General features: G+C 42.7%; 2 protein-coding genes and 1 pseudogene across 2 annotated transcripts; all 3 read left to right on the forward strand.

Moving 5' to 3' along the window:
* The first annotated feature begins 12,756 nt into the window (after positions 1–12,756).
* LOC100664459 (NUT family member 2D-like) lies at positions 12,757–20,092 on the forward strand. Its single transcript, XM_064272985.1, has 4 exons — positions 12,757–12,789; positions 14,197–14,428; positions 18,926–19,113; positions 19,437–20,092. The coding sequence occupies exons 1-4, from the start codon at positions 12,757–12,759 to the stop codon at positions 19,578–19,580; spliced, it is 597 nt and encodes a 198-aa protein (XP_064129055.1). The 3' UTR covers positions 19,581–20,092.
* Positions 20,093–44,836: 24,744 nt separating this feature from the next.
* On the forward strand, positions 44,837–100,966 carry LOC135228291 (sterile alpha motif domain-containing protein 1-like). Its single transcript, XM_064272986.1, has 5 exons — positions 44,837–44,919; positions 45,333–45,570; positions 45,644–45,865; positions 71,265–71,369; positions 100,819–100,966. Exons 1-5 carry the CDS (start codon positions 44,837–44,839, stop codon positions 100,879–100,881), a joined length of 711 nt encoding a protein of 236 aa, XP_064129056.1. The 3' UTR covers positions 100,882–100,966.
* Positions 84,261–88,573, forward strand: LOC100664174 (CCR4-NOT transcription complex subunit 11-like; annotated as a pseudogene).
* Positions 100,967–144,179: the final 43,213 nt, after the last annotated feature.

The following is a 144,179-nucleotide window of genomic DNA, read 5'->3' on the forward strand; positions in this document are numbered from 1 at the left end:
CGGAATCAACTGGACGGCACTAGGTTTGGTTTGGTTTTATATCTGATAAAGGACTAATATACAAAATTTATAAAAACTTCTACAGAGGCAGAGCCAAGATGGTGGAATACACAGACGCTTCCGGAGAGCCCTCTTTACAACAAACACCTGAAAAAAAAATTGAAAAGAATATTATGACAAGCTAGGAGCCCTGAGCTTCGAAGGCAAGCTTAGAAAATGAACTGATGGGGAGTGGAAGAGACCGTTCAGAAGCGGAGAGGAGTTACCAGACCTGAATCGCGGGACGCACTCAGGCACCATTCCTGGTCTGGCAGCGGCAGGTTGGTACTAGCGTTCCGCCACAGTTTCCTAAGGGAGAAGCAGCCAGCCACAAAGTCCACTCACACCTCCGGAACCTGAGAAGAATGGCGCTCTCAGCAAAAGCTAAGTACTTGCGTATATTTTGCCGTGCCCCGCCCCACCCCAAAACCGGCTTCAGCGGCTGAATTCCCTGGGCCTGAGATAGGCCCTGTTGCACCTAGAGCCATCCTCCCAACCTTGGAGAAGGAAAAAATTTGCAATTGGGGGAAAAGATAATTTGCCAGCTCCACTAAGTGGGGGAGCTCAGGACAGAAGCAGGTCCCATCCAGGCATAAATGGTCCATGGACTTTCAGCATCTTTCCCTTCTGCATGGACCTCTGTGGGCCTATTTCAGGAGAATAGGCCCTTGTTGGCAGACTCCAACTGTTTCAGCTGTGTGGTGGAGAGGTGGGTATTTGATGTTTGACTTTGCTTTGCTTTGCCAGGGTCCTCATCTACCCACATCAGGGGCCTAAGGACTGGTAGCTCCACTCAGGTCACCCAGCCACCTGCGACACGGGTCCAAGGATAACTGGTACCTCCCAGTCCTTATAACCAAAAACATTGGGTGCCCATGGTCCGTGTGCAGAACCCACCCACCTGCACACTCTAGGGAACAGGGACGTGCTTTCCTCAGAGACACTCGGGGGTTGGTTCTCAGCTCCCTGCCTTGTTCAGAGCGTGATCCCCTGCTGCAATCAGTTACGGATACATACACCAATCACCCCTGCCCCTCTAAGACTATAGGACAGAGCCTGTACCACACACATGATGTTCAGCTACCTGGACACCTGAGCTGAATTCATACAAGAAAAGTGAATGGACTCCTAGACTGATATACCTGATAACAGCTCTAGCCATCTGAGGACACGACATCAGAGCTCCGAAGACAAAAATAACCAAGCTAGCTCACTCCAGCAACCCATTTAAGTATCTGAAAACAAAACAAAGCAATAAGCTACGACACATCTAGAAAGCATAAACTAACATAATAACTCACGGATGGCTTGGAGACAACAGCAAATATCAAGTCACATAAAGAAACAGACTGTGATCACCTCAACCAGCTCTCAAAACAAAGAATCCAGGGATCTTCTAGATGAAAGTGCATTCCTGGAATTACGAGAGCCAGAATACAAAAGACATTAGGAAGGAAATGAGGCAATATGCAGAACAAGCCAAGAAACACACAGATAAAGCAATTTAAGAAATTAGAAAGATTATTTGGGAACATAATGGAAAGTTTAATAAGCTGGAAAAATCCATAGGCAGACAGCAATCAGAAATTCAGAAGATCAACAATAAAATTACAGAAGTAGACAACTCAATAGAAAGTCAGAGGAGCAGAACTGAGCAACTAGAAGCTGGAATTTCTGAATGCGAAGATAAATCACTTGGTACTAATATATCTGAAGAAAAACCAGATAAAAGAATTTTAAAAAATGAAGAAACCTTAAGGATCATGTGGGACTCTATCAAGAGAAATAACCTACGAGTGATTGGAGTACCAGAACAGGGAGGGATAACAGAAAATACAGAGAGAATTGCTGAAGATTTGTTGGCAGAAAACTTCCCTGATATCGTGAAACATGAGACAATATCTATCCAAGATGCTCATCGAACTCCACATAAGGCAGATATTAAAAGAAAGTCACCAAGACATATTATAATCAAGCTTGCCAAAACCAAAGATAAAGAGAGAATTATAAGAGCAGCTAGGGATAAACAAAAAGTCACCTACCAAGGAGAGCCAAAAAAAATAAGCTCTGACTACTCGGCAGAAGCCATGCAGGCAAGAAGGCAATGGGATGACATATTTTAAAAAATTAAGGAAATAAATTGCCTGCCAAGAATCTTATATCCAGTAAAACTGTCTCTTAAATATGAAGGTGAAATTAAGGCACTTCCAGATAAACACAAGTTCAGGGAATTTGTAAAAACCAAAACAAAACTACAAGAAATACTAATGGAAGTTCTTTAGTTAGAAAATCAGTAATATCAGGTATCAACTCAAGGCTAGAACACCGGACAGGGCAAGTAAAAGTTGACCCAGACATGGAAATCCAAAAAAATCAAAGCAAGTTTATAAAAAAAAAAAAACTCAAAACAAGGTAACAGCAATGTTATTATATAAAAGAAGACAACGTTAAAATAATAAAGAGGGACTAAGACATGTAATCATAAACCTTCCATATGGAGAGGAAGACACGGCAATACAAAGAAATAAAAGTTAGATTTAAATTTAGAAAAATAGGGGTAAAGAATAAGGGAACCATAAAGGAGACAATCTATCCTACTTATCAAAATAAAATACAAGAAAAAAATAGAGACTCAGCAGAAACAAAAGCAACAACAACAAATATGAGGAAAGGACAATTTATAAAGAAAATCTACTCGGCACATAAAATTAAGTGGGAAAAAGAGAGTGTCAAGAACACACAAAAAAGGACATCAAAATGATAGCACTAAATTGACACTTATCCATAATTACCCTGAATGCAAATGGAATAAATGCACCAATAAAGAGACAGAGAGTGGCAGAGTGGATTAAAAAACAAGATCTGTCTATATGCTGCCTACAAGAGACACACCTTAGACTTAGAGACACAAACAAACTAAAACTCAAAGGATGGAAAAAAATATATCAAGCAAACAACAATCAAAAAAGAGCAACAGTGGCAATGTTAATTTCTGACAAAATAGACTTTAAAGTTAAATTTATCATAAAGGATAAGGAAGGACACTACATAATATTAAAGGGACGATACGCCGAGAAGATATAACCATATTAAATATTTATGCACCCAATGACAGGGCTGGAAAGTACATAAAACAAACTCTGTCAGCTTTGAAAAGTGGGATAGACAGCTCCACAATAATAGTAGGGGACTTCAACACACGATTTTCAGTGAAGGGCAGGACATCCAGAAAGAAGCTCAATAAAGATACAGAAGATCTAAATGCCACAATCAACCAACTTGACCTCACAGACATATAGAGAACACTCCACCCAAAAGCAACCAAGTATACTTTCTTTTCTAGCGCACATGGAACATTCTCTAGAATAGACCACATATTAGGTCATAAAGTAAGCCTTAGCAGAATCCAAAACACTGAAATATTACAAAGCATCTTCTCTGACCATAACGCCATAAAACTGGAAATCAATAAGACAAAAGCATAAGAAAAAAATCAAACACTTGGAAACTGAACAATACCCTGCTCAAAAAAGACTGGATCATAGAAGACATTAAGGATGGAATAGAGAAATTCAGAGAATCCAATGAGAATGAAAACACTTCCTATCAGAACTTTTGGGACACAGCAAAAGCCGTACAAAGTAGACAATTTATATCAATAAATGTACACATACAAAAAAGAAGAAAGGGCCAGAATCAAAGAATTATCCCTACAACTCGAACAAATACAAAGAGAGCAATGAAAGAAACCTACAGACACTGGAAGAATACAAATAATAAAAATTAGAGCAGAACTAAATGAAATAGAAAACAGAAAAACAATTGAAAGAATTAACAAGACCAAAAGCTGGTGTTTTGAAAAAATCAACAAAATTGATAAACCATTGGCCAAAATGACAAAAGAAACACAGGAGAAGAAGCAAATAACCCAAATACAAAATGAGATGGACGATATTACAACAGACCCAACTGAAATTAAAAGAATCATATCAGATTACTATGAAAAATTGTACTCTAACAAATTCGAAAACCTAGAAGAAATGGATGAATTCCTAGAAACACACTACCTACCTAAAATAACACAAACAGAGGTAGAACAACTAAACAGACCTATAACAAAAGAAGAGATTGAAAAGGTAATCAAAAAACTCCCAACAACAACAACAAAAAAAAAACCCTGTCCCGAAAGGCTTCACTACAGAGCTATAACAAACGTCACCACTACTACTAAAGGTATTTCACAGCATAGAAAATGATGAAATACTACCAAACTCATTCTATGAAGTCACCAGATCCCTGATGCCAAAACCAGGTAAAGACACCACAAAAAAAGAAAATTACAGACCTATATCCCTCATGAACTTAGATGCAAAAATCCTCAACAAAATTCTAGCCAATAGAATTCAACAACATATCAAAAAAATAATTCACCATGACCAAGTGGGATTCATACCAGGTATGCAGGGATGGTTTTCAACACTAGAAAAAATAATTAATGTAATCCATCACATAAATAAAACAAAAGACAAGAATCACATGATTGTAACACTTGATACAGAAAAGGCATTTGACAAAGTTCAACACCCATTCGTGACAAAAACTCTCAGCAAAATAGGAATAGAAGGAAAATTCCTCAACATAATAAAGGGCATTTATACAAAGCCAACAGCCGACATCATCCTAAATGGAGAGAGCCTGAAAGCATTCCCTTTGAGATCGGGAACCAGACAAGGATGCCCTTTATCACCACTCTTATTTAACATTGTGCTGGAAGTCCAAGCCAGAGCAATTAATTAGGCTAGATAAAGAAATAAAGGGTATCCAGACTGGCAAGGAAGAAGTAAAATTATCTCTATTTGCAGACGACATGATCTTATACACAGAAAACCCCAAGGAATCCTCCAGAAAACTACTGAAAGTAATAGATGAGTTCAGCAGAGTATTGGGACACAAGATCAACATAAGAAAATCAGTTGAATTCCTCTACAACAAAAAAAGGAACATCGAAGAAGAAATCACCAAATCAATAGCATTTACAGTAGCCCCCAAGAAGATAAAATACTTAGGAATAAATCTTACCAGAGATGTAAAAGACTTAATGCAAAGAAAACTACAGTACACTTCTGCAAGAAACCAAAAAAGGCCTACTTCTACATGAGTGGAAAAACATACTTTGCTCATGGATAGGAAGACTTAACATTTTGAAAATGTCTATTCTACCAAAAGCGATCTATACATTTAATGCATTTTCGACCTAAATTCTAACGACGTTCTTTAATGAGATGAAGAAACAAATCACCAACTTCATACAGAAGGGAAAGAGGCCCCGGAAACATTACTGAAAGAGAAGAACAAAGTGAGAGGCCTTGCTCTACCTGATTTTAGAACCTCTTATACCGCCACAGTAGTCAAAACAGCCTGGTACTGGTACAGCAAGAGATGCATAGACCAATGAACAGAATTGAGAATCCAGACATCAATCCATCCACATATGAGCAGTTGATATTTGACAAAGGCCCCAAAACACTTCAATGGGGAAAAGACAGTCTTTTTAACAAATGGTGCTGGCATAAATCATACCTCACTCCAGACACAAAAACAAGCTCAAAATCGATCAAAGACCTAAATATAAAATCTAAAACAATAAAGATCATGGAAGAAAAAATAGGGACAACGTTAGGAGCCCTAATACATGGCATAAACAGTATACAAAACATTACTAACAATGCAGAAGAAAAACTAAATAACTGGGAGCTCCTAAAAATCAAACACCTATGCTCATCCAAAGACTTCACCAAAAGGGTAAAAAGATTACCTACAGACTGGGAAAAATATTTTAGCTATGATATTTCCAAGCAGCACCTGATCTCTAAAATCTACACAACACTGCAAAAATTCAACTGCAAAAAAACAAATAAACCACTTTAAAAAAGTGACAAAAAATATGAACAGACACTTCACTGAAAAACACATTCAGATAGCTAACAGATACATGAGGAAATGCTCACGATCATTAGCCATTAGAGAAATGCAAATGAAAACTACAATGAGATTCCATCTCACTCCAATAGGACTGGCATTAATCCAAAAAACAGAAAACAAAAAATGTTGGAAAGGATGTGGAGAGCCTGGAAAAATTATGCACTACTGGTGGGAACGTCAAGATGGTACAACCACATTGGAAATCGATTTGGCACTTCCTTTTTAATAGCTGGAAATAGAACTACCATACGATCCAGCAATCTAACTCCTTGGAATATATCCTAGAGAAATAAGAGCCTTTACACGAACAGATGTATGTACACCCATGTTGACTGCAGCACTGTTTACAATAGCAAAAAGATGGAAGCAACCAAGGTGCCCATCAACAGATGAATGGATAAATTATGGTATAGTCGCACGATGGAATACTACACATCGAGAAAGAACAGTGCTGAATCTGTGAAACATTTCATAATACAGAGGAATCTGGAAGGCATTCTGCTGAGTGAAATTAGTTGGTTGCAAAATGACAAATATTGTATAAGACTACTATTATAAGAACTCAAGAAATAGTTTAAACTGAGAAGAAAATATTCTTTGATGGCTATAAGAGGGAGGAGGAAAGGAGAGTGGGATAGGGGTGTTCACTAATTCCATAGTAGATAAGTACTACTTTAGGTAAAGGGAAAGACAACACACAATACAGGAAAGGTCAGCACAACTGGACTAAACCAAAAGGAAAGAAGTTTCCAGAACAAACTGCTTGGAAGGTCAGCGTAGAAGGGGCAGGGTTTGGAGACCATGGTTTAAGGGGACATCAAAGTCAGTTGGCATAATAAAATCTATTACGAAAACATCCTGCATCCCACCTTGGAGAGAGGAATCCGGGGTCTTAAACGCTAGCAAGTGGCCATCTAAGACACATCAATTGGTCTCAACCCACCTGGATCAAAGGAGAATGAAGAACACCAAGGACACAGGGTAATTACAGGCCCAAGAGACAGAAAGGGCCACATAAACCAGAGACTACATCAGCCTGAGACCAGAAGAGCTAGATGGTGCCTGGCTACAACCGATAACTGCCTTGACAGGGAACAAAACAGAGGATCCCTGAGGGAGCAGGAGAGCAGTGGGATGCAGTTCCCAGATTCTCATAAAAAGACCAGACCTAATGGTCTGACTCAGACTAGAAGGACCCTGGTGGTCATGGCCCCCAGACCTTCTGTTCACCCAGGACAGGAACCATTCCCAAAGCCAACTCTTCAGACAGGGATTGGATTGGACAATGGGCTGGAGAGGGATGCTGGTGAGGACTGAGCTTTTTGGACCAGGTGGACACTTGAGACTATGTTAGCATCTCCTCCCTGGAGGGGAAATGAGAGGGTAGAGGGGGTTAGAAGCTAGCAAAATGGACAGGACAAGAGAGAGTGGAGAGAGGGAGCAGGTTGTCTCATTAGGGGGAGAGCAATTGGGAGTATGTAACAAGGTGTATATAAGTTTTTGTGTGAGAAACTGACTTGATTTGTAAACTTTCACTTAAAACACAATAAAAATTAAAAAAAAAAAAAAAAGAACTGTTTCTTTTTCCTATTCACTTTTAAAATTCTATCACAGAACTGCATGGCCAAACAATTTTAGACCTGGGAAACACCGTAAGATATGCTTTCTCCTGACACTAGTCTCAAGTTTTTTCTACTATATTTACTGTCATACAGTATTTTTCAAGGTGCATTTATTTAATACATAGACATTTCACAATAAATGATGTGCCAATGTTTTTTCTGAAACGTATTTGTTACCTTCACCAGACAGTTGAGAGGCAGGTCCCAGAAAGCAGCCCCTGGTCCCGCCCAGGTCCCTGCTCCTCACAAGCTGAATGGCTTAAGCTGCATCCTTAGCATTTATAAATCAGATAAAAATTTATGGAATTTTTATTCCAAAATAAATATTTATGGAATGAAAACAACTCCATTTACAATAGCATCTAAGAGAATAAAATATATATGAACAAATGTACTCAGAGATGTGAAAGGCTTATACAATGAAAATTATAAAATACAGCCAAAAGATATCAAACAAAACCTAAAGAGATGGAAAGACATTCCATGCTTATGGATTGGAAGGCTTAATATAATCAAGATGTCAGTACTACACAAAGTGATCTATAGATACAACAAAACTCTAATCAAAATTCCTACAGCATTCTTTACAGAAATGGAAAAAAAAAATCTCATTTTTCTATTGGAAGACAAGAGACCCCGGACGGCAAAAGCAATTTTGGAAAAAAAATGAAGTAGCAGGCCTCACATGTCCTGACTTCCAAACATATTAGAAAGCGACAGTAAATCAAAGCAGCTTGGTACTGGTTTAATGACAGACACACAGACCAAGGGAACAGAATTGAAAATATAGAGATAAATCCAAACCTTTATGGTTAACTGATTTTCAGCAAGTGAGCCAAATCCATTTAAAGGTGAAAGAATAGTCTCTTCAGCAAATAGTGGTGGCTAAACTGGATTTCCCCAAGCAAAAAAACAAAACAAGAACCATACCTAGTACCATATACAAAAACTAAATTCATACGGATCAAGGACCCCAATTTAAGTCTAAAACCATACAGTTCTTGGAAGAAAATATAGGAGCAAACCTTCTGGACCAAATTTATTTTCAATGATACATTATCAAACACAATAATGAATGTACAAGCATCAGAAAATATATAACTGGGACCTCATAAAAAGCTAAATATGCTCATCAAACGACTTAATAAAAATGGGGAAGAGACAGCCTACAGAATAAGTGACTGGAGTCTAATATCTGAAATATACAGCAAACTTCTACAACTTAATAACAAAAAGACAAATATTCATATTAAAAACTGGCCAAAGAACATGGAAAGACATTTCACCAAAGGGAATATTCAAATGGCAGACACATGAGAAGATGCTCAACGTCATTAGCCATCAGTGAAATGCAAATCAAAACCACATTGAGATACCATTTCACTCCCACTAGGATGGCTAAGATAAAAGAAAAAAAAGGGGGAAATAACAAGCGTTGGAGGTGACGTGGAGAAATCTGAATCCCTCATTCATTGCTGGTGAAAATGCAAAACGATACAGCCATTTTGCAAAACAGTCTGCTGGTTCCTTAAAAAACTGGAGGTGGAGCGGCTATATGACCCAGCAATTCCACTGCAGGTATATGCCCTAGGGATGTGGTAGAAGTGACAGAAACAGACATAAGGAAACCTTTTTCATCGCGGCACTATTCACAATAGCAAAATGACAGAACGTACACAGAATAAAAAAAAAAAACAGGAATACTACTCAGTAATCCATGAGTTCCTGAAACACCTTGAAACTTGAAAGGACCTGGAAAACATGACCTCAAACAAAATAAGTCAGTCACAAAAAACCAAACATTGTATGTTATCACTTGTTTGAAATGACATGAACAAATAAAAATATACAGAAAATAATGTTCATTAGTGCTTACCAGAGTCGGGGAGGGGGAAATGGAAATTCACTCTGTAGATAGTAAACACTTGTTATTTCTGGTGATGGAAAACCTAACACCAAATGACAGTGAAATATATACGGCTTGATGAACGCAAACCATGTCAGTGAAATGTACGGAAGGAAAAAACTTTTTGGTGATGGCATGTAATACATACTTTTAAAACACAAGCAGAAACAACTAAAAATATATATGTGGGTATATATATATGCATGTAGGCATATATGTGTACACTTAAGTATGTATATGTAAGTGTATATATAGGTGCCCACCCCACACCGGCACTAGGGTTTTTTTTTTTATATATAGGTGCACACATACGTGGATATACATCTATTAGACTATGCACATATATTAATATATACATGATAAATCACATAGAGGAAATCCTAATGAATATTTCTTAGAAATAACGAAACACCTCACAGAATTGTTTTTCTGGATTTGAAGTTTTAGGACCAGAGAGCCTCGTGGAATATCTTGGTCCATTGGCATGATATAGTTCATAAAGTTATATTTTACCTCTTAGTTTGCTAAATAGTGTCTGGGGTTGCAAAAGCTTAATATTGGCCTTCTGAGTTACAACTATTGGTCTCTACTCATCTGCAGCAAAACAGAATGTACGAAACAAAAGAGTCAAAGAAGAAACTTGTCTACAAGGCAAACAGTCTGTATAAACCACAGTCTCATCTGCCCTGAGACCAGAAAAACTAGCTGGTGCCCAGCTATCACTACCACCCGTTGTGATTAGGGCCACAACAGATGGGTTGTGACAGAAAGGGAGAAAAACGTGTAACAGAATCTCAAAAGCATTAAAAAAAAAAACAAGGTTACTGGACTGGTTCAGACTCGAGGACTCCCTGAAACTGCCCTGAAATACACTTCAAATTTTGAACTGAAACTAACCCCTGAGGTTACCTTGTACCTAAATAACAGATAACAGACTGACTCCCAGAATAATGTACATACCCATAAGGTACCGTGCTCCTTTAAAAATCACCTACATGAGACCAAATGGTCAACAATTTAAACAAAGATGAGAATGTCAGAGTCAGGGAAATGAGATCATAGGAAACAGAACAACCAGAACGTAAATAAGGAGAATGTTCAAGAATTGCGAAGAACTTCACCAATGGGAACCTAAAACACAGTAAAATATTATTTTTTTTAAAGTAATAAGCTTAGAAACAGTGGTGGTGCTTGCACAACATGAACACAATGTCACTGAATTGTGCCTGCGAACAAGGTGGGAATCACACGTGTGTTGGTACATGTATATTGACCACAATAAAAAGAAAATTTAACATATTTATGGAATCAAATAAAGCTCCAGGATTCGTTACACTTTCTGATATATAAGACCTAAGCAAATACATTCCCTTTTAAGAACTGCACACTTAGTCCAAATCCAGAGATTGCTGCTTAAGAGGCAGTTCCTAAATTGAGAAATAAACTCAGTTGAAATGTGAACCCTCTCAAGCCTGCTCTTTATAAAGCCCCTGATTCCAAATTCAACCTCCCAGCATTCCTACTACACAAGGCACACAGCTGTGCTGCCCTTAGAAAGCAAGGAATCCCTCACCCAAGGGTCAGTTTTGCCTCAGGCAGCCCTGCTGTTCATTCAAACCTCCCAGGCTGCCTTACAATAAGAAATGCTTGGTTTTCACATCACCTGCCTTCGCACTTCCTACTACATTGTATTTGCATTTTTACATGCACTACATCATACTCTCACTGCCCCCTGGCTCTACAAACCTTCTAGGAATCCGTGTAAGAGATCGCCTAAGGAAAAGGCCCTCTATATATGTACTTCAGTTTCCTTTTTCTCCTGTGTTGTGATTAGGAATACCTGTCAGCCAGGGTTATTTCCTTACTGCCTGCACAGCGGGCACTGTGAGAACAAAATTTGGTTGCCAAGACAAAGGTGCCGGGGGAGGAGCCGTCACTGAAGAAGCTATTTGGAACTGTTTGACTTTTGAAATAATTATGTTTAATTATTGAATTATATTCGTTGTAAGAAATACAAAATTAAACATGAATGTAAAATATAATAACCTGAGAAGCAACAAGAACCTACTTTGGTCATGGAATTAGAGGCTGCTGGCCTTCCTTTGATGCAGTGGGGCTTATCCGGAAAGAGGATCATGAGTAAGGCTGGTCATGCTGGAGCTCCCGGAGTTTTCAGTAGTGGACAGGAGTTTAGGGACACCAGGACTGCTTCCTAAACAATGATGCATACTGTCGTAGGTTAAAACATCACAAAGTTCAGTAAAAGCAAAAAGAAAGTTTTATTCGGCATACATTGAAATCAGCAAAAGTTGAGAAGCAGCCAAGCACGCTGCCAGAGCCATGTCTGCCTGAGTACAAGGAAATATTACAGAATAAAGCAAGAATGGGTAAATGGACAAGCACGCTGCCACAGCCATGCCTCAATCCAAAGACTATTACAAAGTCAGCTGTATATATTAACACTACAAAATGGGCAAAACCACTGAAAGCTTCACCTGTTCACAGATTGGCTTGGAACTGTGATCCTACATCATGAATTGTCCCTCTCAACAATCATCAATACAGGTTTCAGTAACGAGGTAGTCGGGTCTTCATTGGTCCAACAAATTTCTATTCATTAAACGTTAACAGAAAAAGATAAGAGTGGAAAGTCTTTTCTGTTCCCACTTATGTGAAAGGTTCCCTAAAAGAGATTTTCCAAGATTATTTTAGGTATTGCCTTTATGTGCCTTCTCTGAGGAAGGAACTCAGGACCTTCAGATTATGCCTCAAGGCCCAGTTGTAAGTCCTTGGGAGCCCAGCAACAGCTGAGTCACATTTTCTATGCTCAAAGACAGGGAATAATGACTCCAATATCATTTCCTACATCAATACACACAGTGTGTGCATACACACTCAAAACACAGTGGAACTTCCGAAACAATCCTCATTACAAACACTGAGTTTCATCATCACCATATGTACCCCACCCTTCATTAGACAAAGTTTGCCAAATTTTGTTCATGAAGTAGTGGTGCCTTTGTAATAATTCAAGAACCTACCACCTTGAGCTAAGGAGTGAGGTGAGTTTAGGGGCACAAAACTAGATATGTTGGTAAGAATCGAAGTCTAGAGCAGAGCCTTTGTGCTGTGGATATGAGAAAGAACCTACACATGGCCCTAAGAGGATTACACGATTTGTGTTGCCAACTGTAATTTGAAGGAAACATGCAGCTTTTTGCCTGTCAGGTCCCCTTCACGGTATGTCTCCTCATCCCATCCTGCCCTCCGCCCCTCCCCCACTGTAGAATGTCTTGAGTCCTACATTCTACTCCTGTTTAGATTCAAACTTCTCCCTCCTTTCCTTGGATCTCTGAGCATCTGTTGGAGCCAGATCACGCTCTGAGTCTAGGACAGGACTGAAGGCTGAAGGCTGCCACACAGCTGTGGTCAGTGTCCAGGCCTGTGGAGAGGACTTCAGCAGGAGGTAAGATGGTGGGGAGCGGGTGTGTTATCAGGTCCCTGCCACCCCTTCAACCTTTGGAAATTCAAATTTGACACTTCCCTTGGGGACAAGCTCTCTGAACAGGAGTAAGGACTAGGACATCCCACCTGGGGAGGATCAAGAGGCAGATTGGAAAAATGAGACAGGAGGATGGGGGAAAAAAGGAAAGGGGTTTTATAATGTGCATCACGAAAAGGAATGCTAGGTAGGAGATGCGGAAACCACTCTTTTGAAGACTCACTCCTTCAAGAAAGTCTGGAGGATGTCTTTCACTTCAGAAGGCCCCTTCCCTGCTATTGAGGCCTGCTGGGGGCATTTCAGACAGAGTGGATATCAACCCCGTTCCGTGTGTTGAAAACACCATATGAGGATGGCAGGGTGTCTGCCAGGGATTCCTGAAACAGGCTCTGAGAGTCAGCGACAGCTTGGGCCTCTTACTTCTTGGTACACAGAGGCCCAGGAGCCTGGTTGAACTGCTCCCAAGTTCTCTACTGGGAAACTTCTCAACTGGAGAAAATTCACTCCAGAGGCTTTTGCAATATTCACCATTTCCCCGTTCCATACTGCCACTCATCACTTGAGATTCATTGCACTGATTCCCAGTGACCAGGCAGGGAATTCACATGACCTAACATCTGGTTCCTTTCATCCTTCTCCATTCGCCCTTTTCCTTTGTCTCAACAGCAACTCCAGTGCTAGAACCGAATATGACCATGAATCCTGGTGCCTCCATGTCTCCTTCCACTGCACTGCCCTTTCCCCAACCCAGTCTCAGACCCCCACACCGAACACCCTGGGAGCAACACCCACTACCCCACATGACTTTATCATGCCCTCCTGCAACCCCTCTGGGGCTCTCTGCTTTCCCCAGGACACTGCTGGTGCCAGGTGTTGGGGACTCTGGCCCCAGTGGGGCCCAGCCTGGCAAGGTCATTCTCCAACTCAGGATAGAAGGGAGATCAGAAAAGCTCCCTGGAACTCAGACCTTTGTCATGGCTCAGACCCCACTCAATTGGAGTACCCCGGGGGCTCCCGGTGGGGCAGTTGAGCATGCTCCACCTCCAACTGGGGAAGCATCTGCTGTGGAGCAAATGATTCCTGTCACTTCTGTTGTGGGTACTCTGGCTTACAGGGGAGATTGGTCCTCAGCTCTTTCTCTTCAGACTCCACCACCAGCTGCCCAGCTGGCCTCCATTTTCCCCCAAGTGAAGGCTTGGTCAGGTCAACATGGTTCTTCTGGGGAGGAGAGCCTGGCCACCACCCAATCCAGGCCTTCGCTGCATGACTCCTCCTGTAACCCTAAGAGCGTTTACAAGAACTATCGATGTTGGCAATGCTTCAAGTCCCTGGCCCAGAGGCACCATCCCCAAAGTCCTGATACAGAAGCTCTTTCCTGCTTTCTCATGTGAGTGCCCTAGTCAGGCGGAACCCTGAGATTATCCTGCAGCTTTCAAATAAAGGGAAGCCATGGTGGCGTAGTGGTTAAGTGCTACAGCTGCTAACCCAAGGGCTGTCAGCTCGAATCCACAAGGCGCTCCTTGGAGACTCTACGGGGCAGTTCTACCCTGCCCTACAGGGTCGCTATGAGTCGGAATCGACTTGACGGCAATGGGTTTGCTTTGGTTCGATTCAAATAAAGAGAGCTTGGGGAGACACGATGGGAGTTAGGCTCTTTAGGAATGTTTGAAAGAAAATCACGAGGGTGATGGGATATGTTATAAGACACATTCCCAATAATATTAACTAATCTTCCCCATGTACAACAATTTCAGGTGCCTTATCTCAATTGATGCTGACCACCCTGTACGTGAAGCCAATCAGTACGCTGGAATCATTACCCTAATAATTATTTATAGGAGACTAAACACTTTGATAAAGTACAGAGCCATGATGTGAATTTTGGTCTCAGACTACCAATACCACATTCCTCTGCTGGTCTTTACTTTCCAGCATAGGAGTTGACCATATGTAGGCCAGTGCCATATCAAATACAGATGAGGCGGCAGAAGGGCAAAGCCTACAACAACCATTTGAAGTATACTCCCACCCTCATTCCTCTGGAGAATTCCAGTTAGAACAGGGAGGTGGTAGAGTATGCATACTGCTGACGGGCTTGGGCTCTGCCCTAGCTAGACTTGTAATACTGACCAGGTCATTATACATTTCCACTCTCCAGTATCTCATCAAATAAGGAGACAATTACAATTCAGAGGACAGCTAAGAAGATGACATGAGCTAATATAAGGGGTGCTCAGAGAGTACCTGACACTTGCGCTGCCTCATTACATGATGTCCATTATTGTCATTGGCATGAAAGAAAGGCGACATAGTCCAAGAAAAGTACCCATAAAAGCAAAAATGTCCTAGTTTCAGTGTGTATGAGTGGAAATTAGCCATGAAGTCCAGGGTCATGGGCTTCTGTGAATGGAAGGCAGAGTGATTAGTCATGTGGGAAGGTTTGTCTTTTCACAGCAGACCCTACATCTATCAACCTTGGGCTCCCCACAGTTATTTTGGGTCAACCAATAACAAACTCTTATCACAATCCAAAGGATGATTTTCCACACACAACTTGCTCCCAAATGGCTGAAAGATTGACGGCATCTACCCCCCGCCCAACCTCACGGGAATAAAGACAAAGTCCAACAAATCCAACTTTCAAGCAGTCTTAGGGATTCCCTGCATTCCAAAACAGCTGTGTTCCCTGTTTGATCATAGTCTCAAATGCAGTTGGGCAGTATGACTTAATGATTTTTGAAACTCCAGATAGCAGAAGTCTCTCTCAGTCACCATCGGCTGCCCTCACCTTTGTTTCTGGGCAGAACTCCTGCTCTTCACACCCTGAGTCTCTAGGGCTGTGTTCACCAAAGAGCAGAACCTCTACTCAAAAGTCATCTGGGAGCTGGCGAAAATGTTCATTCATGGGACCCTTGGACTTGATCTCAGAGTAGATTTTAAGGTGCTCTGCCAGGTCGTTCTGCCCACAGTCCTACGGACTCATAGCACATTCTTTTCTTTGGGCTGTTCGTCCTGGGAGTGTATCTTAGTGTAGTTGCTCTGCCACTGGTATCCTGGAGGCAAAAAAACACTTGAAATCTCAAACACTGGAAGAGGGATTTGACACAGAGAAATAGCAAGACAGATGTGATGATGGGCAGGGGATATGTGTAGGGGTGGGGTCAAGATGGGGATAGAATACGTACTTGTAGGAAGTCACAAACAAGCATGTGGTTTTAGCCCAGTCCTTCGATCCCTGGCCCGACTGAAGCCCACCATGACCCTGGAGGAGGGACTGTGGCGGTCTGTGCAGGAATGGGAGCACAAAAGCAACTTTGACCGGATGATCTTCTACGAGATGGCAGGAAAGTGAGTTCATGGCATCCCAGCTCTATTGGGACCGAGTGATGGGGTGTGAATGAGGAGGGTGGATTGAGAGTGGCTGCTGCCTGGCTGTGTTGGTACAAGTTGGAGGGGATGTTGTGAGGAGGAGGAGGTGTGCACTTGGACAGGGCTCCTAGTTCCCTGATGATCCCTCTGTACCCTCAGACAATACCTACCATCACATTCACTGCTTGGAATTCTGTCCTACCTCCTTCAAGAAATGCACCCCTTCTACATATTGGATTTGTGGATGCCTCAATATTGAGAGCATTAAGATGGAATGGGGATAAACACTGTGGCTGCCGATGGAGATAAATTCCAAGCCGTAGACACTCTGCAGTGAGGGGATACGCTGTCCCACACAGGTTCCTCCTTGCCTCAGTGTCCATATACCTGACAGGAAATTTGGGACCAACCTTCCACATGACAACTGGCAGAAAACTGTTTCTGTAGCCATCCAAGAATGGCCCAGGCTGGAAAGCTTTGTTCAGGGGACGGCAATATCTCAAGTCAACCTGTGGACGTGTCTATCACCCTTAGTGCCTTTCCCTCCTTGGTTTTAAAAAAATCATCATAGGAGTCTGAAGCTTTCCTGAAACCTTAGATTCCACCTTCTTCCCAATATATCTTGGATCACTTGTCTCCTTGGTTTATACCTCATGTGCTCAAAGCCTGACACCAGGATGGGGAATCTAGGATCTACTCCATGGTGTTATCTGCAATAAACTTCATCCCATACCAGGCTCAAGCTGTCAGCTCTAATGTGTGTATGTTAGGAAAGGGCAGGAGAGTCTTGCAGCAGGATGTACCTAAGTGGGGTCCTGCCGTGTGTCACATAGTTCTGATTGAAATCAACCAGCCACTGTCGGAGTTGCGGTGTGCCATCAGGTGCTAAGGGTGTGGAAAGGAAGTGAGCACTCTGGCTCTGTCAGGAGGAGCTTCCAAGAAGGCATGGCTCACTTCCTTCACACCCTTCCTAAGTTATGATGAGTTATGCTACAGGTGAAGGGATGATGTGAACACGTAAGGAGCCCCCAAACCGTGTGTGTGTGCCACAGAGAGAAACTCCCTCCTGGGAAACGGACTTACTCAGCACCTTGCCAGGTCACTGAAAGCACTCTCTGCTGCCCTACAATTGACCGTTGCCTGGTGCTGGGGCTCCTGGTGTGGCTTGCCTTCTTCTCAGCAGAGCCCGTGCCTCCTCCACCCTTGTCAGGTTCATGGAGTTTGAAGCAGAGGAGGAGTTACAGATTCAGAAGTTGCAGCAGAGGAATGTGTCTGTGTGCCTGCCTCCTCCAATTTCAAGGCATCTTGATCCTCAGAAACGTTCATCCACTGTGGCTGGCCAGCACCCAGGTATGGCTAACCAATTTCAACAGGAGCTAAGGTCCAGGGATCAAAGGAGGCATGTAGAGACTAGCCATGTTTGGAGAAGGCATTGTCTTCACATGGGGTACTTCCCTTTCAAGAGGGGGCAACGGCTATTTCTATCAGTAGAGCCTGACGGAAGCCTGGGCTCTCAGCTACACTTTGTTACACACTAGTAATGAGGCGGTCAAGTTTTATAACTACTGTCTCACATAGATTATCAAAGATCACACAGATTATCAAAGATGAGATCCAATATCTAATTAGCCTAAAACATGGGTCTCAATGAAAGGACTTCTTGAAAAAGCAATAGTTCCAAGTTTCCTCACAGGATGATTCTCTTGGACATTCTACCTGTTACATCTCCTCTCACGGTTCTTGTGGCTTCAGGTGCGCCCATCTCACCAGGAACTATTTTAGGGTCTCCAAAAATCTGCCCTTCCAACATATGTTTGAGTGGTGTCTTAGTTATCTAGTGTTGGTAGAACAGATATACCACAAGTGAATGGCTTGTGGTATTTCATTCTCTCATACTCTAAGAGGCTAAAACTCCAAAATCTGGGTACGAAACTCCCAGGGAAGGCTTTTTCTCTTTTGGTTCCAGTGGAAGGCATTGTCATCAATCTTCCCCTGATCTAGGAGCTTCTTAGCACAGGAACCTGGAGTCCAAAGGATGGGCTCTACTCTGGGAATTTCTTTCTGGGCCACATAAAGTTTCTCTCCTCTCTATTGGCTTCTTTCTTTTATATTAAAAAAGAGATTGAATCAAGATATAGCCTAATCCTGCAGATTGAGTCTTGCCTCATTTACACAACTGCATCTAAACCTGTCTCATTAACATCATAGAGACTAGGGTTTACAACACATAGGAAAATCACATCCGATCAAAAAATGGTGGATAACCACACAATACTGGGAATCACGGCCTAGCCAAGTTGACACACATTTTGTGCGGACACAACTCAATCCATAACAGGTCAAATGGCCTGGAATGTTCTGCCAAATTTACCTCCTTCTTTCTAACCTCTCCTTTAGTGTTCGTCCCAAGGAAGGGAGATCCCAAGGTGCAGCCCCTCAACCAGCAGCAACATAGACCCCAGTGCCCTTGGGAGGCCAAGCAACCCAATGAGATCCCTCCTAAAGCTGTGAAAGAGTATGTCGAAATCATGGAAGGTCTGCTTGGACCTGCCCATTCGGCCAGTGTGGAGCCAGATGCAAAATATGAAGAAGAGGAATATGAGCAACAACAGGAAGACACTGGGATGTACCCAGACCCAGGACTCCTGAGCTACATTGACGACCTGTGTTCACAAGAAGAATTTATTACCAAGGTGAGCTGGGACTCGAGGTTTGGTATCCATGGGTTCTGTAAGTTTGGCATTGCATCCACCAAACATCTGGAGTTTGGCCCCGGACATTGTAATTAAGCTTCATTCCTTACCCTGTGATCTTTTTAACTCTGTGTCTTTTTTTTCTTTTTTCTCGTGTGTGTGTGTGCGTGTGTGTGTGTTTGCTTATGTGTAGCTTGAGGTGGTGATGTTTTAATACACCACTGGATGCACATTCAAGGAGAGGATGATTGTCTTTGAGATCCTCTGAATCACTGGTTACTCCTTGTCAAGGATGTTCACATGCCTCCTCCTTCTGTTATCAGGCAGAAGCAGTTATTCACCCTCAATTCCTGGAAATGTTATTATCACCAGAATCACAGATAGATCCCATGTCCTTAACACAGAAGCTGGAGGAAGAAGAAGGGCTTACTCTCACCCAGGTAAACCAGAGGAGGAAGGGAAAATAATACCATGAAACCCACAAGATTTCACCTAACCTAAGAGTGCCTCGGCTGCACAGCTTCTGGGGAAGGTCAGCTTCACGTGTGGAAGCAGATGCAGAACCAGGAGGTAGGAGACAATGGAGTGGCTGAGAGGAAGAGCGATAAGGAATTGTGGCTGGGAAAACCACACAGGAGGATGGACAAGTAGAGCTGCAGTACTGTTATTGAACCACACTCATTTCACTGACTTCCCTGATTCCTGTCCCAATATCATGCTCTCCACCACCAGCTCATCCATGTGTTCTCACAACCTGTACAGAATCAGTAATTACACATTTTCCTTCCTTCCAGCTGGTAGAGAAGTGACTACTGGAATTGAAAGGAGAAGTGGGTGTGGACGCACCCCCAACTTATGGTATGCCAACCATGGAGTCACTCTCTACAGAATATGACACCAGTCAAGACTCAGGGAGCATAGATAACCATGGTCTTCAGCTAGGGATCAGCGAGAAAACGGGCACAAGAAGGTTGAATGCAGATGACCTGCCAAAAGACTGTAGAAGAGACAGTAACCTGTCTAAGCCAAAAGAACTTGCTCACTTTATGTGGAGTCCAAAGTCAAAGAAACCTAAGTCTGAACAATTAACTTCTCCTCATCAGTGTTCCAGTAACACCTCCCCTAAATTGGGAACTAGAGAATCCTTAATGTTCTTAGAAACCTCTCCTATTAGTGAATCACCTGGGAAAGGAGAAGGGTCCAGGGAAGAAACAGAGAAGGAAGAGGAGGATCTCCCCAGCCTTGACTTTCTCTTGGCACCTCAACAAAGCTTACTGCCCTGGGGTCTTTCCAAGTGTCCTCTGCCTGCCTCCGGCATTCTATACCATGGAGTTCGGGGCATCTGGCAAGCGTCCCAGCCCCCATCTCCTGAGACAGTGAGTCTTAGCCAACCTGGACATACAGCTACCAAGTCTAAGATCCCAGCTCAAGTTAGAGCCCCATCACTTGCTGCCAAAAGGCCCTACTCAGGGGCTGACCTTGGGGTCTCTGGGAGGCAACCCTTGGCCTGCAGTGAGGTTCAACCCTCAATGCCTCTGAAAAGAAAGTGTGACACCTCAACTCGTGACAAAAGTAAGATGGCATTTTAGCCAATAGCAAGCTCTCCTCTTCCATGTGTCAAGCCCTCAAATTGGAGACCCCTCCACAGATTTGGATTATCAACCCCCTTCTCCTCATCACGTTAAAGACCCTCCCCTATCCCAGTGCTATTTCTTGGCTGTAGTACAGATACGAAGAGGACAGAGAGGGAGGCCATATACTGGGCAGGGTGCACATGTACTTCCAGGGTGGGAAATGAAGAACAGTAGCTTTACTTTACTTTACAGAATAGTCCTCTGTTAATTGGGATTAAAGATAGTTTTGTTGGAAGAGATTCTCATTGCTTCTTTCTTCTTGTTCTCCTCTGCTGCTGGATGGATTGTGCTGCTGTGAAAAGTAAAAGATACAGGTGTCCCCTGTTTTCCTGATCCACACATGACTGACCAATTCTTTCTTCCAGCCTTAACTGATGTCCTCAGAATGCTCTTGGGGACAGTCTGGCTTTGGCCTCTCACAGCTCACTGATAAATCGCCAGTGATCAATTTCAACATCCATTTCTCAGAAGCCCTGGCTTGGCTTGGGGAGCTTTCTGTGGGTATCCTATCAATCTCCCTCTCTCTTAATAATCTACTAATGGAATTTGGATTTCAACCTTTCAGCCTTATTGGTCATTAACTATTGTTTCCACAATTGAGATTGGAGACTGTGCTTTTGTTTAAGCTGCTGTTTTTCTGTTTCCTAGAAAGATGCCAGACAACAGATCTTTAATGATCCTCAGCACACCCAGGGCATTTCGTGTGTAGTTGATTTGGCCTGACAGGATTAAGACGTGGCTTCTTGGAGACATAGCTGTTTCTCTGCATTCACTCTAGAAAAAGGCATCATTAATTCTCAGGAGCACTATTAAATAAGCCATGGTAGTAGTCTGCTATTTCTGAATCCTGATGATAGGAGGAGATGGAATGTGCAGAAAACATATTTACGAGAAGTCCTTTTAATAGTGTGTACATGAGCTATGAAAGTAGTCAGGGAGAATTGTAGTCCCTTTACCTTATTTCTGTGCAGGAAAGAATCTGATCCAGCAGGAGTGGGGAGGTGGTCCATCCTCCTGTGGTGAAGGCAACTGACCTCCAATGCCTTCGGGATCTTCCAAGGAACATCCAGAAGCACTCTTTTCTCTCCTTCCCAAACAATGACTGAAATTCTAGGATTAAATCGATCTAGATGTAGTCTTGTATTCAAAACAAGTCCTTAAAAACAAGAGGAAACCTACCTTACATGAGAACAATAAAGCCCTGGAGAAGCAGAGATGTGATGAGGTTTATAGCAGGCCTGGGATGCCTGGGGTGTGCAGCGCTAGATGTGAGCACAGTAGGATGGGCTGAGAAGGGCTGAGGCATCAGTCATCCTACTGCTCCGGCACTTGCACAGACCCCATGTTCCAAGCAGTGGGTCTTCCTGTAACATGGCATTTGCTGCCTGTGAGCTGCTTAGGGTGCTGTGAAGTTTCCATTTGGGATCTGGATGGAGACCTTGGCAAGTAAGAGAGACTGTTGGGGAAAACAATCAAGATGAAGAGATGAGAATCAGGGGACTGGACATCTCTGCTCTTTCCTCAAAATTGTCAAGTTCTTGCCCTCCAATCTCTGCATAACTCCTCAAATTCAGGTGTCCATGGCCTGACATCTCCAGCCCTTTCCTCTCAGTAGCTCTGACTCCCAACTTAGAAACTTGTGGGAACTCACCAATATTCCCTCCCAGCCCAGTGCTTTCTTCTACAAGTTCTCAGGTTTGATTTTATTCCAAGTGTCTCTGAGTTTTCAGGAATGATGTGTCCCAGAAGGTTTCTGGCTATCATGGATTGAATTGTGTCCCCCAAAAAACGTGAGTATCAATTTGGCTGGGCCATGATGCCCAGTATTGTGTGGTTGTCCTCCATTTTGTGATTGTAATTTCATGTTAAAGAGGATTAGGGTGGGATTGTAAGGTCACATTACTTACACTTACTAAGGTCACATCCCTAATCCAATGTAAAGGGAATTTCCCTGGGGTGTGACCTGCACCACCTTTTATCTCACAGAGATAAAATGAAACGGAAGCAAGCAGAGACCTATGGACCTCATACCACCAAGCAAGCAGTGCTGGGAGCAGAGTGCATCCCTCAGACCTGGAGTCCTTGTGTGGAGAAGCTCCTAGTCCGGGGAAAATTGATGACAAGGACTTCCCCTGGAGCTGATGCCCTGAATTTGGACTTTTAGCCTACTTTACTATGAAGAAATAAACTTTTGTTTCTTAAAGCCATCCACTTGTGGTATTTCTGTTAAAGCAGGACTACATGACTAGGACACTGGCCAACACCATCCAGGCACATCATACAGTGTCCTCCGCAGCGTGAACCCCAATCCTGGTTTATCCCTGGTATTTAGGGGAGTGTACACAACAACTTCGAAAGACAAACCGTGAGTGAAAGACAGAGGCCTGGATCCTCCATTCACTAGTGTTTGACTTTAGAAAAGTCCCTTAGCTCCTCCACATTTCAGGGTCTTCACTGGGAAAACAGCCACAACACTGTCCACCTCTGTTTGGGATATTAAAGGAGTCATGCTTGAAGGGAATTTGCTCTAGGACGTGCCATGCGCTGGTCCCTTATTCAACAAAGGGAATCATCTCATCCACACTTTGCAAGTTCAAGTGTTACCTCTCTTGTTTACCTCACTTGCTTGTTATCTGCCATTGGTACCTGTGTTTGGTTGCTCATTCCCCAGAAATAGGAAAAGCCTGGTTATTATGGATTGAATTTTGTCCCCCATATATAGATATGCTCACATGGAGGGAGAGGCGCTCACACGGAGGGAGAGGCACTCACGCCGATAAAGATGCACTTACAGACATGAAGATGTACTTACCGACATGAAGATGCACTTACACAGATACAGATACATATTTATACATACATTTATATATACTTATGTATGTATATTTATATATACACATTTATATACTCATACACTCATTTATACACCCATATATATACATACTTGTATGCATGTATATGTATATTTGTGTGTGTGTGTTTATATACATACACATATACAATACACACATGCACATATATATATAAAGCCCCTGGGTGACACAACTAACTGAAAGGTTGGCAGTTTAAATCCACCCAGAGTTGTGTTGGAAAAAAGTCCTGGCAATCCACCTCCAAAAGGTCACAGCTACTGAAAACCCTTTAGAGTGCAGTCCTACTCTGAAAAGTCATGGGGTCTTCATGAGTGGAAATCTACACAATGGCAACTGGATTGATAATCTACAGATGGCATATATGTTGGGAGAATTAGTCTTGCAACATATACATGGCATACATAATAAACTCTACATTACTGTTACGTACCCAAACCCACTGCATTCGAGTCGATTCCAACTCATAGTGACCCTACAGGACAGAGTAGAACTGCCCCATGCGGTTTCCAAGACTGAAAATCTTCACTGAAGCAGACTGTCACATCTGTCTCCCACAGACAGCCTGGTAGATTTGAACCACTGACCTTTCAGTTAGCAGCCAAGCACTTTAATCTCTAAGCCACCAGGGCTCCCTACTGTCATGTACAGTGATTACATAAGCAAATTTTGAAATAAACTGCCTGGGTTTGAATCCTAGCTCAATTTTATCATCTGAGTGATCTGGGCAAGTTACTTTACCTCTCTGTGCCTCAGTTTCCTCATCTCTAAAATGGATCTTACCCATAAGCATACCAGACACTTAGAAAAAGGTTTCACACACAGAATGTACACAGTAAATGTTAGCTTTCATTATTATAAAAGCAATATAAACAAATGGCTTAATTGAAGAAATTTCCATTGAGAAATAGTTGAGTTCCAAAATTCATGCGCAAAGGCACTTACATCAACTCCTAAAGTTGTACGTTCAGATTCAGGCGATTACTGAGGTATGTTATGATCTCCAATAGAGTTCTGGGGACTATGCAGGCAGCCTCTGCATGCCGTCCTCCTATACCATCCATTCCATCTCCCTCGGAGCCTAGGTGTCATTTTATCAATTAAAATACTTCCATGAGTTAACTGTTTAGCGCTTAAAGATACACCAAAAGCAACCACTAGCACAAAAGTACAGTAAAATGTTCTTTTTTCAGAATAGCAAAACCTATTTCTAATACAATGGTGAGTTAAGGAGGACTGTGGGCCAAGGGGAGCCATGGTAGCGCAGTGGTTAAGAGCTCAGCTGCTAACCAAAAGGTTGGCAGTTCAAATCCACTAACTACTCCTTGGAAGCCCTATGGGGTCGTTCTACTCTGCCCTAAAGGGTCGGTATGAGTTGGAATCAACTCGGCAGCAAGGAGTTTGGTTTGGTGGGTCAAGATGGAAAGGGTGGATGAAGGAGAAAAAAAAAGAAAAATGGACAAGAGGAGAAACAGGAGAATTGAGAGAACTGGAAAATTTCATTCCTGGATATTCTTTCTTTCTCCTTGCTATAATGCTAAGGACTTTTCTCATATACAGCATATGTAAGTAAATAACTGCAATATTTAAAAAATACTTCAATTTTTGTAAAACTCATTCCCTGAAAACTCTTGGTGGCCCCATTAATTTCTCCCTCAAAAACATCTCAGAATTAAAAAGAAGCATATATATAAAAAAAATAGATGAATAAAAGCACTGCTGGCATTTGAGGGTGAATTTTTTTTTTTCCTGCTATCCACAAACTGCACACTTGGGAGTTGCTTTTCCAGCATCAATGTTCATGGTCCATCCACTTTCTCTTACCACCACCCCCACCACCTTTGATTTAGAAAAGGCAGGGCCAGTAAGTGCTCCAAACATCAAGTTTTCTCTCCAAAAGGCCAATTGGCACTTTAGAGCACTCCACATTCTCAATTGTCAGCACTTCCACTAACCCCTGCAGATAAGGAGCATGACTCCACTGACTTACTGTTAAAAAAAAAAAAAAAATTCTGATTGTAAAAAGCTGTTTCTTAAAACCAGGCATATTTGTATTACCTATCCCCCCCCACGCACACATGTACCCTTAAATATTCCATATCAAGGGGGTGGCCCAAGCAGGGTGTCCAGCTCCGCTCTTCTTTTACACCACTTGGAGGCCTCCAGAGACACCTTACCTTTGACTGGTAATTCCGTGAGCCCTGTCTATTCAAGCTGGCACCTATCCAAAAAGGCAGGTGAGTCTACAAGTCAGGTTTTTAAAACGAGGTTAATAGGAGTCAGGCGGTATGCCCACTCACCCTCAAGTTTGTTAAACAAAGGTAATAATGCCTTAAGATATTTACAATGTCTTGACTAAGGGTTAACTAAATCTCTTAGTGAGGATGGTGCACTCGGGAAAATGCTCCACCTTAATGCCCCTCATTTTCAAATACAGAGGGGGAATCTCCAAAATTACAAATTTGAGTTTCTACACGCTAAAAAGCCTGTCAATATAATGAATTTGAAATAAATGCATATTCCGTATTATGTTACCTACATGATTGCATAAAATCAAGGCTAGAATCATACAGACTGGCACACAGTGTAATATGAATGCATATATTGAAATATAGTCATATATATTTATTTCTTAAACCACACCCTCCCTGGGTGGCTTCTCAGGCTTGCTGGGCCAAATGGTCAGCGTCAGGACATCCAGGCGCCCACTGGATGAGGCGCCGGCTGTGACAGACATCCAAACAGACACCCAGCGTCGTGGTCGCCCTGGGACAGGTGGGCGCTCCAGGTGCCCTCGGAGCCCCTCCCCAGGCCCGCCCAGCCCAGCCCTGCCCCCCGCGACCCCAGCACCGCCCGCCGGACCCTGAAGTCGGCTGCGCGAGACCCGACCCCGGGGGTCGGGCCCCCGGGGTGGGCGCAGGCCCCAGACTCACCTAGGCCTGACAGCCGCTGGCGCAGGCACAGTCCCTGTCACAGGGCGCCAGCAAAGCCTGTTGCCCTGGTGAGGACAGACTGGCGCCTCGCCGGTCCCTGAGGTGGGTTCCGAGGCAGCCATTGGCAGTCACCGGCCACGTGACCTGTAGGGGCGTTACCCTCTGGGCCGCCCCGCCCCCGACTCCTGGGCGGGGCCTCCTCTCCTCTCCCTTTGGTCTGGACCATCCTCACCTGGTCACTTGGCCGCCCCTGCCCTGGCCAATAACCCAGCTGGAAAACTGTTGAGCTGGAAGCCATCTCAGTGGATTTTATTTAAAAAACTGGCTACACGAGTATTCTTTTGATTATTTTTGATCTTTTCATAAGTGAAGACATGTTTTAAACTACCCATAACAGAAGAATTTAAAACCGCCCTAAATTCCCAGCACTTGAGGTAAATAAGGCTCATATGCTAATCTGCTTCCGATGCAAATACATAGCCCACTACAGTGTATTACATGCCTTAAAATGGGGGCTGGTCATACGCATTGTTTTATAATCTACTTTTTTCCCTATAAAAGGATTATCCTTGCCTGTCTTTTTTTAATAACGAGAGCTTTGTTTTTCTTTTTCATTTTATTGTTTTTCAGTGGAAAGTTTACAGCACAAATCAATTTCCTGTTCAAAAATTTATACACAAATTGTTTTGTGACATTAGTTGCAACCCCCGCGTTGTGTCAGCAGTCTCCCCCTTTCCTTTTGCACCCCGGGTTCCCCACGTCTATTCATCCACGTGATTCTCTGCATAAAGGCTCTCTCCCCATTGGATTTTAAGTTCACTGATAGCAGGGACCTGCGTCTCCTCGCCATTTTATCCTCAACAGAAAGGATGGTGCCTGGAATATGGTAGCTACTTAATAAATACCTGTTAAGTTAATGAATCTTTTCCTATAATCATAGTTCACACAGTACATTCGTGTTGAGTTAATGTGAGGATTTTTCAGCTTCAAAAGTATTTTAAAAGTACAGCAGTATGAGATGCATGTCTACTTAGTCAAAGGTAAACTAAATGTTTTCATTTCAATTTTTTCTCATTGCCTTTTTTTTTTTTTTTAAGAAATTAACGACAACAACAACAACAAAAATCCTTTGCCGTGGAGACCATTCTGACTCATAGCGACCCTATAATTTCTCTCCAAGTCTCTCTTTTCAAACACCTCTAACGCATCAGTGTGGGTCAATTATTTCTTATTCCTCTTCCCATCACTGTAGCCTTTTCCCCCTAAATCTACACAACTAACTCAAACTGGGAAGGGGTGGTATTTAAGCATGTATTTCATTAAGAAAAGAATCCTTTCATAAAAAATACTTATAAATTCATAATATACATATAAATTCTTATGAATGTATTATTAAACTTGAAGCTGAGCAAACAGTTTCTTAAAAGGAAGTTTAACCATAATTCTTCACTAGGAAGGGAAGGAGAAAGGAAGAAAGCAGGCATTTCTGACAAAACAAGAAAATGTGCTCTGTTGCTGTTGCTACTTTCTTTTTATCCAATGATATTTCTGCCTTAGATTTTCTATGACCCACATCAAGTCAAATGAGCACAAAATATCCATCCTTATCCATCTGCCATTCTGCTTAAGCAGTTATAATGGGGTGAAACTTGAAAGCCTGGATTGCACGGATATTTCATTAAAAGCAATGGAAATTGACACAACAGTACATGTAATTCAAAACTTAATAAGACTCCTATTTATTCTACTTGCCTGCTTTAAAATTGGCTTAATTTCCATATCTCAATGTCAAGCAAGCAAGAAAAAAAAAAAAATACTACCGTAAAGAATTAATAGTGGACTGACTGCTATTAGTTTTCTTCTTCTTTTTTTTTTTTTTTTCTCCTCTTTCTCTCTTCCAGAATGTTCTGAAATCACATAGTGGTGATGGTTCCACAACACAGTGAATAGACTAAAAGCAACAGAATTGGACACTCCAAAATAGTGAATTTTATGTTATGTGAATTATATCTCAACTTAAAAATAAAGGATTAACAGCGGTCTTTAGCAGCAATAAGACATTCATCCTTGATCAGAAGCAAAGAGCCCTTTAAGTGGTAGTAAGCACAAAGAGCACCAAAAATTGTAAGATAGCATCTGGAGTTCTTTTTTCTCTTGGTCTTCCCCTTTCCCCAAACCACCACTATTCTTTTTGCCCTGTCTTCTTCTACTTTCACCCAACATTGCTAAATAAGAAAGACATTTTTAAATATATCATTACAAAGCACCCTAAGTCAGCCCAGAGTTTTTCTCCTTCATCAATCTGATTTGTCCCAAGCTTGGACTTACTGGAAGCCTCTCATGGGTGTGAGAACTGCTGGCCTCGAAGCTTTCTTCTTTCAGATCCTCCTGCACCAAGGCAAGGGGCTTTTGTTTCAAAATCAAAATACAGCTGAATTAGCTTTTCTGAACGGAACTGATGGCACAGCTCTGATCACACTAATTTTTAAGGAAAGTATTAAAAGCTGAATGCAGCTTTGAACAACAAAAGCAGGTCGATTCTCACAGGTTCTGCAGTAATCTAGCCCCTACCTCTTTCTCTAGCCTCATCCGGAACATCCTCACCTTGCACCCTTGGCTCCAGCGACTGTATCTTATACCCTGTTTCCCGTTTTCCCCGCCACTCATAGGGCCTTTGCACGTGGTATTTCCTCTGCCCAGGGCACTCTCTCCTCCCCTCTTTGCCTAGTTCGTTCCCGTTTATCTTTCAGATCTTCCTGAACCAAGCCAAAATATTGGATAGAGTCTTCCGAAAACTGGCCTTGCCGTCTGGAGACACATTTGTTAGACGTTGAGAAATGAGGGAAGGTGGAAAATTAAATCTCTGCAGAATAGGTTCCAGGGAGGCGACGTCATTTCAAAAAATTTTTTCACGGAGATCCTGGGAAAGCTAGTGGAGGGACTGAAGGGCTAACCACAGGCTCCCTCCTCTGGCTGCACCTGGCCCTAACGGGCGGATTCAGCAGCATAAGGAGCATGCCCGAGCAGGGGCAATAGGTGGCTTGAAGGGATCGGACCGAGTAGCCATTTGCCTCATTCCCTCCCAGGCTCTCTCCTTGCCCATTCCGTCTGAAGGAGCAGCCTCAGGGACCTTTGCCTTCCCCACAGGGACCCCAGGCGCCATCCCACGCCAAGGCACCTCCTGGCCACTCACCATTCTCCGGCACTGAGGGCCCACCAGACCCAGCTGGAGCAGCGCCGCTGCCCAGAGTCCCGGTAGGCGGCTGCGCTGTGGGCCACAGGGGCCGGCTTCCTTGGCAGCCTTGGTCCCGCGTTCCCGGGCTGCCGCGCTCCGGTGCGGGATCTGGCTGCACCAGAATCGCCCAGTGGCGCACGCTGGGCTAAGCTCTACTACTGGATCGCAGGCTTTGCGCCTAGCAGGCAGAGAGGGAGAAGCGTGGAGACCCGGAAGGCTTGAGACGCTGGGGTCCCCAGGGGCTGATGGAACCCCGGGAGGTGGTGCGGGGTGGTCCTTCTTGGCGCTAGGCAGGCAGCTGCAAGCTGGGCTCCGCCTTCGCCCTGGGCACCTGGAGGCCTCTGTGGCAAAAGGAGCTGCGCGCTACGTGGGCGCCGCTGGGGCAGAGGGTGAGGGCTGGGGAGGTGGGGAGAGGAGGCTGCTGGGAACCCCGCCAGTTTGGGGGACCCTTGGTGAGGGGGTGGTGCCATCTGAGAGGCTGAGCCGCCTCTGAAAGGGCAGTTAAAGGGGTACCTAACTCTGCCCTCTACTTCTTGACATTCCGCTAGTGTTCACGTATAAAAAAGGAAAATTTTTTTGAAAAAGAGAATCCTACTTGCCAACTGCACTCTAAGGAGCCGAAGGCACAAAATAGCAAGATTCCACTTCCCTGGAAGCATAGCTTGAAAGTCTCCCAGAAAGGGGCATGTCCAGGGCAGCTTCCATTACTATTCCTGGCACCCCTAGCATTCCTCAAACAGCGCTGGTGGGATTGTCACCATTATCAGTCACCTCCCAAACCTGGGCTCCATGGCCTGAAGAAGGCGTGAGATTGGGATTCTTTTCATCTGGCTTTAGGAATCAGCACTAAATAAGGTTCCCAACAGAAATCAGCTGCAGCTTTCCTGCCCTGGCCAACTCACCCCCTAGCCTTACCTCCAGCATCAGCATCTATCAGTGGAGGATTTGTGCTCTTCAGAGGTGGAGTAATAATGGTAAGTATTTTTTTTTTTATTATTGCTATAACTGGGGGCATGGGTGGCACTTTGCAGCTTACAAATCCCTTCCATATTCATGGACTGCCCAACAAATATCTACTGAGTGCCTGCAGCATGTCCTCCCCTGTGCTGGACGCTGAATGAGGCTTAAAATGTCCTAAAATGTTCACACTCGAGTGTGGAAAACAGTTACTTAAGCAAGTTTGAACAGGTGATTGATGCTCTATAGAACGGATGACTCACCATCTAATGAACTCAGAAACGGACAGGGGAAGACTTTCATTTACCTACTTTCTTCCCTAGTAAAAACTGGGATTAGAACCCAGATCTGATTTACTACAGGTGGTCATTTTTCAACTCAATTTGTGAGGGTCAATGAAGAGATATTATCTCCTGTTCTCTTTTCAGGTCAGTCTAAGTGTCAACTGCAGTGTTTAATTCCTTTGGGTAATAAAACTTTGCTTTTAAATACAGATAACTCTAGGATGTTAAATGCAGTGAGTCTTGACAACCATTCACACATAAGTATAAATTACTTAGCTACTTCCTGCCTAACAGCTAGCTGGTACCACAAGGAGTGAGACTTGACATGTCTGGGCAGGAGGGGACATTTTAAAACCCGTTAGTGCTGAGAGTGGAGATGGGGCGTCCCTGGGCACCTGCAGGAGCTACTGACTGACCCACTCAGGATCTGTGTCCAGTACTGCTTTCAGAACACTCAGTTGGATATTACTACCTGTATTAGTTTCCTAGGCTGCTGTACAATGTACCACAAACTGGATGGCTTATGTTGTTGTTGTTAGATACCGTTAAGTCAGTTCCGACTCATAGCAATCCTATGTACAACAGAACGAAACACTGCCCAGTCCTGTGCCATCCTCACAATTGTTGTTATGTTTGAATCCATTGTTGCAGCTACTGTGTCAATCCACCTCCATGAGGGTCTTCCTCTCTTTCACTGACCCTCTACCTTACCAAGCATGATGTCCTTCTCCAGGGACTGATCCCTCCTGAAAACATGTCCAAAGTATGGAGACGAAGTCTTCACCATTTTTGTTGCTAAGGAGCATTCTGGCTGTATTTCTTCCAAGACAGATGTGTTTGTTCTTAGAACAGAAATTTTTTATTTCACATTTCTGGAGGGTGAGTATCTGAAGTCAGGCTGTCAGCCTTGTTGACTTCAGCAAGAGCTGTGGCGGTGACACAGGCTGCCTCACGGGAGCAGTGGCCATAGGTAGAAGAACACAGTCACTACCACTGGTAAGGTAGGAAGGGAGTGAGAGAAGAAATACCCCAGCATGTCTCCAAGGCTTTGAACCAGTTCTTCCCAGCTCGAACCCCTGCTGAGAATTTGCACTTTCACCCCAGATAGATTGAATCAGAATCTGCATTTTAACAAGATCCCCCAGTGAGTCTTATATATAATTTAATAATAAATTTTAGAGCCACTGGTCTACTAGTGAAGGAGCCCTGGTGACACAGTGGTAAAGTGCTCAACTGCTACCTGAAGGGTCGGTGGATCGAATCCACCAGCTGCTCCAAGGAAGAAAGATGTGGCAGTCCGCTTCTGTAAAGAGTTATAGCCTTGGAAACCCCATGGGGGCAGTTCTACTCTGTTCTATAGGGCTGCTGTCAGTTGGAATTGATGTGATATCAGTGAGTCTGGTTTGGGTGTGGCTGGACGACAGCAAGGGGTTAGTGGTTCTCAGAATTGGTCCCTAACCAGCAGCATTAGCATCGCCTGGGAACTTACTAGAAATGCAAAGTTTCAGCAGGAGTTAGAACCAGAATGAAACAGTTGGAAGCCCTGCCTCTCTCTCCTTCTACCCTTCAAGTTCCTGTAGGTATGTCCTATTGGCTCAGTCGTTTGAAAGCTTGAGGGCAAAGGAGCACAGGTGTTGTGGGTGTGAGTGTCCATCCTCCTTGTGCAGATCAAGGCAGAAAAAGGTGGAGAGTGGATCTGGAGAGGCAAATGGAAAACATCCAGTGCAGTCCATCTAGTCTTTTCTTTCATTTGGATAAAATAATTAAAAACAAAAAAAGGGGGGAAATTTCAAAGCCCTGTCAGCTCCTGTATTACCTGAGAATGAAGCCAACTCAGTCATGCTTGACTTGGAAACTAGATTTTAATACTAACTAGATTTTAATACTAACCGCCACCCGTGATCTTCATACAAGGTAAATAGAAAAGGGGAGATATAAACAATTATCACAAAATGTAGATGCTACAGTCCACACTTCTGTAATTGGTCGTGAGTCCTTATTTGCTAGTCATTGCTTCCTTTACAGGCTCCTCATTTACTGTTCCCCTTCTACTCTCTGAGTATCTTGACTAGTAAGAGGTTCTTTTTTTTTTTCTTAAACATGGTCAATCAAAAAACAAACCTAAATGCATTGTCGTTGAGTCCATTCCAACTGACACCAGAAAAAAAAAAAAAAAAAAACCCATTGCCATTAAGTCAATTCCAACTTATAGCAACCCCATAGGAGAGTAGAACTGCCCCATATGTTTTCCAAGAAGTGGATGGTAGATTTGAACTGCTGACCTTTTGCCGAGCAGCCATATGATTACCCACTGTGCCACCAGGGCACCTTCCAACTGAGAGTGACCTCGTAAGACAGAGTAGAACTATCCCATGGTGTTTCCAAGGCTGTAGTCTTAAAGAAGTAGGCTGCCGCATCTTTCTCCTGTGGACTGACTGGTGGGTTCAAACCTCTAACTTTTCTGTTAGCAGATGAGCTAACAGTATAGTTTTTCATAGTACTCTGTTATTATCCCTTTTATTTCAGTTGGGTATGTTGTAATGTCCCCCATTTCATATCTTGTTTGGGTTATTTGCTTCCTCTCGTGTTTTTATTTTTTCAGTTTGGCCAGTGGTTTGTCAATTTTTTTTGATCCTTTCAAAGAACCAACTTTTGGTTTTGTTGATTCTATTTTTCTTCTATTCTCTATTTCATTTATTTCTGCTCTGATCTGTATTATTTCCTTTCTCTGGTGGCGTAGTGTCTAAGTCCTATGGCTGCTAACCGAAAAGTCAGCATTTCGAATCCACCAGGCGCTCCTTGGAAACTCTATGGGGCAGTTCTACTCTGAACTATAGGTTCACTATGAGTCAGAATTGACTTGAAGGCAACGGGTTTGGTTTTTTGTTGTTGTTGTTCTTTTGGTGGCTGTGGGCTTCGTTTCCTGTTCTCTTTCTATTTGTTCAAGTTATGTAGCTAATGTTTTGATTTTGTCCCTTTGTTCTTTTTTGATATGTCCATCTAATGCTATGAATTGCTTCTCAGCTTCTTGTTTTCTCATTGATAAGTTGCTTACTGAATGAATGAATGAATAAGAGCTAAGTATTTTCTGATGGTCACAATACTACCAAAGGAGAGAATCTACTTTTTTTCCCCTTGTTTGGTGTTCTGATATCCAATGTAGGGAGTAGAGGTAAACTACAAAATATATCTCTGCCCTTTTTCCCATTACCTATCTGGATCCAAGTCAGTTCTAGTCAAGTGCCTGGGGATTTGTATGTGTATATTCCTATAGGTATTTGTATCCCATTACTTTTAGATGAATCGGCCTAATTATTTTTGATTTGTTAACTCAGCACTGAGTTGTTTTAGCCTCTAATGTATAATATTAGAAAGGGAAAAAAATGCAGAGTCACAGAGTGATTTTAACAAGTCACATCATTGCATTGGGTTTTTCCCAAGTGTCATGTAGATGGTAACCATTCTTTTGGAAATGAAGATTTGGGTGCATGGCCTGACAAGCACATCTGTACCATTAAGTACAATAAAGCTGTCTTTTAATGTATGAACTTTCTGAGACAGATCTGAGATCTGAGGGAGATCTGGCCCCCAGAATGGGAGTTATTGTATTTTAATCGCTGAGGGGAATTCACTGGAGATGGTCAGCTTGTCCTGCTTTCCAAGAAATAAAGGACATAGTTCAGTGGTTACTCTGTGATCTTTGAAGAAGTGTGAGTCTTCACACTGAGCATGATAGATGGTTGGGGAACACTTTTTCTTCCTACTGTTCACCTTGCTTAATTCACTTACCCTTTATCGAGCGCTTTCTCTGTGCCAGGTACTGAGCTAGGAGCTGGAGATACAAAACAAGACACAAGACACAGTCCTTGCCATCAAGTATTTTATAGAGCAATGCAATGTGCTCCAGTACATGCATGTATAAATTATTGTAAATAATCATTTTATCTAAAATTAAAATTTTTTTGATTTACAAAGTAATTCCAATCTCTAAAACTATATATGTTAGGTAGCATTATCAACTCCGTTTTATAGGGAAAGAAACAGGCGCAGAGATGTAAAATGATGTATTCAGTCTTCTGTGGATATTAAGTTATGAAAGCCAGACTTAAACTCAGTTCTTCTGACCTTAGAGTTTTCCCTCTCAAAGGTGTTTGCATTTCAACAAAGATTAAAGTCTTCTATGAAAGCAGCAGGATTCAAACCTGGGGCTGCAGGAGATATTTGGGGTATTGTAGCACTGAGACCTTCCAGCGTCCCTTAAATGTCAGCATGGAAGGAACCTGTGGTTCACATCTGCCTGGAAATAAGCCTCATCCTGAGGGGTAGCACCACAGCCCTGACTCCTTGGCTGTCCTGTACTGGCTTCCTGCCAAGTCAAAGGCTGTCTTCCTTTGGGACCAGGGCTTCTGATATGCTTTCTGAAGGTTCATTCCTACTTTGCACAGGATTAGGTGCAAACTCTCTGAGTAAGTAAAATAAAAATTCTCTACAATTGGTAGCCTGCTGCTAACTGCTACACCCTGGAAGACGGTAATTATTCAACTGCACGTGCAGCGCACACACAAGGAATAAAATATAAGTAGGGGAACTTCGCAGGGGCTTGGCTTCAACTGCAAATCAATTTCAGACCCCAGAGGAACTTGAAAGGACAGCCAGAGCCCATAATGTCTCTTCAGTGCAACCAATATTTACTCAGGACCCAGCCCACAACCTCCGATGTCGGGAAGGCAGCCTGCATATGAATGCCACAGTGTGCAGTGATTTTTCAGTTACTGTGGCTTCGTTCTGGTGGCAGATGATTTGTGAGACTGCTTCAGAGGCCATCTGGTTTGAAATTCTGCATTAGCTGGTATATGTTGCTTTTGAGGCTCATATATTTATCCACCTATTCAGAAAACCTTAATCCAATGCTTGCTTTGTGGTAGGCACTGTACCAGCCACCAGGAATAGAAAAAGCTAAAAGGACACTGTCGCTGTCCTTGAAGAAGATGCTAAGAGGAGATCCATGAGATCCCTTGGCAATTTCCTCATTTCACTGAGAATATTACTATGACCCTTGACATGCTCTTATGTACGTCTCTACTATTTGCTAATTATTGGAATGCTTTTAGAAGGATGTATCTGCTTGAGTAGAATTGCTTATGGTAAAGAAATTTGTAATCTATGGATTTATGTGGCATGACTGCTTGGAAATATCACAAAAATTATATAACCATCTAAGTATAAAATGGAAATGTGTCATGACCAAGATGACTTCTTGTGTATAAGTGTTGTCACAGTACACATTCCTTAATGACCTCACATGTTGATAAGCAGACAATGCAGGACCACCCAGCATCTGAGGAAAACCAGTTATATAAAGAGACTAACTAAAAAGACTAAGGTGTGCCTGACCCAAGCCATGGTGTCTTCAGCTGTCTCATATGCATGCAAAAGCTGGACTAGGAATAAGGAAGACTGAAGAATTGATGCCTTTGAACTGTGGTGTTGTGAAGAATATTGAATAGACCACGAACTGCCGAAAGAACAAACCAGTCTGTCTTGGACGAAGTGCAAACAGAATGCTCCTTGGAAGCAGGTATGGAGAGACTGTGTCTCATATACTTTGGACATTTTATCAGGGGAGATCAGTCCCTGGAGAAGGACATCATGCTTGGTAAAGCAGAGGGTCAGCAAAAAAGAAGAAGACCCTCAACTAGGTCGGTTGACACAGTGTCTGCAACAATGGGCTCAAGCATAACAACAACTGCGAGGATGACACAGGACCAGGCGGTGTTTCATTCTGCTGTATATAGGGCCGCTATGAGTCGGAATGGACTAAAGGGCACCTAACAACAACAACTAAAGAGACAGAGGAAATAAGAACAACCTAGATGAGATAGAGGAGCCCTGGTGGCACAGTGGTTAAGATCTCAGCTGCTAACCAAAAGTTCAGCAGTTTGAATCCACCAGCCACTTCCCGGACACCACATAGGACCGTTCTACTCGGTCCTACAGGGTCGCTGCAAGTTAGAATTGACTTGATGGCAACTGGGTTTGGTTTGGATTGGTTTAGAGGAGACAGAAATAGTGGAGAAATAAGAACATTTAAAAACAACAACCTAATGCCCTCATGGAGATAAGAGAAGATACTGTATTCATTAATGTAGAACAGGGTGTTATAAAAATAAAGAAAAAAAAGGGGGGAATATTCAGAGTACAAAAATAGAGCTCTGGAAAATTAGGATGGTATCAAAAATAAAAACTCAATAGCTGGGTTAGAAGATAAAGTTGAATAAAATCTCCCAGAAGGTATAGCAGAAAGCCAAAGAGATAGAAAATAAAAAAAAGTTAGAGAACTATTCTAGGAAATCCAACATGTTAAAAATAGGGAATCAAAAAAAAAGGGGGGGGGGTGAGGAAAGAGAGACAGAGGGAGTTTCAGTGGGGGAAGAAAACATCAAATAAATCAAAAAATTTTTCAAGAACTAAAGAATATCATAAAAAAAAAAAGAATATCATACCTTCCTGGAATTATGACATCAAAATTTATTCAAGAAACATCGAGAAGTTTCTTAATTTATTGTGTTATTTTACTACCCAAATTTGTGTAATCACCAGGGGGTAAAAATTAAATTTGCAATAGCCTTTAAATAATGTCAAATGTTTTTCTTTAACAGAAGGAGTTTCTAAACACTTATTTTGATTTCATGTATTAGATGAAAAAGAAAATTGAACCATTAAAGGGGTCAACTGATTTTCTATTTAAAGTATCCATTGGCACCACTATAGAACTGGCATCATTTACCCATTAATAGAACCAACATACGTGCACAAGAAAACTTTTAAAAAATGAACAAAATTAATTTAGAAGATCAGCTTTTTGATCTAATTGAAAAGTCATGTTTCATAGAGTGATATGTAATAGACCTGCACTGCATATGTCAAAATGTCTTTAAAAAAATACTGTCTTTGACCAGTGTTCCTAAAATAACCAGGAACTTTTGAAGTGGGTGCTGATGTTTCTTCAGCAGATGTGTGTGTTTAGATTTTCAGGTTGTCAGTGGTATCCCTCAGCTCCATGGCAGATGGAAAATGTCAACAAACATTTTGGGCAACTTACACGTTCATCATCAACTATCCTGAGACATGAAAATATAGTACTTAATATTTTATTAAACACGCACTTCAATTCTTAAACAAATTGCTACTAAAAGTATTTCTTGCAAAATAAAGTGTTATTAAACAAAAAAATAACTAAATTGTTGTAGATTTACACCAGACAAAAAACGCTCATTCTATGAAGCAAGAGCATTCAAACTACACACTAAGTGCTCTGTGACAGGGTTTCTCAGTCCCTATTTTCTGCCTATATTTCACATAAACCTAACATATAATGTCCCGCATTCACCGACCATCTGACTGGTGGCCTGGTGACTTTATGCATCTTACAGACCATACATAGCACAGGCCACTGAAAAACTGCCTGCTAAATTAAGTGGCTGGCAGAGGCTTTAATACTTCTCTCACTACGACCAGAGGCCATAAGGAGTTAGCTAGAGATGCTTGATTTATACCATTGATCATTCTGCACACTGTCCTTGAAGGATAGAAATTAGTTATATTACACCGGGATAGGATCAGGAAAAACGAGTTGGGCCACTGGTTATTGTCCATGTTTAATGATGTTTTCAGCTGAGAACTGCATGTGCACCTCACATACAGTGGTGCTCGATGAGAACATGCAGGAGCTAGATATCCTTTTAGTTTATGTTAGTTCTACTATTAATATTTTTTTTTAAAAATGAAAAATCTCAGTCAAATATTAAATTGTATGTAAGACAAGAGGTGTAAACAAGACAGATAAATCAGGATATTTAATCATTCAGTGTGACTTGCCTGATTTGCCAGAGCAAAAGCCAGATGAGTTGGAGAATATTGGTGTTTAATCCTCAACGTACTCAATTGTTGATGCCAATTGCAGCTGTCTTCCAGGTGCATTGTCACTACTGGAACCTGTTACGTAGCTTTTGATTCAGTAAATGGTTTAAGTTGTATTCTATCAGCAAAAATAATCAGAAGCAGTTTGCCTTCACTTGGCAAGGACAGCAGCACACTTTCTCAGAGCTCTGTCTACAGAAAATTGATCTATGACTATGTCTAGAACCCAGAGGACTCCTATGTGTTACTATCATGAATAAAGGACGCAATGTTTTTGGGACCACTTACTATGTTCATAGCAACAGAGCACTCTGAAGCAGATCCAGCCTGCAATGCAAGCTGCCCTACCACTTTGGCCTTATGTTACAAGAGATGCAATGCTAATTTTAAATGTCTATGGCAGATAGAAAAAGAGCCCTGGTGGTACAGTAATTAAAGCGCTCAGCTGCTTACTAAAGGATTGGCAGTTCAAACCCACCAGGTGCTCTGCAGCGGAAAGATGTGGGAGTCTGCTTTCGTAAAGAGTACGTCCTTGGAAACCCTATAAGGGAGTTCTACTCTGTACTACAGGGTCACTATGAGTCAAAATCAATTTGACAGCAATGGGTGTTCTTTTTTTTTTTTTTATGGTAGATCCCCTTGCCTTTGAGTAGATTCTGACTCGTAGCAACCCTGTAGGACAGAGTAGAACTGCCCTATAGGGCTTCCAAGGACTGCCTGGTGGATTCGAACTGCCAGCCTTTTGGTTGGCAGCCAAACTCTTAACCACTACGCCACCAGGGTTTCCATAGGGATGCCTTATAAAGCCTTGGGAAAATCAAAGAGTAGAATTGCAGTTGAGACCGCTAGTGTTTTAGACTACAGTCAACTATTCTCCATTTGATAGGCAGTTCCTACCTGGCTATTTTCTCTGGGTGGTATAAATAGTTAACATTCTTGAAAGATAACTGAAAGTTTGACAGTTTAAGTCCTCCCAGAGGCACATCGGAAAAAACGTCCTGCAGATCTACTTCTGAAAAATCTGCCATTGAAAACCCTATGGAGCACAGTTCTACTCTGACGTGCATGGGGTGGCCAAGTCAGAGTCAGCTCAATGGAGCTTGTAGTCTAGTAGTACCTAAGTATTGGGCACTAGTAAATACTGACCTCTTGATCACAAGACACCAAGTGAGTATGAGACCTTAGCTGCCTCTATCAGGAAAGAGGTAATTTGAATCATAAATCAGCATTTCAAGAAACAAGAAAATGAAAAGACGACTCACAGAATATGGGAAATTTTTTGCAAATCATATATCTGGTCAGGTACTTATATGTAGAATATATGAAGAACACTTACAACCCAAGAAAAAAGACAAACAATCCAATTAAAAAATAGGCAAAGGACCTGAATACATGTTTCTTCAAAGTACACATACATATAGCTAATAAAGCCATGAGAAGATATTTGGCATCTTTTCATGCCAAGGCATGTAAATAAAAACCACAATGAGATAACACTTCACACCCATTAAGATGACTAGAATCAAAAAGTTAGATAACATCAAGTGGTGGCAAGGATGTGGAGAAATAGGAACCCTCATACACTGCTGGTAGAGATGTAAAAATTGTGCAGCTGGAAATCAGTCTGGCAGTTCTCAAACAATTAAGCACAGTGTGTTATCATATGACCCACCAATTCCACTCTAGTAGATATATACCCAAGAGAAATGAAAACATATGTCCACACAGAAACTTGTACATGAAAACTCATAGCAGAAGTATGAACAACAGCCAAGAGGTAGAAACAACACAATGTCTATCAATGAATAATTGGATAAACAAAATGTCATATATCCATACAATGGAATATTATTCAGCCATGAAGAGAAATGAAGTTCTGAATTCAGACTTCTAGCCTCCTAGACTGTGAGAGAATAAATTTGTCTTTGTTAAGCCATCTACTTGTGGTATTTCTGATACAGCAGCACTAGATAACTAAGACACCTACCAAAGTTTTAAATCTCATATCACAACCTTGGTGGGTTTATAGGTCCAGGTAACCAAGCGAGAAATATTTCCATCCATAAACACACAGTCATAGCCCTGTGAAGTGGGAGCTGAGATTGCTCCCTGGTAGTTTTAAGTTTCTCATGTTACAGAACCAACAGGAAGAGTAGATCACTCTCCTGGATGGGGTGATTGATTCCGACTGCCAAGGGGAAATTGGAATGCTGGTACATAGCAGGAGCATGGATGACTATATCTAGACCCAAGGTGACTCTCATGTCCGACAGTAATGGTCAGTGGGAGGTGGACTGGCAGCCTAATAAAGGTAGGTCCTTAGCAGGAATGAAAGTTTAGGCAGCCCTGAAGAGGCTTAAAAGGAGCGCTGGTCGCACTGTGGTTAAAGCAGTCAACTGCCAACAGAGAAGTTAGAGGTTTGAACCCATCAGTCGCTCCACAGTAGAATGATGTGGCAGTCTGCTTCTTTAAGATTAAAACAGCCTTGGAAACCCCATGGGATAGTTCTACTCTGTCTTATAAGGTCGCTGTCAGTTGGAAGGAGCCCTTGTGGCACAGTGGGTAATCATATGGCTGCTAAGCAAAAGGTCAGCAGTTCAAATCTACCATCCACTCCTTGGAAAACCTATGGGGCAGTTCTACTCTCCTATGGGGTCGCTATGAGTTGGAATTGACTTGATAGCAACGGTTTTTTTTTTTTTTTTCTCAGTGGATTTTTTTATTGAGTACTTTCTATTTGTATTCTGTTCAAGAACAAGAAAGATGAAGAGGTGGTGGGCCCCGTAAAGAATCATGAGGATGCTGCACCCAGGGAATGGAGGGACAAAGGACCTCAGTGGGTACTGATGATATTCATGATCCATCTTGCATAAGGATGAACTTCCGTGAAGAATGCTTCACTTCCTAGGGTGACACTGCCCTTGGCCCAGGACAGGATCCCAAGCAGCCGCCCACTGCAGACGGCCAGAGCAGCTGAAACTTCCTTGACTTCTGAGGAGACCTTCAGAGCCTGTCCCACACACATGAAGTTCCCTGTGCTTTTCTGGAGAGCCTCCTGGCACTCAATGAAGGGCAGAGAGTGCTGGTGGATCCATGCGAGGACTTCAGGGTCACTGACTGATATAATTAGCTCACTCTTCATCAGCGTCTCTCTTCCACCCGCTGACCAGTCCCTTTCATGTCTGATGAGTTGTCTTCCGGGATGGTTCCTGTCCTGTGCCAACAGAAGGTCTGGGGACCATGGCCGCCAGGATTCCTCTAGTCTCAGTCAGACCATTAAGTTTGGTCTTTTTATGAGAATTTGGGGTCTGTATCCCACTGATCTCCTGCTCCCTCAGGGGTCCTCTGCTGTGCTCCCTGTCAGGGCAGTCATCGATTGTGGCCGGGCACCAACTAGTTCTTCTGGTCTCAGGATGATGTAGGTCTCTGGTTCATGTGGCCCTTTCTGTCTCTTGGGCTCTCCGTTGTCATGTGGCCTTGGTGTTCTTCATTTTCCTGATAGCAACGGTTTTTTTTTTTTTTTTTTTTGATGTCAGTTGGAACGGACTCAACGGCAATGCATTTAGGTTTGTTTTTTGATTTTGTTTTTGGTTTGACCAGGTTTTTAAAAAAAAGACAAAAAACCTCTTACTAGCCGAGATACTCAGAAAGTAGAAGGGGAACAGTAAATAAAGAGCCTGCAATGATTAGCAAATAAGGACTCACGACCAATTACAGAAGTGTGGACTGTAGCATCTACATTTTGTGATAATTGTTTATATCTCCCCTTTTCTATTTACCTTGTATGAAGATCACGGGTGGCGGTTAGTATTAAAATCTAGTTAGTATTAAAATCTAGTTTCCAAGTCAAGCATGACTGAGTTGGCTTCATTCTCAGGTAATACAGGAGCTGACAGGGCTTTGAAATTTCCCCCCTTTTTTTGTTTTTAATTATTTTATCCAAATGAAAGAAAAGACTAGATGGACTGCACTGGATGTTTTCCATTTGCCTCTCCAGATCCACTCTCCACCTTTTTCTGCCTTGATCTGCACAAGGAGGATGGACACTCACACCCACAACACCTGTGCTCCTTTGCCCTCAAGCTTTCAAACGACTGAGCCAATAGGACATACCTACAGGAACTTGAAGGGTAGAAGGAGAGAGAGGCAGGGCTTCCAACTGTTTCATTCTGGTTCTAACTCCTGCTGAAACTTTGCATTTCTAGTAAGTTCCCAGGCGATGCTAATACTGCTGGTTAGGGACCAATTCTGAGAACCACTAACCCCTTGCTGTCGTCCAGCCACACCCAAACCAGACTCACTGATATCACATCAATTCCAACTGACAGCAGCCCTATAGAACAGAGTAGAACTGCCCCCATGGGGTTTCCAAGGCTATAACTCTTTACAGAAGCGGACTGCCACATCTTTCTTCCTTGGAGCAGCTGGTGGATTCGATCCACCGACCCTTCAGGTAGCAGTTGAGCACTTTACCACTGTGTCACCAGGGCTCCTTCACTAGTAGACCAGTGGCTCTAAAATTTATTATTAAATTATATATAAGACTCACTGGGGGATCTTGTTAAAATGCAGATTCTGATTCAATCTATCTGGGGTGAAAGTGCAAATTCTCAGCAGGGGTTCGAGCTGGGAAGAACTGGTTCAAAGCCTTGGAGACATGCTGGGGTATTTCTTCTCTCACTCCCTTCCTACCTTACCAGTGGTAGTGACTGTGTTCTTCTACCTATGGCCACTGCTCCCGTGAGGCAGCCTGTGTCACCGCCACAGCTCTTGCTGAAGTCAACAAGGCTGACAGCCTGACTTCAGATACTCACCCTCCAGAAATGTGAAATAAAAAATTTCTGTTCTAAGAACAAACACATCTGTCTTGGAAGAAATACAGCCAGAATGCTCCTTAGCAACAAAAATGGTGAAGACTTCGTCTCCATACTTTGGACATGTTTTCAGGAGGGATCAGTCCCTGGAGAAGGACATCATGCTTGGTAAGGTAGAGGGTCAGTGAAAGAGAGGAAGACCCTCATGGAGGTGGATTGACACAGTAGCTGCAACAATGGATTCAAACATAACAACAATTGTGAGGATGGCACAGGACTGGGCAGTGTTTCGTTCTGTTGTACATAGGATTGCTATGAGTCGGAACTGACTTAACGGTATCTAACAACAACAACATAAGCCATCCAGTTTGTGGTACATTGTACAGCAGCCTAGGAAACTAATACAGGTAGTAATATCCAACTGAGTGTTCTGAAAGCAGTACTGGACACAGATCCTGAGTGGGTCAGTCAGTAGCTCCTGCAGGTGCCCAGGGACGCCTCTTCTCCCCTCCTGCACAGACATGTCAAGTCTTACTCCTTGTGGTACCAGCTGGCTGTTAGGCAGGAAGTAGCTAAGTAATTTATACTTATGTGTGAATGATTGTCAAGACTCACTGCATTTAACCTTCCTAGAGTTACCTGTTTTTAAAAGCAAAGTTTTATTACCCAAAGGAATTAAACACTGATAGGAGCCCTGCAGTTGACACTTAGACTAACCTAAGGAGAGAACAGGAGATAATATCTCTTCATTGACCCTCACAAATTGAGTTGAAAAATGACCACCTGTAGTAAATCAGATCTGGGTTCCAATCCCAGTTTTTACTACAGAAGAAAGTAGGTAAATGAAAGTCTTCCAATGTCCGTTTCTGAGTTCATTAGATGGGGAGTCATCTGTTCTATAGACCACTCAAACTTGCTTAAGTAACTGTTTTCCACACTCGAGTGTGAACATTTTAGGACATTTTAAGCCTCATTCAGAGTCCAGCACAGGGGAAGACATGCTGCAGGCACTCAGTAGATATTTGTTGGGCAGTCCATGAATATGGAAGGGATTTGTAAGCTGCAAAGTGCCACCCATGCCCCCAGTTATAGCAATACGGATCATTATTACTCCACCTCTGAAGAGCACAAATCCTCCACTGGAGATACAGGCTAGGGGGTGAGTTGGCCAGGGCAGGAAAGCTGCAGCTGATTTCTGTTAGGACCCTTATTTAGTGCTGATTCCTAAGGCCAGATGAAAAGAATCCCAATCTCAGGCCTTCTTCAGGCCATGGAGCCCAGTTTTGGGAGGTGGCTGATAATGGTGACAATCCCACCAGAGCTCTTTGAGGAATGCTAGGGGTGCCAGGAATAGTAATGGAAGCGGCCCTGGACAAACCCCTTTCTGGGAGACTTTCAAGCTATGCTTCCAGGGAAGTGGAATCTTGCTATTTTGTGCCTTCGGCTCCTTAGAGTGCAGTTGGCAAGTAGGATTCTCTTTTTCAAAAAATTTTTCCTTTTTTATAGGTGAACACCAGCGGAATGTCAAGAAGTAGAGGGCAGAGTTAGGTACCCCTTTAACTGCCCTTTCAGAGGCGGCTCAGCCTCTCAGATGGCACCACCCCCTCACCAAGGGTCCCCCAAACTGGCGGGGGTTCCCAGCAGCCTCCTCTCCCCACCTCCCAGCCCTCACCCTCTGCCCCAGCGGCGCCCACGTAGCGCGCAGCTCCTTTTGCCACAGAGGCCTCCAGGTGCCCAGGGCGAAGGCGGAGCCCAGCTTGCAGCTGCCTCCCTAGCGCCAGGAAGGACCACCACGCCCCACCCCCCGAGGGTCCGTCAGCCCCTGGGGGCCTCAGCGTCTCAAGCCTTCCGGGTCTCCACGCTGCTTCCTCTCTGCCGGCTAGGCGCAAAGCCTGCGATTCAGTGGCAGAGCGCAGAGCCCAGTGGGGCACGCTGGGCGATTCTGGTGCAGCAAGATCCCGCACCGGAGCGCGGCAGCCCGGGAACGCGGGACTAAGGCTGCCAAGGAAGCCGGCCCCTGTGGCCCACCGCGCAGCCGCCTACCGGGACTCTGGGCAGCGGCGCTGCTCCAGCTGGGTCTGGTGGGCCCTCAGTGCCGGAGAATGGTGAGTGGCCAGGAGGCGGCGGGGCGCGGGGTGGCGCTTGGGGTCCCTGTGGGGAAGGCAAAGCTCCCTGAGGCTGCTCCTTCAGACGGAATAGGCAAGCCTGGGAGGGAATGAGGCAAATGGCTACTGGATCCTATCCCTTCAAGCCTCCTATTGCCCGCGCTCGGGCATGCTCCCTATGCGGCTGAACCCGCCCTTTAGGGCCAGGTGCAGCCAGAGGAGGGAGCCTGTGGTTAGCCCTTCAGTCCCTCCACTAGCTTTCCCAAGATCTCCATGATTTTTTTTTTTTTTTTTTAAATGAAGTCGTCTCTAGGGTGCCCTGGACCTGTTCTGCAGAGATTTAATTTTCCACCATCCCTCATTTCTCAACGTCTAATAAATGTGTCTCCAGACGGCAAGGCCAGTGTTTGGAAGACTCTATCCAATATTTTGACTTTGTTCAGGAAGATCTGAAAGATGAACGGGAATGAACTAGGCAAAGAGGGGAGGAGAGAGTGCCCTGGGTAGAGGAAATACCACGTGCAAAGGCCCTATGAGTGGCAGGGAAAATGGGAAACAGGGTATCAGATAGAGTCGCTGGAGCCAAGGGTGCAAGGTGAGGCTGTTGTTCCAGATGAGGCTAGAGAAAGAGGTAGGGGCTAGATTTCTAGAGAATCTCTGAGAATCGACCCCCTCCTGTTGTTCGAAGCTGCATTCAGCTTTTAATACTTAAATTAGTGTGATCACAGCCCTGCCATCAGTTCCGTTCAGAAAAGCTAATTCAGCTGTATTTTGATTTTGAAACAAAAGCCCCTTGGCTTGGTGTAGGAGGATCTGAAAGAAGAAAGCTTCAAGGCCAGCAGTTCTCACACCCATGAGAGGCTTCCAGTAAGTCCAAGCTTGGGACAAATCAGATTGATGAAGGAGAAAAACTCTGGGCTTACTTAGGATGCTTTGTAATGATACATTATAAAATGTCTTTCTTATTTAGCAATGTTGGATGAAACTAGAAGAAGACATGGCAAAAGAATAGTGGTGGTTTGGGGAAAGGGGAAGACCAAGAGAAAAAGGAACTCCAGATGCTATCTTACAATTTTTAGTGCTCTTTGTCCTTACTACCACTTAAAGGGCTCTTTGCTTCTGAGCAAGGATGAATGTCTTATTGCTGCTAAAGACCGCTGTTAATCCTTTATTTTTAAGTTGAGATATAATTCACATAACATAAAATTCACTATGTTGGAGTGTCCAGTTCTGTTGCTTTTAGTCTATTCACTGTGTTGTGGAACCATCACCACTATGTGATTTCAGAACATTCTGGAAGAGAGAGAGAGGAGGAAAAAAAAAAAAAAGAAGAAGAAAACTAATAGCAGTCAGTCCACTATTAATTCTTTATGGTAGTTTTTTTTTTTTTTTTTGCTTGCTTGACACTGAGATATGAAAATTAAGCCAATTTTAAAGCGGGCAAGTAGAATAAATAGGAATCTTATTAAGTTTTGAATTACATGTACTGTTGCGTCAATTTTCATTGCTTTTAATGAAATATCCATGCAATCCAGGCTTTCAAGTTTCACCCCATTATAACTGCTTAAGCAGAATGGCAGATGGATAAGGATGGATATTTTGTGCTCATTTGACTTGATGTGGGTCATAGAAAATCGAAAGCAGAAATATCATTGGATAAAAAGAAAGTAGCAACAGCAGCAGAGCACCGTTTTCTTGTTTTGTCAGAAATGTCTGCTTTCCTCCCTTCTGCTTCCCTTCCTAGTGAAGAATTATAGTTAAACTTTTAAGAAACTCAGTTTGCCCAGCTCCAAGTTTAATAATACATTCATAAGAATTTATAAGTATATTATGAATTTATAAGTATGTTATGAAACGATTCTTTTCTTAACGAAATGCATGCTTAAATACCACCACTTCCCAGATTGAGTTAGTTGTGTAGATCGAGGGAAAAGGCTACAGTGATGGGAAGAGGAATAAGAAATAATTGACCCACACTGATGCGTTAGAGGTGTTTGAAAAGATAGAATTGGAGAGAAATTATAGGGTTGCTATGAGTCAGAATGGTCTCCACGGGAAAGGTTTTTAGTTGTTAATTTCTTTAAAAAAAGGCAGTGAGAAAAAATTGAAATGAAAACATTTAGTTTACCTTTGACTAAGTAGACATGCATCTCATACTGCTATACTTTTAAAATACTTTTGGAGCTGAAAAATCTTCACATTAACTGAACATGAATGCACTGTCTGGATTATGATTATAGGAAAAGATTCATTAACTTAACAGGTATTTATTAAGTAGCTACCATATTCCAGGCACCATCCTTTCTGTTGAGGATAAAATGGCGAGGAGACGCAGGTCCCTGCTATCAGTGAACTTAAAATCCAATGGGGAGAGAGCCTTTATGCAGAGAATCATGTGGATGAATAGATGCGGGGACCCGGAGTGCGAAAGGAAAGGGGGAGACTGCTGACACGATGTGGGGGTTGCAACTAATGTCACAAAACAATTTGTGTATAAATTTTTGAATAGGAAATTGATTTGTGCTCTAAACTTTCACCTGAAACACAATAAAATGAAAAAGAAAAAAAAAAAACAAAGCTCTCGTTATTAAAAAAACAGGCAAAGAGAATCATTTTAATGGGAAAAAAGTAGATTATAAAACAATGCGTATGACCAGCCCCCATTAGTGGGCTATGTATTTGCATTGGAAGCAGATTAGAGTATGAGCCTTATTTATTTACTTCAAGTGCTGGGAATTTAGCGTGGTTTTATTTTTTAAATTCTTCTGTTATGGGTAGTTTAAAACATGTCTTCAATTATGAAAAGATCAAAAATAATCAAAAGAATACTCGTGTTGATTATTTTTGATCTTTTCATAATTGTGTAGGCAAACACACACACGAGAACAAGACACAGGGTAAAAAAGATCACAGGGTAAGGAATGAAGCTTAATTACAATGTCCGGGGCCAAACTCCAGATGTTTGGTGGATGCAGTGCCAAACTTATAGAACCCACGGATACCAAACCTCGAGTCCCAGCTCACCTTGGTAATAAATTCTTCCTGTGAACACAGCTCGTCAGTGTAGCTCAGGAGTCCTGGGTCTGGGTACATCCCAATGTCTCCCTGTTGTTGCTCATATTCCTCTTCTTCATATTTTGCATCTGGCTCCACACTGGCCGAATGGGCAGGTCCAAGCAGACCTTCCATGATTTCGACATACTCTTTCACAGCTTTAGGAGGGATCTCATTGGGTTGCTTGGCCTCCCAAGGGCACTGGGGTCTATGTTGCTGCTGGTTGAGGGGCTGCACCTTGGGATCTCCCTTCCTTGGGACGAACACTAAAGGAGAGGTTGGAAAGAAGGAGGTAAATTTGGCAGAACATTCCAGGCCATTTGACCTATTATGGATTGAGTTGTGTCCGCACAAAATGTGTGTCAACTTGGCTAGGCCGTGATTCCCAGTATTGTGTGGTTATCCACCATTTTTTGATCGGATGTGATTTTCCTATGTGTTGTAAACCCTAGTCTCTATGATGTTAATGAGACAGGTTTAGATGCAGTTGTGTAAATGAGGCAAGACTCAATCTGCAGGATTAGGCTATATCTTGATTCAATCTCTTTTTTAATATAAAAGAAAGAAGCCAATAGAGAGGAGAGAAACTTTATGTGGCCCAGAAAGAAATTCCCAGAGTAGAGCCCATCCTTTGGACTCCAGGTTCCTGTGCTAAGAAGCTCCTAGATCAGGGGAAGATTGATGACAATGCCTTCCACTGGAACCAAAAGAGAAAAAGCCTTCCCCGGGAGTTTCGTACCCAGATTTTGGAGTTTTAGCCTCTTAGAGTATGAGAGAATGAAATACCACAAGCCATTCACTTGTGGTATATCTGTTCTACCAACACTAGATAACTAAGACACCACTCAAACATATGTTGGAAGGGCAGATTTTTGGAGACCCTAAAATGGTTCCTGGTGAGATGGGCACACCTGAAGCCACAAGAACAGTGAGAGGAGATGTAACAGGTAGAATGTCCAAGAGAATCATCCTGTGAGGAAACTTGGAACTATTGCTTTTTCAAGAAGTCCTTTCATTGAGACCCACGTTTTAGGCTGATTAGATATTGGATCTCATCTTTGATAATCTGTGCAATCTTTGATAATCTGTGTGAGACAGTAGTTATAAAACTTGACCGCCTCATTATTAGTGTGTAACAAAGTGTAGCTGAGAGCCCAGGCTTCCGTCAGGCTCTACTGATAGAAGTAGCCGTTGCCCCCCCTTGAAAGGGAAGTACCCCATGTGAAGACAATGCCTTCTCCAAACATGGCTAGTCTCTACATGCCTCCTTTGATCCCTGGACCTTAGCTCCTTTTGAAATTGTTTAGCCATACCTGGGTGCTGGCCAGCCACAGTGCATGAAGGTTTCTGAGGATCAAGATGCCTTGAAACTGATGGAGGCAGGCACACGGACACACTCCTCTGCTGCAACTTCTGAATCTGTAACTCCTCCTCTGCTTCAAACTCCATGAACCTGACAAGGGTGGAGGAGGCACGGGCTCTGCTGAGAAGAAGGCAAGCCACACCAGGAGCCCCAGCACCAGGCAACGGTCAATTGTAGGGCAGCAGAGAGGCTTTCAGTGACCTGGCAAGGTGCTGAGTAAGTCCATTTCCCAGGAGGGAGTTTCTCTCTGTGGCACACACACACGGTTTGGGGGCTCCTTACGTGTTCACATCATCCCTTCACCTGTAGCATAACTCATCATAACTTAGGAAGGGTGTGAAGGAAGTGAGCCATGCCTTCTTGGAAGCTCCTCCTGACAGAGCCAGAGTGCTCACTTCCTTTCCACACCCTTACCACCTGATGGCACACCGCAACTCCAACAGTGGCTGGTTGATTTCAATCAGACCTATGTGACACACGGCAGGACCCCACTTAGGTACATCCTGCTGCAAGACTCTCCTGCCCTTTCCTAACATACACACATTAGAGCTGACAGCTTGAGCCTGGTATGGGATGAAGTTTATTGCAGATAACACCATGGAGTAGATCCTAGATTCCCCATCCTGGTGTCAGGCTTTGAGCCCATGAGGTATAAACCAAGGAGACAAGTGATCCAAGATATATTGGGAAGAAGGTGGGATCTAAGGTTTCAGGAAAGCTTCAGACTCCTATGATGATTTTTTTAAAACCAAGGAGGGAAAGGCACTAAGGGTGATAGACACGTCCACAGGTTGACTTGAGATATTGCCGTCCCCTGAACAAAGCTTTCCAGCCTGGGCCATTCTTGGATGGCTACAGAACAGTTTTGTGCCAGTTGTCATGTGAAAGGTTGGTCCCAAATTTCCTGTCAGGTATATGGACACTGAGGCAAGGAGGAACCTGTGTGGGACAGCGTATCCCCTCACTGCAGAGTGTCTACGGCTTGGAATTTATCTCCATCGGTAGCCACAGTGTTTATCCCCATTCCATCTTAATGCTCTCAATATCGAGGCATCCACAAATCCAATATGTAGAAGGGGTGCATTTCTTGAAGGAGGTAGGACAGAATTCCAAGCAGTGAATGTGATGGTAGACATTGTCTGAGGGTACAGAGGGATCATCAGGGAACTAGGAGCCCTGTCCAAGCGCACACCTCCTCCTCCTTACAACATCCCTTCCGACTTGTACCAACACAGCCAGGCAGCAGCCACTCTCAACCCACCGTCCTCATTCACACCCCATCACTCGGTCCCAATAGAGCTGGGATGCCATGAACTCACTTTCCTGCCATCTCGTAGAAGATCATCCGGTCAAAGTTGCTTTTGTGCTCCCATTCCTGCACAGACCGCCACAGTCCCTCCTCCAGGGTCATGGTGGGCTTCAGTCGGGCCAGGGATCGAAGGACTGGGCTAAAACCACATGCTTGTTTGTGACTTCCTACAAGTACGTATTCTATCCCCATCTTGACCCCACCCCTACACATATCCCCTGCCCATCATAACATCTGTCTTGCTATTTCTCTGTGTCAAATCCCTCTTCCAGTGTTTGAGATTTCAAGTGTTTTTTTTGCCTCCAGGATACCAGTGGCAGAGCAACTACACTAAGATACACTCCCAGGACGAACAGCCCAAAGAAAAGAATGTGCTATGAGTCCATAGGACTGTGGGCAGAACGACCTGGCAGAGCACCTTAAAATCTACTCTAAGATCAAGTCCAAGGGTCCCATGAATGAACATTTTCGCCAGCTCCCAGATGACTTTTGAGTAGAGGTTCTGCTCTTTGGTGAACACAGCCCTAGAGACTCAGGGTGTGAAGAGCAGGAGTTCTGCCCAGAAACAAAGGTGAGGGCAGCCCGTGGTGACTGAGAGAGACTTCTGCTATCTGGAGTTTCGAAAATCATTAAGTCATACTGCCCAACTGCATTTGAGACTATGATTAAACAGGGAACACAGCTGTTTTGGAATGCAGGGAATCCCTAAGACTGCTTGAAAGTTGGATTTGTTGGACTTTGTCTTTATTACAGTGAGGTTGGGGGCGGGGGGTAGATGCCATCAATCTTTCAGCCATTTGGGAGCAAGTTGTGTGTGGAAAATCATCCTTTGGATTGTGATAAGAGTTTGTTATTGGTTGACCCAAAATAACTGTGGGGAGCCCAGGGTTGATAGATGTAGGGTGTGCTGTGAAAAGACAAACCTTCCCACATGACTAATCACTCTGCCTTCTATTCACAGAAGCCCATGACCCTGGACTTCATGGCTAATTTCTACCGTATACACTGAAACTAGGACATTTTTGCTTTTATGGGTACTTCTCTTGGACTATGTTGCCTTTCCTTCATGCCAGTGACAATAATGGACATCATGTAATGAGGCAGCGCAAGTGTCAGGCACTCTCTGAGCACTCCTTATATTAGCTCATGTCATCTTCTTAGCTGTCCTCTGAATTAATTGTAATTGTTTCCTTATTTGATGAGATACTGGAGGGTGGAGATGTACAATGACCTGGTCAGTATTACAAGTCTAGCTGCGGCAGAGCCCAAGCCCGTCAGCAGTATGCATACTCTACCACCTCCCTGTTCTAACTGGAATTCTCCAGAGGAATGAGGGTGGGAGTATACTTCAAATGGTTGTTGTAGGCTTTGCCCTTCTCCCTCCTCATCTGGATTTGATACAGCACTGGCCTACATATGGTCAACTCCTATGCTGGAAAGTAAAGACCAGCAGAGGAGTGTGGTCTTGGTAGTCTGAGACCAGAATTCACATTTTGGCTCCGCCCTGTATCAAAGTGTTTAGTCTCCTATAAATAATTATTCGGGTAATGATTCCAGCATACTGATTGGCTTCACGTACAGGGTGGTCAGCATCAATTGAGATAAAAAAAAAAAAAAAAATTTTTTTTTTTTTTTAAATTGTACACAGGGAAGGTTGGTTAATATTACTGGGAATGTGTCTTATAACATATCCCATCGCCCTCATGATTTTCTTTCAAATGTTCCTAAAGAGCCTAACTCCCATCATGTCTTCCCAAGCTCTCTCTATTTGAATCAAACCAAAGCAAACCCATTGCCGTCAAGTCGATTCCGACTCATAGCAACCCTGTAGGGCAGGGTAGAACTGCCCCATAGAGTTTCGAAGGAGAGTCTGCTGGATTCGAACTGCCAGCCCTTGAGTTAGCAGCTGTAGCACTTAACCACTACGCCACCATGGCTTCCCTTTATTTGAAAGCTGCAGGATAATCTCAGGGTTCCCCCTGACTAGGGCACTCACATGAGAAAGCAGGAAAGAGCTTCTCTATCAGGACTTTGGGGATGGTGCCTCTGGGCCAGGGACTTAAAGCATTGCCAACATCGGTAGTTCTTGTAAACACTCTTAGGGTTACAGGTGGAGTCATCCAGCAACGGCCTGGATTGGGTGGTGGCCAGGCTGTCCTCCCCAGAAGAACCATGTTGACCTGACCAAGCCTTCACTTGGGGGAAAATGGAGGCCAGCTGGGCAGCTGGTGGTGGAGTTTGAAGAGAAAGAGCTGAGGACCAACCTCCCCTGTAAGCCAGAGTACCCACAACAGAAGTGACAGGAATCATTTGCTCCACAGCAGATGCTTCCCCAGTTGGAGGTGGAGCATGCTCAACTGCCCCACCGGGAGCCCCCGGGGTACTCCAATTGAGTGGGGTCTGAGCCATGACAAAGGTCTGAGTTCCAGGGAGCTTTTCTGATCTCCTTTCTATCCTGAGTTGGAGAATGACCTTGCCAGGCTGGGCCCCACTGGGGCCAGAGTCCCCAACACCTGGCACCAGCAGTGTCCTGGGGAAAGCAGAGAACCCCAGAGGGGTTGCAGGAGGGCATGATAAAGTCATGTGGGGTAGTGGGTGTTGCTCCCAGGGTGTTCGGTGTGGGGGTCTGAGACTGGGTTGGGGAAAGGGCAGTGCAGTGGAAGGAGACATGGAGGCACCAGGATTTGTGGTCATATTCGGTTCTAGCACTGGAGTTGCTGTTGAGACAAAGGAAAAAGGCGAATGGAGAAGGACGAAGGGCAACCAGATGTTAAAAAAAAAAAAAAAAGGTCATGTGAATTCCCTGCCTGGTCACTGGGAATCAGTGCAATGAATCTCAAGTGATGAGTGGCAGTATGGAACGGGGAAATGGTGAATATTGCAAAAGCCTCTGGAGTGAATTTTCTCCAGTTGAGAAGTTTCCCAGTAGAGAACTTGGGAGCAGTTCAACCAGGCTCCTGGGCCTCTGTGTACCAAGAAGTAAGAGGCCCGAGCTGTCGCTGACTCTCAGAGCCTGTTTCAGGAGTCCCTGGCAGACCCCCTGCCATCCTCATAATGCTGTTTTCAACACTCTGAAATGCCCCCAGCAGGCCTCAATAGCAGGGAAGGGGCCTTCTGAGGTGAAAGACATCCTCCAGACTTTCTTGAAGGAGTGAGTCTTCAAAAGAGTGGTTTCCCCATCTCCTACCTAGCGTTCCTTTTCGTGATGCACATTATAAAATCCCTTTCCTTTTTCCCCCCATTCTCCTGTCTCATTTTTCCAATCTGCCTCTTGATCCTCCCCAGGTGGGATGTCCTTTTGTGGTGTCAGGGGTCCAGTCCTTACTCCTGTTCAGAGAGCTTGTCCTCAAGGGAAGTGTCAAATTTGAATTTCCAAAGATTGAAGGGGTGGCAGGGACCTGATAACACACCCGCTCCCCACCATCTTACCTCCTGCTGAAGTCCTCTCCACAGGCCTGGACACTGACCACAGCTGTGTGGCAGCCTTCAGCCTTCAGTCCCGTCCTGGACTCAGAGCGTGACCTGTCTCCAAGAAATGCTCAGAGATCCAAGGAAAGGAGGGAGAAGTTTGAATCTAAACAGGAGTAGAATGTAGGACTCAAGACATTCTACAGTGGGGGAGGGGCGGAGGGCAGGTTGGGATGAGGAGACATACCATGAAGGGGACCTGACAGGCAAAAAGCTGCATGTTTCCTTCAAATTACAGTTGGCAACACAAATCGTGTAATCCTCTTAGGGCCATGTGTAGCTTCTTTCTCATATCCACAGCACAAAGGCTCTGCTCTAGACTTCGATTCTTACCAACATATCTAGTTTTGTGCCCCTAAACTCAACCTCACTCCTTAGCTCAAGGTGGTAGGTTCTTGAATTATTACAAAGGCACCACTACTTCATGAACAAAATTTGGCAAACTTTGTCTAATGAAGGGTGGGGTACATATGGTGATGATGAAACTCAGTGTTTGTAATGAGGATTGTTTCAGAAGTTCCACCGTGTTTTGAGTGTGTATGCACACACTGTGTATTGATGTAGGAAATGATATTGGAGTCATTATTCCCTGTCTTTGAGCATAGAAAATGTGACTCAGCTGTTGCTGGGCTCACAAGGGCTCACAAGGACTTTCAAGGACACATCAACTGGGCCCTGAGGCATAAAGGCAATAGCTAAGATAATCTTGGAAAATCTCTTTTAGGGAACCTTTCACATAAGTGGGAACAGGAAAGACTTTATACTCTTATCTTTTTCTGTTAACATTTAATGAATAGAAATTTGTTGGACCAATGAAGACCCGCCTACCTCGTTACTGAAACCTGTAGCGATGATTGTTGAGAGGGACGATTCACGATGTAGGATCAGTTTCCAGCCAATCTGTGAACAGGTGAAGCTTTCAGTGGTTTTGCCCATTTTGTAGTGTTAATATGTACAGCTGACTTTGTAATAGTCTTTGGATTGAGGCATGGCTGTGGCAGCGTGCTTGTCCATTTACCCATTCTTGCTTTATTCTGTAATATTTCCTTGTACTCAGGCAGACATGGCTCTGGCAGCGTGCTTGGCTGCTTCTCAACTTTTGCCGTTTTCAATGTATGCCGAATAAAACTTTCTTTTTGCTTTTACTGAACTTTGTGATGTTTTAACCTACGACAGTATGCGTCATTGTTTAGGAAGCAGTCCTGGTGTCCCTAAACTCTTGTCCACTACCGAAAACTCTGGGAGCTCCAGCATGACCAGCCTTACTCATGATCCTCTTTCAGGATAAGCCCCACTGCATCAAAGGAAGGCCAGCAGCCTCTAATTCCATGAGCAAAAGTAAGTTCCCGTTGCTTCTCAGATTATTATGTTTTACATTCATGTTTAAGTTTGTATGACAACAAATGTAATTCAATAATTAAACATAATTATTTCAAAAGTCACACAGTTCCAGATAACTTCTTCAGTGACGGCTCCTCCCCCGGCACCTTTGTCTTGGCAACCAAATTTTGTTCTCACAGTGCTCGCTGTGCAGGCAGTAAGGAAATAACCCTGGCTGACAGGTATTCCTAATCACAACACAGGAGAAAAAGGAAACTGAAGTACATATATAGATGGCCTTTTCCTTAGGTGATCTCTTACACGCATTCCTAGAAGATCTGTAGAGCCAGGGGGCAGTGAGAGTATGATGTAAAATAGTGCATGTAAAAATGCAAATACAATGTAGTAGGAAGTGCGAAGGCAGGTGATGTGAAAACCAAGCATTTCTTATTGCAAGGCGGCCTGGGAGGTTTGAATGAACAGCAGGGCTGCCTGAGGCAAAACTGACCCTTGGGTGAGGGATTCCTTGCTTTCTAAGGGCAGCACAGCTGTGTGCCTTGTGTAGTAGGAAAGCTGGGAGGTTGAATTTGGAATCAGGGGCTTTATAAAGAGCAGGCTTGAGAGGGTTCACATTTCAACTGAGTTTATTTCTCATTTTAGGAACTGCCTCTTAAGCAGCAATCTCTGGATTTGGACTAAGTGTGCAGTTCTTAAAAGGCAGTGTATTTGCTTAGGTCTTATATACCAGAAAGTATAACGAATCCTGGAGCTTTATTTGATTCCATAAATATGTTAAATTTTCTTTTTATTGTGGTCAATATACATGTACCAACACACGTGTGATTCCCACCTTGTTTGCATGCCCAATTCAGTGACATTGTGTTCATGTTGTGCAAGCACCACCACTGTTTCTAAGCTTATTACTTTTTAAAAAATAATATTTTACTGTGTTTTAGGTTCCCATTGGTGAAGTTCTTCGCAATTCTTGAACATTCTCCTTATTTACGTTCTGGTTGTTCTGTTTCCTATAGTCTCATTTCCCTGACTCTGACATTCTTATCTTTGTTTAAATTGTTGACCATTTGGTCTCATGTAGGTGATTTTTAAAGGAGCACGGTACCTTATGGGTGATGTACATTATTTTGGGAGTCAGTCTGTTATTTGTTATTTAGGTACAAGGTAACCTCAGGGGTTAGTTTCAGTTCAAAATTTGAAGAGTATTTCAGGGCAGTGGTTTCGGGGAGTCCTCGAGTCTGAACCAGTCCAGTAAAAGTGTTTTTTTTTTTTTAATGCCTTTGAGATTCTGTTGCACATTTTTCTCCCATTCTGTCACAACCCATCTGTTGTGGACCTAATCACAAGGGATGGTAGTGATAGCCGGGCACCAGCTAGTTTTTCTGGTCCCAGGGCAGATGACACCGTGGTTTATACACACTGTTTGATAATGTGTCATTGAAAATCAATTTGGTCCAGAAGGTTTGCTCCTATGTTTTCTTCCAAGAACTGTATGGTTTTAGACTTAAATCGAGGTCCTTGATCCGTATGAATTTAGTTTTTGTGTATGGTACTATGTATGGTTCTTGTGGGAAACCCTGGTGGTGTAGTGGTTAAGTGCTAAGGCTGCTAACCAAAAGTTGGCAGTTCGAATCTGCTAGGTGCTCCTTAGAAACTCTGTGGGGCAGTTCTACCCTGTCCTATAGGGTCGCTATGAGTCAGAATCGACTTGATGGCACTGGGTTTGGTTTTTTGGTTTGATGGTTCTTGTTTTGTTTTTCTGCTTGGGGAAATCCAGTTTAGCCAGCACCATTTGTTGAAGAGGCTATTCTTTTACATTTAAATGGATTTGGCTCACTTGCTGAAAATCAGTTGAGCATAGAGGTTTGGATTTATTTCCAGATTTTCAATTCTGTTCCCTTGGTCTGTGTGTCTGTCATTAAACCAGTACCAGGCTGCTCTGATTTACTGTAGGTTCGTAATAATGTTTGGAAGTCAGGAAACGTGAGGCCTGCTACTTCGTTCTTTTTCAAAATTGCTTTTGCCGTCCGGAGTCTCTTGTCTTCCAATAGAAAAATAAGGACTTTTTTTCCATTTCTGTAAAGAATGCTGTAGGAATTTTGGTTAGGGTTTTGTTGTATCTGTAGATCAGTTTGTGTAGTACTGACATCTTGATTATATTAAGCCTTCCAACCCATGAGCATGGAATGTCTTTCCATCTCTTTAGGTCTTTGATATCTTTCAGATGTATTTTATAATTTTCACTGTATAAGCCTTTCACATCTCTGGGTACGTTTATTCCTATATATTTTATTCTCTTAGATGCTATTGTAAATGGAGTTGTTTTCATTCCATAAATATTTATTTTGGAATAAAAATTCCATAAATTTTTATCTGGTTTATAAATGCTAAGGATGCAGCTTAAGCCATCCAGCTTGTGAGGAGCAAGGACCTAGGCAGGGCCTGGGGCTGCTTTCTGGGACCTGCCTCTCAACTGTCTTGGTCAAGGTAACAGGTATGTTGCAGACAAAACATTGGTACATCATTTATTGTGAAATGTCTATGTATTAAATAAATGCACCATGAAAAATACTGTATGACAGTAAGTATAGTAGAAAAAACTTAATAGTGTCAGGAGAAAGCATATCTTATGGTGTTTCCCAGGTCTAAAATTGTTTGGCCATACCGTTGTGTGATAGAACTTTCAAAGAGAATAGAAAAAGAAACAGTTCTTTTTTTTTTACATTTTATTGTGCTTTAAGTGAAAGTTTACAAGTCAGTCTCTCACACAAAAACTTATATACACCTTGCTACATACTCCCAGTTGCTCTCCCCCTAATGAGACAGCCCGCTTCCTCCCTCCACTCTCTCTTCTTGTGTCCATTTTGCCAGCTTCTAACCCCCTCTGCCCTCTCATCTCCCCTCCAGGCAGGTGATGCCAACAAAGTCTCAAGTGTCCACCTGATCCAAGAAGCTCACTCCTCTCCAGCATCCCTCTCCAACCCATTGTCCAATCCAATCCCTGTCTGAAGAGTTGGCTTCAGGAATGGTTCCTGTCCTGGGTCAACAGAAGGTATAGGGGCCATGACCACCAGGGTCCTTCTAGTCTCAGCCAGATCATTAGGTCTGGTCTTTTTACGAGAACTTGGGTTTTACATCACACTGCTGTCCTGCTCCTTCAGGGGTTCTCTGTTGTGTTCCCTGTCAAGGCAGTTATCGGTTGTAGCCGGGCACCATCTAGTTCTTCTGGTCTCAGGATGATGTAGTCTCTGGTTTATGTGCCCCTTCCTATCTCTTGGGCTCGTAATTACCTTGTGTCCTTGTTGTTCTTCATTCTCCTTTGATCCAGGTGGGTTGAGACCAATTGATGTGTCTTAGATGGCCGCTTGCTAGCGTTTAAGACCCCAGATTCCTCTCTCCAAGGTGGGATGCAGGATGTTTTCTTAATAGATTTTATTATGCCAACTGACTTTGATGTCCCTGAAACCATGGTCCCAAAACCCCCACCCCTGCTTCGCTGGCCTTTGAAGCAGTTTGTTCCGGAAACTTCTTTGCTTTTGGTTTAGTCCAGTTGTGCTGACCTTTCCTGTATTGTGTGTTGTCTTTCCCATCACCGAAAGTAGTTCTTATCTACTATGTAATTAGTGAATACCCCTTCTCCCACTGTTCCTCCCTCTTCCCTCTCATAACCATCAAAAAATATTTGCTTCTCACTTTAAACTATTCCTTGAGATCTTATAATAGTGGTCTTATACAATATTTGTCATTTTGCGACTTTCTAATCTCACTCAGCATAATGCCTTCCAGATTCCTCCACGTTATGAATTGTATCACAGATTCATCACTGTTCTTTCTCGATGCATAGTATTCCATTGTGTGAATATACCATAATTTATTTATCCATTCATCTGTTGATGGGCACCTTTGTTGTTTTCATCATTTTGCTATTGTAAACAATGCTGCAGTGAACATGGGTGTGCATATATTCGTGTAAAGGCTCTTATTTTTCTAGGATATATTCCAAGGAGTCAGATTGCTGGATCGTATGGTAGTTCTATTTTTAGCTTTTGTAGGAAGAGCCAAATCGATTTCCAAAGAGGTTGTACCATTTTGAGATTTGCACTAGGAGTGTATAATTTTTCCAATCTCTCCGCAACCTCTCCAACATTTATTGTTTTCTGTTTTGGGGATTAATGCCAGCCTTGTCGGAGTGAAATGGAATCTTATTGTAGTTTTGATTTCATTTCTCTAATGGGTAATGATCGTGAGCATTTCCTCATGTATCTGTTAGCTACCTGAATGTCTTTTTTAGTGAAGTGTCCATATGTTTTGCCACTCTTTTAAAGTGGTTTATTTGTCTTTTTGCAGTTGAGTTTTTGCAGTAGCATGTAGATTTTAGAGATCAGGTGCTGATCAGAAATGTCATAGCTAAAATATTTTTCCCAGTCTGTTGGTAATCTTTTTACTGTGTTGATGAAGTCTTTGGATGAGCACAGATGTTTGATTTTTAGGAGCTCCCAGTGATTTAATTTTTCTTCTGCATTATTAGTAATGTTTTGTATACTGTTTATGCCATGTATTAGGGCTCCTAATGTTGTCCCTATTTTTTCTTCCATGATCTTTATTGTTTTAGATTTTATATTTAGGTCTTTGATCCATTTTGAGCTTGTTTTTGTGCATGGAGTGAGGTATGGGTCTTGTTTCACTTTTTTGCGGATGGATATCCAGTTATGTCAGCACCATTTGTTAAAAAGACTGTCTTTTCCCCCATTTAACTGTTTTGGGGCCTTTGTCAAGTATCACCTGCTCATACGTGGATAGATTTATGTCTGGATTCTCAATTCTGTTCATTGGTCTATGTATCTCTTGCTGTACCAGTACTAGGCTATTTTGACTACTGTGGCCGTATAAGAGGTTCTAAAATCAGGTAGAGTAAGGCCTCCCACTTTGTTCTTCTTTTTCAGTAACGCTTTACTTATCTGGGGCCTCTTTCCCTTCCATATGAAGTTGGTGATTTGTTTCTCCATCTCATTAAAGAATGTCGTTGGAATTTGGATCGGAATTGCATTAAATGTATAGATTGCTTTTGGTAGAGTAGACGTTTTCAAAGTGTTAAGTCTTCCTATCCATGAGCAAGGTATGTTTTTTCCACTTATGTAGGTCTTTTTTGGTTTCTTGCAGAAATCTATTGTAGTTTTGTTTGTATAAGTCTTTTACATCTCTGGTAAGATTTATTCCTAATATTTTATCTTCTTGAGGGCTACTGTAAATGCTATTGATTTGGTGCTTTCTTCTTCGATGTTCTTTTTGTTGGTGTAGAGGAATCCAACTGATTTTTGTATGTTGATCTTATATCCTGATACTCTTCTGAACTCTACTATTAGTTTCAGTGGTTTTCTTAAGGATTCCTTGGCGTTTTCTGTGTGCAAGATCATGTCGTCTGCAAATAGAGACGCTTTTACTTCTTCCTTGCCAATCTGGATGTCCTAATTGCTCTGGCTAGGACCTCCAGGACAATGTTGAGTAAGAATGGTGATAAAGGGCATCCTTGTCTGGTTCCCGATCTCAGGGGGAATGCTTTCAGGCTCTCTCCATTTAGGATGATGTTGGCTTTGTATAAATGCCCTTTATTATGTTGAGGAATTTTCCTTCTGTTCCTATTTTGGTGAGAGTTTTTATCATGAATGGGTGTTGAACTTTGTCAAATGCCTTTTCTGCATCAATTGATAAAATCACGTGATTCTTGTCTTTTATTTATGTGATGAATTGCATTGTTTCTCTAATGTTGAAAACCATCCGTGCATACCTGGTATGAATCCCACTTGGTCATGGTGAATTATTTTTTTGATATGTTGTTGAATTCTATTGGCTAGAATTTTGTTGAGGATTTTTGCACCTAAGTTCATGAGGGTTATAGGTCTGTCATTTTCTTTTTTTGTGGTGTCTTTACCTGGTTTTGGCATCAGGGATATGCTGGCTTCATAGAATGAGTTTGGTAGTATTCCGTCCTTTTCTATGCTCTGAAATACCTTTAGTAGTAGTGGTGTTAACTCTTCTCTGAAAGTTTTGTAGAACTGTGTAGTGAAGTCTTCCGGGACAGGGCATTTTTTTGTTGGGAGGTTTTCGATCACCTTTTCAATCTCTTCTTTTGTTATGGGTCTATTTATTTGTTCTACCTCTGTTTGTGTTAGTTTAGGTAGATAGTGTGTTTCTAGGAGGTCATCCATTTCTTCTAGGTTTTCAAATTTGTTAGAGTACAATTTTGCATAGTAATCTGATATGATTCTTTTTATTTTAGCTGGGTCTAATATTGCCCATCTCGTTTCTTTTTTTTTTTTTTTTTTTTTAATTCGGGTTATTTGCTTCCTCCTCTCCCGTTTTTCTTTTGTCAGTTTGGCCGATGGTTTATCAATTTTATTAATTTTTTTCAAAGAAGCAGCTCTTGGTCTTGTTAATTCTTTCAATTTTTTTTTCCGATTTCTGTCTCATTTAATTTTGCTCCAATTTTTATTATTTGTTTTCTTCTGGTGCCTGAGGGTTTCTTTTCTTGCTCTCTTTCTATTTGTTCAAGTTGTAGGGATAATTCTTTGAATTTGACCCTTTCTGTTCTTTGTATGTGTGCATTTATTGATATAATTTGGCCTCTGAGCACTGCTTTCGCTGTGTCCCAAAGGTTCTTATAGGAAGTGTTTTCATTCTCATTGGATTCAGTGAATTTCTTTATTTCATCCTTAATGTGTTCTATAATCCATTCTTTCTTAAGCAGGGTATTGTTCAGTTTCCAAGTGTTTGATTTCTTTTCCCTGCTTTTCCTGTTATTGATTTCGACTTTTATGGCCTTATGGTCAGAGAAGATGCTTTGTAATATTTCAGTGTTTTGGATTCTGCTAACGCTTGCTTTATGACCTAATATGTGGTCCATTCTAGAGAATGTTCCCCCTGCACTAGAAAATAAAGTATACTTGGCTGCTGTTGGATGGAGTGTTCTTTATATGTCTATGAGGTCAATTTGGTTGATTGTGGCATTTAGACCTTCTTTGTCTTTGTTGAGCTTCTTTCTGGATGTCCTGTCTTTCACTGAAAGTGGTGTGTTGAAGTCTCCTACTATTATTGTGGAGCTGCCTATCTCACTTTTCAATGCTGATAGAGTTTGTGTTATGTATCCTGCAGCCCTGTCACTGGGTGCATAAATATTTAAGATGGTTATATCTTCTTGGTATATTGTCCCTTTAATCATTATATAGTGTCCTTTATTATCCTTTATGAGGAATTTAAAGTCTATTTTGTCAGAAATTAATATTGCCACTGCTGCTCTTTTTTGATTGCTGTTTGCTTGATATATTTTTTTCCATCCTTTGAGTTTTAGTTTGTGTCTCTGAATCTAAGGTGTGTCTGTTGTAGGCAGAGTATAGACAGACCGTGTTTTTTAATCCATTCTGCCACTCCCTGTCTCTTTATTGGTGCATTTAGTCCATTTACATTCAGCATAATTATGGATAGGTATGAATTTAGTGCTATCATTTTGATGTCTTTTTTTGTGTGTTGTTGACAGTTTCTTTTTCCCACTTAATTTTATTTTCTGAGTAGATTATCTTTATATATTGTCCTTTCCTCATATTCGTTGTTGAATTTGTTTCTGTTGAGTCTCTGTGTTTTTCTTGTATTTTATTTTGATGTGTGGGATAATTTGTCTCCTTTGTGGTTACCTCATTATTTACCCCTATTTTTCTAAATTTAAACCTAACTTTTATTTCTTTGTATCAGTGTATCTCCCCCTCCTTACGGAAGATTTGTGATTACATTTCTTAGTCCCCCTTTATTGTTTTAATGTTTTCTTCTTTTATATAATAACATCACTGTTAACTTGTTTTGAGATTTTTTTTTAATCTTGCTTTGCTTTTTTTTTTTATTTCCTTGCCTGGGTTGATTTCTGATTGCTCTGCCCTGTGTTCTAGTCTTGGGTTGATAACTGATATTATTGATTTTCTAACCATAGAACACCCTTTAGTATTTCTTGTAGTTTGGTTTGGTTTTTACGAATTTCCTAAACTTGTGTTTATCTGGAAATGTCCTAATTTCATCTTCATACTTAAGAGACAGTTTTGCTGGATTTATGATTCTTGGCAGGCAATTTTTTTCCTTCAGTTTTTTTCTTAAGTCATCCCATTGCCTTCTTGCCTGCATGGTTTCAGCCGAGTAGTCCGAGCTTATTCTTATTGGCTTTTCCTTTGTAGGTGACTTTTCTTTTATCCCTAGCTGCTCTTAAAATTCTCTCTATATCTTTGGTTTTGGCAAGTTTGATTATAATATGTCTTGGTGACTTTCTTTTAACATCTACCTTATGTGGAGTTCGATGAGCATCTTGGATAGATATCTTCTCATCTTTCATGATATCAGGGAAGTTTTCTGCCAACAAATCTTCAACAATTCTCTCTGTGTTTTCTGTTATCCCTCCCTGTTCTGGTACTCCAATCATTCGTACGTTATTTCTTTTGATAGTGTCCCACATGATTCTTAAGGTTTCTTCATTTTTTAAAATTCTTTTGTCTGATTTTTCTTCAAATATTATTAGTACCAAGAGATTTATCTTCAAGTTCAGGAATTCTGGCTTCTGGTTCCTCAATCCTGCTCCTCAGACTTTCTATTGAGTTGTCTACTTCTGTAATTTTATTGTTAGTCTTCTGAATTTCTGATCACTGTCTGTCTGTGGATTTTTCCAGCTTATTAAATTTTTCTTTATGTTCCTGAATCATCTTTCTAATTTCTTCAATTGCTTTATCTGTGTGTTCCTTGGCTTGTTCTGCATGTTGCCTCATTTCCTTCCTGATGTCTTGAAGGGTTCTGTATATTAATCTTTTGTATTCTGCCTCTGGTAATTCCAGGAATGCACTTTCATCTAGAAGATCCCTGGATTCTTTGTTTTGAGAGCTTGTTGAGGTGATCATGGTCAAGAAACCTTATTTTTTGAAAGTCCATTCAGGAGAAGAAATGAATGTGGTCCAAAGTGTACCTAAATGTGTAAGAGCAGTATTCCCAATTCGAGGATGCTGTATTTTAAGTGGTGCCAAGTGGTTAAGAGCCTGACTGCTAACCAAAATTTGGCAATTCAAATCCATTATCCACTCCTTGGAAACCCTATGAGTCAGTTCTACTCTGTCCTGTATGATCGCTGTGAGTTGCAATTGACTCCATGGCAAAGGGTATGCTTTAGTTAAGGAACCCTGATGGTGCAAGGTTAAGGGCTGTGCTGATAACCAAATACCCAGCAACTGAAGCTCTGGGTCTAGCGAAGAAAGAGCAGGGAATCCACGACCATAAATATTACAGCCTAGGAAACACTATCGGCAGTTCTTCTCTGTCATATAGTGTCTCTGTGAGGGGGGATCGACTCCATGGCACAAAACAACAATGACCACAATTCTTAGAAATCATGGTTGGTGGCTTCAGACATGCTCCTTTGGCGGAGGGGCTAACATGGAGCTTCCAGGCGAGGAGGTGTAGCCTGCTTTCCAAGAAGCCTCAGAATGCACTCCAGATGCTCTGTTTTCTGCTGCACTGCTCTCCATAAGCCCATTGCCTTAGACTCGATTGCATCTCATAGCGACCCTATAGGATAGAGTAGAACTGCCCCATAGGGTTTTCAGGTAATGGCTGTTGGATTCAAACTGGTGACCTTTTTTTTAAAAAAAATAATTTTTATTGTGCTTTAAGTGAAACTTTACAAATCAAGTTAGTCTCTCACACAAAAACCCATATACACCTTGCTACACACTCGCAGTTACTCTCCACCTAATGACACAGCCTGCTCTCTCCCTCCACTCTCTCTTTTCGCGTCTGTTTCGCCAGCTTCTAACCCCCTCCACCCTCTCATCTCCCTCCCAGGCAGGAGATGCCAACATAGTCTCAAGTGTCCACCTCATCCAAGAAGCTAACCCCTCACCAGCATCCCTCTCCAACCCATTGTCCAGTCCAACCCATGTCTGAAGAGTTGGCTTCGGGAATGGTTCCTGTTCTGGACCACCAGAAGGTCTGGGGGCCATGACCACCGGGGTCCTTCTAGTCTCAGTCAGACCATTAAGTCTGATCATATGAGAATTTGGGGTGTGCATCCCACTGCTCTCCTGCTCCCTCAGAGGTTCTCTGTTGTGTTCCCTGTTAGGGCAGTCATTGGTTGTAGCCAGGCACCATCTAGTTCTTCTGGTCTCAGGATGATGTAGTCACTGGTTCATGTGGCTCTTTCTGTCTCTTGGGCTCGTAATCGCCTTGTGTCCTTGGTGTTCTTCATTCTCCTTTGATCCAGGTGGGTTGAGACCAATTGATGCATCTTAGATGGCTGCTTGCTAGCATTTAAGACCCCAGATGCCACTCTTCAAAGTGGGATGCAGAATGTTTTGTTAATAGATTTTATTATGCCAGTTAACTGAGATGTCCCCTGAAACCATGGTCCCCAGACCCCTGCCCCTGCTATGCTGGCCTTTGAAGCATTCAGTTTATTCAGGAAACTTCTTTGCTTTTGGTTTAGTCCAATTGTGCTGACCTCCTCTGTATTGCGTGCTGTCTTTCCCTTCACCTAAAGTAGTTCTTATCTATTATCTAATTAGTGAATACCCCTCTCCCACCTTCTGTCCCTCCCACCTCTCGTAACCACAAAGAATGTTTTCTTCTCAGTTTAAACTATTTCTCAAGTTCTTCTAATAGTGGTCTTATGCAATATTTGTCCTTTTGCAACTGTCTGATTTCACTCAGCATAATGCCTTCCAGGTTCTTCCATGTTATGAAATGTTTCACAGATTCCTCGCTGTTCTTTATCAATGCGTAGTATTCCATTGCGTGAATATACCGTAATTTAAAACTGGTGGCCTTTTGGTTAGCAGCCCTAGCACTTAACCACTGCATCATCAGGGCTCAGATGATCCCATTCCTGACTTGCTTTAGGAGGTCACACAGGTGCACCTTCTCCTGGGACAGGGCTGTGGGGCGCACAAGCAGCCGCCCTCTAAAGGCCTCAGGCGTCAGTTGCAGAAGGTCCTCTTCAGGGAGGCATGCGGGCCTGAGCACGGAAGGCAGGGTCATTAAGGGTAGGTGTAGTGCCTGGGCTGGGCTATACAAGAGCGAGGCCTCAGACTCTGCACACAGCAGTGCACTGCTCTTCCACTTTCTCCTGTCAATTCTCTTAAAAACAAAGGTAAAGGCTACTAAAACTCATCCTTAGTAATTTTGCTATTATGCTTTACTCCCCTATAGGGGCTCTGTTGGAAGTGTGTTTATGTGAATTCCCAGTTCGGAGGTTGTGTATGTGTTGAATGGGTTCATGGGAAGTTGATATTTGTATTAAGTGTGTGGATTGGTGGTGTCTACATGAATATTTAGGGTTCAATATGAATGTGTTTTTGTGGGAGTGTGCAGGACATGAGATACAGGCATGTGCACTGAAAGACTTGGAGATGAGCTGTTTACAATTTGTGGCTCGGTGGAATACTTTGGGTGTGGCTCTTCTGCCATGAATTTTGGGTCTTTGCGCATACATACTGGCAGGTTTGGAATGAGTCATTTGAGGGAATTCGTTTGGCTATAGGACCTGTTCTTTTTATATATTTGGGGAATGAGGGAGAGTCAGTGGTGTGTACTCAGGGCATGTATGGTTGTGTTGCTTTGGGTGTTTTTCTGGAGTTGCACATGCATCCTTCCATGTTTATTCTGGGGTTTGTATGATTCTGTCTTCTGGAAAATTGGGACTGATTTCTGTTTGAGTATTTTGAATTGCTGGATTATGTATAGGCAGGCATCATGAGGTGACATTAGTATTGGAAGATACTGGGTCGTATTTTAGCATACTTTTAGTATCCTGGATACTTCACGTTATAATTGGGGTATGAGGATAGCTGTATGTGTAATGAGTTTGTGTGTTTCATGAAGGGGCATGGCAGTTTGGATGAATATTTTCTAGGGCTATGTGTTGTATTTTTCAGTAGGGAGTATGGTATTTTCTGGGAAATGAGGACATGTGTGTCTGATGAAAAGATGGGATTGTGTATTTGCACAGAGAATGGGAGAATTGTATTTACTTGTTCTAGAGGCATGTTGATATGGTTATGTGTGAGATTTTGAGAATATAGCAGTTTTGAAACATGGGATATGGGGCCTGGGATGGGGTTTTAGTGTATTTATATAAGATGTGCAAGAGGTATTTCATTGTGAGCGGGGAGTATCTACTGGTGTGTGTAAGTCATGAGTGGATGCATAAATTATTCTTGGAGTATTCTACCTGTATTTCTTTGGAGAATGTTAGGGTATTTCTGTGTGTGTTTGGGTATATGTGGAGGTTGGGAAAGTGAGGCTATATTCTAGAGATGTGTTATAATCTATAGTGTTTTGGGTGATGTATACTTGAGGAATTGAGGATATTTATGTGTATGTGTGTGTGGTGTCTGGTATGTGTTCACACCTGGGCGCAGAGTGGTGTAGGTTGTGTGCATATGTTAGCTAGAGCACTAGGATTGTTGGAGTTTTTGAGTTTTATATGTATCTCTTAATGTGTGTGGTATATACCCATGGCTGGGTTTTGGGTGAGTGTATGGGGGGTTTTGTCTGTATGAAAGCAGTCAGGGTTCCTCTTTGTGCCTATTCTGGTCTAATTCTTGCAGAATTTGGTGGTATAGCTTGTATGTGCATTTTCTGTGTTTGTGTGGTGTACTTATATATATTTATAATATAGATTGTATGTGGCTGTGTTTGTACTTGGTTTCATTGGTTTTCTAGGGTGTTTATTCTGGAAGATGTACAAGGTTAAGTATGCATATTTGGAAATTGAGAGGGTTTATATAAATCGTGCATGCTTTTTGGGAATTGTGTATTATATGTGTTTTACAAATGTGGAAATTCGTGTGGGTTTGTATTAGGGTGGCCTATGTGATGACATTTTGACCTTGGTGGTGATAGAGAGCTTGATTGTGTGTACGGTGTTCAGTGAGTATATATGGGTACTCTTGGTTGTACATGTGCTTGTTCAGGCAAGTGTGGAGAGCATACATATAGTTGTAGGAATGGCTGTGAGTATTTACGGTCCATAGGTTTTTTTTTTTTTTTTAGTAAAACTATACGCAGTAAAAGGTGGTATGTATGGTATTCAGGGTATAGGTAGTATTTGTATGTGTATGTTCAGGAGTTGTGAGGAGTTGTGTGTTCTGGAGATATATAGTGATATTTGGTTTACGTATTAAGGGTGGGAGTTAAGGGTTCTTCTTGTGGTGCAGGTGAAATGTGTGTATATACTCATAGGAAATTGGATCAGTTATGCTGGAATCAGCTCCTGTTAACTTGGGATAGTAGATGGAGCATATATCTGCCAACTGTGAGTCAGCGACATCAGGCTGGTGCCTTGAAATAGGCTATGGCCATATTATTTGTATCAGGTAAATTGTCAGCCTTTACAAATCAAGGCTTGCAGCACTCCCAATGGATAGTGAATTGATAAATATTGACAACACTTGTCCGTGTGTGTGTATCTGTCTGTCTGTGTATGTGACTCTGTGTCATTCGAATGTGCTAAGCATCATTGGGGTAGTTTATCAGAGATTGTGAGTGGGGCAATTGGGAGATATAGGCCCTTCCATGTGTTCATGGAAAAGAGGTGTAGCAATATTGTATCATTTCATCTTACTTTTTCAAACTCTATGTTTAACAAATAATCTGACAAGCCAGAATATACGAAGAATGGGACATCAGGATTGGAGGAGTGTCATTGACAACCTGGGATATGAAGATTACACAACATTGCATGCTGAAAATGAAGAAAACTTTAAGAACTACATGCTGAAGGTCAACGATCTCACCTTCAGTGGGAATTCCACCTGAACATAAAGAAAATGAAAATTGTCACACTGGACAATCAAAGGAAATAGAGACATATTTGAAGTTGTCAAGGATTTCATGACTCTTTAATCAATAATCAAGAACCGTGGAAGCAGCAATCAGGACATCAAAGGATGTACTGTGTTGAGCAGATCTGCTGCAAAAGACCCCCTTAAAGTTGTAAAAATGAAAGATGTCACTTTGATATGAAAGGTGCATGTGGCCCAAGCCTGGCTTGGCAGTCCCACCAAAAGGCTGCCCTTCAGAGCTGGGGAACCTTTCTAGAGTCAGAAAGCACCAGTAACCAGAAGGTAGGAAAATATAGTGTTAGTACCTGGGCCTGGGAAGAGAGGGTCCCAAGAACCCTGAGTTGACGGGACCTTGGTTAGCTGAAAAACAGCCAGATACAGACTTTCACAGCCAGAATCTCTCCAGCCGTGGCTGTGGGTAGTGTGAACCTTCTGATGTGTCCCTGTGCTGGGAGACCTGAGATCCAGGTGAAGGTCTCAGTCAAACCTGAGCATGTATGTGGGGCTGGGCCTTGCTCTGGTGGCTCAGAGGAGCTGACAGGTAAGGGAGATGAGGAACTGGGTGTGTGTTCCTTGAACAATCTTGAAGAATATGACAGATCCCTCTTATAGTAGGGCTTCCCAGTCACACCCCTTGTCTATTCTGTCACAGGAGGCCTCAGGACCCCAAAAAGAGAATGTATTCACTTTCCTCTGGTATGTCTCATCTCTTGGTTCTGATCCCCACTTAGCCAGGTAGACTTGGTGCCAGTTCAGTGGGAGTGGGAGAAGCAAGACAGGGGTTGGGGTCAGATAAGTGACGAGGGAGGGCGTGGGGAAGCCCTGGCCCTGAGGGAGGGCAGATCTAGAGAGCATGAGGAAGCCTACCTGTGAATAGACATGACTCTTACTTTCCTGACTCCTTTCTTTTCTGAAGCCATTAGGATGCTGCTAGCACTGGGAGGCTCATCTCAGCGTTCTGTTTTTCTGATAGAGTGACCTGACCTTTATTTTCCCCCATGTTATGTGCAGCTACAAACATACCATAGGGTATCAGGTGACCATGATGGACCCCGGTTGACTCTACACAGGCCTCCTGCCTCGCTTGTACCCACCCAAGGACTTCTGCAACTTATGGTGAGTCTCCTTCTTTGTAGTGGATTCTACTGCCCAAAAGTGTACTGACGACTCTTTCTGGAATGATCCTGTATCTGCTTCTCTGTGGTACAAATGGATTCCTTGTAGCCTAACCAGCCTGCTGTGTATGCTATTTCCAACATGACGACCACATTTTGTAGTAATCATGTACTCTTTTGTTGGCAGAATGGTGGTTGGCCTGCCTTTATATAGTAAAATATCACATATTTTAAATATAATATTAATATATGATAGAATTTGGTAGGTTCCTTTTCATTTGGTTTTGAATATTCGTTTTGTTTTCATTGCTTTGTTTTTAGCAATTACTCCCCATGCTTTTTGCCTCCAGCTCTCCTAGCCTTTAATCTGCTCTATATCTTTGCATATTGTAGATTTTCATGCAAGTGGGATCATGCAGTAATTGTTCTTGGGATTTCAGTTATTTCACTCAGAAGAATGTTTTCCAGGGTCATCCATCGTTGCTCTTTCTGGCTGCAACATGTTGCATGTATCTTTATGTCTTGTATTGCATATTCAGTATCTTTCGATAGACACTTGGGTTCTTTCCACCTTTGTTTTTTATTGTACTTTAGATGAAGGTTTACAGAACAAACTCACTTCTCAGTAAACAGTTAATACATATATTGTTTTATGACATTGGCTAACAACCCCACAACATGTCAACACTGTCCCATCTGAAACTTAGGTTCCCTATTACCGCCTTTCCTGGCACTTCCTGCTTTCTGGTCCTTGCCCCTTGGCTGTTGTGCCCCTTTAGTCTCATTTTGTTTCTTGGGCCTGTCTAATCTTTGCCTGAAGGGTGAACCTCAGGAGTGACTTCATTACTTAGCTAAATTGATGCCTGGGGGCCATACACTCAGGGTTTCCCCAGTCTGTCAGGCTGGTAAGTCTGGTATTTTTTTGTGAGTTAGAATATTTTTCTACATTTTTCTTCAGGTCTGTCCAAAACCCCCTATTGTGATCCCTGTCAGAGCAGTCAGTGGTGGTAGCTGGGCACCATGTACTTTTACTGGACTAAGTCTGGTGGAAGCCATGGTAGATGTGGTCCATTAGTCCTTTGGACTAATCTTTCCCTTGTATCTTTAGTTTTCTTCATTCCCCTTTGCTCCTGAAGGGGTCAGACCAGTGGAGTAACTTAGATGGCCACTCTCAGGCTTTTAAGACCCCACATACTACTCACCAAAGTAGGATCTAGAACATGTTCTTTATAAACTATGTTATGCCAATTGAGCTAGATGTTCCCTGAAACCATGGGCCTCGTAGCCCTTAGCTCAGCAAGTCAGTCTCTCAGGGAGTTTGGATGTGTCTAAGGAGCTTCCATGACCTTGGCTTGTACAAGTCATGCTGGCTTCCCCAGTATTGTCTACTGTTTTACCCTTTCCCAAATTTACTACTTATCTATTGTCTGTTTAGTGTTTTTCCATCCCCATCCCTCCCCTCCCTCGTAACTGGCAAAGATTGTTTCTTTTTTTTTTACAGTAATGGTCTCATACAGTATTTGTCCTTTGTGATTGACTTATTTCACTCAACATAATGCTCTGCAGATTCATCCATGTTGTGAGATGCTTCAAAGATTGATCATTGTTCTTTCTCTTTGTATAGTACTCCATTGTGTGTATGTACTGTAGTGTTTTATCGATTTGTCTGTTGTTGGGCATGTAGGTTGTTTCCATCTTTTTGCTGTTGTGGAGAATGCTGCAGTGAACATGTGTGTGCATATGTCTGTTTGTGTGACGACTTATTTCTCTAGGATATATTCCTAGCAGTGGGATTGCTCAATCATATGGTATTTCTATTTTTAGCTTTCTAAGTCCAGAATGGTTGTATCATTTTGTATTCCCACCAGCAGTGCATAAGAGTTCCGATCTTCCTGCAGCCTCTCCAATATTTGTTATTTCCTGTTTTTTTGATTGTTTCCAGTAATGCTGGGGGGTGAGATGGTATCTCTTCATGGTTTTGATTTTCATTTCTCTAATGGCTAATGATCTCGAGCATTTTCCATGTGTCTGTTGGCCATTTGAGTATTTTCTTTGGTGAAGTGCCTGTTCATTTCTTTTGCCTATTTTTTAATTGGTTTGTCTTTTTGTTGTAGAGGTGTTAGATTTTCTTGCAGATTTTAGAGGTAAGACTTTTGCGTAATTTTTATAGCTAAAAAATGTCCCCAGTCTATTGGTTCTCTTTTTACTCTTCTGGTGAAATCTTTGGGTGGGCATAAGTGTTCAATTTTTAGAAGATCCCAGTTATGCACCTTATCTTCTGAAGTTTGTGTGTTGTTGGCTACGGTTTATATCCTGGTAATACCTTGTATTAGGGCCTCTAGTGTTGATCCTATTTTTTCTTCTGTGAACTTTATAGTTTTTGGTTTTATATTTAGGTCTTTGATCAAATTTGAATTAGTTTTTGTATATGGTGTGAGGTATGGGTCCTGTTTCATTTTTTTGACAGATGAACATCCAGTTTTGCCAGCACTGTCATTTCCTCATTTGATGGACATTGGGCTTTTGTCGACGATCCGGTGACTGTAGGTGGATTAATTTGGATCTGGGTTCTCAATTCTGTTCCATTGGTCAATGAATCTGTCAGTGTACCAGTACCGGGCCGTTTTGACTACTGTACCTGTATAGTAGGTTCTGAGGTCAGGTAGTTCAAGTCCTCCTACTTTATTCTTCTTCTTCAATAGTGCTTTATTATCCCAGGCTTCTTCCCTTTCTATATAAGTTAATGATTATTTTTCCCATCTCTTTAAAGAATGTTGTTGGTATTTGGAATTGGATTACATTGTATTTGTAAATCACTTTGGGTAGAATTATCATTTTTACAATGTTGAGTCTACCTATCCTTGAGGGTGGTATGTTTTTCCATTTATGTAGCTCTCTTGTGGTTTCTTGGAGTAGCATTTTGTAGTTTTCTTTGTATAGGTCTTTTACATCCCTGGTTAGGTTTATTCCTAAGTGTTTTATTTTTTTAGGGAATATTATAAATGGTATTGTTTTCCTGATTTCCTTTTCATCATTCTCTTTATTGGTGTATAGGAATCCCACCGATTTTTGTGTATTTATCTTGTATCCTGCAGCTATGCTGAATCTTTGTATTAGTTTCTGTAGTTTTCTCATGGAGGCTTTTGGGTTTTCTATGTATAGTATTATATCATCTGCAAAGAGGGAGAGTTTAACTTCTTCATTACCAATTTGGATGTCCTTTATTTTTTTTTCTTGCTTTAATGCTTTAGCTAGAACTTCCAGCACAATGTTAAATAGGAGTGGTGATAAAGGGCATCCTTGTCTTGTTCCTATTCTCAAGGGGAATGTTTTCAGCCTCCCTCCTTTAAGAATGACACTGGTCATTTGTTTTGCATAGATGCTGTCTATTATGTTGAGAAATTTCCTTTCTATACATTTTAGAGTTCTTATCAGGAATGGGTATTGGACTTTGTTGAATGCCTTTCCTGCATCGATTCAGATGATCATGTGATTCTTTTCTTTACTTTTATTTATGTGGTGGATTATGTTGATTGATTTTGTAATGCTGAACCATCCTTGCATACCTGGTATGAATCCCACTTGGTCATAGTGTATTTTTTTTTTTTGATGTGATGCTGATTTTCACTGGCTAGTATTTTGTTGAGAATTTTTGCATCTAGGTTCATGAGAGATAGCGATCTATAATTTTTTTTTTTTTTTTGTGGTATCTTTGTCTGGTTTTGGTATCAGGATTATACTGGCTTCATTGAATAAATTCAGAAGTATCACTTTATTTTCTATGTTCTGAAATAGTTTGAGCAGTACTGGTGTAAGCTCTTCTCTGAAGGTTTTGTAGAATTCTCCAGTGCATCTGGGCCAGAGCTTTTTTCTGGTTGGAATTTTTCTTAATTACCTTTTCAATCTCTTCTGTTATTAGGAGCCTGTTCTGATTTTCAACATCAATTTGTGTTAGTTTGGGTAGGTAGTGTGTTTCTAGAAATTTGTCCTTTTTCTTTTGGTTTTCAAATTTGTTGGAGTATAGTTTTTCATAATACTTCGTTATGATCCTTTTTATTTCTGTTGGGTATATTGTGATATCCCCCATTTCATTTCTTATTTGGGTTATTTGTGTCCTTTCCTGTTTTTCTTTTGTCAGTTCGGCCAGTGGTTTGTCAATATTATTGTCCCTTTCAAAGTACCAAACATTGGTTTTGTTGATTCTATTGTTTTTCTGATCTATATTTCATTTATTTCTGCTCTGATCTTTATTATTTCCTTTCTTCTCTTGGCTGTAGGCTTTTTATTTCTATTTGCATTGTGTAGCTAATGTTTTGATTTTGCCACCTTTTTCTATTTTGATATGTGCATCAATTGCTATAAATTGACTTCCAATGACTGCCTTTGCTGTTTCCCAAAGGTTTTATTAAGGGGTGTTTTGTTTTGTTTTTGTTTTTTTTATTGTGCTTTAAATGAAAGTTTACAAGTCAGTCTCTCACACAAAAACTTATATACACCTTGCTACATACTCCCAATTACTCTCCCCATGATGAGACAGCCCACTCCCTCTCTCCACTCTCTCTTTTCGTGTCCATTTCACCAGCTTCTAACCCCCTCTACCCTCTCATCTCCCCTCCAGGCAGGTGATGCCAACATAGTCTCAGTGTCCACCTGATCCAAGAAGCTCATTCCTCACCAGCATCCCTCTCCAAACCATTGTCCAGTCCAATCCCTGTCTGAAGAGTTGGGTTCAGGAATGGTTCCTGTCCTGGGCCAACAGAAGGTCTGGGGCCATGACCACCAGGGTCCTTCTAGTCTCAGTCAGACCATTAAGTCTGGTCTTTTTATGAGAATTTGGGGTCTGCATCCCACTGCTCTCCTGCTCCCTCAGGGGTTCTCTATTGTGTTTCCTGTAAGGGCAGGCATAGTAAGGTGTGTGTTAATTCTCGTTTGATTCTGGGAATTTTTCTATTCCATCTCTGATTTCTTGTATTACCCAGTGGTTTTTAAGCAGGGTGTTATTCAATTTCCATGTAGTTGATTTTTTTCCTTGCTCTTGTTAATTTCTACCTTGTTGGCATTATGGTCAGATCAAATACTTTGTATTATCTCAGTGTTTTTGGATTTTTTTGAGGGTTGTTCTGTGGCCTAAGGTGTGGCCTATCATGGAGAATGTTCATTGTGCATTGGAAAAGAATCTGTACTTTGCCATTGCTAAGTGGAGTGTTCTGTATATGTCCATGAGGTCAAGTGGGCTGATTGTGCCCTTTAGCTTTTCTATATCATTGTTGAGTTTCTTTCTAGATGTTCTGTCCTTTACTGAGAGTGGTGTTTTGAAATCTCCTACTTATTACTGTGGAAGTGTAAATTTTTCTTTTCAGTGCTCTAAGAGTTTGTTTTACGTATTTTGGAGCCCTGTCATTGGGTATGTAGATGTTTCTTATGGTTATGTCTCCGTGATGGATCGTCCCTTTAATCATTATACAGTGCCCTTCTTTCTCTTTCATGGTGGGTTTTGTTTTAAAGTGTGCTTTATCTGAGATTAGTATTGCCACTCCTGCTCTTTTTTAGTGGTTGTTTGCTTGATGTATTTTTTTTGTTCTTTGATTTTTAATAAGTTTAATCTTTTTTTCTAAGTTGTATCTCTTGTAGACAGCATATGGATGGATTCCATTTTTTTTTTTTTAATCCATTCTTTCACTCTCTGTCCCTATGGCTGCATTTAGGCCATTTACATTCAGTGTAATTATTGATAGGTATGAGTTTATCACTGTGATTTTGTAGTGCTTTTTTGTGGTACAGACATTTTCTTTTTTCCTTTTACTCTCCTGTACTGAACGCCTTTTTTTGTGGATTTTTTTTTTCATTTCTTTTGTTTTTATGGATTTTGTTTTAACCAGGACTTATGTTTTTCTTTTTTATTTTGATGAGTTTACTTTGAAATTTACCCTTATCTTCCTAGGTTGAACTAGTCTCTTTTTACTTGGTATCGCCTTGCCTTCCCCTCCATTAGAAAGTTCTATACCTAAACTGTTTATTTTCTATTTTATTTTTGTTACAGTGTTGTCATTTACAGATTAACCTCTCAGGTTCCCTGTTGTAAATCCTTTGGTTTTGGATAGTCCTTTAGAGTTCCTTTCCTAGGTTGGTATCTGGCTGTTGTGATCTTGCATCCTAGATTCAGGCTGTGGTCTGATGGTGTTTGTTCTCAAAGTAAAGTATTCCCTTTAATAATTCTTTTAAGTTTGGTTGATTTTTATGTATTCCCTTAATTTCTCTTTATCCAAATGAGTCTTAACTACACCATCATATTTGAATGATAGTTTTGCAGGATACATTATTTTGGGTTGGCAGTTTTTTTCTTTCAAGGTTTTATGTATGGCAATCCATTGCCCTGTTGCCTTCATGGTTTCTGCCGAATAATCAGAGTTTAGTCTCATTGTTTCCCCCTCTGTATGTGGTTTTGCTCTCAGGATTCTTTTTCTTTCGTTTTAGCAAGTGTGATTATTATATGTGTTGTTGATTTTCTTTTCGGGTCTATCCTATATGGGGTTCATTAAGCTTCTTGGATGGTCAGCTTTTCATATTTCATAACATTAGGGAAGTTTTCTGCCAGCAATTCTTCAGTGATCCACTCCGTGTTTTCCATTTTCTCTCTCTGTTCTGGAAATCTGATCACTCGCAGACTTTCTTTTGATTGTATCCTACATCATTCTCAGCGTTTCTGTTTTTTTTTTTTTTTCCTCAAAGTTGTATCCAAATGTTTTTCTTCAGTTTTGCTGATCGTGTCTTCTCTCGTCTCAAATCTGCTCTGCAGCCCTTCTGTGACTCTGTGCTTTTCTGAAATCTTGTTGTTTATCTTTTGGATAGCTAATTGTTGTTTTTGTATGATTTTTAGTTGTGAATTTATTTTGGCATTTTGTTTCTGTACTATTTTCCTGAATTCTTCCTTTTTTTTTTCTGTATTTTCTATGAATTTGCCTGCCTTTTCCTTGAATTTGTCTATTTTTTCTCATTTGTGTCTGTTTTTTTGCTTCAACTCTAGGATAACTGAATATTAAAGATCTGCATTCCTTATTAGGTACGCCTAGCGTCTTCTACTGGAAAGTAATCTGGTATTTTATTTTGGACACCTACTGGAACCATCCTGTCCTGTTATTTTGTGTGTTTTGATATTGCCTGCTGTCCTTGGGACATTCAGTAGTTATTTTCTTCATTTATTGATTGTAGATTTGTTTCTTTGATCCTCCTTTTTTAAATTTGATTACGTCTGAGCAGGCGGGCTGTGCATTCTTTGGTGTTTACTTATCTGTGGATACAGTACTTTTCCCTTCCATGTGCAGTGGGCAGAGCCAGTTGCTCACTTATGGTACAACAGATCACATCCACCTGAAGGTTAGGGGCTGGCATGGATTGTTCATGACATGTAATAGGGCTGACAGGGTGGGCGGGGGTGCAGTGCAGGACGGGTTCCAGTAGGCCTTGCCTGCTTGGGGGTGTGATGTTCAGTGGATGGTGTGAGTAGGCATGATGAGGGAGGGAGGTTGTGATGTGTGGAGCTAAGATGGGTATGAAAAAGTGGAGAGAAACGGGAGCCAAAATCAAGCAAACCAACAAAAAAAGAGCGCTAAGGGAACTTTCCATTGGAATGGAGAGATCAGAAATGGAGAAAAACAGAATGGAAAAAAATGAAAGAAAAAGGGTAAAAGAAAAAAATAAATAAAAACTAGGAAAAATAAAATTAAAGGCCCTCAGGGATCTTACCAGTGCAACTGCAAAGACCAGGGAAGTGGCTCCCAGTCCACACTGCACAGCCTCAGTTGAAGTAGTAGAGATGTTACACAGCCCTTGGTATTCAGGAGACAGGAAAAAAAGGTAAGTATAGAGAAATGAGAAACTAAGAAATGAAGAAAGGGAAGAAGAGAAAAAAAAAAAAGAAAAAATGCCCCAGGGATCCCAGGGATCCCGCCGGCACAGCTTTGCAGAACAGGGAGGTGGCTGCCAAGTTGTGCAGTACACTCTGACTAAAAGGTGCTCCCAAACTGAAAAAAGAAGACAAACAAACAAACAAACAAAAAAAAGAACAAAATAAAAATAATCCCTGTGGATACCACCAGCATGGTGTTGTGGGCCGGGGATGTAGTTCTGCAGTTAAGTGGCCCTTCACAGCCCTTTGAGAGGAAGAAAAGATGACACAAAGAGCCAGGTGTTCAAGAGAAAGGAGGGTGAGTTGGTGAGAGGCATGGGAGAAACCAAAAGAAGTAGAAAAAAGCAATACCAGCAACAAACAAATGGCACTGAGGGTTCCTGCCAGTGTGGGCATGGTGAATCTAATCAGCACAGGGCTGAAACCGGTGCCTCTTTGCCAAGAGACTGAGGTTGGCGGGAAGCAGAGGACACCAAGTGGGGGGAAGAAGGGTGGGAGGTGGGAAAGCATATATCGCTGTTTACTGGATGATCTGTCTTTTACTGGAAGCTCTGTGAAGGTGCTATCCTGTACTCCCTGTTTGCTGAACTCTGATGTGGATGGGGCTAATCCAAGAGGCATGTAGGAAGCAGCAGAGGTAGAGCGGGGTGGGAGTAGGATGGGGGATAGGAGAGCGTCTATAACTGGTTATTAGGTTCTCTGTCTCTTGCTGGGAGCCCAGGAAGCTACTTTCCCATACTCCCTATCTGCCAAACTTCGACAGGAGTCTAAGACAGTGAATCTGTGCTGCCTTAGCTGATAGGAGACCTCTGCATGTATCTCTCGTCACTCTTCTCTGTCAGTTTCTTATTCCATTTGGTGCTTAGCTGAGTTCTTTCTCTCTTCATTTGATGCTAGGGTTCCAGATTCACGTTTGTCTCTGTTTTACACATCTTTGATGTGGAGGGACAGCGTGGTGCTTCTGTCTATAGCACCACATTGGCTCCGCCTTTCTGTTGAATCTGTCAGTTCCAGTAGTTTTCTCGTGGAGCTTTTTGAGTTTTCTGTGTAAAGTATCAAATCATCTGCAAATAGGAACTGTTTTACTTCTTCATTACCAGTTTGGATGCCCATTATTTTTTTTTCTTTTCTTATTGCTCTATCTTGGACTTCCAGCACAATGTTAAATAGGAGTGGCGATAAAGGGCATCCTTGTCTTGTTACTCTTCTCAAGGGAAATGTTTTCAGCTTCTCTGTGTTAAGAATGATGTTGGCTGTTGGTGGTGTTGTATAGATTCCCTTTATTATGTTGAGGAATTTCCCTTCTATACCTATTTTATTGAGAGTTTTTATCAAGAATGGGTGTTTGGACTTTGTCGAATGCCTTTTCTGCAATGACTGAGATGATCGTGTGTGTTTCCGCCTTTTTGATTCGGTGAAAAATACTGCAGTAAATGTCAGTGTCCAGCTATCTTTTTCCTTACATTCAAATATCTTTGTGTGTATGCCTAGGAGTTGAATTACAGGTTTGTATGGTAATTTTTTCTTAGATTATTGGAGGAGCCACCAAACTGTATTTTAGCACTTCATGTTCCCAGTAGCAATATACAATGCTCCCAGTTTCTCCACATCATCACCAACTTTTTTTGTTTGTTTATCTGTTTTTTTTTTTTTTTTTCTGGAAATTTCCATTGTCATGGTATGGAGTGATACCATATTTTGATTTTGATTTTGCATATCCCTAATGACTGATAACGTTCAGCTAATCTTTTCATGTGCTCACTGGCCATTATCTCTGAATATGAAACCCTTAAGCAGAGTAGAGATTCCAAGTATGTTCTCGTAATTAGTAGTTGTCTTCACTTTCTTGATAGCGCTCATTGATGCACAAAGGATTTAAATTTTCACCAAGAGAAATTTATCTGTTTGTTTCTGTTGTTTCTTATGTCAGATCTACAAAGATGTGGGGGCGAAAGTCCTAAAATATAACCCTGATGTTTACTTCTAAGGGTTTTATGGTTTCAGCTCTTGTATTTTGGTCTTTGATCCATTTACAGTTAATTTTTGTAGATGGTATATAGCATGTGTCCTCCTTCATACTTTTCCATGTGGAGATCCAGTTGTCCCAGCATCATTTGTTGAAGAGACTATTCGTTGCACGTTGAATAGTCCTGGCATCATTGTTGAAACAAATTGGACAAAGATGTGTGAATTAATTTCTGAACACTCAATTCTATGGTTTTGGTCTCTATGTCTATCCTTATGCCAGAACCAGACTGTTTAGTGTATGTTTGTAGTGATATTTTAAATCTTGAAGTGTGAGCCCCATACTTTGTTCTTCTTTTCCAAGATTGGTTTGTATACTCAGAGCCGTTTGTGTTTGCAATATGTAAATTATATGTACGTGGTAGATTTTCTTGAGTTCTTGGCTGTTTGTTTTTCTCTGTTTTATTGAATTTGTAAGCAGCAAGACATGGATTCTGAGATTTAGGAGAGAGGAATGGGAGATTCTCAGGATCTTGACCCAGGACTAAAAATCCCACACCAACATCACAAGAAGGATATTGCTGGAAGGACTGATAATGAAGACAGCTGGGAAATCTGGGACCAATTTTTCGTGAGGCCTATGTCATGGGATAGAGAGAGAATTTACCCTGAGGAATCAAGTCCCTCTGTGATGGAGAAAGGTGAAGCATGCTCGGCTGTGCCCTGGCTGCCGTCTCGGGCACAGAAGGGTCAAGGAGGCAGAGTCCAGAGCATCCCAGTTTTGGGAGATGTGCAGATTAGGCATGTTGTCTGAATGAAACTACTTTTCCCAACATCACAGTACTCATCAATAGTATTTAGATTTCGTTTTACGTTGAGTACTCCCCACACACCCATTCCATACACTCTCTCTCTCCTTGCAGGAGCTATCCAAATAAAACGTGACCGTGTGTATCTTACTGATAAGAAAGCTGATCCTGAGACACACTGTAGGTCACACTGCAAGTGACAGAGCTGGGATTAAAACTGCTCTGGCTGACCCTAAATATAGCCTTTCTATGGCCTCTCTCTTCTTTCTTCCTCCTCGCACATTGTTCACTTGCACCTTCTGTGGCCAACACTCACTTTCAGGTGTGTGGAAGGGAAGGCATCCTGCAAGTGATGAAGGAGTGTTATGAAATAAATTCAGGGAAAGTTAATGCAAGGCCACACCATCCACAGAAAAGGAACTAGACCATCATCCTAGGGTCAACCTGTGTCTCTGTGGGTGATCCTGAAGGCCTGGTTATTCATTGCCACCAACGGTGATCCACTGTGGAACTAAGCCCCATTTACTCCCACCCTACATTGTCTCTTGGGAACAGGAAAGTGGCATTTTCTCCCTTCTTAGTGCCCTCGTAGCATGGCATCAGCACAATTTGTCGAAAAGAGACAGCAGAGGTCTAGTGATGGCCGGGGAGGGAACCTCAGAGCAGGTCCGAAGCCTGGCATACATCCTAACCCATTATTTGAACCTCTTGAGCTTTGTTATTGTGTAAGGTGGTATTATCTCTGTTCGTGAGGAACTATTTTCCAAGTAAAGGTAAACCTAAATGTACAACTGTGAAAGCCGAGAATTTCAGTCATTGATTGGGAAAGAAAGAAGATAGTGCTTGTGTGATGCCCCTTGGAAGATCCCTACAGCTCCTGAGATAGTCCACTTGGGAACAGCAGGGTGTACCTCATCAAAGAAGTTTGGTTTGGGATTTTTTTTTTTAAATAATTTTTATTGTGCTTTAAGTGAAAGTTTACAAATCAAGTCAGTCTGTCACATATAAGCTTATATACACCTTACTCCATACTCCCATTTACTCTCCCCCTAATGAGTCAGCCTGCTCCCTCCTTCCAGTCTCTCCTTTCGTGATGGTTTTGCCCATTTCTAACCCTCTCTACCCTCCCAGCTCCCCTTCAGACAGGAGATGCCAACACTGTCTCAAGTGTCCACCTGATACTAGTAGCTCACTCTTCATCGGCATCTCTCTGGTTTGGGATTTTTTTAATGGCTAATGACTTTGAGTATTTTTTTCATGTACTTGCTGGCCATTAGAAAGTCTTCCTTGGTAAAGTGTCTATTCAAGCTTTTCACCTGTTTTTTTGATTGTGCTTTTTTTTTTTTAATTGCTAAGCTGGAGAAGTTTTTATAAATTTTGTATACTAGACCTTTATCAGATATAGGGTTCCCAAATGTTTTCTCCCACTCTGTAGGCTGTCTTTTCACTTTTTTGATAAATTCTTTTGATGAACAGAAATATTTAATTTTTGTGAGGCCCCATTTATCATATTATTACATCTGATAGCTTATCAAAAAATACTTAGTCATTATATATTCTTCTATGAAATTCATTGTTTTCATTTTCATTTAAGGTCCTTGATCCATTTTCAATTGGTTTTTGTGCATCATGTAACAGTTAGGTCCTAGTTTATTCTTCTGCATGTGGATATCCAATTTTTTTCAGCACCATTGACTGAAGGGACTTTTCCTTCCCCAATTGGATGAATTTAGAATCTGTGTTGAAAATCAGTTGACCGCATATCTATGGATATATTCCTGTACTCTGAATTTTATCCCACTGGTTTATACGTCTATTATTATACAAATACCAGGATGTTTCAATTACTGTAGCTTTGTAGTATGTTTTGTAGTATGAGTTTGAGCCCTTCTGCTTTATTCTTCTTTAAGATTACTTTCACTCCCTGGGGTCCCTTGCCCTTCCATATAAATTGGAGGATTGCCTTTTTCTTTTCTGTCAAGATGCTTTTGTAATTTTGATGGGGATTGCCTGGAATTTAGAGATTGCTTTGGGTAGTATTGACATCTTAACTGTATAAAGTCTTCCAACACAGAATATCCTTCAGTTTTTTTTTGTTTTTTTTTTTTTTGGTTTTTTGGGTGGTATTGACATCTTAACTATATAAAGTCTTCCAGCACAGGATGTCTTTCAATTATTCAGGTCTTCTTTGATTTCTTTTAGCAACGTTTTATACTTTTGTGTAAATAGGTATTTTATCTTCCTAATTACATTTACCCCCGTTTATTCATAGGTATTTTATTCTTTTAAATGGTAATGTTTTAATTTTTCTTCTTTTTGCAGATTGCTAATGTACAGAAACCATGCTTATTTTTATGTATTGACCTTACACTCAGTTGCTTTGCTGAATTCATTTATTAGTACTAAGAGCTTTTTTGTAGATTCTATGGTGTTTTCTATGTATACAATTGTCATCTGCAAAAAGGGATAGTTTTACTTCTTCCTTCATTATTTGGGTACCTTTGATTTTTTCTCTCTCACCGAATTACTCTAGTAGGACATCCAGAATGATGTGGAATATGAGTGGTGAAAGTAGGCCTCTCTGTCTTGTTCCTGAACTTAATGGGAATGTTCTCAGTCTTTCTCCACTGAGTATCACGTTGGCTCTGGGGATTTTTGTAGATGCCCTTTATTATATTGCGAAATTTCCCTTTTATTCCTACCATTTATTTATTTACCAGAAGAAGTAGAAAGTATTGGGGGGCTCTGAACCTGCTAGGGGAGGGGCAAGCATTGCCTGGTCCATAGTTTTACTATAGTTTTCAAGGAGAGATTGTCTTGACTCAGTTTAGAGCCCCTGGCTGGAAACTAGTCAGTTCACCTTCTTTAGCAGCTGATTAACTCCACTCTCCAACCATAACCCGCATCAGGTTCTCATACTCCTGTGCGTTATGCACCTGACTTAATTATCCTGGGTCTGGTTCCAAACACCTAGGAACAGCCCCTATGCCCCTAGATCCACAGAATTATTCAAGTTGGCCAGTCCCCAGGAAGCCTGCACAACCTGGCTAAACCCACCTGTTTGTCATACTTAAGCTGCCTCCTACAGTCCCAGCCTGTCTCTGGGTATAGCCCCTTGTGTGGTCCTGCACAGCAGGCTTCTCTGGTTGGGAGCTGTAGGTAACAGAGTTTCACCCAGTGTCTTATAATTTGGAACAATGGGACATAAAAGAAGCCTGCTCAGATAGGAGACCAAATGAAGCCCTAGAAATACAAACCTCCACCACTTAGTAAACTCAACAGTGTATAAACTCACCATGTGGTTAGGCACTGACTACACATTACACACTGTTAAGGACAATGACTGTTAAGAAAGAAGCATAGTCATGGTTCTTAACTTCAGTGAAATAAAACTTGACACAATAGATGTTCATTGTTGTTACTAGGTGCCTTGAGTCAGCTATGACTCAGGTGACCCCATGTAGAACAGAATAAAACATTGCCCAGTGCTGTACCATCTTCACCATCATTGGTGTTTTCGAGTCCATTGTTGTGGCCAATGCCTTCCAACCTAGGAGGCTCATCGTATTGCACTACGTTGGACAATATTCTTTTGTGATCCATAGCGTTTTCATTGGCTAATTTTTAGGAATAGATCACCAGGCCTGTCTTAGTCTGGAAGCGCCACTGAAACTTGTCTACCATGTATGATGCTCCTGGTATTTGAAATACCACTGGCATACCTTCCAACATAATACGTAGCAACACGCAAGCTACCACAGTATGACAGATCAACAGACAGGTGGTTGAGATGTTAATCACACTTGATAAGTACTTGATTCTCCAACAATGCCCAGTTGAGTTTATACTATGAGCTAGAGCCATCAGAGCATATGCTAGTGTAAATATATTTTAATTCTCTGTGTTTGGAATTAATATGTTTTAGTAACTTATAAATAGAAAATTATGTTAAATTATCTTATTGCGAGATGTTTAATACTATCTCTCATTTGTATAGCACCTTAGAATTTTCAAGGCATTTCAGGAAACATCTTCTAACTACCTATAAATTAGGGAAAGCAGTTATTATTATTCCCATGTTACTCAAGAAGAAACTAAGACTTACAGAGGTGAAGAATCATGTCCAAGATCAACACTCTGGCCATTAAAAGATTAGAAGTCAAAGACTCCAGGATGCAGCCTGATCTAGACACCACCTTACCTCTTAGCTGTTATTGTTCTTAGCTGCTGAGGAGTGACCCCTCACCCACCACGTGGTGACCCTGTGGCATAAAAGAATACCAGATAGTTGTGATTCACAAGGCTTTCGTTAGCTGATTCTTACCCTGGAAGCTCTGCTGATACCTGTTCAGCATCATAGCAACATTCAAGCCTCCACTGACAGATGAGTGGTGGCTGCACATAAGATGCATTGGCTGGGAGTCGAACCAGGGTGCCTCACATGGAAAGCAAATATTCTATCACTGAACCACCTCTGCCTCTTACCTTTTAACCAGGGAAGTATAATCAGCAGTATTGTGGCTGAGCAGTCTAAGGCACTAGATTATGGCTCCAGTCTCTCTGGGGTCATGGGTTTGATTCCCACTGATGCCAACTGTATTATTGGGGCCCTGGTGGGTCAGTGGTTAAGTGTTTGGCTGCTAACCAAAATGTTGGGAGTTCAAATCCACCAGCCACTCCTTGGACAGCCTGTCGGGCAGGACTATTGTGTCCTATAGGGTTGCTGAGTTAGAACTGACTTGATGGCAGTGGGTGTAGGACAGTATGTTGTTGTTGTTAGGTGCCGTCGAGTCAGTTCTGACTCATAGTGACACTATGCATGACAGAATGAAGTACTGCCCGGGCCAGGCCATCCTTACAATCTTTGTTATGCTTGAGCTCATTGTTGCAGCCACTGTGTCATTCTACCTTGTTGAGGGCCTTCCTCTTTTCCGCCGACTCTGTGCTTTGCCAAGAATGATGTCCTTCTCCAGGAACTGATCCCTCCTGACAACATGTCCAAAGTATGTAAGATGCAGTCTCACCATCCTTGCTTCTAAGGAACATGCTGGTTGTACCTCTCCCAAGACAGATTTGTTAGTTCTTTTGGCAGTCCATGGTGTATTCAGTGTTCTTCACCAACACCACAATTCAAAGATGTCAATTCTTCTTCCTTATTCATCGTCCAGCTTTCATGTGCATTCGATGTAATTGAAGATACCATTGCTTGGGTCAGGCGCACCTTAGTCTTCAAAGTGACGTCTTTGCTTTTCAACACATTAAAGAGGTCTTTTGCAGCAGATTTGCCCAGTGCAATGCGTCTTTTGATTTCTTGACCACTGCTTCCATGGGTGTTGATGGTGGATCCAAGTTAAATGAAATGCTTGACAACTTCAATCTGCTCCCTGCCAGCCCCTTCATTGCCAGTTTCAAGCACCTGATCAACCCTGTGAAACCTGCACGTGGCGGCCAGGAGCCGGACTGGCCCCCATTTTCAGGATTTTTCTCTCCTATAACTCCAACAGAAAATTTTTTTTTCTTTCCCAGCTGATGCTGGCACCACCAAGGGAACTCTTCTAAAAGACACCTCGCCAGATTGCTTTCGTGGGTGTTGGAAACAGGGTCCAGTCTGTGGACGTAAATGGGCTTCAGATAGCCTTAGCTGAGTGCCAGTCAGAATTTCCAACCAGAGTAAAGCTAGCTTCCCTAGTATTCTCAGTGGCCCAGACCTCAGTTCTTCTAACTCTGGATTTCATAGCTTGATTGTCTCTCAAAACACAGAAGCTTTAGTCAGTGGATCCAAACCCCCTATTGAAGGCCATTTTTGGCCAGGGTTTGTCTAACACCTCCACTCCACATTTGTGAGGATGAGTTGGTGTGGCTAAATCCAACGGAGACTGACCATGCAATTCAGTGGGATACATCAATGTGTGTTAAGAATAGCACTGGTGTAGAGATGAAACAAGTAATGGCCAAAGCCTTCAAACACGCCTTATCATCTCTTCAACAAACACATTCCTTGGTGAGTTGGAAAAAAATGCAAAACTTCTTTATCATATTGGCCTGATTCCAGCCAATCTTCCTGATCTCTTGGAAAACAACTCTCCAGTTGCTATAGAAATGTTGCTGAAATTAATGCAGTCGAACCAGATAACCAAGTATTTTTCACGCCTGGTCAGTGTGGGCACGTCCTTACATTCAGTGAAATTTGTAAATTACCTAACTACCGCTGTTGATCTACGTCCTGAATTTATCTACCTTTATGTATCAAATTTCATCTCTACTTGTGAACAATTTAAGGGTCATTTGGCGCACCTTGTCTATGTCTTCTTCCAATCCTAGATCCGTAACAAAATTATTAATGTGCAGGACTTATTTATAGAAGTACAGGCGTTCTGTATTGAATCCCGTAGCATACGAGAAGCTGCTGGCCTTTTCTGGTTGTTGAAGACCGTGCATACTGGGGAAACCCCTTCTGAGACTAATAATAATAGTAATAGCTCATTGAAACTACACCATTCATTGTTCATCCATACCGTGGTTTAATTTTTAAAACTGTTAAAACCCTGAGTGGATTGCTTAGTGTAGTGCATATAAACAATACTTTATCAACTTTAAGTTTTACTTTCCTGGATGACTTTTTACCTTGAGATGAATTTTTGGTAAAAACTTGAGAAAACTGTGCCTTTTAGGTGTCTTGTTGGTAATCATCCATGGGAGGAACGGTTATTCCAGAAAACTATTACTGCAAAAGAGCAGATGAGCAGTAAAGAGCAAAGCGCCTGTTTTTGTTTAAAAGTCACGTTGCAGACTTCTGATAATTCCTGAATCCAGTTTTCCTGAGGTTCCAGTGCTAATGTATTTCACGAGAGTAAATTAAGATATTCTTAAAAATTTGTGATCCTATCCTTGATGTGACATTAGGCAATTGTTTTGATTCCTCAGGGGACTAAGAGAAATTTGATTCTTCAGCCCAGTTGTACAGGTAACTCTTAACTTCTTATTAAGCACCATCTGAACCAAGGACACACTTGTAACTTTATCCTCTCTTATCATGAGGATTACAAGACAACAGAGTAAATGTATTCCTTGGAACTGTTATAAAAACATGGGAACTATTAGAAAGTTTTTTCTAGGCCGAAATAGCTGGTACAGTTTTCTGTTTGTTTCTTTGTTTGTTTTCCCTCTCAAGACATTTACTAGTTCTTCTGTAATTATTGTTGTTAGTATAAAATAGTCATTTTTGTAAGTTTTTTTTTTAAAGCAAAAATGCCAGTTAGTGCTTTGAAAGGAATACTGTTTCAAATAGTTTGCTGAGTGTTGTTGTTGTTGTTAGGTGCCATTGAGTCGGTTCCGACTCATAGCGACCCCACGCACAATAGAACGAAACACTGCCCAGTCTTGCGCCATCCTTAAAATCGTTGTTATGATTGATCTCATTGTTGCAGCCACTTTGTCAATCCACCTCATTGAGGCTCTTCCTCTTTTCCACTGACCCTGTACTCTGCCAAGCATGATGTCCTTCGCCAGGGACTGATCCCTCCTGACAACATGTCCAAAGTATGTAACACAGTCTCGCTATCCTTCTAAGGAGCGTTCTGGTTGTACTTCTTCTAAGACAGATTTGTTTGTTCTTTTGGCAGTCCATGGTATATTCAATATTCTTCCCCAATACCACAATTCAAAGGTGTCAACTCTTCTTCGGTCTTCTTTATTCATTGTCCAGCTTTCACATGCATATGATGCGATTGAAAATACCATGGCTTGGGTCAGGCACACCTTAGTCTTCAGGGTGACATATTTGTTCTTCAACACTTTGAAGAGGTCCTTTGCAGCAGATTTGCCCAATGCAATGCCTCTTTTGATTTCTTGACTGCAGCTTGCATGGCTGTTGATTGTGGATCCAAGTAAAATGAAATCCTTGACAACTTCAATCTTTTCTCTGTTTATCATGATGTTGCTCATTGGTCCAGTTGTGAGGATTTTTGTTTCTTTATGTTGAAGTGTAATCCATACTGAAGGCTGTGGTCTTTGCTCTTCATTAGTAAGTGCTTCAAGTCCTCTTCACTTTCAGCAAGCAAGGTTGTGTCATCTGCATAACGCAGGTTGTTAATGAGTCTTCCTCCAATCTTGATGCCCCGTTCTTCTTCATGTAGTCCAGCTTCTCGTATTATTTGTTCAGCATACAGATTAAATAGGTATGGTGAAAGAATACAACCCTGACGCACACCTTTCCTGACTTCAAACCAATCAGTATCCCCTTGTTCTGTCTGAACAACTGCCTCTTGATCTATGTAAAGGTTCCTCATGAGCACAATTAAGTGTTCTGGAATTCCCATTCTTCACAGTGTTATCCATAGTTTGTTATGATCCACACAGTCAAATGCCTTTGCCTAATCAATAAAACACAGGTAAACATCCTTCTGGTATTCTCTCCTTTCAGCCAGGATCCATCTGACATCAGCAATGATATCCTTGGTTCCACATCCTCTTCTGAAACCGGCCTGAATTTCTGGAAGTTCTCTGTCGATATACTGCTGCAGCCGTTTTTGAATGATCTTCAGCAGAATTTTGCTTGCGTGTTATATTAATGATATTGTTCTATAATTTCCACATTTGGTTGGATCACCTTTCTTGGGAATAGGCATAAATATGGATCTCTTCCAATCAGTTGGCCAGAAAGCTGTCTTCCATATTTCTTGGCATAGACAAGTGAGCACCTCCAGTGCTGCATTTATTTGTTGAAACATCTCAATTGATATTCCATCAATTCCTGGAGCCTTGTTTTTCACCAATGCCTTCAGAGCAGCTTGGACTTCTTCCTTGAGTACCATTGGTTCCTGATCATATGCCACGTCTTGAAATGGTTGAATATCGACTAATTCTTTTTGGTATAATGACTCTGTGTATTCCTTCCATCTTCTTTTGATGCTTCCTGAATCATTTAATATTTACCCATGGAATCCTTCACTGTTGCAACTCAAGGCTTGAATTCTTTCTTCAGTTCTTTCAGCTTGAGAAATGCTGAGCGTGTTCTTCCCTTTTGGTTTTCCATCTCCAGCTCTTTGCACATGTCATTATAATACTTTATTTTGTCTTCTCGAGAGGCCCTTTGAAATCTTCTGTTCAGCTTTTTTACTTCATGAATTCCTCCTTTTGCTTTAGCTGCTCAGTGCTCAAGAGCAAGTTTCAGAGTCTCCTCTGACATCCATCTTTTTCTTTTCTTTCTTTTCAATGACCTCCTGCTTTCCTCATGTACGATGTCCTTGATGTCATTCCACAACTCGTCTGGTCTTCAGTCACTAGTGTTCAATGTGTCAAATCTATTCTTGAGATGGTCTCTAAATTCAGGTGGGATATATTCAAGGTCATATTTTGGCTCTCGTGGACTTGCTCTGATTTCCTTCACTTTCAGCTTGAACTTGCATTTGAGCAATTGTTGGTCTGTTCCACAGTCAGCCCCTGGCCTTGTTCTGACTGATGATATTGAGCTTTTCCATCGTCTCTTTCCACAGATATAGTCCATTCGATTTCTGTGTGTTCCATCTGGCGAGGTCCATGTGTATAGTCGCTGTTTATGTTGGTGAAAGGAGGTATTTGCAATGAAGAAGTCGTTGGTCTTGCAAAATTCTATCATTCGATCTCCGGCCTTGTTTGTATCACCAAGGCCACATTTTCCAATTACTGATCCTTCTTCGTTTCCAACTTCTGCATTCCAATCACCAGTAATGACCAAAGGATCTTGATTGCATGTTCGATCAATTTCAGACTGCAGCAGCTGATAAAAATCTTCTATTTCTTCATCTTTGGCCCTAGTGGTTGGTGCGTAAATTTGAATAATAGTCGTATTAACTGGTCTTCCTTGTAGGCATACGGATATTATCCTATCACTGACAGCGTTGTACTTCAGGATAGATCTTGAAAGGTTCTTTTTGATGATAAATGCAACACCATTCCTCTTCGAGTTGGCATTCCCAGCATAGTAGACTATATGATTGTCCAATTCAAAATGGCCAATACCAGTCCGTTTCAGCTCACTAATGCCTAGGATATCGATGTTTATGCATTCCATTTCATTTTTGATGATTTCCAATTTTTCTAGATTCATACCTCGTACATTCGAGGTTCCGATTATTAATAGATGTTTGCAGCTGTTTCTTCTCATTTTGAGTCGTGCCACATCAGCAAATGAAGGTCCTGAAAGCTTTACCCCAACCATGTCATTAAGATTGACTCTACTTTGAGGAGGCAGCTCTTCCCCAGTCATCTTTTGAGTGCCTTCCAACCTGGATGGCTCATCTTCCAGCACTATATCAGACAATGTTCTGCTGCTATTCATAAGGTTTCCACTGGCTAATGCTTTTCAGAAGTAGACTGCCGGGTCCTTCTTCCTAGTCTGTCTTAGTCTGGAAACTCAGCTGAAAGCTGTCCTCCGTGGGTGACTCTGCTGGTATCTGAATACCAGTGGCATAAAAAAAAAAAAAAAATTTTTTTTTTTTTTTCATAGCTTCCAGCAAATACAGCAACACACAAGCCCCCACAGTATGACAAACCGATAGACGTGTGGGGTAGTTTGCTGAGTGGTTGCTATTATTACCCTCATGTGTGTGGTAGGGTAAAGGACATGTTTGAGAAGCATTAGAGTGAGGTGGTATTGTGTGGACTTTTAGTCTTCATTTAACTCTTGGACAACAGTGCCTTGCACTGAAGTTCTTTTTCATTTAATGAAAAAAAAAAGTGTATATGTGTATATAAGGAGCGCTTGTGGTACAGTGGTTAAGGCGCTTGGTTGGGAACCAAACAGTCAGCGGTTGGAACCCACCACCTGAACCCACCATCCTCTCCACAAGAGAGAGATGTGGCAGTCTGCTTCTGTAAATATTTGCAGCCTTGGAAACCCTATGGGGCAGTTCTACTCTGTCTGTAGGGTAGCTATGAGCTGCAATTGTCTGAACAGCAATGAGTATGAGTAAGGTAGTCAATCATCTGAATATATGTAAAGCTATATGTCAGGAACAGTTCCCTGGATACTGCAAACAGTTAAGTGCTAGACTACTACCCAAAAGATTAGGGGTTTGAACCTATCCATAGTATCTTTGGAATTAAAGCCTGGAAATCTGTTCCAAAAAGACCACAGCCTTGAAAACCCTATGCAGCGTTCGACCCTGCACACAGGAGGTAGCCATGAGTCAGAATCAACTCAATGGCAACAAACAACACAATGTCATGATTTTTTTTTTTTTTGCTTAGTATAAAGATCTTAGAAGTTGTAAAGAATGTGTGTTAATGCTTTACTGTTGCTATATTATTAAAATAGATTATGCATAAACTACTTCTTAAATTTGAATTCTTTTATATTAATTCCATTAAACTAGACCCCTTAAATCAGGAATATACTTTCCAGGGTTTGTATTCAAAAGCAAATTAATTCAGAAAGAAAAAAATAACTAAATATAAAGAAAATAGAACAATCATAGGTAGATTTCCTTGGAAAACTTTTATTATATCATTCATACTGAGGTTTACAAAATATGTCACCTAGTTTAATAAATATTGACTCTAGTTCTAGTAGGGTGAATTTTTCTTTGGGGACCAAAGAGCATTTAGGAGCTGACATTCTTCTCTTGACTGTTTGCTTGGTTTTCTTGGGTATTAAACATGTCATGGATTGTAAATGCTAGGATTCAGAGTCTGGCAGATGAGTTGTCCCTGACACATACCTTCTCTGCTAACTGCAACAACAGTAAGTGTGATGGTCAAGGTTGTGTATCAGCTTGGCTGGGCCATGATTCTCAGTGGTTTGGCAGTTGTGATGTAGTTTGACAGTCATATAATGATGTGATCACTTCCATGATGAGATTTGATATAATGTGATCACCTCCATAATAGGATCTGCTATGAGTGAAATGTTGGTCAAGTGGCCAGCATGGAATATAAGTGGACATTCTGGCAAGGTTCATGGTGTTTTGCTGGGTTTATATCCTGCAGCTGGCTCCTGTTCATCTAACCTCCAGTTCTTTGTACTCGAGCTAGCAGCTTACCTTTGGTCCTCCCTGCTGATCTTGGGATCCATCAATCTTTACAGCCTGTGAACAAGAGCCCTGCTCTCTGTCCGGCCAAAGTTGAGTCCTCCAGCCCCTGTGGCTACATGAATCAGGAGAACCAAGCTTCTATCCTTACCCATGGATAACACAGCTTCTACAAACCTGTGAGCCGTTTCCTTGATGTAAATTTCCGTCTCTCTATATGTTTGTAAGCCTTACTGGTTTTGATTCTCTAGAGAACCCAGCCTAAGACAGTAACCAAAACATCAACTGCAACCATAGGTACAACCTGGGAAGGCACCACTTGCAGTATGCTTACCTGGAGGTGGGTGATGGGCTGAGTGTTTTCAAGTATTATCTCACTTAATTATTACTCCAGCCTTTAGAGTTAGGCTTTACTAAACCAGATTTAAAGAGGAAAACCCTGCAGCTTACAGCAGAGTGTAACAGCTAAGACCACATGCTGGGAAGTGGTAGAGCTGGGATTTGGCTTCTTTACCCAGGTCAGCCTCAATGTCCAGTTTAAAGGTTGTGGACAGACATTCTGAATTTCTTCTTTGAAGCATGCAGGGGAGGTAAATGTTTCATCTGCAATTGGCATAGCAATTGTTCACTTTTGAAAAATGGTATTGATGCAGGCAGAGATTACATTGTAGCTGAAAAAGAGAGAGAAGATTAAATGATTCAGAGCTGGCATTTCATTTGCTAGCAATAGAGGAAATGTTACCAAATCTGAGAAATACAGTGGCATTGTAATTGACTGAATTCACCAAGGTATTTCAGTTTTCTATAGTATTTTCGTTTGTGGGTAAAAAAGGCCGCTCAAGTGAGAACAAGCAAAAGCGCTTTATTCAGAGCTGGCTATGACAAAGGAGTCAGCCACCATCACTTGTATTTTACAGAGACTCAAAGGCAGGCAGTGGAGAGGGAATGTTTAATTGTGGGAAAAAAGAAGGCTGCTTAATGTATGCTGTAATTGGAGGTTGCTGGCATGCGAGGCTGGAGGAAGGCTAAGGAGAAGCAGGGCAACCTACATAATTGGTTAGGGGAGTATATTTCTCTGATTTCAAGTTGGGAATGAAGGCAAAAAATTAGGGAAGCTGGCAGTTATTGACCAAGTCCTGACCATTTGAGGGCTGATTACTCCAGAAACTGTGGTTTTTAGAACTACCTCATAGGGTTTCTAAGGAGCAACTGGTAGATTTGAACTGCTGACCTTTTGGTTAGCAGCCAAGCTCTTAACCAGTCTGCCACCAGTTCCAAATTGTAACTATCTACAAGAATAGACTTGACAGCAACTGGTACCTACCTTAAAGGCCCATGCAGGTAGGGGTGCTACCTTTCTGTTATTTACATTTCAAAGAGATGGATCCTAGGCTCTTGAGAAGACCTTCCTGGGTTGTAAAACTGGCAAGTTTATTTACTCCTTTAAAAGAATATATATGCATTTCAAAGGAGCCCTGGTGGTGAAGTGGTTAAGAGCTTGGCAGTGAACCAAAATCTCCTTGGCAGTTCAAATCCTCCAGCCAGTCCTTGGAAAGGCTTTAGGGCAGTTCTTCTGTCAGTATAGGGCCACTGAGAATTTAGAATTGCAAGCGCTCTAAAGAAATGCTGTAAGAAAGAAAAAAGAGAGACTGGTACTCTTTTTCTTTTTGCACAGGGGTGGGCAGAAATGTATGTGTGTGTTTTTTGTTTTTTTCCCCTTCTTTTTGATTTGTATTCACCCTTATAGTTATTAAGCATGATGCAGTGTTTAAAAAGCAAAATAACAATAACTAGGCAACTGTCATTCTTGATTGAATTAATTACTCATGTCTTTCCCATACCTGGTCTACTCCATGCATTTGTGTCAGTTGCAGGCCCCAGGCATCCAGGAGAGTTAGTCATTCCCCTGAAAGAGAGTCTTAGAAAGCAGCAACTCTGTTTGCTCCCTAATTTCATTACTGTTAAATAATGGAGGCTCTTAAATTGTCAGCTTAAGATTTACAGAATAGGTAAACCACCCCCAAAATACTGCATTATATTTTTACATAGAATTAAGATAATTTTAACTCTTTTCAGTAGATTTCAGAAAGAACTTAGAGGTAGAGCCCTTAGGTCTTATTTTCAGAACATAAACTGATAGGTTCCTTGGATGGGACTGCATTTTTCTTTTAAAATGCAACATTATTTTTTTTTTTTTTATACTTAGTGGTGTTATAACTTTTTTGCAGCATCTGGTGAAAACAGGATAATAAATCAGATTAAGACTATGTTGCAATGATTACAAAAAAAGGAAATACAAAGCTTCAAGGGCAGAAACTTGGGCCTTTGACCCTGAAATCATAAGGAACGATTGGAGCCTATCAAACATTTGACCTTTTAGGAAACTGTTGTTCCATGAAATCTACTGTCAAAGAGAGAAACTGAGAGCAGATATCTTGTGGGAAAAAAGATCCAGAGTACAGCACTTGATTGCTATTCAGAAACTTAAATCATTGAAAGACATCACTTGACTGGTAATTACAGGCTTATATCATCCAAAGGTGTTACTTGATTGGTAGTAGATCATTTTAAGGCAGGACTTCCTGTGTCAGGAGCTGGTAAGACAGGGCTTTTTTTTTTTTTTTTTAACTTTTATTGAGCTTCAAGTGAACGTTTACAAATCAAGTCAGTCTGTCACATATAAGTTTACATACATCTTACTCCGTACTCCCACTTGCTCTCCCCCTAATGAGTCAGCCCTTCCAGTCTCTCCTTTCGTGACAATTTTGCCAGCTTCCCACTCTCTCTATCCTCCCATCCCCCCTCCAGACAGGAGATGCCAACACAATCTCAAGTGTCCACCTGATATAATGAGCTCACTCTTCATCAGCATCTCTCTCCCACCCACTGTCCAGTCCCTTTCATGTCTGATGAGTTGTCTTCGGGAATGGTTCCTGTCCTGTGCCAACAGAAGGTCTGGGGACCATGGCCGCTGGGATTCCTCTAGTCTCAGTAAGACCATTAAGTATGGTCTTTTTATGAGAATTTGGGGTCTGCATCCCACTGATCTCCTGCTCCCTCAGAGGTTCTCTGTTGTGCTCCCTGTCAGGGCAGTCGTTGATTGTGGCCGGGCACCAACTAGTTCTTCTGGTCTCAGGATGATGTAGGTCTCTGGTTCATGTGGCCCTTTCTGTCTCTTGGGCTCTTAGTTGTCGTGTGACCTTGGTGTTCTTCATTCTCCTTTGCTCCAGGTGGGTTGAGACCAATTGATGCATCTTAGATGGCTGCTTGTTAGCATTTAAGACCCCAGATGCCACATTTCAAAGTGGGATGCAGAATGTTTTCATAATAGAATTATTTTGCCAATTGGCTTAGAAGTCCCCTTAAACCATGGTCCCCAAATGCCCGCCCTTGCTCCGCTGACCTTTGAAGCATTCATTTTATCCCGGAAACTTCTTTGCTTTTGGTCCAGTCCAATTGAGCTGACCTTCCATGTATTGAGTGTTGTCCTTCCCTTCATCTAAAGCAGTTCTTATCTACTAATTCATCAATAAAAAAACCCTCTCCCTCCCTCCCTCCCTCCCCGCCTCGTAACCACAAAAGTATGTGTTCTTCTCAGTTTATACTATTTCTCAAGATCTTATAATAGTGGTCTTATACAATATTTGTCCTTTTGCCTCTGACTAATTTCGCTCAGCATAATGCCTTCCAGGTTCCTCCATGTTATGAAATGTTTCACAGATTTGTCACTGTTCTTTATCGATGCGTAGTATTCCATTGTGTGAATATACCACAATTTATTTACCCATTCATCTGCTGATGGACACCTTGGTTGCTTCCAGCTTTTTGCTATTGTAAACAGAGCTGCAGTAAACATGGGTGTGCATATATCTGTTTGTATGAAGGCTCTTGTATCTCTAGGGTATATTCCCAGGAGTGGGATTTCTGGGTTGTATGGTAGTTCTATTTCTAACTGTTTAAGATAACGCCAGAGAGATTTCCAAAGTGGTTGTACCATTTTACATTCCCACCAGCAGTGTATAAGAGTTCCAATCTCCCCGCAGCATCTCCAACATTTATTATTTTGTGTTTTTTGGATTAATGCCAGCCTTGTTGGAGTGAGATGGAATCTCATCGTAGTTTTAATTTGCATTTCTCTAATGGCTAATGATCGAGAGCATTTTCTCATGTATCTGTTAGCTGCCTGAATATCTTCTTTAGTGAAGTGTGTGTTCATATCCTTTGCCCACTGCTTGATTGAAGACAGGGCTTTTGTTGGTAGGAACTCCGAAGGCAAGACTTCCTGTAAAGCAAGCTCATAAGGCAATTGCCTTAAAAGGATATAAGTGTCTTTCTTTGATTAGTTATAGTGTGTTGATTATGAGGGTATGTGATAAAGGGGTGGGGGAGTTCACAGTGTAGTTACCTCATCATTACCGAACATTCCTCTATTAGAAACCATAGGGAAAATGGCAGTTGCTAGGGTGGAAATGGAACTAGCTTCAGAGGAGTAGCACTCAAACCTCAAGTTGGACACTTCAGATCTTCTCAGGTATTTTAAGTTTTAAAATTCCCTTATGCAAAAATATCAACAAAAAATGGATGCAAAAATCATGTTTAAAAAAAACTTCCTTTGCTCTCATTATGCCCCTGTGTGGTTAGAACCCAGAGACTGCTGGGAAACGCATTCCTCCCCCTGAGGCAGGTAATGTGGGTATGTTATCCTTGATTTCCCCAGAAGCTACCTGCAGGTACCTTTAGTTCTTAGGTGATGCATGAGATGGGCCTTGCTGGGAGCAGCCCTGTTTGTGGGGACTGCCTGATTCAAGAACACTGAAATTGAAATCTGGTCCTGGCTGTGCTATATAAGTGCTACCCTACCTCTTCAGAGAATCTTTTACCTGCCTAGATTTTGGTTTTGCATTTATAAATTAAGTGTTTTGAATGACAACACTTTTCATGTCCCTCTAGCTCTCAAATTCTAGGGTCTAGGGTTCTTACTGTAACGTGATGGGAATGGGTCCTGCGCGGTGTGACTCCTCGAGTTAATTGACAGAAACCGGGCCTTTAAGAAAGACAAAGTGGACTTTATTGCAAGCCATTCAAGCAAGGAGCTCAGAGTCTAAGCCTCAAATCAAGCTCCCCGTGGTTGGGGATTTTAGGGCAGTTGTAGGATTCAAGATAGGGAACTCCTATGCATAATTCAGGAAGTTTTTGGAAATAGGTGGGCAATTTCAGGAACTAATTAACATGTATGGGGGTACAGTGGGGGTGCAATATGACAGCTTGAGGTTATGACACATGATGTTTATCTAATGATAGCTTTCTGGCATATCGCTTATGTCTGAATGGTCAGGGGAGTGGTTGGTGAGTGAGCTGTGAAGCTGGTGTTGAGCAGAGAAGCAGTAATACAACTTTCTGTTGTTACACAGAAATATCTTACCAGGAAATCACAGGTCTGGGGGAGGGGGTCATGGGAGGAAGAGGAACAGTTTAACTCTGTTGGTTATATTACTGTAGATTTTTTTCAAGTTACCATTCTGATTAATTATACTTAATAGGGTGATTACATGGGAGTATCCTGATTAATTTGAGATTAGGAAAAAGAATTTAGTTTCCATTTGCTTTCTAAAAGCAAGCCTTTTGAGGGTACCGTGTATATATATATATTTTTTTATGTATATAGCTAACGGCAAAATAATTTTGATTTTCCTGGAATCCAGGTTTTTGTGTTCATGGAATTGGAGTGACCCACACAGGCCATCCAACCTTAGGTGTCCTTTTGAACCTTGATGGAATTGGTTCCCTGGAGTCACCTTCAGGTCAAATAATAGCTTAGTAGGAACAGTTTAACAGAGGAGTTTGGCCTTAGGCTTTGGGTTCCTTTGGAAAATTATCTATGTGCAGCCAACTTCAGAAGCAGAAACTCCAGCATCTGACTAGAGGCTGTTTTAAAACGGAGGTATGGCATGTCCTTGGTGACTGTTTTCTGTAACCTACCCTGTGCTTTGATCTTATCTTCTGAGAAATTAACCTAACGATGACCTATATAATCTGTTTTCACTGTCCCCTCTTCAGAGTGCCTTCCCAACATGTTCAGGTGACACTGCCTGAATCAAATCTTATGTGCTCACAATAAATATATTTCGTTATACTAATTTTTGGTGTTCCACTAAACGAGAAGGTCGGCAGTTCGAATCGACCAGCTGATCCTTGGAAACCCTATGGGGCAGTTAGTTCTACTCAGTCCTATAGGGTAGCTAAGAGTCAGAGTCAACACAGTGGCAACAGATTTGTTTTTGTTTTTGATGCTCGTTTAATGGTGCCAGTGAAATTGAACCAGTTACCAATCACCTTAGAGTTGACTCCACCTGATGAGAATACCAATGTCAGAGCAAAACTGTGCTCCATAGGGTTTTCATTGGCTGATTTTTTAGAAGTAGATCTCCAGGCCTTTCTTCTTAGGTGCCTCTGGTAGACTCCAACTTCTGATTTTTCAGTTAGGAGCTGATCATGTGAACCCATTAATTGTTTGCAGGACCCAGGAGCTCCATTAAATTTAAACTACTTTGGAAATGAGGAAACTTAGACAATGACAGCTAATCCCTGAATTGAGGGTAAATTGTCACATCTCAGTTAAATATCAGCAGTTTTGTGAAAGAAGGCAGCCTTTTGCATGTTAACAAAGGGAACCAGGCGTTGCTTATTATCGTGAGAGGTGACAGTGTGAATTGAAGGCTGTATTCTGCAAATACAATGATCTCTTTTGCTGTTTTCTCCCAGGGTTTTCCAGGAAATACCAAAGCAGACAGTGTGGTGCACTATAGACTCCAGCCTCCCATCTAAGCCAGGTTCCTGCACTTTCTCCCTGTAGCCTCGAACCCGAAGGGCTGGATTGACATTCTGATTGGAGTGTACGGTTGTACATATTGTAAGTGCTGTTTCTTTCTTTGGAAACCCTGGTGTCATAGTGGTTAGGAGCTACGGCTGCTAACCTAAAGGTCAGCTGTTCGAATCTACCAGGTACTCCTGGGAAACCCTATGGGGCAGTTCTACTCTGGCCTATGGGGTCTCTGAGTTGGAATCGACTCAACGGCAATGGGTTTCTTCCTCTAGTGAAATCAGTCTTGGCATGAGATGTTGTAAAAGCCAAGCTGCAAACTGAATTTGATATTCTTCAACCTTTTCAATAGCTGTGCAAGTAGAACTGGTTTTTATGGAAAGCTTTTTCTGTCCACCTATGGCTACAGTGTTTTTAGAGGAGAACTTGAACTGAGTCTTATTTATCTTTAGATTCCCAGAGTTGAGCAAAGTTCCAGCTCTGTAATAGGCATTTAATATAACTAATGAAATTTAAATTAACTCCCGTGACTGATGGTGCTGTTTTCTGACGTGAAGGTGACGGTGCAGACACAGGAGTGCCTGCTCGCTATAGATGTCCCCCTTTTTCCTGACTCAGTTTCCCCTCTACCTGACTGTATGTGCATCCCTCCAAAATCTTCATTTGCACTGTAAGTTCATCTCATGTTCACTTGGTAGGAACATCATTCATAGTATTATGTTGACCTCTCTTCTGTTTCATTTTCTGGAGTAAAAGTAATGGAATTTCAGGTAAACACGATCTTAAGTACAGATATCAGTGTAGGCAGTGAAATAAAATGACAGGACTGCATTCCGTAGTTCCCATTTGGATGATCCAGGATGTATGTGATTCAAGTTACTGTCAAAATGAAAAAACTAAATATTCCTGTGAAGAATTTGAGAATAACATGAAAATACCCAGGGGGTGTGTTCTGAGCTTTGGTTTTTGGTCAGGTGGGACTCGTCAGTTGTCACTGTGGTCAGGCCTCACTCACTACCTCGTTAGAGTATTAACCTTCCAGAGTATTGATTTTCTAAAACAGAATAATAGTATCAACCCTTTAATATCTCACATTCTGTTCTTTACTGACATCTTGATATTTAACCCTACAATGTTGCAATTAATTCAGTATATTGGACTTCCATTCTTCTTCAGAAAATCAAAACCATTGATTCTGACTCCTGAAGACCCCACAAATGGCAGAGTATTCTGCTCCATACGGTTTCCTTTGCTGTGGTGTTAACAGAAGCAGATCACCAGACCTTTCTTTCACAGTACCCCTGGGTGAGTTTCAACTTCCAGCCTTTAGGTTAGTAGTCAAGCACAAGCCATTTGATCCCAGGGACCTTTCTTCTTCAGAAAAGCAAACTAAACCTTAGGTTAAGAAATTTGCTTGACTCTGTACAGCAAAAAAGAGTTGAATATAGGATTTTAAAACAGATGTGTAATTTCCAGATGCTCTTAACTCTGAATTCTTCGTATATTTATTCATTCTTTCAGTTATCAATCATGCAAGAATTTACTGGACACTTGTTATTTGAAAGACATTAGGTGTTGGGGGTGATTTACAAAATATCTTTTCTCTATTTTCTTTATCAAGATGAGCACAGAAAATATAAAAGTGTACAAAGTAAGTGTAAAAGATTGCAGCAGCAGCATAGGGCCTAAAGGATAAAGTGGTAATACAGCTATGATGGTGTAAGTACAGTTGTACCCAGAGCTTTGGATGTCAGGTTCTGGTTGTCGGGGAGGGAGTTCAATGAGGGAAGTGGTGCACAAGGTACAGGAGCAGGGACCTAGGGATGCTGCTGGTGCAGGAAGGTCAGTAGGTGTTATGGCTTACAGTAAGTAGTAGAAAGATCTAGTCGGCCGAGAAATTATGAGAGTTTTCTAAAAATGAGGCTCTTTTAAGAAATTCCAGGCTGAGTTAAGGGATAGTATTTCCATGTGGCTTCATTCCCCCTTTCTAATGACATCTCAGACATGCTCCAATTTTCACCCAGTTTCCTAAAACCACCTTTTATGTCCAGTGTTTGTATTTCCATGGAATATTATACATAGAAAGTATTGCTTTATTATCAACCATGATTTCTTCCTTCCCCTGGTCATTTCTTTCCACTTCTTTGTCTCTTGGATTGGTAAATGTGCTCACTGCTGCAGTGGCTAAGATGCTGATGTTTAGAGTTTCTCTTTGCTGCCACAAAATCAGCTGCTTCTCCCATTACTGTGGAAACAACTTCACATTTACTGACTTCAAAGCAGAACCTGCCCTTTGAGGGAGATTTCCCACATGAGAGGGTATTACTCCAGCTCCCTGGGTTAGGGGTCAGGACCGGGAAGATCAAAGCTGTTGCCTGATCCCTGGAAGAACTAGTTGGCCATTCAGCTGTAATGAGACCTGCTGGCATCATAAGAGCAGCAAACACAAGCTGCCAGGCACAGAAGGGCCTGGCATAAATATTCAGACAAATACTATATCACCACTTCTTGAAACTAACTGAAAGTGCCCCCTTTAACAGTAGTGTCTCTGTATTATCTTTATTATTAATAAGTGTTCATGCATAGCACTTTGCAGTTTTAATGTTGACAGTAATATAATACTATATGGTTTATTACTAAAAATAATTGTTTCTTTTGCATGTACACTACCTTTTTTTATTTTGCATGCTTATGTTTTCCTTTTTTTTTTATCGCACTTTAGATGAAGGTTTACAGAACTAACTAGTTTCTTATTAAACTGTTAGTACACATATTGTTTTATGACATTGGTTAACAACCCCAACAAGTCAACACTCTGCTTTCTCATCCTTGGGTTCCCTATTACCAGCTTTCCTGACCCCTCCTGCCTTCCAGTCCTTGCCCCTGGGCTGCTGTGCCCCTTTAGTCTCATTGTCCTTCACGGGTCTGTCTAATCTTTGAGTGAAGGGTGAACCCCTGGAGTGACTTCATTAGTGAGCTAAAAGGGTGTCCGGGGGCCACACTCTTGGGGTTTCTCCAGCCTCTGTCAGGCCAGTAAGCCTGGTCTTTTTTTGTGAGTTAGAATTTTGTTCTGCATTTTCCTCCAGCTCTGTCTGGGACCCTCTATAGTGATCCCTGTCAGAGTAGTCAGTGGGTTTGCATATGTCTATTCATGTGATGACTCTTATTTCTCTAGGATATATTCCTAGGGGTGGAATTGCTTGATCGTATGGTATTTCTATTTTTAGCTTTCTAAGGAAGCACCGTATCATATTCCTAAAAGGTTGTATCATTTTGCATTCCTAACAGCAGTACATAAAAGTTCCAATCTTCCCATAGCCTGTGTCCAGCCCTTTTTTTTTTTTTTTTTTTTTTGATTCATGCAGGTAATGCCGTGGTGAGATGGTATCTCATTGTAGTTTTGATTTGCTTTTCTCTAATGGCTAGTGATCTCCAGCATTTCCTCATGTGTCTGTTGGTCACTGGAGTGTCTTCTTTGGTGAAGTGTCTGTTCATTTCCTTTGCCCATTTTTTAATTGGATTATTTGTCTTTTTGTTGTAGATGTATTGGATTTTCCTGTAGATTTTGGAGTTTAAAACCTGTGTCAAATTTGTAATAGTCAAAAATTATTTTCCCAGTCTGTAGATTCTCTTTTTACTCTTCCAGTGAAGTGTTTTGATAAGTGTAAGCATTTAATTTTTAGAAGAGCCCAGTTATTTAGCTTATCTTCTGGAGTTTGTATGTCGTTAGTTATGGTTTGTATCCTGTTACTGCCATGTATTTGGGCCTCTAGCATTTATCCTATTTTTTCTTCTATGATCTTTATAGTTTTTGACTTTATATTTAGGTCTCGATCCATTTTGAATTAGTTTTTGTGTGTGGTGTGAAGTGTGGGTTCTGTTTCATTTTTCGGCAGATGGACATCCAGTTTTGCCAGCACCATTTGTTAAAAAGACTGTCTTTTCCGCATTTAATGGACTTTGGGCCTTTGTCAAAGAACAGGTGACCATAGGTAGATGAATTTGCATCTGGGTTCTCAGTTCTGTTCCATTGGTCAACGTATCTGTCATTGTACCAGTACCAAGCTGTTTTGACTACCATAGCTGCATAGTAGGTTTTGGGGTCAGGTAGTGCGAGTCCTCCTACATTTTTCTTCTTAAACAGTGTGTTGCTTCTCTGGGGCTTCTTCTATTTCCATATAAAATTAATGATTAGTTTTTCCATCTCATTAAAGAATGTTGTTGGTATTTGGATCGGGATTGCATTGTATTTGTAAATTGCTTTGGTAGACTTGTCATTTTCACAGTGTTGAGTCTACCTGTCCATGAGCATGGTATGTTTTTTCTTTTGCATAGATCTCTTTTGGTTTCTTGCAGTAGTGTTTTGTAGATTTCTTTTTACATGCCTATTACATCCCTGGTTAGATTTATTTCTAAGTATTCTATTTTTTCTAGGAGCTATTATAAATGGTATTGTTTTCCTGATTTCCTTTTTGTCGTTCTCTTTATTGGTGCATGGGAATCCAACTGATTTTTGTATGTTTATCTTATATCCTGCTAATCTGCTGAACCTTTCTATTAGTTCCGATAGTTTTCTTGTGGTGTCTTTTGGATTTTCTATGTATAGTATCCTATCATCTGCGAATATGGAGAGTTTTACTTCGTTAACAATTTGAATGCCCTTTGTTTCTATTTCTTGGCTTATTGCTCTAGCTAGACATTCCAGAACAATGTTAAATAGGAATGTTGATAAATGATCCTTGTTTTGTTCCTATTCTCAAGGTGGGTGTTTTCAGCCTCTCTCCATTAAGAATGATGTTGGCTGTTGATTTTGTAAAGATGTCCTTTATTGTGTTGAGGAATTTCCCTTCTATACCTACTTTGTTGAGAATTTTTATCAGGAGTGGGTGCTGTGAAATGCCTTTTGTGCATCAGTTAAGATGATCATGTGATTCTTTTATTTATATGGTGGGTTACGTTGACTAATTTCCTAATGTTAAATCATCCTCGCATATTTGGTATGAATCTTACCTTGGTCGTGGTGTATTATTTTTTTGATATGATGTTAAATTCTATTGGCTAGAATTTTGTTGAGAATTTTGCGTCTATATTGATGAGAGATATTGATCTGTAATATTCTTTTTTGTCATGTCTTTCTCTGGTTTTGGTATCAGGCTTATGCTAGCTTCTTAGAATGAATTTGGAAATATCGCTTCCTTTTCTGTGTCCTGAAGTAGTTTGTGCAGTATTAGTGTAAGCTCTTCTCTGAATGTTTGGTATAATTCTCCAGTGAAGTCATCTGGGCCAGGTTTTTTTTTCTTTTTTGGAAGTTTTGTTTTGTTTTTTATTACTATTCAGTCTCTTCTCATGTTATGGGTCTCTACAGATTTTCAACATCATTTTGTATTAGTTTGGGCAGTTAGTGTGTTTCTAGAAATTTGCCCATTTCCTCTAGGTTTCCAAATTTGGTGGAGTACAGTTTTTCATGATACTCTGTTACAATCCCTTTTACTTCAGTTGGGTCTGTTGTAATTCCTCCCCCCCCCCCCATTTAATTTCTGTTTTGGGTTATTTTAATCCTCTCCTGTTTTTGTTTTGTCATTTTGGCCAGTGGGTGTCAATTTTGTTGATATCTTTCACAGAGCCAACTTTTGGTTTTGTTGATTCTTTGTATTGTGTTTGTATTCTCTATTTCATTTATTTCTGCTTTAATCTTTATTATTTCCTTTCTTCTGGTGGTTGTGGGCTCTTGTTGCTATTCTCTTTCTATTTGAGTTGTATAGCTAATGTTTTGATTTTGTCCCTTCTTTTTTGATATGTTCATCTATGGGTATAAATTGACCTCTGAGAACTGCCTTTCCTGTGTCCCAAAGGTTTTGGTATGATGTGTTTTCATTCTCATTTGAGTCTCAGAATTTTTTTTCTCAGTTATTAATTTTTTTGAATTCTACTTCAAGTGAAAGTTTATAAATCAAGTCAGTCTCTCATTCAAAAACTTGCATACACCTTGCTATGTACTCCCAGCTGCTCTCCCCCTAATGAGACAGCACACTCCTCCTCTCCATCCTCTATTCCCCTTGTGCATTTAACCAGCTCCTGTCCCCTGTGCCTTCTCATCTCATCTCCAGACATGAGCTGCCCAGAGTCTCATGTGTCTACTTGAGCCAAGAAGCTCACTCCTCACCAGTATCATTTTCTGTCTCATAGTCCAGTCCAATCCCTGTCTGAAGAGTTGGCTTTGGGAACGGTTCCAGTCTTGGGCTAACACAAGGTCCGGGGAACATGACTTCCAAGATCCCTCGAGTCTCAGTCAGACCATTAAGTCTGTTTTTTTTTTACATGATTCTAGGAATTTTTTTATTCCATCTCTGATTTCTATTACCCAGTGGTATTTAAGCAGGGTGTTATTCAGTTTCCATGTAATTGATTTTTTTTTCCTTGCTCTTCCCGTTGTTAACTTCTACTTTGATGGTGTTGTAGTCAGTGAAGATACTTTGTATTATCTCAGTGCGTTGGATTTTGTTGAGAGTTTCTTTGTGGCCTAAGATGTGGTTTATTCTGGAGAATGTTCCATGTGTGTTGGAAAAGAATGTGCACTTTGCAGCTGTTGGGTGGAGTGTTCTATATATGTCTATGGCGTCAAGTTGGCTTATTGTGCCCTATTTTAGCTCTTCTGTATCTTTGTTGCATTTCTTCCTAGATGTTCTGTCCTTTACTGAGAGTGATATGTTGAAGTCCCCTGATATTATTGTGGAATTGTCAGTCTCTCTTTTCAGTGCTGTTAGAGTTTGTTTTATGTATTTTGGAGCCCTGTCATTGCATGTGTAAATATTTATTACAGTTATATCTTTATGATGAATCATGCTTTTAATAATTTTACAGTACCCTTTTTTGTCTTTTATGGTGGATTTTGTTTTACAGTATATTTTATCTGAGGTTAATATCACCACTCCTGCTCTTTTTTCCTAGGTGTTTGCTTGATATGTTTTTCCCATACTTTGATGTTTAATAAATTTACATCTTTGTTTCTAAGGTGAGTCTCTTGTAGACAGCATATTGATGAATCCTGTCTTTTTTATCCATTCTGTCACTGTCTGTCTCTTTATGGGCACATTTAGTCCATTTACTTTCAGTTTAATTATCGATAGGTGTGAGTTTGTAGCTGTCATTTTATAGTGCTCTTTTGGTATAGAGCAGACTCTTCTGGTATGAATTCCTTTTGTTAGTGGATTTTTTTTTTTTTTCATTTCTTTTGTTTTCATAGGTTGTGTTTTAACTGAGACTTTGTTTTTCTTCTTTACTTTGATGAGTAGGTTTGTTAACTTTCTTTGTAGTTACCTTGAAATTTAACCTTATCTTCCTTTAGAAATTTAGAAATTTCTATACCTACACAGTTATTCCCTCTTTTATTGTTCTCATGTTGTTGTCATTTACAGATTAACCTCTCTGGTTACCTGTTTTAAATCTTTTGGTTTTGAATAGTCCTTGAAAATTCATTTCCTAGGCTGGTGTCTGGTTGATGCAATCTTACATCCTGGATTCAGGCTGTCCTGTGATGTTATTTGTTCTCAAACTGAAGGACTCCCTTTAATAATTCTTGTAAGTTTGGTTTCAATTTTGCTGATCCTGTGTTCCATTGTTTCACACCTGCTCCTCAGACCTTCTATGACACTGTCCATTTCTGAAATCTTGTTTTATCTTTTAGATTTGTAATTGTTTTTGTATTGTTTCTAGTTGTAAATTTATTTTGACATTTTGTTTCTGTATTATTTTCCTGAATTATTCCATTTTTTGTTTGTATTTTCAATGAATTTGTCTATTTTTCCACCATTTTTGTCTGCTTTTTTGGTTTAATTCTTGGATAACTCTGAATATTAAAGATTTTAATTCCCTATCTGGTAGTTCTAGTGCCTTTTGTTCTACTGGAAAGTCATCTGGTATTTTATTTTGGATGCTACTGGAAACATCCTGTCTTTTTTTTTTTTTTTTATGTTTTGATATTGCCTGCTGTCTTCAGGACATTCAGTAGTTATTTTCCTCATTTATTGATTGTGGATTTGTTTGTTTTTCCTGCTTTTTTGTTTTATTTGGTTATGTCTGAGCAGGGAGGCTGTGTGTTCTTTGTTCTTTGCTCATCTGTGGGCATGACTCTTTTCACCTTCTTGCCTAATGGGCAGGATCAGTCACTCCGCTGTGGTGCAGCAGGGCAGGTCCAGCTGAAGGGGATGTGCTGGGATGGGTTGTTTGTGGTACATACTACAGCCAACAAGGTGGGCAGGCACCAGCAGTCTGTGCCTGTGCTGCTCAGGGGTGTGATGTTCAGTGCACGGTGCAGGAGGGAAGTTGTAATGTGTGGCGCTAACATGGGTATGGGAAAGAAGAGAGAGAGGAAAGAGAAATAGGAGCCAAAACAAAGACACAAAACAAACAAAAAGAGTGCTAAGGGAACTTGCCATTGGAGTGAAGAGATGAGAAACCAAGAAATGGAGAAAAACAAAAAGAGGAAAGGAAAAAAAATAGTAGAATAAATAAAAATAAGAAGAACAGAATAGCCCCCAGGAATCCCACCAGTGTTGCTCTGAAGACTAGGGATCGGCTCCCAGACCATGCAGTACAGCCTGGCTAGAAGGGGCTCCCAAGCCGTGAAAAGAAAAAGAAGGACAACCAAACAAAACAAAACAAATCAAATACAACAACAACAAAAACAGATCCTCTTCCAAGCCAGTTGAGCGACCTCAGCCAGCTATGAAGTGGCAGAGGCCAAGCAGCAGGGGGGAAAAGGATGGGGGCTTGGGAAGCATATATCACTTGTTATCGGGTGCTCTGTCTCCTGCTGAGAGCTCCACAAAGCTGCTTTCCTGTACTCCCTGTCAGCTGATCTTCAACAGGAGTCCAAGATGGCAAATCTGTGCTGTGTTAGCTGAAGGGGGACCTCTGCACGTATGTCTCCTTGCTCTCTGTTCTCTATCAGTTTCTTATGCCATTCAGTGCTTGGCTGAGTTCTTCATCTCTTCATTTGACACTTGTCTCTGTTTTACTTAGTTTTTTGGCTCTTTGCTCTGGAGGGATGGCATAGTGCTCCTGTCTATAGCACCATGTCGGCTCTGCCTCTACTATTACTGTTAGCTGTCTAATCTTTAAAGTCTTTTACAAACAACCATTATTGTGAAGATGAAATAAAGCTAACGACCTCATTTTCTGAGCATGTGAAATTCTGACCTAGAGTGTTTTGTAAGCCTTTGCAACTTATGATAGGTTTTATAGCTATGCAGAGGAAAAAAATTTCTTCCAAATATAAATAATGCAAGCACTATAATTTAAAAGAAAAAATATATTGAAGCATTAAAAGGGATAAGAACAAAAACCCTAGATATGTTGTTTAATACTAAAATCTCTCCCTCAGCTCTCATAGTAGTGATGGTTCTCAGCAGTACAATTAGGAGATGCCGCACAACTGACAGAGAGAGAGAGAGAGAGAATAGATGTTGCGTGGGGATACCTTGCCTACTGACGTTTTCGAGTAAATGGAAAACAGGTACCTGTCCTGCTCTCCCAGTGCCTTGAACCTGTCCACATCAGGGACTCCCATCTGCAAAGGCTTTCCCTGGGTGTGCTGAATTCCTGTGGCTACAGCAAGAAGTGGCCACTGAGTGTCATAGGCCCAAATGAAGTGCTCTGTGGAATCAGCCATGTGGCCATATCTCTCTTTTTGACTCAGTAATTATGGTCTGGCCCATCAGAATCTCTGCCCACTGCTTCCAGAGGCTATCTCCATGGTAATGGTAAAGAAGCCTTAGCCCCACCCACCTGGCCTTCACCTGTTGTATCTGGCCTACTGACCCTCACCGAGACCTTTGTGTTGGTAGAGAATAATGTCTGCCAGGGCCCATGGGTCATCATCTGGGAGGAAGCATTGGAGCTGTTGCCTGGGGCAGAAGACAGCCGAGGTCAGCTTGAGCCTCGATATGTAGAGACCTATGACACTATCAGTGCTAAATGATGACATCCACACTCAGATTGTTGCTGGAGGCAGAATCAGAGTGATGGCAGGAGAAATGTAGCTAGATTGCACACGCTTACAGAGCCACAGGCCAAAGGCCAGAAACAGTGCCAGATGTCATGGATTCCAAGAGTGAGCCAGTCCAGGGCCCAAGGCTCCCTCCTGTACGTGAGAAATAGGTAATCCATATCCCCACATTCACAAACCACTGGCCTCCAGGGCCCTGAATTCCGGTATTTGGGCTTTGGCCTCTGAGACCTGATACATATGCAGTGTGCCACCAGAGGCCATGGAACAGCAGATGGCAAAAATGTGAAAACGGCTGCTTCACTTGACTCTGCCGGCACTGTCCATGGCTGAGTGGCACGCTGTGGTTCCTAGTTGGATGAGTCATTCATGGAGAAAGTTAGATTTTACATGTGCAGGCAAGGCGTGTGCTGACAAGATGACATGGTGGAGACCAGATTGGGATCTGCAGACCCCGGAGAAGCCTCTTGCCAGTATGTGTGAATGTTTTGTGCCCAGTCAACCTGGTGGGATTTTTTGATGCAGTCTGTCAGTGGAAGTAGTAGTCACTAGAGGGGCTTGCCTCTGCCCATGAGCTCCACCTGGCCAGAGTCCACAGCTGGTGCAGCTCCCTCATCAATCACCAGTTTCTAAGGACATCCAGGTGGACTAGTTGGTATTCTCTGCCCATGGGCAGACAATACAGCCAGAGACTTTTCCTCTTTAATCTCTAGTCTCTCCCTCCGGCTCCTATAGTAATGAGGGTACTTAGGACTACAAATAAGAGATCCTGCAACACTGACACATACAGAGAGAGACAATAGATGTTGAATGGGGATACCTTGCCTACTTATGTATTCAAGAAAGTGGAAAACAGGTACCTGATCTGCTCTCCCAGTGCCTTGAACCTGTCCACATCAGGGACTCCCATACACAAAGCCTTTCCCTGGGTGTGCTGAATTCGGGCGTCTACCACCAGAAGTGGCCACTGAGTGTCTTAGGCCAAAACTATAGATCCTGTGGAACTGGCCAGGTGGGGCAGATCTCCCTTATTGTCTCTTTACTGTGATCCCACTCACCAGAATCTCCACCCACTGCTTCTGGAGGCTGTCTCCTTGGTAACAGTAAAGAAGCCTTAGCCCTGCCTTCCGGATATTCACTTGGCCTACCGGGGCCTGCCGACCCTTACCCAGACCTCTGTGTTGATAGAGAATAATGTATGCCAGGGCCTAAGTGTCATCGTCTGGGATGAAGCATTGGGGCTGTTGCCTGGGGCAGAAGACAGCTAGGGTCAGCCCAAGCCTGGATATATAGAGACCTATGACACAGATATCAGTGCTAAATGGTGACTTCCATACTCAGCCGCTGGAGGTGGAAACAGAGTGATGCCAGGAGAAATTTATCTAGAGTGCACACACTTAGGGAGCCATGGACAATGGCCACAGAGAGTGGCACATGTCGTGGAGTCCAAAAGCGAGCCAGTCTAGGTCCCAAGGCTCCCTCCTGTACATTAGCAATAAGTAATCCATGTTCCCATATCCACAAACCACTGGCCTCCAGAGGCCCTGGTTTCCAGGACCTGGGTCTTGGTTTCTGAGACCTGGCACCTATGCAGTGTGCCAACAGACAGATAGCAAAAATGTGAAAATGGCTGCTTCACTAGAGTTTGCTGGCACTTCCTTTGGCTGAGTGGCATGCTGTGGTTCCTAGTTGGATAAGGCATTCATGGAGAAAGGCAGATTTTATGTGTGCAGGCAGGGTGTGTGATGATAAGATGGCTTGCTGGGAAGACCCAGGAGAGGCCTTTCACAGGTATCTGTGAATGTTTTGTGCCCAGTCCACTTGTTGGGGTTTTTTAATATAATCTGTCAGTGGAAGTAGTAGTTGCAGGTGGAGCTTCTGTCTGCCTACAAGCTTCACCTGGCCAGGGTCTGCCCTTGTTGTAGCTCCCCCATCAATCAACAGTTTCTGAGGCCATTCAGATGGACTACTTGCTATTCTCTGCCCATGGGCAACCAATACAGCCAAAGTCTTTCCCCCTTTCTTGTCTATTCTCTCCCTCCAGCTCTTGTAGCAGTGGTAGTTCTCAGCAGTACAATAAAGAGATGCCAAAAAACTGACACATACAAATAGAGACAGACAATAGATATTGAGTGGGGATACCTTGCTGATTAATGTCTTGAAGTTAGTGGAAAACAGGTATGTGACCGGCTCTTCCAGTGCCTTGGATCTATCCACATCAGGGACTTCCATCCGCAAAGCCTTTCCTGGGTGTGCTGAATTCCTGTGGCCACAGCCAGAAGTGGCTGCTGAATGTCATAGGCCACAATGAAGGTCCTCGTGGAATTGGCCAGGTGGGCCAGCTCTCTCCTGTTGGCTCATTGCTTATGAACTGGCCCATCAGAATCTCACCTACTACTTCCAGAGGCTGTCTCCATGGTAACAGTAAACAAGCCTTAGCCCCATCCACCTGACATTCACCTGGCCTACCTGGCCAGCTGATCCTCACCCAGACCTCTGTGTTGATAGAGAATAATGTCCGCCAGGGCCCAAGTGTCATCATCTGGGATGAAGCATTGGGGCCCTTGCCTGGGGCAGAACACAGCCAAGGTCAGCCTAAGCTTGGATATATAGAGACCTGTGACACTGCTGTCAGTGCTAAATGGTGACCTCTACACTCAGAGCTCTACTGGAAGTGGAATAAGAGTGATGGCAGGAGAAATGTAGCTAGAGTGCACACACTCAGGAAGCCACGGACAGTGACAATGGAGGGTAGAAGACGTTATGTGGTGCAACAGCGAGCCAGTCTAGCGACCAGTGCTCTCTCCTGTACTTGACGAAGAGGTAATCCATATCCTCACGTCCATAAACAATTGTCCTCCTGAGGCCCTTGATTCCAGGATTTCGGCCTTGTCTTCTGACACCTGACACATATGCAGTGTGCAGCTGGAGGCTGTGGAAGAGCAGATGGCAAAAAGGTGAAAATGCACATTTTAGTGATTTGCCTCTACTTCCTTTGGCTGAGTGGCATGCTATGTTTCCTTGTAGGATAAGGCATTCTTGAAGACAGGCAGATTTTATGTGTACAGGTAAGGTATGTGCTGAGATGACATGATGGAGACCAGATTGGGATCTCCAGACCCAGGGGAAGCCTCTGCAGGTATGTGTGAATGTTTTCTGCCCAGTCCGCTTGGCTGGGTTTTTCAGTACAATGTATTAGCAAAAAGAGTTGCCAGGGGGGCTTCCAACTGGTGACAAGCTCAACCCAGCCATGGTCTGCCCATGGTGTAGCTCCCCCTATAACCACCAGTCTCTAAGGCCATCCAGATAGACTACCTACTGTTCTCAGCCCATGGGCAACCAATACAGCCAGAGGCCTTCCCCCTTACATCTCTAGGCTCTCACTCCCACTCTGGTAGCTGTAATGTTTCTCAGGGGTACAATTAAGAAATTTCACAGTTGGGGTGCATACAGAGAGAGACACACAGAGTCAATGGATACTGAGTGGGCATGCCTTACCTACTGATGGCCTCACGTAACTGGAAAACAGGTACCTGGCCCACTCAACTAGTGCCTCAAAGTGTCCACATCAGGGCCTACCGTGTTCGAAGAGTTTCCCTCTGTGTGCTCAATTCCTGTGGCCACCTCCAGAAGAGGCCGCTGTGTCATAGATCAAAATGAATGGCTCTGTAGAATGGGCCAGGTGGGCGATACCTCCTATTGGCTCAGTGTTTGTGACCTGACCCCTCAGAAGCTCCGCCTACTGCCTCCAGTGCTGCCTCCATGGTGATGGTAAACAACCGTTAGCCCCACCCACCCAACATTCTCCGGGCCTGCCAACCCTCACCCAGGCCTCTGAGTTGATGAGGAATAAAGTCCACCAGGGTCCACGTGTCCTCGTCCGGGATTCGAAGCCTCGGGGCCTTTGCATGGGCAAGAAGAAGGCCAAGGGCAACCTGAGCCTGGGAATCTAGAGACGTGTGACAACGCTGACCGGTCCAAAACGACATAGCCAATGGAGGCAGAATCGGAGTGATGGAGGAGAACGCTAGCTGGGGTGGGCAAATTCACGGAGGCACGGGCGGACAGCCAGGGTCAGGAAGCCCAAGGGACAGCGACACTGGGGCCCAAGTCTCCCTCTGGTGAAAGGGACACTGGTCACCAATGTCTTCATACCCACACTCCACAAACCTCCAGGGACCATGGTTGCCAGGATTTCTGGCCCTGGAGTTCAGGCCCCATCCCCCGCCCCAGAGCAGTGTGCCACGGGAGGCTGTCAACCAGCAGATGGCACAAGTGGGCAAATAGATGGGGTCCCTGATGCCAGGACTGGAATCCTTGGCACCCCGAGCCCCTGGAGGCCTGTAGAGTATGGATGTGAGGACACTGGTGACCAGTGTCCCTGGTGCTGGAAGGAGCCTTGGGCCCCAGTCTGGTTGACCCTGTGCTTCGCGAAGCCTGTCCCTGACCCTGGCCATTGGTCTGCACCTCTGTGAATGTGTGCACTTTTGGCCTACGTTTCTCCTCCCATCACTCTGATTGCTCCTCCATTGGTTATGTGAGTGTGGAACTGGCAGCAGTGTCACAGGTCTCTAGATTTCCAGGCTCAGGATGGCCTTGGATGATTCTGGCCCAGACAATGGCCCCGATACTTCAATTATGGAACTGACGGCAGTGTTACGGGTCTCCAGATTTCCAGGCTCATGATGGCCTTGGCCAACTCTGGCCGGGACAGTTGCCCCGATGGGTCAAGTCCTCGATTATGACACGTGGGCCCTGGCGGACATTATTCCTTATCAACCCACAGTTCTGGGTGAGTATAGGCAGGCCAGGTAGGCTAGGTGAATGTCTCAGTGGGCGAGATTAAGGTTTGTTGGCTATCACCATGGAGACGGCCTCTGGAGGCAGTGGGCAGAGCCTCTGATGGGGCCAGGTCACAAGTACCAAGCCATAGGAAAGATCTGGACCAACTGGCTGATCACCTGGCGCCCTTCATTGTGACTTAGGTGACTCAGGGGCCACTTCTGGCTGTGGCCACAGGAATTCAGCACACCCAGGGAAAGACTTCATATGGGTGGCTCCTGAGGTGCAGAGGTTCAAGGCACAGGGTAAGCAAGCGGGGTACCACCTTCTCACTTACTTGAGGATATTAGGATGCAAGGTATGCCCCCTCAGCCCCTATTGTCTCTCTCGGTGTCTGTCTGTCTGTGTCATCTGTGTGACATATTTTAATTGTGCCAATGAGGAACATCACGACAAAGGCATCAGGAGAGAGAGCCCATCGAAGGAAGAGTGTAGGCCTCAGGGGATATTGGTTTCCCAAGGGCAGAGAATGGCAGGTAGCCCATTCCCAGGGTCTTCAGCATCTGGCACCTGATGAGGAAGCTTTACAGGTCCGTAACCTAGGCAGGTTGAACTTGTATAATGACTGGAGACCATCCACTGACTGATCCTTCAGTTGACTCTTTGTGTCTTGAAAACCCGCCCAATGGACTAGGCAGAAACCATTCACACATACCTACCAGAGGCTTCTCCTGGGTCTAGAGATTCAACCTGGTCTCTACCATTTTGTCTTCTCAGTTGACCCACACATTCTGCCCCTCTGCATGAATGTCACATCCAATGGGGATGTGAAGCATGCCACTCGGCCAAAGTCAGGACCGGCATAATCAAGTGAAACCCCAGTTTCTTTGCCTATTTTTGCCATCCCCTGGTCTTCAACCTCCCCTGGCTCACTGCTTTTGCATGGGATCTGGATACCAGGGCTAGAAATCCCGGCAGCCAGGACCCTTGGAGGCCTGTGGAGTGCGGATGTGAGGATACTGGTGACCAGTGTCCCTGGTGCTGGAGGGAGGCTTTGGCCCCAGTCTGGCAGGCCCTGGGGCTTCATGACATCTGTCCCCAACCCTGGCCATTGGCCCACTCCTCTGTGAATGCGTGCACTCTCCAACTACATTTTTCCTCCCATCTCTCTGATTCTGCCTCCATCGGCTTTGTGATGGGAGGCCACCCACCGTCTGCCTCTTCAGCTGAAATTTTTTATCCAGAAAACCCTCCCAACGGACTAGGCAGAAAACCTTCACACATACCTGCCAGAGGCCTCTCCTTTGTCTGGACATCCAACCTGGTCTCCAACATTTCATCTTCTCAGCATGCACATTGCCGGCACCCACACACTCTGCCTTTCTACATGACTGCCACATCCAACTAGGTGACAAAGCGTGCCACTCATCCCAAGAGGGGACCAGCATAAAGGAGTGAAACCCTCATTTATTTGCCTAATTTTGCCATCTCATGGTCCACAGCCTCCCATGGCGTACTGCTTAAGCGTGGGTTTCTTGATGCCAGGGCTGGAAATCCTGCCAGCCAGGGCCCCTGGAGGCCTGTGGAATCTGGATGTGAGGACGGACACTTGTGACCAGTTTTGATGATGCAGGAGGGAGCCTTGGTCCCCAGTCTGGCTGGCCTTGGGGCTACACAACACCTGTCCCTGACCCGGGCTGTTGGACAGTACCTCCATGAATGTGTGCACACCAGCTACGTTTCTCCTATCACCACCCTGATCCACCTCCATGGGCTATGCAAGTGTAGAACTGACAGCGGTGTCACAGGTCTCTTGATTTCCAGGCTCAGGCTGGCCTTGGCCGTCTTCTGCCCCAGTCATTGGCCCCACTGATTCAAGTCTCTGGTGAGGACACCGGGACCCTGGTGGACTTTATTCCTCTTCAACTCAGAGGTCTGGGAGAGGGAAAGCAGGCCTGGTAGGCAAGAGAATTTCAGGTGAGTGGGGCTAAGGGTTGTTTACCATCACCATGGAGACATCCTCTAGAGGCATGGGGAAGAATTTCTAATGGGGCTGAATCACAAGTACTAAGCCAATAGGAGAAATCTGGCCCACCTGGCAAATGACCTGGGTTCCTTCATTTTGACCCATGAGACTCAGTAGCCACTGCTGGCTATGGCCACAGGAATTCAGCACACCCAGGGAAATGCTTTGCAGAGGGAGGCGCCTAATAGGCAGAGGTTCAAGGCACAAGGTGAGCAGGCCCGGTGCCTGTTTTCCACTTACTTGAGGACATCATGAGGCAAGGTATCCCCACTCAGCACCTATTTTTTCCCTGGGACTCTGTCTGTGTCACTTGTGTAACATCTCTTAATTGTGCTACTAAGAAACATCACAACTAAGGCAACAGGACAGAGAGTCTAGAGATGGAAGAGGGCAGGCCTCGGGCTATATTGTTTGCCCAAGGGCAGAGGATGGCAGGTAGCCCATCTGCAGGGTCTTCTGCATCTGGTGCCTGATGAGGGAGGTTACCATGCCTGGACCCTGACCAGGTTGAGCTTGTGTGTGGGCATTAGGCCATCCACTGACTGCTCCTTCAGCTGATACTTTTCATCCTGAAAACCCTCCAAAGGGACTAGGCTGAAAACATTCACACTTAACTCCAAGAGGCCTCTCCGGGGTCTGGAGACCCAACCTGGGCTCCACCATTTCATTTTCTCAGCAGGCACCTGGCCCGCACCCACAGACCCTGCCTGTCTACACGAATGCCACATCCAACTAGGATGCAAAGTGTTCCATGCAGCCAAAGACAGCAGCAGCATAATCAAGGGAAACCCCCATTTATTTGCCTATTTTTGTCATCTGCTGGTTACTGCCCTCCATGGCACACTACCTATGTGTCAGGTCTCAGAAGTTAAAGCCGAAATCCTGGAAGCTAAGGCCCCGGGAGGCCAGTGGTTTGTGGATGTGGAGATATGGATTACTTATTGTCATATATAGAAGGGAGCCCTGTTCCCTAGCCTGGCTGGCTGTTGGACTCCATGACATGTGGAACTGTCCCTGGCCTTTGGCACGTGGCTCCATGAGTGTGTGCACTCTAGCTACATTTCTCCTGCCATCACTCTTGATTCTACCTTCAGTGGCTATCTAACTTGGAAGTCACTGTTTACCACTTATAGCAATGTCACAGTTCTCTATATACCGAGGCTCAGGCTGACATTGGCTGTCTTCTGTGCCAGGCAATGGCCCCAATGCTTCATGCCAGATGATGACACGTGGGCCCTAGCGGACATTATTCTCTATCAACACAGAGGTCTGGGTAAGGGTCAGCGAGCCAGGTAGGCCAGGTGAATGTCAGGTGGGTGGGGCTAAGGCTTGTTTACTGTTACCATGGAGACATCCTCTGGAAGTAGTGGGCAGAGATTCTGATGGGCCAGGTTATAAGTACTGAGCCGATAGGAGAGATCTGGCCCACTTGGCTGATTCCACAGGGCCTTTCATTTTGACACTCAGTGGCCACTTCTGGCTGTGACTGCAGGAATTCAGCACCCCAGGGAAAGGCTTTGTGGATGGAGTCCCTGATGTGGACAGGTACAAGACACTGGGAGAGAGGGTCAGGCACCTGCTTTCCACTTACTTGAAGAAATCAGTAGGCATGGTATCCCCACTCATCATCTATTGTCTCTCTTTGTATGTGGCACTTGTGCAGCATCTCTTAACTGTACTGAAACGATCACAACTACAAGAGTAGGAGGGACACTCTAGACATGAAAGCGGGAAAGCCTCTTGCTGCATTGGTTGCTTATGGGCAGAGAATACCAAGTGGTCCGTTTGGATGGCCTTAGAGACTGGTGTTTGATGGGGGAGCTACACCAGGGGCGAACCCTGGCCAGATGGAGCTTGTGGGCTGAGGGGAGCTCCTCTGGCGAATACTACTTCCACCAATAGATTGTATCGAAAACCCGGCCAAGTGGAATGGGCAGAAAACATTCACACATACCTGTGAGAGGCCTCTTCTTGGTCTGGAGATCCCAAACTATTCTCCACCAAGTCATCGTGTCAACACACAACTTGCCTGCACACATAAAATCTGCCTTTCTCCATGAACGCCTTATCCAACCAGGAACCACAGCTTGCCATTCAGCCAAGGCTGTCCTGGCAAAGTCTAGGGAAACAGCCATCTTCACGTTTTTGCCGTGTGCTTGTCCAAGGCCTCTGGTCGCACCCTGCATATGGGTCAGGTCTCAGAAGCCAAGGCTGAAATCCTGGAAGCCAGGGCTCTGGGAGCCCAGTGGATTGTGGATGTGAAGATATGGATTACCCATCTGTCATGTACCGGAGGGACCCCTGGTCCCAAGACTGGCTCACTCTTGGACTCTATGACACCTGGCCTTTGGCCTATGGTGCCATGAGTGTGTGCACTCTAGCTACAATTCTCTTGCCATCACTCTGATTTTGCCTCAGTCAGCTATCTGACCGTGAGAGTCACCATTTAGCACGGATAGCAGTGTCACAGGTCTCCATGTATCGATGCCCAGGCTGACCTTTTTGTCTTCTGCCCCAGGCAATGGCCCTAATGCTTCATCCCAGATGATTAAAGCGTGGGCCTGGCCACAATACTCTTTATGAAGTCAGAGGTCTGGGTGAGGGTCAGCTGGCCAGATAGGCCAGGTGACAGTCTGGTGGGTGGGGCTAAGGCTTATTTATTATCACCATGGATACAGCACCAGAAGGATTGGGCGGAGCCTCTGGTGGGGCCGGGTCCTAAGTTCTGAGCCAACAGGAGAGAGCTGGCCTACCTGGCCGATTCCACAGGGCCCTTCATTTTGGCCTATGAGACTAAGTGGTCACTTCCAATTGTGGCCTCAGGAATTCAGCTCAGCCAGGGAAAAGCTATGCAGATGGGAACCCCTGATGTGGACAGGTCAAGGCACTGGGTGGGCAGACCAAGTACCTTTTTCCACTTGCTTGAGGACATCAGTAGGCAGGGTATCCCCACTCAGCATCTGTTCTCTTTCTGTTTCTGTGTATGTTCCAGTTCTGTGACATATCTAAGTTGTACCCCTGAGAAACATCACAATTAGGAGAGCTGGGGAGAGAGAGCCTAGAAATGAAACTGCACACTAAGTGCTCTATGACAGGATTCCTCATTCTCTATTTTCTGCTTATATTTCACATAAACCTAACATATAATGCCCCACACTTCCTACTTACCAGCTGACTGGTGGCCTGGTGACTTCATGCATCTTACAGGCCATAGCACAGGCCACTGAAAAACTGCCTGCTAAATGAAGTGGCTGACAGAGGCTTTTAGTACTTCTCCAACTATACCCAGAGGCCATGAGAAGTTAGCTAGAGATGCTTGATTTATATCATTGATCATTCTGCATTATGTCCTTGAATGATAGGAGTTAGTTATATTGCACCAGGAAAGGTCAGGAAAAATGAGATGGGCACTGGTTATTGTCCGTGTTTAATAATGTTTTCAACTGAGAACTGCAAGTGCGTCTCACATATTAACGGTACTAGATGAGAACACGCGAAAGTAGAAGTGCAAAACTGGTATCTCTCCTTTTAGCTTATGTCGTTTTTAGGTACCGAGGCGGTTCTGACTTGTGGTGACCCTATACACAACAGAACGGAACTCTGCCCAGTCCTGTGCCATCCTTACAATCATTGCTATGCTTGAGCTCATTGTCGCAGCCACTATGTCAATCTACCTCTTTGAGGGTCTTCCTCTTTTACGCCGACCCTGTACTTTGCCAAGCATGATGTCCTTCTCCGGGGCCTGATCCCTACTGACAACATGTCCAAAGTATGTAACACACAGTCTCACCATCCTTGCTTCCACGGAGCATTCTGGTTGTACTTCTTCCATGACAGACTTGTTTGTTCTTCTGGCAGTCCATGGTATATTCCATAGTCTTCCCCAACACCACAATTCAAAAGCATCAATTCTTCTTCGGCCTTCCTTATTCATTGTCCAGCTTTTACATGCATATGATGTGATTTAAAATACCATGGCTTGGGTCAGGCGCACCTTAATTTTCAAGGTGACATCTTTGCTTTTCAACACTTTAAAGAGGTCCGTTGCAGCAGACTTACCCAATGCAATGGGTAATGTCATTTGATTTCTCTGCTGCTGCTTCCATGGCTGTTAATTGTGAATCCAAGTAAGATGAAATCCTTGACAACTTCAGTCTTATCTCCATTTTTCATGATGTTGCTCATTGGTCTAGTTGCAAGGACTTTTGTTTTCTTTATGTTGAGGTGCAATCCATACTGAAGGCTACGGTCTTTGGTCTTCAGTAAGTACTTTAAATTCTCTTCTTATGTTAGTTCTACTATTATTGATATTTATTTAAAAAATGAAAAATATGGGTCAAATATTAAATTGTACGGGATGGTAAGACAACAGGTGAAAATGAGAGAGATAAATCAGAATGTTTGATAATTCAGTGTTACTTGCCTGATTTGCCAGAGCAAAAGCCAGAAAAGTTGGAGAATATGGGTGGTTAATCTTCAACTTAATAAACTGCAGCTGTCTTCGAGATGCGTTGTCACTATTGAAACCTGTTAGGTAGCTTTTGATTCAGTAAATGGTTTAAGTTGTATTCCATCAACAAAGATAATCAGAAGTAGTTTGCCTTCACTTGGCAAGGATAGCAGCACACTCTCACTGTCTTATCTCAGGGCTTTGTCTACAGACTAATTGATCTATGACTATGTATAGAACCCAGGGAACTCCCGTGACCTACCACCATGAATAAAGGGCACAATATTTGTGGGACCACTTACCAGGGGGTAACCCATAAGGCTTGTAGCTCTGAAGGCAGTTCGTAGAAAGAGATCACTCTGAAGCAGATTCAGGCTACTGTGTAAGCTGCCCTACCACTTTGGCATCATGTCACAAGAGATGCAATGCTAACTTAAATGTCTGTGGGAGATAGAAAAGGAGCCCTGGTGGTGCAGTAATTAAAGTGCTCGGCTACTAACTGAAATGTTGGCAGCTTCGCGGGGAAAGATGTGGCAGTCTCCTTCCATAAAGATTACATCCTTAGAAATTCTGTGGGGTAGTTCTACTCTGTCATAAAGTGTCATTACGAGTCAAAATCAACTTGATGGCAATGGATTTTTTGTTCATTTTTTGTCTTATGGTAGATCCCCTTGCTGTCAAGTTGATTCTGACTCATAATGACCCTGTAGGAGAGAGTAGAACTGCCCCATAATGTTTCCAAGGAGCGCCTGGTGGATTCGAACAGCCCATCTTTTGTTTGGCAGCCAAACTCTTAACCACTATGCCACCAGGTTTTCCACAGGGATGCCTTATAAAGCCTTGGGAAAACTGAAGAGTAGAATAGCAGTTGAGACTCCTAGAGTTTTAGAGTACAGTCAACTATTCTCCATTTGATAAGCAGTTCCTACCTGGCTATTTTTCCCTGGGTGGTATAAATGATTAACATGCTTGATTGCTAGCTGAAAGTTTGCAGGTTTAGTCCACCCAGAGGCACATCAGAAAAAAACCCTGCAGATCTACTTCTGAAAAATTAGCCACTGAAAACCCTGTGGATCACAGCCCTACTCTGACATGCATGGGGTCGCCATGAGTCAGAGTCAACTCAACAGAACTGGTGGTCTAGTAGTACCTAACTATTGGGCCTTGGGAAAGCTTGACCTCTTGACCACAAGATAACATGTGAGTATGAGACTTTAGCTGTCTATCAGGGAAGAGGTAATTTGAATCATAAATCAGCATTTCAAGAAACAAGGAAATGAAAGACAACCCACAAAATATGGGAAAATTTTTCAAGACATATATCTTGTATATATCTTTATATACCTAGAATATGTAAAGAACTCTTACAACCCAAGAATAAAGAGACAAACAACCCAATTAAAAAATAGGCAAAGGATTTGAATATATTTTTCTCCAAAGTACATATACATATGGCCGATAAGCACAAGAGTAGATACTCGGCATCTTTTCATGCCAAGACATGCCAATAGAAACCACAATGAGATAATACTTCACACCCATTAAGATGACCAGAATCAGAAAGTCAGATAACAATAAGTGTTGGCAAGGATGTGGAGAAATAGGAACCCTCATACATGTAAAATTGTGTAGCTGGAAATTAGTCTGGCAGTTCTGAAACAAACACAGTGTTACCATATGACCCAGCAATTCCAGTCTAGTAGACATATACCCAAGAAAAATGAAAACATATGTCCACACAGAAACCAGCACCTGAAAACTCATAGCAGAGTTATGAATAATAGGCAAAAGGTAGAAACAACCCAGTGTCTATCAATGAACAATTGGATAAACAAAATGTGGTATATCCATACAAATGAATATTATTTAGTCATAAAGAGAAATGAAGTTCTGATATATGCTATGACATGTACGAACCTTGAAAACATTATGCTAAGTGAAATAAGCTAGACACAAAGGGACAGATATTGTATGATCTCATTTATATGAAATACAAAAATTAAGAATCAGATTAATGGTTACCAGGGTCTATTGATCTGGTTATCACCACTGCCGAGTGTTCAACTTGACAACAGCAGAATAAGAACCCTGAGTCTCCATATGCATTAATCCCCAGTTGGCCGCTGATATTGGCTAGGTGGGGAAACATTGTGTTGGAGCCCTTTTATCATGGAGGCTGAAACAGGGTGCTCAGCCATATCTTGAACAGAACCTGAGCCATTTTTCCTTTCTCTAGTCTGTCTCTCTCTCCAAGTATGATTTTGCCGTTAACTCCCCTAGCAGTTAAATGTTAGCTAATGCTTCCCCTAGGACCTTGAAAAACAATTGATATCAATCCAAGCCTGTCAAACAGGATGAAGGATGGTGCCAGCTGCCCCCTGGGCTGGTGAGATAATGGCAAGAAAAAATCAACATGTTTGAAATATAACCACTGAAACCAAACAAAGAGAATGGACATTCTACAAGTTCCTAAAACACATGTCCCCCTTTCCCTATAAAACCCTAGCTAGACTGCAGTTCCTGGAGACAGATAGCTTTAGGAGGAGCTCATTCCCCTCTGACTCCATATAACGGTATATATAATAAAACTCTTGCTACCCAACTCACCCGTCTCAAGAATTGGCTGTTTGCGGCAGGTGGCTCTAACTCGTGAAATTGTGGTAACAATTTGGTGGCCCATAAGGGGAGCTCTAGCCATTTGAGATGCAGTGGCCGGCAGTGGGGCCCAAGCCTTATTGACAGTTCTCCTACCAAGTGGTCACTGGGGACTCTGTTTGTCCCCAGACCCGGACTCCCCTGCAGCTCCACTGGTCCCCAACCATGCCAAAGAGGTGGGTGAAGGCAAGACCTAATCAGGATTCTGAGGTGAGTCTACGACCCTCTCCCTGTTGCACTCAGGGCCAGGGTGGATAGGGCGGGCCAGCGTGACTTCCAGAATTAGTCCCGGGCCGTTGGTTTCTAAGGTGAATGGTGCCTTGGATAACCATCCCCGTGAGTAGTATCGCAAGGAGGAACTCTTGGTGACTCTCGAGTTGCGCAGACGTGTGAGTGTGTGGCAGCTGTCAGTTTTGTTTTCTTATGTTGTCTGTCTCTGGTTGGTGCAACCTGGTTTTGGGGAGTGGATGTAGACATCTCTATTGGTTTAGATTGGGATATTGAAGCCCCTCCATCTGGCATTGGGGATAGGCGGTAACTGGAGGATTGAAGTGGAGATTCAGACATTCCTAGTAATGTGTTAGACCTCACTAAGATCATCCTCATTCCCCCTTTCCTTTCTGGCTTGTCTGATCTGAGCACTCTGTTTGTAATCTTATGGGTGAATCTTATGTGTGACTGTGGCTTTCTAGGAGGTTGAGGCTGCCACGATCACCTCCATAACCTGGCTGGCTGTCTGGGAGGTTCAGACTACAAGTTTATCTCTGTCGCCTCTGTCTCTTATGTGTAATTTATGTATGATACATAGAAAGTAATTGGTGAAAAAAAATTCAGGGTGAATTAGAACATGCTTATAGAGACTGCTGAGGATTTACTGATTGGGCTGAAAAAAAGAGATGCACAGGGAGAACAGATTTTCAGTCTAGACTGGGATTTGAATCACAATACAGAGAACACTCCAGGAAGAGTGTTAAGATTTTAAAAGAGACTCTTTCCCAGAGCTGAAAAAAACTCTTGGCTGCAGCTCAAGAGACAAATAAATTTGTATTGGACCAAAAGAAAAATCTTGTAGTATCAACTACCCATAAAAATAAAAAGCTAGGTTCTTGGGAATAGTTAATTAGACAGAATGAAAAATCAAGAGAATGTACCAGGAGATTTACCCCTAGGGTGCATTCTTAAACACTGGAAATTCTTTTCTTACCATCAATTAAAAAAAAAAAAGAGAAGCTTCAAAAACTGAAAGAAGTATAGGGTTAAAAATCTCTTGGCTAGTAGAACTGACCTGCCAAGTTTACTTTAACCGAGATAAGGAGGGGAAAAAAAACAAATTACAGCCCCAAAACGCCAGGCAGCTTTCCTAACTACTGCGTTGCAGGCTAAAGGCCAACCCCCAAGAAAACAAAGAAAAGGAGGGAGACCAATACCACAAGAGCCAAGAAGGCCCCACACCCCTTAAAAAGAGACCAGTGCAGCTGGTGTAAAGAAAAAGGACATAAAAGTGAGAGTGTACAAAATACCAAGCAGCAAAAAAAAAATTTTGTCTTAAAAGTAACAGTTCCAGAACAGTAAAAAGGAAAGAAATTAGTTATCTTTTGCCTTTCAAAAACGTCTAAGTTGACTTAAATGTATGTAAATGAATTAGATTGACCAAATCTTGTCTTCTACCCTGAGTTAAAAGGTAGGTAGGGTGAGGCAAGATCAGGCCTTCTCAGCCCCCAGTCCCTACCCTCCAGGGTCATATAGCTCCAGAGGTGCTTTTAAAAAGACTCCTTTCAACTAGATGGAGACCTTTTAAGACAAAAGATAAAGAAAATTGCTGTTTTACTATAGTTATCAGAAATTGGGTGGATCCCAATCATAAAACAAAACTGTAAACAAGTTCTCTCTATTGTAAAAGAATTTTAAGAAGCCAAAAGGAAAAATATATATGTGTGTATTTGAGTCTGCTAATGAGTGAGTTCATTTTTGCCATTTAAAGGGATGTACTATAAGAGATATATGACAAAGAATGTTCTAAGAGGTTTATTGAAAACAATTTACTTGATAATGGTCAAAAGTTTTATCTGTCTGACTAAAGTTTAATAGTTTATGAGATTCTTAAGAGCTTTAATGTTAAATAACATATAAAACAAAGAATTAGGTTTCTTGCTGTTAAAAAAAACAAAATTTTCTTTGATTACTGAATTAAAGAGTTAATCTCTTCTTTGTGTAATCTGCTTCACAAAGGTTCAGTCTGTCATTAGGATCGTATTCCTGAGTCAAAAACCAAGACACAAGGCTTTAGAAAAAAACAAAACAATTAAGGTTTTTACTTTACAATTTTTGGTTAAATAAAGTATTGTTTCTTGGTAACTTATGACAAACTCCTGACAAGTTGGGAAGCCACAAAATTTTTATAAAGAAAAAGTGCGAAAAAGTTTTATTTAACATATCCTAAATTACATAGAATGTGTTGTTAAAATCATGAGAAGTTCCTGATTCTTTCTCTTTGGGTTAAAATTTATATGTTAGTATTCCCTCTTCTGTTTTTACCTAATATTAGACAACAAACACATAATATGATGCCATAATTTTATTATTATTTCTTTATTGCTAACTTGGTTACAAATTTATATTTTTTTAATCTGATATCATTAAAGCCAATGGTTTGATTAGAGAATTCACATCATTTACCTATGCACTGGGTTCTTTTTTTTTTACCTATAAAGTTATTTTTATTACTATTCAGGTATTTAGAGACTTGATAATCTTGGTATTGAGACAGATAGGGTTAACTTTGCTAGTGGAAAAAAGAGCTGTTAAAAGATTACCATCTAGAAGTTGGGTAAACAGGAACCACATCCTGTCAACATGAGATAAGACTGAAACAACCCTTGATTTACTATCTCCTTCTTGGTGTTTTTCTATTCTCTTCCCCATTAACAGGCTCCCACATGCGTAGAAGAACAAAGTGTGACCACTGTTTAACCTTCCTTAGCCCTCTGAATGTGGTGACATAGTGCCAAAGATCAGCAGTGTGCTTGTGCTATATACCATAATAAGTGATGCCAAGGGCTGCTGAGAGGACTCCATCTTGAATATCAGTGGGTTCCATCTTGGATTCCAGATGCGCATGCAACCTAATTAACATGCACAGCCATTCTGAGAAGTACCTGCCCCTTGAAAGAAGCCCACTAAATATTCATTGCTCTTTTGTCTCCACCGAACCCATAAAAGCCCTAGCCTTCCTTCCCTTTTTGAGTCAGTCTTTTGAAGAGGCTTAGATCCCCGCTGACTCCTTTTGCTTGACTCAAGCAAAATAAAGCTTGCTGAAGATAAAGTTTGTCTTTCAGGTGTATTCTTACTTAGGAAAAGACAAGGACCTTTTGTGTCAGATTGGTAATTGGTAACAGTATATTCTTAATATATCCTGACTATATGGTATTATATATAGTCAGGCACTGGGTTATATGGTATTAAGTCTCAAGATTATTATATATTATATCTGAAGCTCTTTAAAAATATGGTTAATAGTTATGTTTAAAAATACTTTTATCTAACGTTTTTTTTTAACTGATTTTATTTGGCCTTTACATTTTGCTTGTAATTAATTTCTATCAGGTCTTTCACTATGAAGAGGTCTTTCACTATGAAGAGTTCTGTTTATAAATTAATCATGGCCATATTAAGTTTTATCATCTGCAGACAAGTTTTTTCTTTGCTGATTTTCTGAAAACATTTGAACAGAATATCTCAGCAAAAAAGATGGACTATATTGGACTTATAAAAAAGACTGTGACTAGATTCAATCAAGATTTCCAGAACTCCTATGCAAAAGTTGATGGGTTCATATCACTGCAGTCAATACAGAATCACTTGAAACAAAAATTAACTACATAAGACTGAGTAAAAAAGATAATATGGGTTTTATGTGAAAATATTGCTGATGTTTTAAGTCTTTTTTAAAATAAGAAATGCTTAACCATTTTCTTCCTGTTACCAGATAAGGTCTGTGCCCTTGATTAGTTGAGCCAATGAAATGTACTCCAAGTCAGAAGGAGTGAGAATTAAGAGATGTGTATATCACCTGGGACCTGGCAGGGACACAAACTGTCTCTGTGGAGTCCTGGGAGCGATTTTGCACTAGAGCTTGTGTGGGGTTTTATAGGGGTTAGAAGTGTCTTTGTAGCCTGCAGATGGCTGGAAGAGTTTTTCATTGCAGAATAGTGACAGAGGACTTTGTCTGACTGAAGAGACACAGGCCAGAACATCTCTTTATCAGGCTAAGGACATGCATATTAGACACCTGGGCTGTAATCTCCACGTGGGGGTTGTAAGTCACGGTAGACAGAGCAAAACAAAGCTTTTTGCATCAGATTAAAACAAAGAACAAAGTCGTTAATAGAGGTATGTGAAAGAAGAGGCAGACAGAAAAAGAGAAAAACTTATATGTTTATCATGGTCTTAGTTATGTCAACCTCTCAGTCGTCTGTTTTGAAAAAGAGAAAACATACTGGAGAGTATTAGGGTCACACTCCTTTCTCCTAAATTATCTAACTAGTGGGTTTAAGTATTATAACTCTTGAATTAGAAGTTCCTGTTGATAAATTTAACAAAGTTGTAAATATCATAACCAGAGAAGTGTCTGAAATTTGACCTATGATTTTACAAATTAGAACAACATTAGATTTCCTATTAGTTCTCTTGGAACACTTTTGTGCCTTAATAGATAATTGTTGCTGTATTTATATTGCTGCACAACCTGAAGTTTTGCAAAATATAGCAGCTGCTGACGCATAAAAAACCATTACTGCTGATTCTTATGCATAAACACCTCATGATTTTTGTTTCCTTGGTTCAAAGACCTTAGAGTTACGGTTTTATTAGTTATTTTAGACAATCGGCCTAATATTATTGTTAGTGTTTCTAGTCTATCTCCTGATTCACTGTATGGTGCCTGAGATCTTAAAAACCAGATAGTGCCCAATTACCACTTATTGAACATTTTTGATCAAAGATTCTATAACAAGATCATGATCCAAAGATAAGAACCATGAGACAGTTGTATATAATTCTCCTAGAAACCAGATTTCTGGCTTTTATGGAGGTTGGGGCAACCTACATAAGCCATTGCCTTTGGGTGTCCTTTTGAAACTTGAGCTTTGGGGTGAAAAAAAAAAATGAATTCCTGAAGCCACTCTGAGTCAAACAATTTTCCAGATAAACTAAGAAGACCCTTTTGCTCTGGGTGTTGTGCTTTTTTTTGTTTTTGTTTTTTTTTAAGAATTCAGTCTGTTTTGAGAAACTAACTACAAAGATCAGACGAATTATGTTAAGGGTAAATCAGTAATCGGTTTAATCAGTCTTCAAAACAATGTTGTATGAAATACGTGTCTAATGTTTGTAATCAAACTCTCACACTCTTGCTATACAAAGAATTACGTATCTTAAAGAAACCAGGCTCTCTGAGGAGACTGACCTCATGGATCAGATTCCATTCTGTCTTAGGTTTCACTTCTGCTTCTGAAAAAGTGACCCATGACTTTTAATAGGTAAACCAAAGAGGGGCAGCTCGCCCTTGGGAAGAACACTTAGTGTGTTTTAAACAAATTAACTGGAGACCTCCAACAGGAGAAGCCCATCCTGTATTATCTTGCTAATCGTGTATTCTTTAATAGAAACTTGTTTGTCACATGTCAATTTTTCCAAACCTTCTGTTTTCTCTAGACAAACTTTGTGTGCTTTTATAGATGTTTTTTATGTGATAAATTCAACTAAACTAATTTAGATAATCCTTTTCTAACTGACAGCGAATTTATGTGAGTAATCTCTTGTTTAGAGTCTGGAGGAATGCATGGGACAATGCACTTTGAGGAACCTTAAGATTACCTTTAGCTATTCATAGTAATGATTGTAGTAAATATTAGAAAGGCAATGTTAAATTGCTACCCATTAAAAAAACGAGAGTCAGAAGAAAGCCCGTTTGTCCAACACGCAGGGTGTGGTTGGTAGATTTAATTCCTACTTATGAGACAAATAACAGACAAAGTTGCTACTGGGATAAAAACACAACAGCAATCTCTAACCTCATTAAGCCAAGGTGGTATGAGATAACAAAACAGACTTGAGATTTTTTATCCCCCCAAAAAAGGTATAATCTGTGCTGTAATAAATACCTCTTGTTGCATTTAGATAAATAACAGAGGAGAAGTAGAACACATAGAATTAGACAGCAAGCTACTTGGTTACATACTGTAACACCCTTACAAATACCAGCTTTATTTGGTTGGTTACCATCAAAAATAAGTACATGAGCTAGATCACTACTGCAAGGGATAGTCCTGATAATATTAGACATAATAAAATTTATCCTCTGTTGTCTTACACACTTAAAAGGCAAAAGAAAAAGCCTCAGGCTAAAATATTGATATACATTGAGTCTCAGTTGATGAGAACTTTGCTCTTACTTAAGATCCTGGTGAAGAACCAGATGGTATCCAGTGGAAAACCAGCACTGTGAGTTTAAAAAGCCTGCAATGGCCACCATGTAGGAACTCGATTAAGTCCAGGTATTGATCATTGATGTGTTACCGCCAATGTCCAATGAAAAGGAATGATTTAAGAAGTAATATTGGAGTTATTATTCCCTGTCCTTGAACATGGAGAAAGTGACACAGCTGGAACTGGCTCATGAGGGCTCACAAAGACCCATTAAGACACATCAAATGAGCCCTGAGATAAAGACAACAGGTGGGACAATCCTAAAAATTATCTTTTTGAGAAAGAAAAATATCTTTTAGGGAACCTTTCACATATATTAAAAAAAAAAAAAAAAAATTTTTTTTTCACATAAGCCAGAACACAAAAGATTCCTTTTTTTTTTTTTTTAACTTAAATAGAAAATTTGTTGGACCAATGAAGACCCTCCTGACTGTCAGTTATTGAAACCTATACCAATGATTGCTAAGAAGGACAATTAAAAATATAAGATCACAGTTTCTAGCCAATTTGTGAAATGCTTAAGCTTTCTATGGTTTTGCCCGTTTTATACCCTATAATATTCTTAAGACTTGAAAAGACATGACTCTAGCAGCATGCTTATCTGCTTCTGACTTTTGCCTTTTTAAATATATGAACCAGTTAAAAGACTTAAGTGGCTATTCAAGAAACAAAACAAAGGCCGGTAAATAAGTATCATAAAAATAAGTGCTGTAGAAGTATTAAGAATTGTTTTTGCTCTAACCTTGTACTTATTTCTATTTTAACCTTTGCTTGTGTTGTTCCTCTCTCTAGACAAGCATATGTGCCTTGGTGTATGCCTTAAACGGTTGGTGCCTTCTCCCCCGAAGAGTGAAGAGTAGAGTCATTTCAAGTGATTCAAAAGTTCCAGCTCCAAATGATTGTTGCTCAGAGGTTTCAACCCATCCCCCATCAATAAGAGAAACAACAGCCCAATAAAGGGCCACTATAAATAGAAGAGAGATATAATGCTTTAACTCAGACAACACAAGAGTTCCACTTCTCTAACCTTTAGACCGCTACGCCCCCCCATCCAGCAGGAAGCAGCTAGAGAGACATGGTGCCCTGTTTCCCAAGATTGAGAAACCTACAAAAAAAAGCAGGGAATTAAAACAGGCTGCTCAGCCACATCTTCAACAGAACCTGTGCCATTTAACCTTTCCATAGCCTGTCTCTGTCTCCAAGTATGATTTTGCTGTGAACTACCCTAAAAGTTAAATGTTAACTAACGTTTCCCCTAGGACCATGAAAAACAAGCGATACCAATCTAAGCCTGTCAAACAAGAAGAAGGATGGCGCCAGCCACCCGCTGGGCTGATGGGATAATAGAAAGAAAAGATCAACACGTTTGACATATGACCACCTAAACCCAACAGAAAGAGAATGGACATTGCAAAAGCTCCTAAAACCCATCTTCCCCTTTAACTAAAAGACCCTAGCTGGACAGCAGCTCCTTGAGACAGTCGGCTTTAGGAAGAAGTCATTCCCCTCTGTCTCTAAATACCGGTATATATAATAAAGCACTTGCTACCCACCTCGTCCCTGTCTCAAGAATTGGCTGTTTGCGGCAGGTGGCTCTAACTCACAAAGTTGCAGTAACAACCCTGGCCTTTGGCCCATGCCCCCGTGAATGTGCGCTCTCTAGCTATATTTCTCCTCCCGTCACTCTGAATCTGCCATCAGCGGCTATCTAAGTGTGGAAGTCAACATCTTTCACTGGTGGCAGTGTCACAGGTCACTAGATATCTACACTCAGGCTGAACTTGGCTATGTTCTGCCCCAGGCAAGGGCCCTAATCCTTCAAACCAAATAATAATACTTAGGCACTGGCAGACATTATTTTTTTCTTTATCAACACCAGGGTCTGGGTGAGGGGCAGCAGGCCAGGTAGGCCAGGTGAAAACCAGGTGGTCGGAGCTAAGGATTGTTTTCCAATCAGCATGGAGACAGCCACCAAAATATCTGATGGGATGAGTCACAGACACTGAGCCAATGGGAGAGGTCCGGCCTACTTGGCCAGTTCCACAGAGCCCTTCATTTTGCCCATTACACTCAGCGGCCTCTTCTGGCTTGGGCCACAGTAATTGAGCACACCCAGGTAATATCTTCGCAGTTCACAACCCCTGATGAGGACAGGTTCAAGACACTGGGAGAGCAGGCCGGGTACCTGTTTTCTACTTCCCTGAGGATATTAGTAGGCAAGGCATCCCCACTCAGCATCTATTTCGTCTCTCCGTCTCTCTCTGGATGTGTTCATTCTGCGAAATCTCTCCATTCTACCCCTGAGAAACATCACAACTACGAGTGCCTGAGAGAGAGCCTAGAGATGAAAGGGGGAAGGCCACGGGCTGTACTAGTTGCCCATGGGCACAGAATAGCAGGTCATCCATTTGGATGGTCTTAGATACTAGTGATTGATGGGGGAGCTACACCACGGTCAGACCCTGGTCAGGTGTAACTTGTGGGCAGATGCAAGTCCCTCTGGCACCTACTAACTCTGCTGATACTTTGTATCGAAAACCCCCACCAAGCGGAATGGACAGAAAACATTGACCCGTTCCTGCCAGGGGGCTCTGACAAGGTAAAGACCAGGTTGGGTCTAAAGATCCCAACCTGGTCTTTACCTTGTCATCTTCTCAGCACACATGTTGCCTGCACACATAAAATCTGCCTTTCTCCATGAATGCCTTATCCTACTAGGAAACACAGCATGCCACTCCATCAAAGACAGTACAGGCAAAGTCAAGTGTAACTACCATTTTCAGATTTTTGCTGTCTACGGGTCCATTGCCTCCAGTGGCACACTGTGTATGTGTCAGGTCTCCGAAGACAAGGCCGAAATCCTGGCAACCTGGGCCCTAGGAGTCTAGTGGTTTCTGGATGTGAGGACATGGATGATCTCTTTGCCATTTACAGGAGGGAGACATGGGTCCTAGACTGGCTTGCTATTCAGCTCCATGACGTCTGTTAACTGTCCCTGGCCTTATGCCTGTGCCCCCATGAATGTGTGCACTCAAGCTACATTTCTCCTCCCATCACTCTCATTCTGCCACCAGGGGATACGTGAGTGTGGAAGCCACCATCTAGCACTGACATCAGTGTCACAAGTCACTAGAGATCTAGGCTCAGGCTGACCTTGGCTGTCTTCTGCCCCAGGCAAGGGCCTGAATTCTTTATCCCAGATGGTTACACTTGGGCCCTGGCGGACATTAATTTTGATCAACACAGATGTCTGGGTGAGGATCAGCAGGACAGATAGGCCAGGTAAAGACCAGGAGGGTGGGGCTAAGGCTTCTTCACCATCACCATGGAGACAGCCCCTGGAAGAGTGGGCAGAGGTTCTCATGGGCCGGGTCACAAGTACTGAGCCAATTGGAGAGCTCTGGCCCACCTGGCTGAGGACACAGGGCCCTCCACTGTGACATGTGACACTTAGTGGCCACCTCTGGCTGCGGCCACAGGATTTCAGCACACCATGGGAAAGGCTACCCAGGGAGATGGGAGCCCCTGGTGTGGAGAGGTTCAGGGCATTGGGAGAGCAGTTCAGGTACCTGTTTTCCACTTTCCTGAGGATATCAGTAGGCAAGGCATCCCCATCAACATTTATTGCCTCTCTCTGGATGTGTTCATTCTGTGAAATCTCTTCATTCTACCCCTGAGAAACATCACAACTTCGAGCACCTGAGAGAGAGAACATAGAGATGAAAGGGGGAAGGCCTCAGGCTGTACTGGTTGCCCATGGGCAGAGAATAGCAGGTAGTCTATCTAGAAGGTCTAGATATTAGTGATTGATGGGGGAGCTCCACCATAGGCAGACCCTGGCCAGGTGGATCTTGTGGGCAGTTGGATCCTCTTCGGAGACTACTAATTCCACTGATACATTGTATGCAAAAAGCTCCCAGGTGGAATGGGCAGAAAACATTGACACATACCTGCCAGAGTCCTGTCCTGGGTCTGAAGATCCCAACCTGGTCTCCACCTTGTCATCTCTTCAGCACACAGCTTGCCTATGCACGTCAAATCCACCTTTCTCCATGAATGCCTTCTCCTTCTAGGAAATGCACCATGCCACTCAGCCAAAGGCACTACAGGCAAAGTGAACTGAGAGTACCATTTTCAAAATTTCCCGTCAGGTCCACAGCGTGCAGTGGCAGGCTGCGTATGTGTCAGGTCTGTCCCTGGTCTTTCCCCTGTGCCCCTGTGAATGTGCACTCTCTAGCTCCATTTCTTCTCCCATCACACTGAATAGGCCACCAGGGGATATATGAGTGTGGAAGTCACCGTCTATCACTGGTGGCAGTGTCACAGGTCACTAGATGTCTAGGCTGAGGCTGACCTTGGCTGTGTTGTGCCCCAGGCAGGAGCCCTAATCCTTCAACCAAAATGATGACACTTGGGCACTGGCAGAGATTACTTTCTTTATCAACACAGGGGTCTGGGTGAGGGGCAGCAGGCCAGGTGGGCCAGGTGAAGGCCAGCTGGGCAGGGCTAAAGCTTCTTTACCAGTCGCCATGGAGAAAGCCCCTGGAAGACTGGGCGGAACTTCTGATGGGTTGGGTCACAGACACTGAGCCAATAGGAGAGGTCAGGCCTACGCGGCCAGTTCCACAGAGCCCTTTACTTTGCCCATTGCACTCAGTGGCCTCTACTGGCTTGGGCCACAGTAATTGAGCACACCCAGGGAATATCTTCACAGGTGGCAACCTCTGATGTGGACAGGTTGAAGACACTGTTAGAGCAGGTACCTGTTCTCCACTTACTTGAGGATATCAGTAGGCAAGGCATCCCCTTCTCAGCATCTATTGCCTCTCTCTCTCTCTGTATGTGTTCATTCTGCGAAATCTCTTCATTCTACCCCTGAGAAACATCACAACTATGAGTGCCTGAGAGAGAGACTAGAGATGAGAAGTGGAAGGCCACTGGCTATACCCGTTGCCCAAGGGCAGAGAATAGCAGGCCGTCTATCTGGATGGTTTCTGATACTAGTGACTGTTGGGGGAGATATACCAAGGGCGGACCCTGGGCAGGTGGAGCTTGTGGGCAGATGCAAGCCTCTCTGGTGACTACTAATTCCACTGATACTTTGTATCGAGAAAACCCTGCCAAGTGGAATGGGCAGAAAACATTGACCCATACCTGCCAAGGGCCTCTCCTGGGTGTAAAGATCCCAACCTGGTCTCCACCTTGTCACCTTCTCAGCACACACCTTGCCTGCACGCATAAATTCTGCCTTTCTCCGTGAATGCCTTCTCCTACATCAAAAGGCAGTACTGGCAAACTCAAGCGAAACTGCCATTTTCAAATTCTGGCTGTCTACAAGTCCGCCGCCTCCAGCGGCACAAAGCCGCACGGGTGTCGGGTCTCCGAAGACAAGGTCGGAGTCCTGGCGGCCAGGGCCCCGGCAGTCAGGTGGTTCTGGATGTGGGGACATGGATGGCCTGTTTGCCACGTACAAGAGGGCACCTTGGGCCCTAGACTGGCTCACCGTTCAGCTCCATGACGCCCAGTACTGTCTCTGACCTTTGGCTGGTGCCTCTGTGATTGTGTGTTCTCTAGCTACATTTCTCCCCCCTTCCCTCTCATTCTGTCACGAGGGGATGTGTGAGTGTGGAAGTCACCATTGATTGCTGGCAGCAGTGTGACAAGTCACTACAGATCTAGACACAGGCTGACCTTGGCTGTCTTCCTACCCAGGCAAGGGCTCTAATACTTTATTCCAGGTGGTGAAATATGGGCCCTGGAGGATATTAATTTTGATCAACACAGAGGTGTAGGTGAGGGTCAGCAGGCCCGGTAGGCCAGGGGAAGGCCGAGTGGGTGGGGCTAAGGCTTGTTTACCATCACCATGGAGACAGCCATTGGAAGAGTGGGCATAGCTTCTCATGGGCGTGGTCACAAGTACTGAAGCAATGGGAGAGATCCGGCCCCCATGGCAGATTACACAGGGCCCTCCACTGTGACCTACAAGGCTCAGTGGCCACCTCTGGCCGTGGCCACAGGATTTCAGCACACCCTGGGAAGGGCTTCGCAGGCAGATAGGAGCCCCTGATGTGGACAGGTTCAAAGCACTGGGGAAAGCAGACCAGGGATCTGTTTTCCACTTACTGGAGGATGTCAGTAGCCAAGGCATCCCCACTCAGCATTGATTACCTCTCTCAGCTTCTCTCTGGATGTGTACATTCTGGGAAATCTCTTCATTGTACCCTGGAGACACATCCCAACTTGAAGTGACTGAGAGAGAGCCTAGAGATGAAAGGGGGAAGGCCTCTGGCTCTACTGGTTGCCTGTGGGCAGAGAAGAGCAGTTAGTCTATCTAGAAGGTCTAGACATTAGTGTTCAAAGGGGGAGCTACACGATGAGCCGACCAAGATGAGGTGGAGCTTGCAGGAAGATAGACACCTCTCCGGAGACTACTAATGCCACGGATACATTGTATGGAAAAAACCCCACCATGCGGAATGAGCAGAAAACATTGACACACACCTGCCAGAGGCCTCTCCTGGGTCCGAAGATCCCACCCTGGTCTCCACCTTGTCATCTTCTCAGGACACACCTTGCCTGCACACATTATGTCCTCCTTTCTCCGTGAAAGCCTTCTCCTATCAGGAAACACAGCATGCAACTCAGCCAATGGCAGTACAGGCAAAGTCAACTGAAATGACCATTCTCAAAATCTGGCTGTCTGCTGGTTCACAGCCTACAGTGGCACACTGTATGTGTGTCAGGTCTCCGAAGAAAAGGCCGAAAATATGCCAGCCAGGGCCCCAGTACTCCAGTGTTTGTGGATGTGGGGATATGGATGACCTGTTTGCCACGTACCAGAGGGAGCTCTGGATCCTAGACTGGCTTGTACTTGAGCTCCCCAACATCTGGTATTGCCCCAGGTTTCGGCCCATCCCCCTTCGAATGTGTGCTCTCTAGCTCCACTTCTCCGATCACTCTGAGTCTGCCACCAGCAGATAGGTGAGTGAGGAAATCAACATCTATCACTGTCTGCAGTGTCACAGGTCACTGGATGTCTAGGCTCAGACCAACTTTGGCTGTCATCTGCCCCAGGCAAGGGCCCTAATCCTTCCACACAAATGATGACACTTGGGCACTGGCAGACTTTTTTTTTTTTTAATCAACACAGGGGTCTGGGTGAGGGTCAACAGGCCAGGTAGGCCAGGTGAAGGCTGGGTGGGTGGGGTTAACCACCAGAAGACTGTGCAGAACTTCTGATGGCATGGGTCACAGACACTAAGACTTTAGAAGAGGTCCAGCCTAACTGGCCAGTTCCATAGAGCCCTTCATTTTGCCCGTTGATGCTCAGTGGCCTCTTCTGGCTTTGGCCGTGGGAATTGAGAACACCCAGGGAATATCTTCACAGGTGGCAGCCCCTGATGTAGACAGGTTCAAGACACTGGGAGAGCAGGCCAGGTACCTGTTTTCCACTTACTTGGGGATATCAGTAGGCAAGCATCTCTTGTCTCTCTCTGTCTCTCCCTGTATGTGTTCATTCTGCCAAATTTCTTCATCCTACCCCTGACAAACATCACAACTATGAGAGCCTGAGAGAGAGCCTGGAGATGAAAGGGGGAAGGCCTCTGGCTCTACTGGTTGCCCACAGGCAGAGAAGAGCTGGTAGTCTATCTGGAAAATCTAGACAGTAGTGACTGACGGGGGAGCTACACCGCAGGCCAGCCCCAGCCAGGGAAAGCTTGTGGGCAGATAGACGCCTCTCCGGAGACTACTAATGCTGTTGATACATTGTATGGAAAAACACCTCCATTTGGAATGGACAGAAAACATTGACACATACCTGCCAGAGGCCTCTACTGGGTCTGAAGTTCACACCCTTGTCTTCACCTTGTCTTCTCAGCACACAACTTGCCTGCACACATCAAGTCTGCCTTTCTCCATGTTTGCCTTCTCCCACTAGGAAACACATCATGTCACTCAGCCAAAGGAAAGTCCTGGCAAAGTCAACTGAAACTACCATTTTCAAAATTTGGCGGTCTGCTGGTCCACAGCCTCCAGTGTTACGCTGCACAGGCGTCAGGTCTCCAAAGGCAAGGCCGAAAGCCTGGCAATCAGGGCCCCAGTAGTCCAGTGTTTGTGGATGTGGGGATATGGATAACCTGTTTGCCACGTAGAGGAGGGAGTCCTGGGCCATAGATTGGCTTGATCTTGAGCTCCCCAACCTCTGGTGTTGTCCCTGGTTTCGGCACGTTCCCCTATTCATGTGTGCTCTCTAACTCCACTTCTCCTCCGATCACTCTGAATCTGCCACCAGCGGAGAGGTGAGTGAGATCAACATCTGTCACTGGTGGCAGGGTCACAGGTCACTAGGTATCTAGGCTCAGGCTGACCTTGGCTGTTTTCTGTCCCAGGCAAGGGCCCTAATCCTTCCACCCAGATGATGACACTTGGGCACCGGTAGACATTATTTTTTTCATCAACACAGGGGTCTGGGTGAGGGTCAACAGGCCAGGTAGGCCGGGTGAAGGCCGAGTGGAAGGGGCTAAGGCTTGTTTCCCAACCACCATGGAGACAGCCACCAGAACACAGGGCAGAACTTCTGAAGGCATGGGTCACAAACACTAAGCCAATAGGAGAGGTCCGGCCTAACTGGCCAGTTCCGCAGAGTTCTTCATTTTGCCCTTTGGTGCTCAGCAGCCTCTTCTGGCTTTGGCCACAAGAATTGAGCACACCCAGGGGATATCTTCACAGGTCGCAACCCATGATGTGGACAGATTCAAGACGCTGGGAGAGTAGGCAAGGTACCTGTTTTCCACTTACTTGAGGATATCAGTAGGCAAGGCATCTATTGTCACTCTCTGTCTCTCCCTGTATGTGTTCATTCTGCGAAATCACTTCATCCTAACCTTGAGAAACATCACAACTACGAGAACCTGAGAGAGAGCCTGCAAATGAAAGGAGGAAGGCCTCTGGCTATACCGGTTCCCCATGGGAAGAGACTAGCAGGTAGTCTAACTGCTAATACTTTGTATCAAGAAAACCCTGCCAAGTGGAATGGGCAGAAAACATTGAGCCATACCTGCCAAGGGCCTCTCCTGGGTTGAAAGATCCCTAACCTGGTCTCAACCTCTCATCTTCTCAGCACACACTTTGCCTCCACGCATAATTCTGCCTCTCTCTGTGAATGCCTTCTCCTACTAGGAAAAACAGTATGCCACACGGCCAGGGGCAGTACTGCCCAAATGAAGGGAAATTGCCATTTCCAGTTTCTGCTGGAGTGGGGGGTCCACACCGCCAGGTGTCTGTCAGTTTGTCATACCGTAGGGGCTTGCGTGTTGCTGTGATGCTGGAAGCTATACCGCTGATATTCAGATTCCAGCAGGGTCACCCATGGAAGACAGGTTTCAGCTGAGCTTCCAGACTAAGACAGACTAGGAAGAAGGACCTGGCAGTCTACTTCTGAAAAGCATTAGCCAGTGAAAACCTTATGAATAGCAGTGGAACACTGTCTGATACAGTGCTGGAAGATGAACCCCCCAGGTTGGAAGGCACTCAAAAGATGACTGGGGAAGAGCTGCCTCCTCAAAGTAGAGTCAACCTTAATGACGTGGATGGAGTAAAGCTTTTGGGACCTTCATTTGCTGATGTGGCACAACTCAAAATGAGAAGAAACAGCTGCAAACATCCATTAATAATCAGAACCTGGAACGTACAAAGTATGAATCTAGGAAAACTGGAAATCATCAAAAATGAAATGGAACACATAAACATCTATATCCTAGGCATTAGTGAGCTGAAATGGACTGGTATTGGCCATTTTGGATCGGACAATCATAAACTCTACTATGCTGGGAATGACAGCTTGAAGAGAAATGGTGTTGCAGTCATCGTCAAAAACAATGTTTCAAGGTCTATCCTGAAGTACAACTCTGTCAGTGATATGCCTACAGGGAAGACCAGTTAATATGACTATTATTTGAACTTACACACCAACCACTAGGGCCAAAGATGAAGAAATAGAAGATTTTTATCAGCTGCTACAGTCTGAAATTCATAGAACATTCAATCAAGATGCATTGAAAATTACTGGCGATTGGAATGAGAAAGTTGGAAACAAAGAAGAAGGATCATTAGTTGGAAAACATGGCCCCGGTGATATAAACAATGCCGGAGAACAAATGATAGAATTTTGCAAGACCAATGACTTCTTCATTGCAAATACCTTCTTTTAGCAACATAAACGGCGACTATACACATGGACCTCGCGAGATGGAACACACAGAAATCAAATTGACTACACCTGTGGAAAGAGTCAATGGAAAAGCTCAATATCATCAGTCAGAACAAGGCCAGGGGCTGACTATGGAACAGACCATCAATTGCTCACATGCAAGTTCAAGCTGAGACTGAAGAAAATCAGAGCAAGTCCCCGAGAGCCAAAATATGACCTTGAGTATATCCCACCTGAATTTAGAGACCATGTGAAGAACAGATTTGATGCACTGAACACTAGTGACCGAAGACCAGATGAGTTGTGGAATGACATCAAGGACATCATCCATGAAGAAAGCAAGAGGTCACTGAAAAGACAGGAAAGAAAGAAAAGACCAAGGTGGATGTCAGAGGAGACTCTGAAACTTGCTCTTGAGCGTTGAGCAGCTAAAGCAAAAGGGAGAATTGATGAAGTAAAAGAACTGAACAGAAGATTTCAAAGGGCGGCTCGAGAAGACAAAGTAAAGTATTATGATGACATGTGCAAAGAGCTGGAGATGGAAAACCAAAAGGGAAGAACACGCTCGGCGTTTCGCAAGCTGAAAGAACTGAAGAAAAAATTCAAGCCTCGAGTTGCAATAGTGAAGGATTCTGTGGGGAAAATATTAAACGACGCAGGAAGCATCAAAAGAAGATGGAAGGAATACACAAAGTCATTATACCAAAAAGAATTAGTTGATGTTCAACCATTTCAAGAGGTGGCATATGATCAGAAACCGATGGTACTGAAGGAAGAAGTCCCAGCTGCTCTGAAGGCACTGGCCAAAAACAAGGCTGCAGGAATTGATGGAATATCAATTGAAATGTTTCAACAAACAGATGCAGCACTGGAGGTGCTCACTCATCTATGCCAAGAAATACGGAAGACAGCTTCCTGGCCAACTGACTGGAAGAGATCCATATTTATGCCTATTCCCAAGAAAGGTGATCCAACTGAATGTGGAAAGTATAGAACAATATCATTATTACCACATGCAAGAAAAATTTTGCTGAATTCAAAAACAGCTGCAGCAGTATATCGACGGGGAACTGCCAGAAATTCAGGCTGGTTTCAGAAGAGGATGTGGAACGAAGGATATCATTGCTGATGTCATATGGATCCTGGCTGAAAGCAGAGAATACCAGAAGGATGTTTACCTGTGTTTTATTGACTATGCAAAGGCATTCGACTGTGTGGATCATAACAAATTATGGATAACATTGGGAAGAATGGGAATTCCAGAACACTTAATTGTGCTCATAAGGAACCTTTACACAGGTCAAGAGGCAGTTGTTCAGACAGAACAAGGGGATACTGATTGGTTTAAAGTCAGGGAAGCTGTGCATCAGGGTTGTATTCTTTCACCATATCTATTCAACCTGCATGGTGAGCAAATAATAGAAGCTGGACGATATGAAGAAGAACGGGGCATCAGGATTGAAGGAAGACTCATTGACAACCTGCATTATGCAGATGACACAACCTTGCTTGCTGAAAGTGAAGAGGACTTTAAGCACTTACTAATGAAGATCAAAGACCACAGCCTTTAGTATGGATTGCACCTCAACATAAAAATAAAACAACATAAAGAAAACAAAAATCCTCACAACTGGACCAATGAGCAACATCATGATAAACGGAGAAAAGATTGAAGTTGTCAAGGATTTCATTTTACTTGGATCCACAATCAACAGCCATGGAAGGAGCAGTCAAAAAATCAAAAGATGCATTGCATTGGGTAAATATGCTGCAAAGGAACCCTTCAAAGTGTTGATGAGCAAAGATGTCACCTTGAAGACTAAGGTGCACCTGACCCAAGCCATGGTATTTTCAATTGGTTTATATGCATGTGAAAAGTGGACAATGAATAAGGAAGACCGAAGAAGAATTGAAGCCTTTGAATTGTAGCTTGGCGAAGAATACTGAATATACCGTGGACTGCCAAAAGAACAAACAGATCTGTCTTAGAAGAAGTACAGCCAGAATGCTCCTTAGAAGCAAGGATGGTGAGACTGCATCTTACATACTTTGGGCATGTTGTCAGGAGGGATCAGTCCCTGGAGAAGGATATCATGCTTGGCAGAGTACAGAGTCAGCAGAAAAGAGGAAGATCCTCAACGAGGTGGATTGACAAAGTGGCTGCAACAATGAGCTCAAGCATAACAACGATTGTAAGGATGGCTCAAGAGCAGGCAGAGTTTCGTTCTGTTGTGCATAGGGTCACTATGAGTCGGAACTGACTCGACGGGAACTAACAACAACAACAACAGCAGGTCCACCGCCTCTGGTGGAACACTGCCTATGAGGCCAGCCTCCCAAGAAAAGGCCGAAACCCTGGCAGCCAGGGCCCCAGCAGTCTAGTGGATTCTGGTTGTGGGGACACGGATGGCCTGTTTGCCACATACAGGAGGGAGACTTGGGTCCAAGAATGACTCGTCATTCAGCTCCACGAAGTCTAGTACTGTCCCCAGCCTTTGACCGGTGCCTCCAAAAATGTGTGCTCTCTAGCCGTATTTCTCTTCGCGACACTATCACTCTGCCACCAGGGAATATGTGAGTGTGGACGTCACCATCTATTACTGGCCGCTGTGTGACAAGTCACTAGAGATCTAGGCACAAGCTGACCTTGGCTGTCTTCTGCGCCAGGAAAGGGCCCGAATCCTTTATCCC

The sequence above is a fragment of the Loxodonta africana genome, chromosome 20 (genome assembly GCF_030014295.1).
Source record: "Loxodonta africana isolate mLoxAfr1 chromosome 20, mLoxAfr1.hap2, whole genome shotgun sequence".
Taxonomy (NCBI): domain Eukaryota; kingdom Metazoa; phylum Chordata; class Mammalia; order Proboscidea; family Elephantidae; genus Loxodonta; species Loxodonta africana.

Coding starts and splice junctions, on each gene's coding strand:
- LOC100664459 (XM_064272985.1), top strand. CDS start 12,757: ATGCAGCTTTTTGCCTGTCAGGTCCCCTTCACG. Junction 14,429..18,925: donor TGATACAGAAGCTCTTTCCT/GCTTTCTCATGT, acceptor TCCCTCCTAAAG/CTGTGAAAGAGTATGTCGAA. Junction 19,114..19,436: donor AAGAAGAATTTATTACCAAG/GTGAGCTGGGAC, acceptor TTCTGTTATCAG/GCAGAAGCAGTTATTCACCC.
- LOC135228291 (XM_064272986.1), top strand. CDS start 44,837: ATGCCCCCAGTTATAGCAATACGGATCATTATTACTCCACCTCTGAAG. Junction 45,571..45,643: donor CCACGCCCCACCCCCCGAGG/GTCCGTCAGCCC, acceptor TCTGCCGGCTAG/GCGCAAAGCCTGCGATTCAG. Junction 45,866..71,264: donor GCCCTCAGTGCCGGAGAATG/GTGAGTGGCCAG, acceptor TGTTATGTGCAG/CTACAAACATACCATAGGGT.